Source organism: Salvia miltiorrhiza, chromosome 6 (genome assembly GCF_028751815.1).
Source record: "Salvia miltiorrhiza cultivar Shanhuang (shh) chromosome 6, IMPLAD_Smil_shh, whole genome shotgun sequence".
Lineage (NCBI taxonomy): Eukaryota > Viridiplantae > Streptophyta > Magnoliopsida > Lamiales > Lamiaceae > Salvia > Salvia miltiorrhiza.
The window spans coordinates 13,458,046-13,595,677 of NC_080392.1; the positions used below are offsets into that span (position 1 = coordinate 13,458,046).

General features: G+C 37.6%; 21 protein-coding genes, 2 long non-coding RNA genes and 2 pseudogenes across 26 annotated transcripts; 9 read left to right on the forward strand and 16 right to left on the reverse strand.

Moving 5' to 3' along the window:
• Positions 1–3,129: 3,129 nt before the first annotated feature.
• LOC130988796 (uncharacterized) lies at positions 3,130–5,555 on the reverse strand. Of its 2 annotated transcripts, XM_057912757.1 has the most exons (3): positions 5,127–5,534; positions 4,047–4,115; positions 3,130–3,892 (listed from the first exon to the last, which is right to left on the reverse strand). In XM_057912757.1, exons 1-3 carry the CDS (start codon positions 5,325–5,327, stop codon positions 3,314–3,316), a joined length of 849 nt encoding a protein of 282 aa, XP_057768740.1. In that variant the 5' UTR covers positions 5,328–5,534; the 3' UTR covers positions 3,130–3,313. The 2 variants fall into 2 exon arrangements, with proteins under 2 accessions (XP_057768740.1, XP_057768741.1); XM_057912758.1 differs by lacking the exon at positions 4,047–4,115 and having other exon boundaries at positions 5,127–5,555.
• Positions 5,556–6,756: 1,201 nt separating this feature from the next.
• On the forward strand, positions 6,757–9,849 carry LOC130988790 (uncharacterized). Its single transcript, XM_057912751.1, has 12 exons — positions 6,757–7,069; positions 7,144–7,209; positions 7,290–7,376; positions 7,717–7,815; positions 7,964–8,059; positions 8,172–8,237; positions 8,342–8,432; positions 8,616–8,683; positions 8,773–8,838; positions 9,256–9,306; positions 9,407–9,471; positions 9,602–9,849. Exons 1-12 carry the CDS (start codon positions 6,887–6,889, stop codon positions 9,663–9,665), a joined length of 1,002 nt encoding a protein of 333 aa, XP_057768734.1. The 5' UTR covers positions 6,757–6,886; the 3' UTR covers positions 9,666–9,849.
• A 4,117-nt stretch (positions 9,850–13,966) lies between these two features.
• Positions 13,967–14,821, reverse strand: LOC130990521 (uncharacterized; annotated as a pseudogene).
• Positions 14,822–15,550: 729 nt separating this feature from the next.
• LOC130990522 (zinc finger BED domain-containing protein RICESLEEPER 2-like) lies at positions 15,551–16,437 on the reverse strand. Its single transcript, XM_057914749.1, has 2 exons — positions 15,879–16,437; positions 15,551–15,786 (listed from the first exon to the last, which is right to left on the reverse strand). The coding sequence occupies exons 1-2, from the start codon at positions 16,435–16,437 to the stop codon at positions 15,698–15,700; spliced, it is 648 nt and encodes a 215-aa protein (XP_057770732.1). The 3' UTR covers positions 15,551–15,697.
• Positions 16,438–16,526: 89 nt separating this feature from the next.
• Positions 16,527–18,316, reverse strand: LOC130988812 (uncharacterized). Its single transcript, XM_057912778.1, has 2 exons — positions 17,959–18,316; positions 16,527–17,527 (listed from the first exon to the last, which is right to left on the reverse strand). Exons 1-2 carry the CDS (start codon positions 18,223–18,225, stop codon positions 17,324–17,326), a joined length of 471 nt encoding a protein of 156 aa, XP_057768761.1. The 5' UTR covers positions 18,226–18,316; the 3' UTR covers positions 16,527–17,323.
• A 585-nt stretch (positions 18,317–18,901) lies between these two features.
• On the reverse strand, positions 18,902–19,526 carry LOC130990523 (uncharacterized). Its single transcript, XM_057914751.1, has 2 exons — positions 19,172–19,526; positions 18,902–19,077 (listed from the first exon to the last, which is right to left on the reverse strand). The coding sequence occupies exons 1-2, from the start codon at positions 19,524–19,526 to the stop codon at positions 18,902–18,904; spliced, it is 531 nt and encodes a 176-aa protein (XP_057770734.1).
• Positions 19,527–20,686: 1,160 nt separating this feature from the next.
• LOC130988819 (arabinogalactan protein 12-like) lies at positions 20,687–21,156 on the forward strand. The gene has a single exon (XM_057912786.1). The coding sequence runs from the start codon at positions 20,783–20,785 to the stop codon at positions 20,957–20,959; it is 177 nt and encodes a 58-aa protein (XP_057768769.1). The 5' UTR covers positions 20,687–20,782; the 3' UTR covers positions 20,960–21,156.
• A 1,814-nt stretch (positions 21,157–22,970) lies between these two features.
• On the reverse strand, positions 22,971–24,254 carry LOC130988805 (uncharacterized). Its single transcript, XM_057912770.1, has 2 exons — positions 23,322–24,254; positions 22,971–23,252 (listed from the first exon to the last, which is right to left on the reverse strand). The coding sequence occupies exons 1-2, from the start codon at positions 23,850–23,852 to the stop codon at positions 23,154–23,156; spliced, it is 630 nt and encodes a 209-aa protein (XP_057768753.1). The 5' UTR covers positions 23,853–24,254; the 3' UTR covers positions 22,971–23,153.
• Positions 24,255–38,810: 14,556 nt separating this feature from the next.
• LOC130988773 (tubulin alpha-5 chain-like) lies at positions 38,811–41,966 on the forward strand. The gene is made up of 5 exons (XM_057912730.1): positions 38,811–39,295; positions 39,744–39,958; positions 40,057–40,256; positions 40,449–40,957; positions 41,370–41,966. Exons 1-5 carry the CDS (start codon positions 39,183–39,185, stop codon positions 41,680–41,682), a joined length of 1,350 nt encoding a protein of 449 aa, XP_057768713.1. The 5' UTR covers positions 38,811–39,182; the 3' UTR covers positions 41,683–41,966.
• Positions 41,967–42,454: 488 nt separating this feature from the next.
• Positions 42,455–45,571, reverse strand: LOC130988804 (40S ribosomal protein S5). Its single transcript, XM_057912769.1, has 8 exons — positions 45,486–45,571; positions 45,307–45,410; positions 44,873–45,220; positions 44,255–44,433; positions 44,062–44,187; positions 43,280–43,551; positions 42,849–43,052; positions 42,455–42,773 (listed from the first exon to the last, which is right to left on the reverse strand). Exons 5-8 carry the CDS (start codon positions 44,167–44,169, stop codon positions 42,719–42,721), a joined length of 639 nt encoding a protein of 212 aa, XP_057768752.1. The 5' UTR covers positions 44,170–44,187; positions 44,255–44,433; positions 44,873–45,220; positions 45,307–45,410; positions 45,486–45,571; the 3' UTR covers positions 42,455–42,718.
• Positions 45,572–46,570: 999 nt separating this feature from the next.
• LOC130988751 (rRNA biogenesis protein RRP5) lies at positions 46,571–63,536 on the reverse strand. 2 transcript variants are annotated; one of them, XM_057912698.1, is made up of 40 exons: positions 63,217–63,517; positions 62,459–62,670; positions 61,407–61,550; positions 61,079–61,252; positions 60,610–60,709; positions 60,176–60,294; positions 59,973–60,095; positions 59,819–59,890; positions 59,541–59,633; positions 59,277–59,390; positions 59,071–59,190; positions 58,486–58,671; positions 58,297–58,371; positions 57,685–57,821; positions 57,365–57,499; positions 57,057–57,202; positions 56,838–56,903; positions 56,455–56,561; positions 56,269–56,349; positions 56,108–56,182; positions 55,919–56,020; positions 55,288–55,450; positions 55,065–55,213; positions 54,827–54,910; positions 54,631–54,731; positions 52,813–52,966; positions 52,608–52,682; positions 52,354–52,504; positions 50,904–51,489; positions 50,330–50,390; positions 50,046–50,191; positions 49,794–49,977; positions 49,414–49,512; positions 48,699–49,066; positions 48,399–48,575; positions 48,174–48,270; positions 47,897–48,052; positions 47,589–47,819; positions 47,407–47,490; positions 46,571–46,853 (listed from the first exon to the last, which is right to left on the reverse strand). In XM_057912698.1, the coding sequence occupies exons 1-40, from the start codon at positions 63,332–63,334 to the stop codon at positions 46,749–46,751; spliced, it is 5,670 nt and encodes a 1,889-aa protein (XP_057768681.1). In that variant the 5' UTR covers positions 63,335–63,517; the 3' UTR covers positions 46,571–46,748. The 2 variants fall into 2 exon arrangements, with proteins under 2 accessions (XP_057768681.1, XP_057768679.1); XM_057912696.1 differs by having other exon boundaries at positions 58,297–58,671; positions 63,217–63,536.
• An 85-nt stretch (positions 63,537–63,621) lies between these two features.
• LOC130988803 (serine/arginine-rich SC35-like splicing factor SCL33) lies at positions 63,622–65,846 on the forward strand. Of its 2 annotated transcripts, none has more exons than XM_057912766.1 (6): positions 63,622–63,780; positions 64,109–64,263; positions 64,451–64,528; positions 65,040–65,204; positions 65,277–65,417; positions 65,504–65,846. In XM_057912766.1, the coding sequence occupies exons 2-6, from the start codon at positions 64,121–64,123 to the stop codon at positions 65,619–65,621; spliced, it is 645 nt and encodes a 214-aa protein (XP_057768749.1). In that variant the 5' UTR covers positions 63,622–63,780; positions 64,109–64,120; the 3' UTR covers positions 65,622–65,846. The 2 variants fall into 2 exon arrangements, with proteins under 2 accessions (XP_057768749.1, XP_057768750.1); XM_057912767.1 differs by having other exon boundaries at positions 65,280–65,417.
• Positions 65,847–67,513: 1,667 nt separating this feature from the next.
• Positions 67,514–69,318, reverse strand: LOC130990524 (putative transcription factor bHLH041; annotated as a pseudogene).
• A 5,163-nt stretch (positions 69,319–74,481) lies between these two features.
• LOC130988761 (pentatricopeptide repeat-containing protein At1g12300, mitochondrial-like) lies at positions 74,482–76,745 on the reverse strand. Its single transcript, XM_057912718.1, has one exon. It carries the CDS (start codon positions 76,575–76,577, stop codon positions 74,769–74,771), a length of 1,809 nt encoding a protein of 602 aa, XP_057768701.1. The 5' UTR covers positions 76,578–76,745; the 3' UTR covers positions 74,482–74,768.
• A 16,913-nt stretch (positions 76,746–93,658) lies between these two features.
• LOC130988754 (uncharacterized) lies at positions 93,659–96,640 on the reverse strand. The gene is made up of 2 exons (XM_057912702.1): positions 94,603–96,640; positions 93,659–94,521 (listed from the first exon to the last, which is right to left on the reverse strand). The coding sequence occupies exons 1-2, from the start codon at positions 96,511–96,513 to the stop codon at positions 93,799–93,801; spliced, it is 2,634 nt and encodes an 877-aa protein (XP_057768685.1). The 5' UTR covers positions 96,514–96,640; the 3' UTR covers positions 93,659–93,798.
• Positions 96,641–97,066: 426 nt separating this feature from the next.
• LOC130988814 (delta(8)-fatty-acid desaturase-like) lies at positions 97,067–98,068 on the forward strand. The gene has a single exon (XM_057912781.1). The coding sequence runs from the start codon at positions 97,236–97,238 to the stop codon at positions 97,635–97,637; it is 402 nt and encodes a 133-aa protein (XP_057768764.1). The 5' UTR covers positions 97,067–97,235; the 3' UTR covers positions 97,638–98,068.
• Positions 97,655–98,119, forward strand: LOC130990525 (uncharacterized). The gene has a single exon (XM_057914752.1). It carries the CDS (start codon positions 97,655–97,657, stop codon positions 98,117–98,119), a length of 465 nt encoding a protein of 154 aa, XP_057770735.1.
• A 2,643-nt stretch (positions 98,120–100,762) lies between these two features.
• Positions 100,763–104,517, reverse strand: LOC130988815 (protein REVEILLE 2-like). Its single transcript, XM_057912782.1, has 5 exons — positions 104,201–104,517; positions 103,317–103,428; positions 103,035–103,096; positions 102,877–102,952; positions 100,763–101,666 (listed from the first exon to the last, which is right to left on the reverse strand). The coding sequence occupies exons 1-4, from the start codon at positions 104,312–104,314 to the stop codon at positions 102,902–102,904; spliced, it is 339 nt and encodes a 112-aa protein (XP_057768765.1). The 5' UTR covers positions 104,315–104,517; the 3' UTR covers positions 100,763–101,666; positions 102,877–102,901.
• Positions 104,518–104,680: 163 nt separating this feature from the next.
• LOC130988827 (uncharacterized) lies at positions 104,681–108,782 on the reverse strand. The gene is made up of 4 exons (XR_009090208.1): positions 108,144–108,782; positions 107,996–108,068; positions 107,849–107,899; positions 104,681–105,640 (listed from the first exon to the last, which is right to left on the reverse strand). It is a non-coding gene; the product is annotated as an uncharacterized LOC130988827 (long non-coding RNA).
• Positions 108,783–110,917: 2,135 nt separating this feature from the next.
• LOC130990526 (uncharacterized) lies at positions 110,918–111,796 on the reverse strand. Its single transcript, XM_057914753.1, has one exon. The coding sequence runs from the start codon at positions 111,794–111,796 to the stop codon at positions 110,918–110,920; it is 879 nt and encodes a 292-aa protein (XP_057770736.1).
• A 2,597-nt stretch (positions 111,797–114,393) lies between these two features.
• LOC130988797 (NADPH-dependent aldehyde reductase-like protein, chloroplastic) lies at positions 114,394–115,540 on the forward strand. The gene is made up of 2 exons (XM_057912760.1): positions 114,394–114,928; positions 114,993–115,540. The coding sequence occupies exons 1-2, from the start codon at positions 114,510–114,512 to the stop codon at positions 115,351–115,353; spliced, it is 780 nt and encodes a 259-aa protein (XP_057768743.1). The 5' UTR covers positions 114,394–114,509; the 3' UTR covers positions 115,354–115,540.
• A 9,273-nt stretch (positions 115,541–124,813) lies between these two features.
• Positions 124,814–128,070, forward strand: LOC130988786 (histone-lysine N-methyltransferase ATXR4). The gene is made up of 7 exons (XM_057912746.1): positions 124,814–125,340; positions 125,645–125,700; positions 125,772–125,895; positions 126,418–126,553; positions 126,661–126,840; positions 127,017–127,088; positions 127,609–128,070. The coding sequence occupies exons 1-7, from the start codon at positions 124,954–124,956 to the stop codon at positions 127,725–127,727; spliced, it is 1,074 nt and encodes a 357-aa protein (XP_057768729.1). The 5' UTR covers positions 124,814–124,953; the 3' UTR covers positions 127,728–128,070.
• A 368-nt stretch (positions 128,071–128,438) lies between these two features.
• Positions 128,439–130,814, reverse strand: LOC130988820 (uncharacterized). Its single transcript, XR_009090202.1, has 2 exons — positions 130,676–130,814; positions 128,439–129,394 (listed from the first exon to the last, which is right to left on the reverse strand). It is a non-coding gene; the product is annotated as an uncharacterized LOC130988820 (long non-coding RNA).
• LOC130988764 (fatty acyl-CoA reductase 2, chloroplastic) lies at positions 128,776–131,546 on the forward strand. Its single transcript, XM_057912720.1, has 9 exons — positions 128,776–129,091; positions 129,176–129,279; positions 129,368–129,567; positions 129,651–129,751; positions 129,963–130,170; positions 130,259–130,420; positions 130,508–130,589; positions 130,723–131,120; positions 131,201–131,546. The coding sequence occupies exons 1-9, from the start codon at positions 128,776–128,778 to the stop codon at positions 131,361–131,363; spliced, it is 1,734 nt and encodes a 577-aa protein (XP_057768703.1). The 3' UTR covers positions 131,364–131,546.
• A 508-nt stretch (positions 131,547–132,054) lies between these two features.
• On the reverse strand, positions 132,055–135,112 carry LOC130988781 (lipid phosphate phosphatase delta). The gene is made up of 8 exons (XM_057912739.1): positions 134,732–135,112; positions 134,535–134,630; positions 134,352–134,426; positions 134,129–134,259; positions 133,795–133,898; positions 133,357–133,485; positions 132,937–133,052; positions 132,055–132,678 (listed from the first exon to the last, which is right to left on the reverse strand). Exons 1-8 carry the CDS (start codon positions 134,894–134,896, stop codon positions 132,280–132,282), a joined length of 1,215 nt encoding a protein of 404 aa, XP_057768722.1. The 5' UTR covers positions 134,897–135,112; the 3' UTR covers positions 132,055–132,279.
• Between the last annotated feature and the right edge of the window lie 2,520 nt (positions 135,113–137,632).

Below are 137,632 nucleotides of genomic sequence, written 5' to 3' on the forward strand. Positions count from 1 at the left end.
TTGGCCTTTTTGTCTGGCCTCTTAAAAGGAACATACCGTTTATTTATTTTCTTCTCTATTTTATGCATTCACTCTATTAAATTGATTCGACCTACTGAATCAAAGATGACTAGATGAGATTAGTGCATGGAGAAAATAGAGAAAGTTGTGGAAGAACTTCGCACTGTTGAGACAACGGCAATGGAGAAGCAAGTAGCATTGGATAACAAACTCGACGTCATCCTTGCTAAGTTGAATGTAACACCCCGATAATTTAGATTTATTTATAAGTTTAATTAATAGTATTTTCTTGTATAGCTTATTTTTTTTAGATAATTACATGATATATATAGATATGCACCATTAATTTTATCTAGGCTATTATTATTATTATTATTATTGATTTCCTATTAAGATTAGAACTCTTTTATCATCTTTATTCCTAATTTTATTAGTAGATATACATAGAATACAATCTTTATAATTATCAAAAACTCTTAATAAACTAGTATAAATAGAAGCACAATTATTATGCTAGAGAGACACACACACAACAGCCGAAAGCAAGAAAAAAAACGTACGGTACTTTCTTCTTCTTCTATTTGTTACGCAAGTTTCTTTTGCTTAATTTGTTCTCAACAGTAGGCCTATTAAATTGTTAGTGGTTAATAATATTTATTAATTATTTTTTTTAAAAAAACTCCACTCATCAAAATCAATGCTTAATCAATTTTATATCTATCGAATTTTTGTATATAGAACGGAAATTTGTCTAATAAGATATGAGTTGGTTTTATTTTTCATACCTTAAATTCATCTTGCAGTAGATATAGGAATGATGTAATTTTGTTTTTTTTAATTTAGTTTTCATTTATGGTAATGAGGTTTCGGGTGGTGTTGTAAAGAATTAGTTTAATCAATTTTAAAAGTTTGAAACTTTTAATTTTTCTAACTTTAGTTTAATCAATTAGGCTATATATATTTTTAACGATTTATATAGATTCGTTTATAGGATTTTAATTTAAGTTATCGTAGGATTTTTATTGAAGCATTGTATTTATTCAATTAGGAGCGGTGCGATTAAAGACCTCATTACGAATTCGATTTATTAGCTTCGACTTTAAGGTGATGGATTATATGCTTGTGGTTATATTCATGTATGTTTTTATATGCTCTTATTCATGTTTGATTATACTTGCTCAGCCATGTAGAAATACATGTTCAGAATATTAGCCATGTTGAAATACATGTTCAGCCATGTAGAAATACATGTTCAGAAAATCAGCCATGTTGAAATACATGTTCAGGGGCTCTCAGTTCGCCCATCAGATTTTTCAGTATATGTGTATGACAATGTGAATTATTTGCATGTTTAAGCCATGTTGAAATACATGTTCAGGGGCTCTCAGTTCGCCCATCAGATTTTTCAGTATATGTGTATGACAATGTGAATTATTTGCATGTTTAAGCGTATGTGAATATTTGCATTGAGTATATTTTCAATATGCTCACCCCTTATCTTCTCAGTTTTGCAGTTATGGAGTTGAGGTGGCCATGAAAGTCGAGAATGATTAGAGATTTAATATTTCCATAGAAAAATTTTAGTTGAACTTGTTAAGTTTAGTTTATTGTTTTATTTTTTTTATTATTTTAAATTTTGATAGTCAAGGAATTTTATTTTATTTTATTTTATTTTATTTTATTGATCGGGCAAAGTCATGTTAGATGTTAGTAGTTAGTTCCCCCATCCACTCCAAGAACCACCTTATCTCTCCATTCACCAAAATCCACCTTATATCTCCAATCTCCAATTCGCTCCCAAGAGGGATCGAAAAATAAAAAGGAATTTTATTTTTAACTATTAGTTCTTCAAGTTTTTGGTTTGAAAAGTTTATGAAAAATCGGGGCGTTACATTGAACATGATGGATCTGCAATCAAACATGATGGATCTGCAATCAAACGGCCATAGCAAGGGGTCGTCAATGTTGGGGAATAAAAATCCTCATTTTCCACCGGTGTCATAAAAGATAGATTTACCAAGTATCGGTCGATTTGATGCTCGTGCATGGCTTGCACGTTGCTGAAGATGGAATTAGGGATTCCTTTTTAATAAGGAAAGCTCAAATAAGATGCTTTAGCCCGCCTATCTAAGGCCCAAATATATAAGCTATATACAGTTATAAATAAACTATTATATTTGTATTGTTTTAATAATGTCACAGGTTTAAAACTATTATCTAAGGCCTTAATTGTATGAAATTTATAATTGCATGGCACATGATAATATGCGAATTTTATTTTTTCACCTAACAACAAATTTAATTTATGACAACTAATACTTCTTTGGATAGCTTATTTAGTTGATAACAGTCTGCACAAAACGAAAATTGAAAATGAACGAGCATACTACTCCCTCCGTCCCACGAATCTTGATGCATATTTTTTTTTGGACCGTTCCACGAATCTTAATGCATTTCTAAAACATTTAATTATCAATTTTCTACTTTATTACCTACACACTTCTACTTTATCAATTTGCTACTTTATTACCTATACACTTAAAACACTAATAATCTACTACTCCTTAATTTCCTTGTTGAAAACAAATGCATCAAGATTCGTGTGACGGAGAGAGTATAACATTTAAATATACAAATTACTTCTATAAATCTATACTATATTAAAAAGCCAAGATTTCATTTTGAAATCAATTTCAAATTGATTTTAAAACTAAGTAATAATTTTGTAGTTATAATAAAGTTGAATGTTTATTTGGAAACTATATATTTTCTTTTTATTTCCTTTTTCTTTATTTTCTTATTTTTTTATTTTGTTTCTTTTTAAAATTGTGAAATTCGACTAATTATATAATATTTAATATGCATATCAAATTAAAGATCACGATAAGAACTTTTATTTGATATATTTTATGCAAATATTTGATTTAAAATGTAAAAGTTATATTTATTTAAATATTAAAAAATTTAAATCACATCTCTCCTCTCTCAAAAATTTCCGATCCAATGTCAAAAATTTCCGGACCTCAATCAAATGATCAAAACTAAAATGTCTAGATGTACAAAACTTAATTGAATGATTGGCCTCAATTGACCGAAAATTTTAACTTAAGCTATAAACTGAACAACAAATGAAAACATAAATGTAATAATTATAAATTCGAACTAAAAACTCAAGATCAAGTCAAAGTCGGGACTATTTTTAAAAATAACCCTAGATAATATAACAAATTTTTAGCTTAAGGTAATACATATTCACAAAAACAAAAAAAAAGAATACAAAATATGTATATCCATTGGGTATTGCAGAGGAAGGTTAGGTTAGATCAATGTGCAGCTTGATTGACATGTAGAGAAGAGTGAGAAGAGCACCTTGTGGAATTGGAGCACACCTTGCAACATTTGAACCAAGCCACATAGCAACAACTACAAGAGCAACTACGCCACTGCTGGTTTTCCCACACACCCAACTTGCAAATGATAAGAAAATCGAAAGCAAGACGCCGCCCCTTCCGCCCACTATCCATGCAATCAAATACCCAAATTTATATCCTGCATCAAGATTTTGGTCCAACAGAGCCATAAGGCTACTAAATGTGAGAGACAGCCGCACACCAACTGTCTGCATCAGAAACACACTGAGGAATGCTGATCTAACAACTTCAAACAAGGATCCTCTCTCCTCATCACATTCACGCCTCTCATTTTCATCACACTCCTCTTCATCTCTCTCCCAATACTTCTCCCTCCGCCTCAGGTAAGCCCATCTGTACAGCCTCAAACCGTCCTCGTATTCTTGATTGATGGACCACTCATCCCCTAATGGCCTTCTTCTGCTAGGTTGATGACGGAGAGCTTTGTCATATTCACTCCTTGTTGATTCATTAATCAGTATCTGTATCAAACATTTCCAAATTCAGCACAGCTGCATTTTGGAGGGAACAAACACCTACAATGTCTAAGTCATGCGATTACCCTTTCTAGTTCATATAAATAACTGGTATGCATATTAAAACAGCTGGTATGAAATTCATAAGTTGCTAGCTTACTTCATAAGCAAGTCGGACGCTCTTGAAATCCTCGTTAGCTCCTATTTCCTTATTAACATCGGGATGATACTAATCATGAGCAAAAGACGAGCGTCAGAGACAATCAATTAAGCCCTCATTCATAGGCATAGATGCCCTCCATCTAGGAAAAATTTGAGGCACATAGATGAGGAGTCTACTTAGGGGACGTTTACTTTGCATGACTGATAAGATGCATGATTGAGTATTTTTATACTTAAGATTAGGATTCCTCCAATCACACCCTTTCATTGGAAAATACATCAAGCAAAACTAGCTCAAATGATTGAAATAATCAAGGGCTTTGGAATATCCCAAAGTTCTAATCCATCTAACTAAAAACAAAGGATTAGTTTTATTATTTTTATCTATCAAGGCTAATCATCAAAAGTAAACACCCCAAATTTATCATGAGAAAATGAGATAAGAAAAGATGGAAAATTTATCACGCCACTTTCTTATCTCATATTCTCTATGGTGAAAACATGGGAAAATATAATCACACCAATTCCTCATGATAATATTTATCATGAATTGGAGACAAAAAGAGAGAAAATGAGCTGACCAAATTTTTTTCCCGTGCTGTCGGGGAAATTATCCACCCAATGGAAAAATGGTGAAAATATATGTTTTCCATCAAAGAGAATGCACCCTCAAAAGTAAAAAGCAGCAACTGTTTAGTGTCATTGCAATTTGCATGTTAACACATATCCTGGTGAGATTTTGTTGAAACATGGTTCAAGTTATGCTGTTGCTGTGTGGTATTTTGTATGCCTCATAAAACAAAGAATCTGTTTCCTTAAGACAGTGCAGGAGCAGCATCACATATCATAACTCATACATATTGTGATTGTGTCTTTATATTCCATTGAAGAAGCACCTTGTGAAAGTCACAAAGTAATATCTATGAAATTTAGATATGAATTTGAAGACATGAACAACAGAAAAACAATGGAATAATTCTTGGAGGTAAATCATAAGATGAGCGTGATTGAGAGAAAGTCCTAAATCGATGAACTAGGTTTTGAGAGTATGGAAAAAGGAGATTAGGGATTTGGTAACCTTGAGAGCGAGGAGACGGTAGGCCCTCTTGATTTGTGAGGTTGAAGCGTTAGGTAAGAGGCCGAGCACGTCGTAGTGAGTGTGGTTGAGGGCGGCGGAAGCTGAGAATGGACGACGGCGACTCCATCCAAGAATGAATTTGGGACGACCGCCACCGTCGAAAGAGGTGGGCCCTAGCGCTAAGTAGCCGCATGCCTGCATATGAATATGATATGATTCCCTCTCTCACTAATTTCTGCGGTGACTGTGAGAGAGATTTAGTGGTAGGAGTTGGACAGCCCAGAATCTGAATCTGAAAATCCAACTCATTCATATTCTACTACCTATTTTTAAATCTTTCTGTTCTTTTGTTTTTGATCCAATTCTCCATCCCTCCTATAAAATTGTTTTTTTATTCTTTTTCCAAACGTCCTAAATTTTAGTCTAGTTTCATACTAGGATTATATTAATAAAAATGAAATAAACATGCGTGTAGCCATTTTAAAGAAGAAAATACAAATTTTGGTCACTAATTTGAAAAATATAAAATTTAGTCATTTTTTATATTTTAAGACTATTTTGTCCTTAATTATGGCGAATCGAATTCGGATTTGCACGCAGGCTAAACACACTTAACACTGTTAGGGCCAAAAGTACTAACCGAAAAAAAAAATCTAAGTAAATTGGTATTTTGGCACTATTAATGCCAATAGTGCCATGCACGAATGATACTAGTGACCACTTGGCACTATTAGTGTCAATAGTGTTATGCACGAATGGTACTAGTGACCATATTAGTGTCAATAGTGTCATATACTTGTGTTGATACACTGTCTTGTCTTATATAGATGAGTGCAATTATACAGCAATTTTGAACACTTCCATGTAGTATTTAGATTCTCCATTTAAAGTTTAGATTATCATTTAGACTTTAATTCCCCATTTAAGGTTTTAGATTATCCATTTAGGGTGCCGCACGAATGATACTTATGGTCATATTAGTGTCATTAATACTATATTCTCTTTCTTATGTAGTGTTGCACGAATGTTATTAGTGACCATAAGAGAGAGTATCATATTGGCACTAATAATGCCAAAAACACCAATTTATTTAGATTTTTTTTTTCTTTTCTGTTGGCACTTTTGATACTAAATAGTACCAAGTGTGCCAAACCGCGTGCAAACCCGAATCTGATACGCCCTAATTAAAGGCAAAACAGTCTTAAAACGTAAAAAAATAATCAAAATTTGTGTTTTTAGATTGATGGCCAAATATTATGTTTTACTATTCAAAATGGCTATCTCAAAATGGTACTCCATATTTTATATATATATATATATATATATATATATATATATATATATATCAAATTTCGATTTTTACTTTTGAAAAATAAAATCGAACTAAATTGAAAATCTAAAAAAATCGAACCATATTTTATATTTCAATTTGAATCGATTCAATTATTCGAGTATGATTATTTGTGCTCACTCCTAATTATGCACGATCCGTATTAAGCAAATGTTCAAATTAATTTCCACCCTACTCTTTCTTTCTAAGAAAACTGTAAGAAATACTATTATTATTGCGAAAGTTGTTAATTTTTTTTATTAATGCTAACACTATATTATAAGAAGAAAAAAAAGTCATAGGAGTATTATCTTTGATAAAATCATGTACTACGATTTTAAAAAAAAAAAAATCGAGAATTTATAATGAGACGGTTGGCATTTTGAGGGAAAGGAAGAAAGGTGTAGTTGTGGAAGAAGAGCAGAAGAAGATGAAGAGTGTCGCTTCGTCCCTACCGCATCGCTTTATCCCTCGTTTCGCTCCTTTCTTCTCTTCTTCTTCTTCTTCCTCCCTCTTAGTTGGTGTTAAGATTAACAGGAACAATAATGGCGGCAATTATCCTTCACTCCTCTCCCCATTCAAATCGCAAACACGCATGGCTTCCACCAATCAGGTATCGATCCTTTTCCTCTGTATCTCGATTGCGCCCGTATTAGTTCTTATTTTATTTTAAATTCTATGTGACAGAGTGCTTCCACTGCCGCCGATGTCAACCCCCAACTTAATGTTTTCCAACTCATCCAAGCTCACCAGGTTCTCTTTGTCACTCTTTCTGTCTGTATGTGTTGATGGATTCAATCCCAATTCGTAATTGTTGTTGTTTTGGTTGTCAGGAAAAAGCTGCTAGGCTGCCTCCTATAGAGGAAATTAGGACACTTCTCAATTACAGCTTACGCGGAGTCCTTTCTACTTTCTCTCTGGTCCTCTCCCTTTCCCTCTCCAGCTATGCCTTTCACATATTCTCATCACATCAACATTCCTATATTAAAAATATCTCACTATACAAAATCCGGCGATGGAATGATGAATTTTCTCGCCGGATTCTTAGGTGGAACAATATCGTTTTATTGGGTGAGGTGGAAAAAGATGATTCATCGCTCCTCGCTGGATTTTGTATAGCTGGACAGTTTTTGGAAAACGCTTAAAGCTGAAAGTTGGAGTCACAAAATATGATTAACGCTATAATAATTAAATAAAAGTTCAAACTTGTACTGTCTATCTTTGGTGTTCATGTTTTCTTATTTCCCTGGTGTCTTGTAGAAGTATGAGGGGTACCCATCAGGGTCCATGGTGGACTTTGCTTGTGATGCTTATGGATCTCCAATATTAGCAGTTAGTAGTTTGGCAGTTCATACCAAGGTTTGGAATTGCTTTTGGAGCTGTGACAATGGTCACATTCTCTTTCACCTAATCTAAGTTTTCTATCTCTGCCAATATATGAGTTGTGAGAATATTGGCAAGCTTTCCTTTGGCAGGGCTAAATTATAGACATTGCTAAACTACGCAGGACCTTTTAGCAAGTCCCAGGTGCTCGTTGCTTGTGGCGAAAGATCCTGAGGATAGGACCGATCTAGTTATTGTAGTGCACGGTGATGCCCTCCCTGTAAGTATCATGCCTGCCCTAGTTTTGAATTTTTCCTCTTTAATCAGTTACAATTTGTTTCGATCAGAGTTTCATTTATTGTCTTACCTGTGGACTTATGTGATCAATACAGGTTGCTGACACTGATAAGGAAGCTATTCGTAGTGCATATTTGGCTAGACATCCTGAGGCTTTCTGGGTAAGGCTGACTTAACTTTCTTACTAAGTGTTTTGTGCCATTCAACACCCTAAAGCCGACATTACTGTGAAGATCTGTTAAAAAACTGACAAATTTTTGTGAAGGTCGACTTTGGTGACTTCCAGTTCCTGCGGATTGAACCTAAAGTTGTTAGATATGTGTCAGGAGTTGCAACAGCTTTATTAGGATCGGGAGGTTCGTGTGTTGCTGGAGATCTTTTCCGTTGTTATGCTTATTAGACAAATACTGAGAAAAGAGTATTAGACAAATACTCAGCTAAAGCTTGAAGCGAACAATTTCTGTACAAAGATTATTTTGTGGTAGACTTCACTTCACCTGATTTATTATTGTTGATATCTGCTATGTGAGTACTTGCAGAATTCGGCAAGGAGGAATTTAGAACAGCAAAAGTGGATCCTATATACCAATTCTCAAAGCCTATAACGGTATAACGAGCCATATCTGTAGTAGCACGCTTTAATAAGTCATTCTTTGGTCTTCTCTGAATTCTTCTAGATTCAAATATTTGTTGCAGTCCCACATGAATAAAGATCATGCAGATGAGACAAAGCTGATAGTCCAGCACTCTACCTCTGTTCCGGTAATACTTCAATATTAATTTCTCTTTGGTGTTCTTTCAGCAACAACAGGAAACATGATTCCCTTTATTGAACATGTGATGGTTGATCTTAGTTATTTTATCAGTTATGCTGCTTTTGCATTTGATCGTTTGCAAGTTGTTGGGGCAACTATGTATTATGAATGTGTTATGATTTATTAGGATGCCATCAAGGTTTAATTATCATATGATCCATCTCCTGTTATTTCTCTCTGAATTATGAACTGGTTTGGGAACTTCAGTTTGGTGAATGTAAAATGCTGGATGAGTTTTACTTTTAGTTTTGAATTGAGGTTAACGGATCTCCGTCCCTATGAATGCCATCAACATATGTTTGATACATGTCGTTAATCATATGATCCTGACGGTATGTAACTTAGAAACTAGTCCACTTTTCAGGTGGAATTCGCAGAGATGTTGGACATAGACAGTCTGGGTTTTAACGTGAAGGTTGTATTGAATTGTTGTCTCATATCCTTTTACTCTGCAACTTATCGTCGTTACTCTTTATTCATAATAGAGTTTCTAAATGTACTAATCTCCTGTGAAGGCTGGTTGTGAAGGGAACAATTTCAAGCTCCGGATCCCTTTCACAAGGCGTGCTACCGATAGAAAGTGAGTACACAAGTTGGTTGCAAATAAAATAGATTGAGATTATGAATGAAAATTGATTAAATTTGGGAGCTAGTATTAGTCTCCAATTTGAATCATTGATTCATATAATTCTGTGTTATTGTTTTTGTAGGGATGTGAAGACACTGATAGTAGAAATGCTTGAAGCTGCCAGAAGTCAGGCTCAGGCGGCTTGATTAAATAAATGTATCGCTGCATCTTTATGCTTATTAAATAATAATGTACTCTACCCCTCAAAAAGAAAAATAATGTACTCTAATTTTACAAATTTGTATGGTTTCCACTTGTAGTACTACCATAGCTTCTTCAACTTTCTTTTCTCTAAGCATGATGAAATCCATAGCGTCGTTGTCAAGTAAATTAGCACTATGCACATAACATGATGTTACATTACGTGCTGAATTAGAATTGAAATTGAAAATTAAAAATAAAAATAAAAATTACATGTTCAACTGTTGGATTTAGGAGGCCTAAATCCTAATAATGTTTGGTGCATATAAATGACAAATGTGTATTGGTTTGTAGAAGAAAAATTATATAGATTCTTTAACTTCTTGTAGCATCTTAGATTTCCTTAATTACGTAATGTTGAATACAATAGTGTATATATGTATTTATATGTATAGGGTTAGGTTTCAGTAGCATTATTATTTTTCGTGAGGTATGAGATTAATGAATAAGTCAATAAATATATAGTGTTGAATAGTGATATTCAAAAAATTATTACAATTTTCGCTTTTTCCAAGATTTGAATCCACGTAAAAAATTTCCATCTCTAAATATAGGGGTGGTAAACCGGTCGGTTCGGTTATAACCGAACCGTCGGTTTACCGGTTAACCGGAACCGGTTTAGAGGAATTCCTCTAACCGAAAACCGAACCGGTTTTTCGACCGGTTAACCGATTAATGCACTGGTTCTCAATTTGGTGAATTAAACCGGTTAATTCGGTTAACCGGTCCGAATTAACCGGTTTTTATTTAAAAAAATTCGAATTTTTAAATGTGTGCAATAGGATTTGAACTCATGGCCTTTGAAAGAAAGAATTAGACCTTACCCACTGCACCAATTCATAACTTGTGATAATTTAATAACAAAAAACAAATTATAGACACATGTAATTTATATTAAAAAAAAAAGAACAATGATAATAAATTAATTCTCAACCTAGACAACAATATTAACTCACATTATAGCCAAAACCCAACACATAAATACATATACATCATATCATAATTAAAAGACCATAATTAAAATGATAATTCATAACAAATAGAAAACTATATAGCTGCGAAATCAAATCACCAACACATAAATACATATACATCATATCATACATTTTTTTTAGAGAAAAAGAATTATAAGTTCTAAATCCAAAATAATAGTATTATACATACTCCACCAAATTCAAGGTTGCCTCCACCAGTTGTAATTCTAATTATTCATAGGAATTAGGAACTTAGTCGCAGGTGAAGTAAATAAACTTACAGCCACCACAAACATAATTACATAAACATCAATACATCATTGTGATGCAAGGCAGGCTTAATGCAGATCTCAACACACTTCAAATATCAGAGGATTCATTCATCCACTAGATGTGAGATTCTGGAAATTTACCCAACAGTATAAACCTTTACTAGTTTAGATGTGTCACAGACAACTAGATTTTCATACATATCATACATATTCAAATCACCAACACATATAATACATCATTATAGCAACTCATGAACTTCTCAAAACATGTAACCTGCTGAATGGACGAGCTGTTGCTGGGTCTGCTGGACTAGAGAAAGGGAGGGAGGCGCCGGTGGGAGAGGCAGCGGCGCCGGTGCAAGGGGCGAGCTCGAGCGCTGCTGCTGCTGGGACGAGCTGCTGCTGCCGAGCGCTGCTGGGACTGCCGGATTGGAGAAAGGGAGGGAGGCGCCGGTGGGAGAGATAGCGGCGCCGGTGCAAGGGACGAGCTCGACCGCTGCTACTGCTGGGACGAGCTGCTGCTGCTGCTCGAGCGCTGCTGGGAGTCTGGGACTGCCGCCTGCTGGACTGGAGAAAGGGAGGGAGGCGCCGGTGGGAGAGGCAGCGGCGCCGGCGCCGGTGCCGATGGGAGGCGGGGATGGGAACAGCCGACAGAATAGGAAGAGAGGCGAGAGAGCGGCTGGACTGGATGGAACAGTTTGGAAATTCGAACTTGGATGAAGTGGCAGAAACCCTAACCTAAATGACTAACTATTGTTTAATTAATTAATTAATTAAATTAAAAAAAATCGGTTAATCGGTTTAACCGGTTAACCGACCGGTTAAACCGATTAACCGGTTAACAGTGAGAGTACTAACCGATAACCGAACCGAACCGGGAAAAACCGATTTTCGGTTAACCGATAACCAGTTTTTCCGGTTCGGTTACGGTTTTGACTCTGATGTCATCCCAACATACAGAATCACACTCATACACAATTGCCCTACATGGCTTGATTTCTCTCTGTAAGCTCTTGACAGACTGAGGGAACAACGAGTGCTGTAAAAGATGTTATCGTAACACACAACATAACACTTGTACAAGAACCGCCTATCACCCTCTCAAGCTGCACTTTGAATGAGAACTCTTTCCCAGCTTATGCAGGCGTCTCCAACTTGCTCCCCAAGCCTTGAAAAACGTGCTGCAAGTGATGGATGGAGTGGTTGTTGAAGTGGTTAGGTTTTCCTTGTTTGTAGGAACAAAGTCCACCAACTTTCTTCCCTTAACTTCCAACAGCCACGTTTGAGCCTCCAACCACTTTCTTTCTCTTTTTTTTTTCCTCTTCTCATCTTCCTTATTTGTAGGAGTCTTCAAACTCTCTTTGACTCAGCCATTCGAACCTTACAAAACACACGTGAAGAAGGCAAAACAAACTAAAACTTTAGGAAAGTTTTATGGAGTTATAAATTAACTCTAACACATCAAATAAAATATCTCTAACACACCACGTAAGGTTCCAACACTCCTTGTTTAATTTTGTAAGGTTTCGGAGTATTACTCTTGAACCGAGTTTTGTTCTTTAGTGAGAGTGTCATGTGTTCAATACCTATGTCGTTGTAAAGGTATTGAACGTGAGTTGTTCATTTTCGATTTAGTCATTTTGCCATCAGGCATCTTCAAGTTATATATTTTATAACTTGAAGAATTTTTGTATCTCCTTGTGTCTTCTCCCATTTTTATTTCCACAATTCCACTGCAATATTTCTCTGTGTGCACTGGTGTGTTTCCTAAACACAGTGCGTCACATCAAGTTTTCCGCTGCTGTTTACTTTGTGTTGTTGTGCGTGATGTTCCAACACTCTGCACAACATTTTGTTCCAGACGAAGCAACACTATCACGATGCATTATCAAAAAATGTGTGATTATATATAATAATGTAATATTGTATGTACAAAAATGCATTGGTACTACGGGATGAGATATACCTGATTCTAACCCTTGATTTGTGTATGTATATATAAATTGCATTTATAGATTTACATCCTAACCGTTGATTTATGTGTATACAATATATATATATATATATATATATTGCATTTATAGTAAGAATACTACATTAGACTTATAGAATTATCGTATTTGCATTCATATTTATTGCACTTAAAAAAAAGAACTTTTAGCTCCTTGTAGTATTCGAGCCCAAATGGTGTATTTATCCATCAAAAAAATGTATCTTCCTAGATTTTTATGATCGAATGATACTCCGTTTTTATTTTAAATAAGTTTTTTTAAAAGAGGGTCAATAATGGTTCTCCATTTCTCCTTTTAGACTATCCACAGTCGTGGCACTCATCCAACCCAACCTTACTCCACTTTTTAATAAAATATTCATTTATCTCTCATCCACCTACACAACCCCCAGCCTAATATAACTTTTACTCCCAATGGTAACACCAACCCAACCTACATATTTTTTCTTTTCACTTTATTTTTAAATTATCTAATTTCTAAAATTAAATATTTATTTATTATATTTAATAAAATAAAATATATATTTAAAAAATATTGTAATCATACTATAATTAAACGTTATCATATACTATAATTGATATTTAACTCAATCACAAATGAAGATTACAAGAATTAAACACATAACTGAAATTAAATATATCAAAGTACAATACATGAAACTTAAAAATACAACTAGAAAATGCAAATTACATATTTAATTGTCAGTGCCAAAATTTTCTTATATGTGCTCAATCAAATCATCTTGAAGAGTCCTATGAACTTCTCTATTGCGAAGTTGATCTCTATTAGTCATATAAGCAGACAAGCTCGCAATACGTTCAATAGAATAGCATAAATGTTTGTCGTCTTCTGTTTGTGCTCTTGTAGGTGTATCCATAAAAAATTATGTTGGATCATAATAGTTTTGGTAGGTATCTCGTTCATCCTCAACTATTATATTATGCACGATGATACAAGCCATCATAATTTTTTCCATCAAAACTTTGTCCTAAACAAAACATGGGCGTCGTAGAAATGCAAATCGAGCTTGTAGAACTCCAAATGCTCGCTCAACATCTTTTCGGACAGACTCTTGGTGTTGAGCGAACAACTTGTGTGTGCGTATCTGTGGGGAAGTAATTGACTTGACAAATACAGCCCATGAAGGGTATATATCATCAATTAAATAATATGCCCTATCATAATGACTCCATTCACTACGTAATTAAGCTTTGGTGCTCCACCTTCTAAGACATCATTAAAAACAGGAGATCGATGGAGTACATTAATATCATTGCACGAACCTGGTATTCCAAAGAACGCATGTTATATCCGCAAGTCGTATGAAGCAACAGCTTCCAAAATGATCGTTGGTTTTCCACTTCTCCCAGTATATTGGCCGACCCATGCATAAGGACAATTTTTCCACTCCCAATGCATGCAATCAATACTGCCAATCATGCCTGGGAAACCACGTTGTTCTCCAATATAGAGCAGCCTTGCCAAATCTCCTTCATTAGGCCTTCTGAGATACGTACACAAAATAGACTAAAGCATCTCTTGTCGAAGATGAACTCATTCGTAGATACTCATCGACAACATCGAAAGATGTCCCATACGCCAACACCTTCATGGATCTAGTACATTTCTGCAATGATGAAAGACCTACTCTGCCGGTGGTATCTCGTCTCTGTTGAAAAAACTCATCATTAGCAGTAACAGCTTCCACTATTCGAATGAATAGCGATTTCTGCATGCGAAATCTCCGTCGGAAGAGCTCTGGAGTATACGTTGGGTTGTCGCTGAAGTAGTCGTTGATCAAACGCTCTGCACCAAACTCGCGTTCCCTATCACAATATCTCATGTTGGCTGTTGGAATTTGATGATTATGATTGTTTAGGATCATATTCTGGATGATGTTATCAAATTGACGATTTTGTTGATAAACTCATTCTTCCCATTCATCAAGTTCGTTGGAATGAGAAACATCAGAACTTGAGTCTGAATCAACTGAAGAGTTTTCATTGACAGACATATTTGTATGAGAAATGGAAAAATAATAGGATATAAGTGTACTTGAGCAAAGAGTGAGATTTTTGTGTTTTATTGAGATGTGTTTTCATCTGGCATTTATATAATATATACTAAAATATGGGATAAGATAGCTAGATTTGAATTGATACGGTTGCATGTGATGCAGTCTGTCAAAAATGACATATGCATGTGTAGGGGTTTCGATCGGTTCGGGTTCGGTTACCCGTACCCAAAATTTCGGTTACCCGAACCCGAAATTGTCAAATTTCAATAACCATTCCCGAACCGTTTTAGGAGTTCGGTTACCCAATACCCGTTTCGGTTAACCAAATGGGTTATTTGGGTATCCGAAATACCCATTTAAAAAATAAAATTTAAATAAGTTGCTAGTTAGAGGATTTGAACTCTGGTCTCCAGAAAATACACAGAGCAATTTATCCGCTAAACTAAAACTTATTCTTGTACATTAAATATATCATAATTTTATTTTAGCTAAGAATCGATTTAAGAAAGAAAAAAAACAAAATAACGACACGACAACGATGCATAATAACTCAAATTAACTAGCCAACTAAATTCAACCTGTCAACATACCCAGTTCACCAACATGAATAAAAACACAAGTTCAACAATATGAATAAAAATATAAGTTCAACACGAGCAAACATCTAGTAATTCATAAGTTCAAAAACATGATCAACATAAATCAAGCTCTCGAGCTAGAGGGGCCGGTACAACTTTGCACGGGTGCACTTGCTGCGGCATTCACCTCTCTAGAACCAAGTGAACTCATCACTATAAAAAAGTACAAAACAAATCAAATAAAGAAATTAATTTCATTAATTTAAGACTTAACACAATTAACTTATAAGTTATAAGTAGCTTACCCATTCCAAATTCATTCTCTTGTTCAGTTTCAGAAACATCTTCTTCATCATTCATGAACAATGAGCTTGATCTCAACCAATCTGAAGAGCAAATCAAAGCCTCAACCATCTTTGGACTCAAGGAGCTTCTAAATTGGTCTAGAACACGACCTCCCATGCTAAATGCCGACTTAGAAGCCACAGTGGATATAGGAATAGCTAAAATATCTCTAGCCATAACTGATAGAATAGGATAGCGCACACTGTTATTCTGCCACCACTGCAAAATATCAAAAGTGTCCATCCCATCATCGTCATCCCCTTCATTTTCTGGCCCAATATCCTCTACGTGTTGCTTCTCTGACAAATAAATTGTCAACTTTGAGATATCATCCTCTTCTTGTTGTTCAACACTCTGTCGTGTTAAACTAGCACAAGAACCTCGAGATCGTTTAGAGCGAGGGTGTCGTTGACGATGGCTTGCACTAGAAGTGACATGTGAATGAGATGCAGATGAGGTGACTCGTGGAGGATGAGTGGGATTCACCTGCTTCTTATAGAACTCAAACAACTCATCCATCGAACATCTCACTATTGTCACTAACTCAATGCCCCGCTCCTGTTCGGAGAAGCCTTAATCCACTTTACAGCCTCTCGAACTCGGGCCACTGAGATGCCAATTTCATCTAATCCATCCTTCACCACCAAATTTATTATGTGTGCAGCACAACGCATATGAAGATATTTGCCGCCCAAAACATCGGTCTTCCATATGTTAAGAATGTCTGTGATATATCGAGCAGCCCCATCATTCGGTGTTACATTGTCCATAGTGCAACTGAATATGTTCTTCAAATCCCACTCATTGAGCACTTCAATAATCGACTCCCCAACATCTTCCCCTTTGTGACTACAAATGTTGCGAAAGGCTATAATTTTCTTGTGTAGGTTGCAATCCTTTCCAATGAAATGAGCTGTAACACAAATAAAATTTGTGTTATTGATTGCAGTCCAACAATCAGTGGTGATAGATACTCTGCCCATGCCCTTATTCGTGAAATACCCCTTCAAATCACCTTTCTTCTCAGCAAATAGCTTCACAACATCCTCTCTAATCGTTTGTCTGCTTGGAATTTTAAAGTCAGGGCAAACACGAGCAAGAAATTTTCTAAATCCCTCTCGTTCTACAAATCAGAACGGGAGTTCATCTAGAATGATCATCTCACACAAAGCCAACCTGCTTTCCTTTTGGTTAAACTTCCAAGTTGATAACACCCCACTTCCATTTCCATCACCGGGAACAGGTTGATAATTCTACGTTGCTTGACCACCTGACGCCTCATGCTTTCTCTTACAAACCTCTGTATGATTTTTCAAACCAGTGGTGCCATTTTTAGACGAATCAGCTGCGATTAAGGTGCCACATCCGTTGCATTTTGCTTTCTTCTTTAAAATGGGAGGATCCCTTACTTCAACTTCGACCACGGTGTAGTCTGCCCAACGAGTGGATCTTTGCTCAGAAGTTTTCCTCTCAGAAGTTTTCCTCTTTTTTCCTGTGGTAACAGTGGCTTCTGTATGTGACTGAGATTGAGGTTCTTCTCCATTTGGATTTGCATTTGGAGGGACATTTGAAGCTTGTTGAGTATGTTCCTGTGAAGCTTCCATTTAATCTACATAACATAAGTTCAAAGAATAGATTCAGCCTCATTTCAATCACAAACTCTGTTCAGAATGCTAACTGATTCAACATAAAACAACTAAAGTTCAGTCAAATTAAAGATATTTGCTCTGCTGTCCCCAAATTCTGATAAGCAAATCAGTCAAATTAAAGATATATGGAAAATGTTCCATCTGAAAAGCAATTCAGTCAAATCTAAAGTGTGAAGCAAATGGAAGCATTAATCTGAAGTGTTCAGCAATTTAGTCAAAACTCAAAAGCAATTCTGATAAGCAATTCAGCAATTAATCACAAGAATCATTCATCTGAAAAATGTTCACAAGAATCACAACATAACTACATATCTACAGACTACATACAAAGGGAAGCATTAATCTGAACAGGAAGCATTACAGGAAGCGTGGCAAAGCGGCGTGGACTTACCGGGGCGGCGGACGAACAGCGAAGTGGCCGGCGGCGTGGCGGAGCTGCGTCGCGGAGCAGCCTGGAGTCGTGGACTGATTCAGAATCGAAGGGCAGGGCGGCGTAGACTGATGCAGCGTGGCGAAGGGCAGGGCGGCGTCTCACGGAGGCGGCGGACGGCGTTGGACGGTCGGACGGAGAGGAGAGGGCGACGGGATTTGGGAAGAGGAAGATGGGCAGAAGTTCGAACAAAACTGACGGGAGGAGGGAAGCTGGACTAGGGTTCATTCAATTTTCTCCCAATTTTGTAATTTCTATTTTTCTACTAATTAATAATTAAAATATTAAATTAATTAAAAAAATTCGGTTATTCGGTTAACCCGAATCGGTTATCGGGTTAACCGATAACCGAAAATTTCTTAGAATCAATAACCGAAACCGATCCGATACCCAAAAATTTCGGTTATTGGATACCCAAACCCGGGAATTTCGGTTCGGTTAATTGGATACCCAAAACCCGATACCCAATTAGACAGCCCTATGCATGTGAATTGAAAATAATGTAGTGTCAATATGCATATGAATTGGAAATAATGTAGTGTCAGTATGCATGTGACTTGAAAATAATGTAGTGTCGGTATGCATGTGAATTGGAAATAATGTAATGTCAGTATGCATGTGACTTGAAAATAATATTGTGTCAGTATGCATGTGAATTGGATAAATACTTTGTCAGAATTGACTAAATGCTTTGGGAAGCTAAACGGATCCAATGCTATTCAACTTTAGAATACACTTCTTCATTAATTAAACATAAAACAAGTACATAACACAATTTCACTTGACTAAAATCACACAAATAGAAAGCACACAAACTAAAAGCACACAAATAAAAAGTACATAAACTAAAATTATATAGAAAGCACATGATTAAAATACCTTCACTCTCCAAACACAATTTTAATTAGTTGACGTTCATCTCTTCGTCTTTTGGAGATAAGTGCTCTTTCGACAACAATTGAAGCAACATTTTTTCTTTCATCTTCATTGCGTTTCTTTGCAACTTCTCGCGCTCTAGATCGATTCGAGTCTTTATTAACTCAGCTTCGGCATCTCTAGTGAGTCTCATTGCAAGAATTTCTGCAGCAACATCAGATTCATGAGTAGATTCAGATTGTGAGACCTTACATTTTCCTTTCCTTGTTGCCTTATCTCTTCCAAATTCCAATGGGACGAGTCGCAGTTAACTGTTCAGATGTTGGAGTTTCTAGATTAGATGTGATAGAAAATCCCCCATCTTTCGAAGTCTTTGATCTTTTCGAACTGTCACCACTTTGTTGGTCATCAACATCTTCACTTTGACGGCGAAAAACAGGGGTGGTATCATGAACATTCCACTTGGGATGTTTACTCATAATTTCATTAAATACAACCAAGTCTAGAAACTTGTTTCCACCTGCTTCGTAAATGGAATGAGCTTCTTTCTCAACATCGTTGTCGCTCATCCCACTTCTTCGAGCGTTTGCTTTCCTGCTAACAGCAACCCATTTGTTTATATTTTCGTTAAGACGTTTCCAGCGACCTTTCATCGATTCAATATTTCGTTCGTTGAGCTCATTCAGATTTTTTGCTTGAGTGTTGTGATACAATTTATGAACACGTGACCAAAGCGATTCCCCCTTTTGATTTTTTCCTCGAATGCTATCTTCGCTAGCATAGATCCAAGATGACATAAGGGCTACATCTTCTTTCACACACCAAGCTACATTTTTTGCCTATTTCTGATTTTTGTTTGAGCGTTGAACACCCATAAACAAATTACGGGAGACATTTTCAGATGTGAAAATTCTATGAGATGTAGGAATCTGACATAGATTTGGAGAAAATTGAGAATTTGGTGGATTTTCGAAATTTGGAAAAAAAAAATGAGGAGTCGGATAAGATTAAAAATTTGCAGAATCTTGAGGGTTAGGATAATCTTGAGAATTTTGATCATTTTGAGAATTTGGATAAAAATAACTGGGATGATTTGGATCCATAACTTAAAATGGAAACAAATTTGTGAGGAAAAAATTCAACGAAATGTGAAATGAAGAAAGAGAGAGATTTGGTTTGTGTGTGAAAATATGCTGAAATTGAGTTCTATTTATAGAGCTAAAAATAATAAAAAATTTAATATAATTTTTATATAAAAATCATTATTAAATTTTATTTATCATAATATTTAATACACCAATTAGACTTTGATATGTGGCAATATTTGATAAAAAAGAGAGAAGGGTGACCCTGGGGCGGCTGACATTCCGGGTTAGGCAATTTGCATGATTGCATTTTTTTTTTTTTTTGCCAATTGATTTGTCCTCAACGAGGGTCACCGTTGTGAATGGTCTTAGTGACTCGACCTCTCAACCTATTGATTAGAGTGGAAACGTCATATCAATTGAGCTACGCTTCATTGTTCATATTAAATAAGATTTTTATTTGAACACTCCTATGTATATATATATTTAAGGTTAAACATAGTTCAACTCAAAAGGGCTAAAAATAGTTTGATCACATTAATAAGAGATTGTATAAATGAGTTGAATAAATATATTGACCACTTCAAATTTCATGTATGTGAGGCGAAGGACTTGGCAAACCGGCCCTATTTTTTCTCTATTTCGTTTTACTAATTCAAGACTAGCTCAAACAAAGGTGGAGGCAACGCCCACCACTCACCAACCCTATATATACAACACAACTTGCTTCCACTCTCATATCAGCACCAGAAAAATAAATAAACACAAACAAAAAATAATTACAAAAAAAAAGGTAGTAGCTAGTAATAAGAAAAATAATAGAGATGGCATTGAAGATGAAGGTTGTGTTGGCAGCTGTGGCGGTGGCGGCATTGTCCGTCCAAAACGTGGCGGCGTCCGCGGAGGCAATGGCCCCGGCACCGGGCCCTTCGGACGCCGCCCCTTTGGTACCGGCGATGGTGGCTTCCGTTGCTGCAATGGCCTTTGCAATGCTCTTTTGAATTTTGATCACTTTTTAGCTTTTACTTAAATTCATGTCTTCATTTCTGCAGAGTCGTCCGACTCTCATTCTTTCATTCATAGCATATTAGTAATTTAGCAATTAGCATTAGTGATTGGTACGTTTTGTTTGGGTGGATGAGGATGAGGATGCCCTCCCGTTTATTCATTTTTATATAAAATCTATATTTCACCGCAATATTTTTTCATTTCTTTTGATTAATTATATTCTCTTATTATAAAATGAAGTAGCTAGGATGCCGAGTCACAAACAATTAAGTGATTAATGAGTGTATTAGTTTAGTGATAGAGTGATTATCAATTAGGGTGCTTTCTCTTTAATTGTAAATTTATCATGAAAAAATAGTGGACAAATAAAATTTCACATTTTAAATTCTTCATTTCTTTTCTCATTTCCTATAAAATAGAATTTAAAAATGGTGTGATAATATTATCTCTTATTTATAGTGAAGATGAGAAATGAGTAAGGGTCAAATTCTATTTTGTAGGAAATGAGGAAAAAGAAAGAAATGATTTAAATGATAAAATTTTGTTTATCCTTCATTTTCTCATGATAAATTTATAATAAAAAAGAACACATCCTTAACCATTGTTGGATTATAAGCTTGCGGGCGTTACAATGAAACAGAAAGGAGGAGATGAGATTACAAAGCAAAAACTGTATTGAGATTACAAAATAACAAAACCAGGAAAAGCAGCCGAGTCGAGGAGGATCCTCTTTCCGCAAGACGAGATACACCCCGGTAGTGCTCTCGATTTGGCGTGTCGTCCTCAAAGATAAAACGGCTTCGTCTCGTAGGTAGCAGCACTGCAGACCAACGAGCTCCAGCGAACTTAAACGAGGCGAGAACAGTGCTTCTGGACTATATGAGTGCAGAGAGTATGTGGATGCTAGAATGCAGATTTCTGTGTGTTTGGATGCATGGAGTGGTTGTCCTATTTATAGGCACAGTCCACTTATGGAGGATCCCGTCTAATAATGACGGCAATTACCAAGTAACCCCCACCCGTCCAATAATGACGGCAGTAATGACGGCAGTTACGTTGTAACTTCCTCCCGTCCAATAATGACGGCACTAATAGCGGCAGTTACGTTGTAACTCCCTCTCGTCCAATAATGACGTTCAATAATGACGAGAGTTATGGAGGTGTGGAAGCTTCTAGTTGGGAGACCAACGGGTCCTCCCGTCGGGTCGAGCCCCTTGTGCACGTGTGGGCCCAAACGATTGGGCCTCGTTCTTTGGACCGAGAAATCGTTGGTCCTTTGGGAGCTAAGGGTAGGCCCAAAGACTAACCCAAGAACCAATTGCCAAGATCCAAGTTTACGGCCGAGGTCGGGGACCGGGGCCGAGCGAGCGACGGCGGCGCGCGCGTGTGAGCTTTGCAACCCATCACTTGTGCACACAGTTTTATTACATGCACTGATGTAATTACTTATATAAAATCTTAATTATCATCCACAAAACAATGTGGGATGAGCATTAATTCTTCTTTAATGCTTATCTTTTCCCACAACTCCATGTTTCAAGTACCCAACTTTAAATAATTATTTCTCACTCACCGGAAATCGGTTTTGAGTAAATAAATATACTACGATCATCTACTCGGAACGTAGATCGATCTTGTGCCATTTAATTCTGCTAAATTAAATGTTTTCGGTACTCGAAAAATTATCAAACATTGGTTACTCACAACCAATTTCCAACAACCTTAACGTTTGATATCAAAAATTTCAAATTCAAGATATCTTTCAAAATATGTTTTTGCGAAGAAAAACCAGATACTTGTGTTAGCCTGCTCGATAGTCTCTTTCATGGCAGCTCATTTAAATATCTGTAAATTCCCCTTGTCAATTTGTCATTGGTCATCAGCCTATTACTATTTTATTTTAGTTGGCAACCGTTTTTGTGCATTAAATTATTTGTTTTTCTATTCAGTATATCCAGCTAATTACTGCTAATTAAGTATCCATTAATACTGGAAAAGAATGGATTACCAGTTTATGGGAAATTCATTTCAGGAGAAACAGCAGGCCTAATATTGCTGACATTTGTACAATCACAATCATAAACGCAATAATAGTTGTAGTTGAGATACAAGATTGATAGATAGATTGTGAATAAAGAGGGCACCGTTTATTTATCAAACATTGATTCCCTTAATTTGGTTTCCTCATCAAATTGCTGCATCATAGTAGCCACCCACAGTGATTCGTGCTCTGCTTATCGGAACTCCACTCACCGCCGCGATCGCCCCTTTTACCTTCATTCTTCTCTGCACGGACAAAATGTTACGTCACACCGGAGAAAATTTGCAAAATTAATTCCATCTGCGCATCCTAACCTTGTCGTCGGTGTAGATCCGAAACTGGAGCTTGTGGTTGTGGTGGTGAGGATGTTTGTTGGTGAAGACGATGATGCAGAAAGTGGCTGCCGCCACTCCGAACGAGCAGATAGCGCCGATCCCGCTCAAGCTCCGCTTCCACGCGTTGGCGCCGTCGTCTTTCTCGTTCTCGATCGCCATTTCTGCATCGAATTTGCAAGGATCTTCCTTAGCTTCAAACTTGCTTGGCTTGGGCGACTCCACTTTCATGTCGACAAATTCAGCCTCCTTCATCTTTTTGAAGAAAACTTGTGAAATCGGATCCTGATCGGACTCGATATTAATCTGAATCGGCTGATCAGGATCGGGAGCAGGGAGAAGGCGACTGGCGGTAGTTTCGACAAATTGAGGGGGTGGCGGGCAGATGAAGTAGTTCGTGTGGACAACAACGGCGGCGGCGGGGTTGCGGGAGTAAATCTGCTTGCCGGCGTCGTCGCTGATCTCGAGGTAGCCCTCGTCGGAGAGGAGCTCCCACTCATCCTCAACCTCCATTCAATCCAATTGCGTAGAATAGAAGAATAACTGATTTGATTTTGATTTTGATATAGTAATAGTAGTAGTAGTGCGGTGGGGAATTCGATTTTGGTTTGCTACTACGACTACGAGTGAGAGAGCTAATTCGTCTATTTGCACTTGGAGAGATGAATCGTGGAACTCATTTCTTCATTTCTTCAAAAACATGTAGATGTAGATGTAGATGGTGCATGGGGCCCACAATTAACCTCCAGCTTACTCTTCTTCATTGGACTCAGCTGTGCCTCTAGATATTTTCTTTATTTTCTTCCGAATATTGATTTGTTATTTGCGATGGGTTTGATGTGAAGGTCGTACATATCATCAATTCAATTTTCATTTTAAATAACATAATTAAATAAAATAAACTAACTTCACCTTCACCTATGCTGCTAGCTACCTAGAGTAACCAAGGACAATTAGATCCAAAATCTAGTTATACCACTAATTTTATTCTAGAATTTGTTAATTCGCAAACTAAAAAGTGTAAAATAGTGTTTCGAATTAAAACAAACATGGTAGAATTAAGTATGCTCGGAAATTTATTGTTATGGCTGAATCCTTTTTTTTTTTTTTTTTGATCGGGCGTTATGGCTGAATCCTAATTTCATCAATTCACATCATCACTTAAGGTAATTAAACCCTAACCAAGTATAAAATTATTTAAATTTTTATTACTTATAATTTATAATTTCTATTAAAACTCAACAAAATGTAACTTATACATATTAAATTAAGATGCATTAATTACTCTAATATAAAAATATTTTTATTTATTATAATCATAAATACAACGTAAAGTGTAATACGAAAAATAGTGTTTGAAGCTAATAAAAATGGAAGATGGCAGAAATAGAATAAGTATGGTCGGGAAAGTAAAGAATGAATTGTAGAGAAAAGTGGAGAATCTCAATATTTGGTTTAACAGCTCATGAAATATGTTCGGAAAGAAATGGTACGAGTTGCTTGGTGGAGGTGGAGAGAGAGGATGGTGACATGATGAGGGAGAGAGAGAATCCCGCATTTTTAGCCTAACTATACTAGTATATGAATCCGCATCCAACACCGCAATATTGCAAATGTTTTTTTTTTTTCATCTTCAATTTCTTTATTAATGACGTCTTCTACCTTGATTCTTTTGAGATTCAATTATACATAAAATCCAATTTATGATGTATCTATTATGAATTATCAGTCATAGAAATTCTCCTTTTACTACAACCGACAATATTTTTGTTCAACCAAAAAGATAAGAATAAATATAGAGAAAAAGAGATCCCACGTAGAATAAATTTTGGGTTGTATTCTCCTACAACGTCAATAATATTTGAGAATTCTTATTTTCATATTAACATGCGTCCACTTTGATTGTAATCGTAAATTTATCACAACAAAATATGAAAGGAAATTTTGTCTTCATAGAAATTGTTGGGTATCTTCGCCTAACCAGGGTTGCACCGCTTGGTTCCCGAACCTCCTGTCTTCCCCACTCGTGCTCAAGCACTTTAGTCTTCGTCTTCTTCTCTTCAGATCTTCGGTTCTTCTCTTCTCTTCTTCTTCTTCTTCTTCTCTTCCTCTGAGTTGTGGCTTCTTCCTCTGTCTTTTCTTCTTCAGATCTGCACAAAAGGAAGATAACAAGTGACAGTAGAAAGAACAGGAGAAAAGAAAAAGGAAAGAGATGAAGTTCAGAGAAGAGGAAAAGGTGTCCTCGGGACACAGGGGCTCAGATTTTCCCCTTGAACTCAGCGACCCTTCCGGCAGCTGAATGATCAAGACCAGGGATGGACAACGGAGCAGCTTCTCAGCAGAGCCACCACTAGCAGGAGCCAAGTACAGAACTCCGGCAGCTCAGATCTACTCAGGTAACCACCAAACAGGGCTCCGATGAACAGGAAAGCCCGGTGATACCACCACTCACACGGGGAATCCCGTATTATCAAAGGAACAACCACACTTGAAAGGAATAGCAGAGCCTTTCTAGCTTCGATAATACGTTATCCCAACATGAGAGAGCATCAGGGTTTTAAGGAGAGTAACAGCAACGGTAGGGAGAATCGCCATTGAAGGTGCTGGAGAAACCAAGGCAAAAGGACGGTGGGAAGGGGGGAGGAAACGAGGAGTCAGAGAGAGAGAGAGGATTAGGGTTAGAGAAGCGGCGCTGAGTGAAGTGAGAGAGAGAGTGGGGCTGGGGTGGGGTATATCCGAGGATGAGTGGGCTAGGGTTTGTGAATGGGCTCGGTTCTGGGCCCAAGAGATGGCCCAGACAAAAGAAAAAGAAGGGGAGGAAAGAATGAGAAATGGACCAACCTCACAGAAATCTCTCATTTAAAAAAAGAAGAACAAAGAATTTTACATTTTCTATTTCTTCTTTTCATTTGGCGATAAAATTATCATGAAGTATTGATGTGATTATATTATTTCTTTTTGAATGAGAAAAAATAAGAAATGATGAAATTCTTTATTAAAGACGATAAAGAATTTAAAAGAATGATTTTTTTTTTCTATGAAATATTTTCTTAGCATGCGTATTCAAGAATACAAAAAGTTGACTAATTGAATACTTAAAAGTTAGTGTATTATGAGAGGTCTTGGGTTCAATTCCCGCCTGCGTGCGGTGATATTTTCCCACTTTAGGTGGTGTATTTTCGCTGCGGTGTTGTAAGATTAGCCAAGAGGTATTAATAAAAGATTAATTGGTATGCATGTTGAAAATGAAAAAGAGTTAGCGAAATGAGGGGTTGCAAAGTGGCGGACGTGGTGCGATCATGGGCAAAGGGCGGAGGGAAGGGCATGGACCACTACTACTTAGCCAACTGCTAACCTAACCATTTTCATTAAGTTACGTCTACAACTACCACTACCACCCCCAAACTTCTCTACATCTCAAACCTCATTTTATTTTTTCAAGTATTCAACTCAAGATCCTCTAAAATTTTGTCCTCGTATTCAAATCGATTTCAATGATTATATTAAATAAAAAAATTATCAGACATATTTTTACGTTAGTATACAAAACTAAAATTTAATCAAACTTAATTCAATAATTTGCAGGCTATTATCTCAAAAAGCTATTCTGCTTGTATGATGGTATAAGAGATAGTATAAAATAATATGGAATCGTCCAATATCCATTTCTTCTCTCTCTCTCTCTATTATTTCAATTGATTTGTAATTTACTATTTTACGATGAATCAATTAGTATAATTTTTGGGTTAACTTGATTGTTAAAATAATAATTACATGCCAAGATCATATAGCTATTAATTGGTCAACGGAATGGTCTTTTACCATGGGTTTAATGCCCAAGTCTTGACAAATTTTGTTTAAAGAAAAAGAGATTTTATTGAGAGCAAATAGATGATAAATTTTAATATTTCAAAACCAACACATCTTCGAGCCCAAATCGATGATCACACTCTGTTATAAATTAAACTTGTCACGATTTCATTTCATTTCATAAATAAGAATTTCTTTTATATTGTCCTGACAAGCTACAACTTGGCCATCATATAACAAAATTTGGCATATCGAGGGGAGCGCAATGTGAAGCAAGTTTAGGTCAATAAGTGAGTAACAATGGGCCAAGAACTAACTATGAGGTTAAATTGGGCCACTAAGAAAGCCCCATCACTTTGTGTAGGATTATAGTCATAGTTAATAAAAGGGTAATTCTATTTGTAGCCCCCATTTTACTCCTTATAGCCTCTAATTTAAAATAATAATTTAAAATAATTACAATTTTATTAATTTAGCCTTTACTTCATAGCCCCAAATTGGCGAAGAAAAAGAAAACATCTTCCACACCGTCTGCAATCCCGCCGACATCGACCTCTGCCCACCGCGACGCCGACAGCCGCCGCCCCAGCACGAGAGCTAACGCCGCACGGAAACGCCGGAGAACTCAGATCGCGTTCTGAAATCGCGTCTGCCACCGAGCCTCCTCACCTTCCGCACTCCCGTCGCCTCTCCTTCGGCTCTACCGACTCACACCGCCTCCGCCTTGGGGAAATCGCCGCCGGTCGACGCGAAACGAGAAGGAGGCGCAATGAAAAACATTGCCCATCTCCCCGTTAGATCGCGTCTCCTACTGGGAGCTCTGCCATCCGCCTTCACACCGTTCTTCCACACGATGAACGGTCGTCGAGCAGACAGCAATCGCCGGAGGAACCGCCGCCCTCGACGCCAACGTGTGGAGCTTCAATGCTCGACAGATCCGGCGTCCAGCAAGCGCGATTCCAGTGCTAGGCGGAGGCCCTGTGCGCACCAGGAGCGGCGCCCCTCGCCGGCCTCCTTCGGTAGCTTCTTCCCGGCACTGGGCTTCTTCTCCGCCGGAGATTTCTCGGCGGCGGGTTTCTTCTAGGCGAGCTTCTTCTCTCATTTGGCTGCTGCCATTGTTGTGCTTGCGTAGAGAAGTATAATTCTAATTATTTGGGGCTATGGAGGAGAGGATAAATTAGTAAAATTTAAATTATTATTAAATATTAATTTAAATAGGTGGCTACCAAGAGAAAAATTGGGGCTATGAATAGAATCACCCTTAATAAAAAAGTGTGTTCTAATTTGTCATTGCTATCTGCTTTATTGGGCTGTCCATATTATGAGACATCTACAAGCTGATATATTGGGAATTTGGGATCGTACCATCTCATAAACAAAAAGGGCTGGTGTTTATTGTTTAATAAATACTAGTACAACAATCCAAATCATAATAAATAAATAAATACTAAAACAGTCATTCATCGCCTGAAAAAGTGAATATAACCCTTGTGGCATACACTATTGTAGTGTTTCCCAAACAAATTGAACCGGCGAGCCCAACTGTGAGCCGGTCCAGCAGTCAACAATTTTAAAATCATTGATCACGGTTGTTAATCATAATTGGGATGGGTGATGCCATGAAGCAACTCTAGTTTACTTGGAAGAACTTCAATCCTCTTCCAATTTTAAAGTCATGAAATAGAAATACTAATATAATTTAATTGCTCAAGTCTTTTTATATTATTTGAATGTTTATTACTTAGTGGGTTGTTTTCTTGTTGTAAAATGACGAACTTTTTGAACTTTTATCAACATCTATATTTCATAAACTAAAGAGATCCTCATCTCTGTATTTCATTGCTCTTTCCAGTATTATAAGAATCAGCATAATCGAGTTGTGATCTTTGTTGAGAGTTCCTGTTGCATCTAGAAGAACTGTAATCGATAGTTGTTGATCTCGATAGTTGGGAAAGGCCATTTAAGGTTCAACTAGAAGAACTGTAATCGATAGTTGTTGATCTCGAGTAAGTGTACATTATTGTATGGGGAATACACTGGTTGCGACTTTTCGTTTTTGGAAAAATGATAGAATTTGTAAGTTAGCAAGTAGTATTAACTAACTTTTCGGGTGACTAGAATCATCACAATTTGGCGGAAAAAAATTCCAGAGATTGCAATTGTTTGTGAAGATATTGTTTTGCATCAATCGGTGGTTTATGAGAATATGCCGCCTTACTGTCGGGTATTGGACCTAGATTCTTGTATTTGAATTGGCCATTATTGAGAGAAAGGGTAGAAGCATCCCAAGACCAGGTAAACCCTTGCTTGGTTTCTTTTTCTTTTTTATAGTTACTTCATTATAGTGCGTATTTCTTTTCCTTTACTTTGTACAGTACTGTATCTGTCTACATTTACTTCATTATTCTGCTTTTTTTTGTAGTTTTTTTTTTTTTTTTTTTTTTTTTTTGAAGTAGGAAAAGTAGGATCTTGCTTGGGTTTTGCTCAAGTGAAGCTGGAAAGGGGAAAAATATGAAAGATATTATGGACTAGATTAGGATATATTTGATATATTCTAATACTAAGTAAGACAGTTCAAGTGTGAATTCCTTAGTCGTAATTGTTGACTCAAGTGTGAATTCCTTAGTCGTAATTGTTGACTAAGGAAGACAAGACAATTTAGAATTGTCTTCTTCGCTTATAAATAAGGGAGCTTGGTCTTACGAATCGATATATGAAAATATACGAAAACATTAGCTTAGAGCTTTTGACTTGCAAACACTAAGAGAGTACTATGGTTTCAATCGGAGATTTCCTAGCTGTCAAAGATTGAAACATGCACTGGGAATTGTTCCTGCATCGAATCGACATGCACGTGGATACCTTAGTAGTGGATTCACGACACGAATCGAGACGCACGTTTACCACATAACAAGTAAGTTATTCTTATTGTTGTGTACGTATGCTATCTCTACACATGATGCATTTGTAAATCTAGATCTAATCCTTGACTGTTATTTCCGCTGCGTATCATTCGATGATGTCAAGGATATCCAACAGTGGTATCAGAGCCCGGGGCTCGATTTACAATTGTGATTGTGTTCTAATTGTTTATGGGTTAAGAATATGTGATTTTAGAAATCTGAAACTGGAAATTGAAATCGCAAGTTTTGGAAATTTGGGATTAAGGAATTTCGAAACCATTTTCTGAAATTGGGCTATCTTTGCTGGGCCATTCGCCGGATCCAAGCCGACCACGTTCATGAACGAGGTGGCGACGGTGGCTCGGGGCTCGCCGGTGTGCAGCGCCCGACCACCAGTCGGCAGCTGCGTCGTGGCTTCAAACCGACGCGCCGCTGCACCTCTTTAGCAGTCCCGCCATCTCGGGCTTGGAGTCCGAAAAATGAAGGGCGACTGTTGGTGGAGGTCTTGCGTGCCGGAGGCGGCGAATCCACGGCTGTGAACGGCGACGAGGAGCTTCGTGCTCTTTCGGCCGGAATGGCTGAGGAACGGTGAGGACGCGGGCAGGCGTCTGGAGACGTCGCCGCTTACCTCCGACGCGCCTTCGAGCCGCGACCGGCTGGGATCCGTCCAGCTAGAGCGCCGTTTCTTCCTCCGCTGAAAACGCGTCCCCTCCGATGCGGCTTCGAGCTGCGACCGGCGTGGAGACCTCCGGCGTGGACGCGCGACGTCTGACGGGCGAAGAGGCGGCAGCGGGGCTCCGGGCGAGGCGACGGGAAGGAGAAAGGGGCAGCGGCTGCTGCTGCAAACCCCTTTTCTCAAACCCTTATTGCTGAAAGTTGATTTGGGCCTCGGTCTGGGCCTGGTCTGGGCCTAGGGCTGCTGGGCTTCTGTTTCTCTTCTTAAGAGGCTGGGCCTGCGAAATTTTAAAATATAAATGGCCCTTTTGGGCTGAAACTGTTTTATAAAAAAAAAATGTTATTAATTTAGAATTAATAATATTAATCCCAATTTCAGAATTGAATTTATTAATTAGATTAATAAATCTTGTTTATTATCATTTTAGAAATAATAATAATCAGTGTGTTTATATTAATTTGGAATTAATATAAACTAATTAGATTAATGAATTTTATTTAGTATTATTATTTTGAAAGAATAATATTGAATGCAAATTTATATTGATTTGGAATTATAATAAATTGACTAATTCATTAATTTGATTTATAAATCATGAATTATTATTATTTTTGAAATAATAATATTTGATGAGTTTTTATATTAATTTTGAATTAATATATGAAATTATTATTTTTGAAATAATAATGTTGGAGTATTAATTTGGAATTAATACGAATTGATTAACCCATATTTTAATTGGAGAATAAAATTTTAATTGGATTAATGAATTTTATTCGTAGAGATTCTATGTTGTTTTGTGATAAGCATGCTATTTGATTTTATGCTTATTTTAACTATAGTAGTTAGAGACCGCTTTTATGCTTGGGTAGGCGGCACCCAGTATATGTAGTCCGCGTTACTATGTATGGGTAGGCGGCACCCAATACGTGTGGTCCGCATTTCGTATGCCTGGGTAAGCGGCACCCAGTAATTGTTTTGCTATTTAATATTGGATATTAAATATAAGCAATTAATATCACATGCTAAATCCCCATTAAATATAAGTCTTTGTGTGAGCACAAAACGCGTCGTCCATCATAATTGTCTGAGCAACCCATCCTTTTCGATCAAAGAGTATTTACATAAAATTGTATGCTCTAATCTACAAGGCCAAGGCTCATTCATAGGTTGGCACCGTGTGATGGGGTTGACTTACTTAAATTATTTTGGAACGCAAAGCGACCAAGAATGATTTAAGGACGCAGATTAATTGGATTAATCAACCAAGAGTTGCAAAATTGTTGTTGCAATTGGCTTAGAGGCCTACTAAGTGATATTATTGTAGTCATCAGCAAAGCAGAGGCTGCATAATATTGACTTGGATCTTGGACCACTAAGATTTATATTGATTATAAATCCGTATTTTATGTTGGGGGCATAAGATATGTTAAAATTAGTGGGAGCTAATCAAAACAAAATGCCTTGTTTGATTAGTAAAATAAATGTGACTTTTTGATTTGATTCATTTTACTGTTTTCTTTTATCTCTGTTTTATCTGCAACTGTTTTGTTATGTTTGTTGGATACGGTAAATTGACTAGGTCAAACTTTCTGGATTGACCGCGTAATTTGCGTTTGGTGCTAAGGCTAGATAGGATTGATTATGTCTTGGAGAAATCAATCCACATCATCCTTAATGTGACTTTAGAAACTTTCAAAATGTTTGACATTGAAAGTTATAAGAAACATATGGATGATGTAACTTCTGCTAAATATGTCATGATTGTGTCTATGAGTTTGGAACTGCATAAACAACGTGATCATATGTTTTCGATTGAGATGTTGATACACCTGAAGAGTGTTGATGCTTTAGAAGCTAAGACCATAAAGTATAAGATACTCATGGATCTCTTCAGGATTAATCTACATGGAGTAGACAAGGTCTCTATGAATGTCTTGAAAATGATTGAGTTAATTGAGAGGATGGCCACGATTGGAACGAGACTATTCGATATTTGTCTCAATCAACTTAATCTTGCAGTAATGATCTGTCTCATTTGTGAACTTCATAGTGAATTAAAAATGAACAATAGGACAGTGACACTGCCATGAGTTTCATGACATGTTAAGGAACGATTTTGAATCGTCTTCCACTAAGGACAAATAAGTTCTTATGATTAATGCTTCTGCCAATTCTAACCCAAAAGGAAAGAAAAGGTAAAAGAATGATCAAAGAACTAAATTTTGTATCCTAAGGTGGAAACCAAAAGAAGCAGAAGTTACCCAAAGATGAAATGCCTTTTTGTCAAGAAAAGGACACTGAAAGGAATAATGTTTGATGTTCAAAACATTGGATGTTTTGATAGCAGGATTTGGTATGTTTATCATTGAGGTGAACATGTCTACTAACAACTCATGCTCCTGGGTATTAGATACGAGTTATAATTCACACATTTGTTAAAATGTGTGTTGTCTAACTAAAACAGGAGAGTGGGACCAAGGAAATTTGACTTACGCATTTGTTTTGAGCAATAGTTGTTGCTAAATGCATAAGGTCTTATGGATTTGATCTATCTTTGGGTTTGTGGACATGTTAGATTGTTATTTTGTTCTTGGAATTACGAGGAATATAATTTCCATTCTCGTGTTAGACATTGAAGTTTTTCATTCCATTTTGCGAATAGAATTTATTCTACTTTGCTTAATGGAGATGAAAATATTTCACTTGAGAATGCTTTATATTTGCTCAATGCGAACAAAATATCCTCAGTGTGTAAAATAAACTATCACAAGCAATGCGAATAGTCCGACTTAACTTTGGCATGTAGGCTTGGTCACTTAATGAGAAATGATTAACAAGATCGAGAAAGTTAGACTATCTCACACTTTTTGACGTAAAGTCTTAAAGTGCTTGTGAAATCACATCTCAAGGTTAAAATGACCAACGAGCCACTTTCTAGGAAAAGAATACAAGCTAAAGTACTTGAGTTGATTCACATAGTGATATGTGGACTGTTTTCAACTTAAGCACAAAGTGGATTTTCGTACTTCACAACTTTCACAGACGATTTCTTAAGGTATGGAAATGTGTATCTTATGAAACACAAATCAGAAACTTTGAGAAATTTATGGAGTTTAAGTTAGGAGTCGAGAAATAACTTGGAGAAGTATTTAATCTCTAAGATTAGATCGAGAAAGAAATACTTAAGCCATGTGTTCGTCGATTGCTTGAAGTCATATGGAATCCATCCACAATGGACTCCTCTAGGGATACCTTATTTGAGTTGGGTATCCGAAAGGAGAAATCGAACATCATTAGATATGATTCGATCCATAATGAGCTTCTCAAAACTTTCAGTGTATCTTTGGGACCATACCTTGTTTATTATTGCTTATATTCTGAACCAAGTTCCACTTGAATTAGTTGAGTAAATATCATATGATTGTGGTATTGAAAGAAGCATAGTTTTACACATATGTGAACCTTGGGTTACACTACATATGTAGAGAAAATGCTCACTGATTAGTTGGAATCAAAAGTGAGAAGTGTTACTTTGTGGGATATCCGAAGAAAACACGAGAATACTACTATTTTCTTGGAAAATATAAGTTCTCAGTTTTAGGATTGCGATGTTTCTTGAAAAGACTTGGTCTATAGAGAACAAGATCGTTATGACTTAGATCTTGACAAGATTTGAGAGCCACAAAGTCAACATGGAGGAAGAAAAACTTGTTAGATGGTCTAAACAAGGATTTAGTGGGAGCTGTTCATGATCTTATTGGTACTGATGCACTACTTAGAGCGTCAGACACATCCAATAAGAGCAGTATTGAAGATTTTTGCAGAAATGCAATATTCTTCAATACGGGGGGAGATATGACATTGGATGTCGAAGATCCTTCATCATGATATAGCGGATCAACTTCCTCAAGTTCTTCAAGTTCAGAATAACGAAGAGCCTGCACAAATGCAACGTCGTATAAGTTCTAAAGAACGTAAACCAACTAAAGAATGTATCTATTGATCTAGGATCAAGATGATAAAGAATTTGGAATTGGTGATGAACTTAGAACCTATGCGAAACTATGATAGTCATAGGTTCCATGATGGTCATATATTCTTAGAAGTGGCAAAAAGCCATAAAATCTAAAATGGATTGGTTAGACCTTAACTGAGTCATCATCTGGGGTAATATCCATTTGATGCTAATGACAATGTGCAAACCTGCAAGGCGAGGTTAGTGGCAAAAGGTTATATAATCACTGTGAGAGCATTGATTATGATGAAATCTTTTCACTAATTGCTAAAGTCAAGTCCATTGAGATTTTGCTTGTTGTTATGAACTAAAACAAGCTTCTAGAATATGGAACAAATATTTTGACAAAGAGATCAAATCGTTTGATTTTGGTCAAAAGCAAAGAAAATCATTGTGTTTATAGGAAACACAAGAATGAGAACACAATTTTCATCATCATTTATGTATGACATATTGAAAATGAAAATTATTGTACTCATGATGCAATCCATGAAAGACTAGTTGTAAATTTCCTTCATGGTGAAGGATTTGAGTAAAGCCTATTATATCCTTGGGATCAAGATCTATTGAGTTTGAGCTAATAGATTGTTAGGCTATCAAAATCCACTTACATAGGCAAGATGTTAAGGCGATACTCCATGAATAAGTTCGAAAGGACATCTACCGATGGAATATAGCATCTATTTGTAAAGAAAGGATTGTCCTTCTAATGACAATGAGATTTAACGCACAAAGGATGATCCTAACGCTAGGGCAATAGGATGGTCATGAATGTCATGATTTTCACTACACAAGGTGTAGTCTGTGTGCTTAACATCATTGACAGATTTTAAGAGATATTAGAAATAAAAGATTATGTTAATTAGATCAAGTTCCCACATAAGAGGACATAGCTAATCCTTTTGACCAGTTGTTATGCATTATGAATCATAACAAGCACTTTGAGTGTTTGGGCATTGGATATCTTTGAGACTGGCTTTAGTCAGTGGGAGTAAAAGTAATATGTCTAGAAATAATCTATGTTGAGACTTATTACTTGATCACATTTATGACATTTGATGTCACTAATGACATTATGCATTTATTTGATTGATTACTTTGATTATTTGTTTTCATTCAATTAAATGTTCCCATGAGTTAATACTGTTGCTAATTTAGTGGGAGGTTAGCAATAGAGTATAAAGCGCCCCAACTAAGGATCATCAAGATTGGGATATTGATGATATGTTATAAGTTGGCATGCGATCTGTATCACATTCTTAGAGAATGTAGTTGTTCTCACGACTATGAGATATTAGATACTCGTGATAGATGCATGGATACTTTAGAGAGTATTGGCATACCCAACCAATATATCATTTGTTTTGGTGTCTATGATTATTGGTGTGTGGAGTTTGTGACAGTCCTTTGACTTGAGGGCAATACTTATCTTACTTATTGAATGTTATACTTTGACCAAGTACAATGCTTGCACTCCAACCAAAGGGGTAGATACGGCTTGTGTTGGGTATATCGGGATATAAGGGAAGGTGGTAGTTGTGCCAAGATAGGATTCATTCCTCGATTTACATTTCGAGAAGAACACTCAGTTTCTCTATATTAATTGACCGTTAAGTCACTGGCCAGTGCAATTGATATGTTCGAACTTTAGAAAGTTGAACATGATCGATATGAGTCATTTAATAAAGATGAGATAAATTGATAGAGCTATTAGAAAGACACAATGGCAAATTCTAGGCTCTATCGAGTGGTTCGTGAATGAAAGGATGTTACTATATCTTCGCATAAAGGTTTTGTTTACAGAATCCACGTAAACGTTCTTCATATATCGAGTTCGCTACACAACGCAGTCTAGGAGTTTTGTGTAGACTTTAATTTGATTATCGACGATAATGGAGGCCTAAAGGGTCACACTTTATGTGTATTGTTGATTCGCTTAAGAGTGCAAAGTTAGTGCTTGGTGTTTAATCTAATGCTAGTCCAAGTGGGAGATTGAAAGATATTATGGACTAGATTAGGATATATTTGATATATTCTAATACTAAGTAAGACAGTTCAAGTGTGAATTCCTTAGTCGTAATTGTTGACTCAAGTGTGAATTCCTTAGTCGTAATTGTTGACTAAGGAAGACAAGACAATTTAGAATTGTCTTCTTCGCTTATAAATAAGGGAGCTTGGTCTTACGAATCGATATATGAAAATATACGAAAACATTAGCTTAGAGCTTTTGACTTGCAAACACTAAGAGAGTACTATGGTTTCAATCGGAGATTTCCTAGCTGTCAAAGATTGAAACATGCACTGGGAATTGTTCCTGCATCGAATCGACATGCACGTGGATACCTTAGTAGTGGATTCACGACACGAATCGAGACGCACGTTTACCACATAACAAGTAAGTTATTCTTATTGTTGTGTACGTATGCTATCTCTACACATGATGCATTTGTAAATCTAGATCTAATCTTTGACTGTTATTTCCGCTGCGTATCATTCGATGATGTCAAGGATATCCAACAAAATAGTTGTCTTGGTTCGCTCCCCCTTTGTCTCCTTGCTCTTAGACATCTTACTGATAGCTTATCAATTGGACAAATAACTGCTTTGCTGCAAAGTGTGATAGTTTTAGTGACTCACTTGTAATTATGAAAATTTATCAGATAATGTAAATTAATTTGATTCAATTATGATAAGCTGATACGATGTAGTGGTTGTGTGTACTGAATGATAATTTAATAGAATGGTTAAAAAGTACTAAAAGGTAAATCACACAACAACAATTTGTAACGTGGTTCAAAGTAAATTACTCATATGTCCACGATCCTAATTGAACAGAAGAATCCAATTAACCTTAGGGTTTCTTGCTTTATGACTGCAAGTCAGCCGTTCAATTCTCACTTGAACTAAACCACGAGTTTTTGTCTATGACCAAATTCTAACACTATGTTCTTTTTCCGATAAAAAAAAGACAACTAAACACTTTGACGTTTACTTACTTTCTACTTTCTAACACAATCCTATTTTTGACAACTGCAAGTTATGGAGGCGGCTAAAGGAACTCGAATCATGAATTGAATGTGAAGGTGATCGACTTGTTGAAGATTTAAGGACTGTTTGGATCGTCGAGGTTTCTATTCATCATCAAAGATGATGAGGGAATGTACGGAATATTAATAATCTATACTATATTAAAAAGGCAGTTTCCAATTTGAAATCAAATTTAAAATTGAATGACAATTTTGTAGTTATAATAAAATTGAAGGTTTATGTTTAAACTATATTTTTCTTTTTCTTTTTCATTTCTTTAACTTCTTATTTGTTGTTTTATTTCTTTCTAGAATTGTGAAATTCGATTAATTATAAAATATTTAATATGCATATCAAATTAAAGATCACGATAAGAGCTTTAATTTGATAAATTTATGTAATTATTTGATTTAAAATGTACAAATTAAATTTGTTTAAATATTTAAATTTTATAAATTTCTCTCTCCTCTCTCATCTTTTTGAAAAAAATGTATTTTTAATTCTTTTTTATTAGTATTTTTTATTTTTTAACTTTTTTTTGCTTTTCACAATATCAAATTTTATAATTTTAAATTCTTATTATTTTTATTTTTTTTTAATATTCAATTCAAATATATTTAGTTTAAATTAATTTTAATTATATTTATGAGTTTGATAATTAAATTAATATTAGTTTTTATATAAATATAAAAAATAAAAAATATTTTTCCATGTATTTCACTATATGCAAATGCTAGTTAAACTTTGTAACTATTAGCTCAAATTTTAATTGTAATCGTCGATTAAGTGCCCAAATTATAATCGACTATAGCTATTCACATGCAGGGCACAGTTCACCTTGAAGGTGAACTTTGAATTGCCGGATCGACTTAGAACCGACAATTTCGGACTCCTGAGTCGTGACCAATACTACATTATTGCATTCACATATAAATTTTATTAAATGCAACACGAATCTTTATTTTACAATGCCAACATATTATTAATTTATTATGCCATTAATATTACCTAACAATTCATCAATCTATCGTCGGCCCCAGTCGAGATAAGAGAATTTGCTATGGATTATTGCTAATTGTATTTTAATTGTTTAATTAAATCGGGTTGCCTGCCTGCAAATAATAATGACGATAATATCCAAATTCCATAATCCATCCATAGCGAGGTGAGGTGGGCTACGATAGAAGAAGAGACGATAGCGGCACAGGCCGGACAGCTGTATGGGCCCCACTAAAAGCTGTGGGTCCCACTGTCCTTGAAAACATTTCTCCCCCCCTCTCCTCTTTCCTCTCTCCAACAGCAACAAGGTAGACTACATTTCTCCTCTGAAACGGAAATCTCTCCCTTCTCTCTGCACATAATCGGAAAGGTTATCTAGGAGAAGAGTAGAGAATTATCCTATTGGAAAGATGAGAGAGATCATAAGCATACACATCGGTCAGGCTGGAATTCAGGTCGGCAACTCTTGCTGGGAACTTTATTGCCTCGAACACGGCATCCAGCCCGATGGAATGATGCCTAGGTTTCTTATTTCACTGTTTTTAATCTTTCCTGCTAATGTTCCTTTTCTGATTGATTGATTGTTATCTGTATGATGCTACGCAATTCTTAGATCCTCAAATCTCAGTTTTCTGCATCCGTAGAATGATCGGATTTATCGTTTATTTAATTCCGGATAGTTCGCTTCCATACTTGCTAATGTGGTGCGGTGCACAATCTTCTTCATAAACCTGCATTTCACGCTCTGGAGATCGTTGTTGTTACTGTTTGCCTAGGTTATAACAACGTCTTAAATTGCATCATGAATGTGAATCCATAGCAAGTTGCCATTACATGAGTATACTGTGCGCGATCTTCATCATTATCCTATTTGTTATTCTTTTTTGCATTCTACTTCTTTTGTATAATGCAATTGTTTCTCTTGTTTTCTACCTTGTATGTCTAATAAAATTTTTGCTCTCCACGTGCAGTGACACATCTGTTGGAATCGCAAACGATTCTTTCAACACCTTCTTCAGCGAAACCCGTGGTGGCAAGCACGTGCCTCGTGCTATTTTTGTTGATCTTGAACCCACTGTGATCGACGAAGTTAGGACTGGGACATATAGACAACTCTTTCATCCTGAGCAACTCATTTCTGGAAAGGAGGATGCGGCAAATAACTTTGCTAGAGGACATTACACTGGTAACATTTTGTTTAATGATTTTTTGTCTAGTGTTGTTTGAGCTTAACTCTGCATTGGTTTGTGTTATATATATACTTGTAAAACACTATTACTGCAGTTGGTAAAGATATCATTGATCTATGCCTTGATCGAGTCCGGAAGCTGGCAGACAACTGCACTGGATTGCAGGGCTTCTTGGTATTCAATGCTGTTGGTGGTGGCACTGGCTCTGGCCTGGGGTCGCTTCTTCTTGAGCGTTTGTCTGTGGATTACGGCAAAAAGTCGAAACTTGGCTTCAGTATATTCCCATCTCCCCAGGTTAATCATCTTGACTCATTTACCAAAATGTTTGTGATTGGGAAAGTCTGCATCATTGATCCCTCATGCAATTGTTGTTTCCGTTTACGATTATCATTATTTTCTAATTACAAACTGCATGGCATAAATATGTGATGGTATTCCACCAGATTCTTTCAGATTGGATTGACATAATTATCCACTTGCTTCCAGGTTTCGACTGCAGTGGTAGAGCCTTACAACAGTGTTTTGTCCACTCACTCCCTTCTAGAACATACAGATGTTGTGGTGCTTTTGGACAACGAAGCTATATATGATATATGCAGGAGATCCTTGGACATTGAGAGGCCATCTTATACAAACTTAAACCGCTTGGTTTCACAAGTTATCTCATCCTTGACCACTTCCTTGAGATTTGACGGTGCCATTAATGTGGACATCACTGAGTTTCAAACCAACCTTGTGCCTTACCCTCGTATTCATTTCATGCTTTCCTCTTATGCACCGGTAATTTCAGCAGCTAAAGCTTACCATGAGCAGATATCTGTTCCTGAGATCACGAATGCAGTATTTGAACCTTCAAGTATGATGGCAAAGTGTGATCCACGACATGGGAAGTACATGGCATGCTGCTTGATGTATCGTGGTGATGTTGTTCCAAAAGACGTTAATGCTGCTGTAGCTACTATCAAAACTAAGAGGACAATTCAGTTTGTGGACTGGTAATTTCCTATGTTAAATTGCTAGCTTTTAATTGTTGTTTCTCTAAGCCCAGAATATAATGTTAAGTTGCCTTCCTCAGTAAAATCTATAAACTAAGGTTTATCAGATGACAGAAATCTAGCTATAGATTCCTCAAAGAGCTTTCCGGAATATGATTTGTTTCCTGCGATTACTCCTGCTTTATATCTATGAGCTTTGCACATTATCTTCAGCTTCTTACAATGAAATGTGTTTATGCCGTTTGAGTTCCCGGGTCTAGTTTTATGGAGATCACTAGCAATAAATAGATTGATTTGTATTGCACTCATGGATGGTGGGTGATTTTTGCTAAAAATGGGTTCAAAACAACACTTGTTTTGGTAAAATTTATTGGCTTTTGGTGTTAGTGACACGACATGGATGTACTTGCAGGTGCCCAACTGGTTTCAAATGCGGTATCAATTACCAGCCACCAACAGTGGTGCCAGGGGGTGATCTTGCACAGGTGAAGCGTGCAGTCTGCATGATAAGCAACAACACAGCTGTGGCTGAAGTTTTTTCCCGAATCAACCATAAATTCGATCTCATGTATTCCAAGCGAGCATTCGTCCACTGGTATGTGGGTGAAGGTATGGAGGAAGGTGAATTCTCAGAGGCACGTGAGGATCTGGCTGCCCTTGAAAGGGACTACGAGGAAGTGGCTTCAGAAGATGTGGAAGAGGAGGAGGAAGGAGAAGAATACTAAAAGCTTTGGATAGATCAACATGTATCATCATCAACTCAATCCTCAAATCATTGTTTCAGTTCCATTCGTGTTCTTTGTCAACTATTTTTTAATTCCAGTGATTCATTATCATGAGGTTTTGGAGTGCAGATTTGAGGAAAAATGTTGCCCAACTGTGTCACTATTCCGTCACAATTCACATTCAGTTTGATTGTGTTGCAAGTGTAACTACTACTATAATAGTAGTACTATTAGGGGGTGTTTAATTTGAGTGATAATGATGGATTGATTAATTTTTACACTTATTTGACTATCTTATCCTTGAATACTCAAATCCTATGTTTTATCAATTTATTTTGTCATTCAAAGTAAATGTCTCATACACGAATGCTTTATGACCTGAACTGCCATTATTTCTGCTTTCTTCAAGTAACTATGGGCCTATATTCTACCTGCAACTTCAATTAATTGCTATATACGTGGTTTACAAATTATACATATATCACTTGAGTTTGGCAAATTCTTCTTATGGAAATAGGTATTATTATGGGATCACTTCTGAACTCATTGAAAATGATGCAATCCACTTGATAATGATAAAGAGTTCAAAGATTTCTTTATAAAATACATACGAATGCAGTTCTTGCAAATCTACATATTATTGGACTTCTTAGTGTTAATATAGCAGCCGATGATACACTCCAAGTCACATCATTCACAGCCAGAAACTTTAGTTAGCAATGCAGTCATCTTAGATATTTTTGAGCACTCAAACCAACTGCACACAAATCGATTGCAAACAGCTTAAGACCGAAACTTAATTATACTTGGGAAAGATTTGCAATAACATAAAAATAAAAATCAACAGGTTCTAATTTCTCTCAACGAAAATAAAACATTAAAGACAAATGATTTCAGGTTCTGCATGTATTCTAGGCAAATGTTTTTGTCCTTCCAAAGCCGCTGACAAAAAAGAACCATCTCGTATGTTGTCATCACTAAGATGGATGCAAGATAACAGGATGGAAATTGTCCTGAAAACTTGAAACTTCCACTTTCAACGGTTAGCCTTAGCAACTCTCTCAATCTCATCCTTCTTCTTTATAGCATAGCTGTCAATTTGAACAAGTTAACTATTAGTTTTTTTATCAGGTATAAAAACGTGATGAGATTTGAAGACTCCTCACCTGTTTGAAGAGCCTTTTGCTGCATTGATTAGTTCATCAGCAAGGCACTCTGCAATAGTCTTGACATTTCTAAAGGAACTTTCACGAGCACCAGTGGTGAGCAGGTAAATAGCCTGATTGACACGGCGCAGAGGAGAGATATCAACAGCCTGTCTTCTCACCACTCCAGCTGACCCAATACGGGTGGCATCTTCCCTTGGCCCACTGCATATATAGTTCGAGTCCATGAATGAGCTAAAGTGATAATCAGGTAGGCCAAAAATAATTTAAACACAGAATACATATAAGCTCAGCAAAGCCGAATAAATTTCACAGGTACAGTAGTTGAGCAATCTCTAGTATTCAGATTGGCATCTTCAAAACTTAAACCAAACTAGTTTACTGCTTCCAATTGATTTAAAAATTATGAGTACAAGCAGTAAATTGCAGACCTGTTGATAACTGCATCAACAATGACTTGAATTGGGTTCAGGTCAGTCAACAAATGGATGATCTCCATGGCATGCTTAATAATCCTTACAGCCATGAGCTTCTTTCCATTGTTGCGCCCGTGCATCATAAGGGAGTTCGTAAGCCTCTCAATGATTGGGCACTGAGCCTTCCTGAAGCGCTTGGCTTGGTACCTTCCAGCGGTGTGAGGCATGAAGGTTGGATGCTTGGCTGCAGTGGCAGTGATGTAATCTTCCACAGAGATATCACTGATCTGTAAAAGATAAAAAACAAAAACCAACCAATCAAAAGATGTGAGAACAAGCAAATGAACCAAAATAAATTTCCAAAATGAAACACTCATAAGCTAGATTTTTATGGATAAATTATTGACTATATAAACGGACTAAAATAGTGGAATCAGTGAACTCGTAATGGCATCAGAAATAATTTAAGAGAATAAATTAATTCTATATACGGGCATCCAAGAAAAGTCATAGTTTCTGAATGACATTGTGTTTCATCGTCAATATTGCAATTTTTTTTAAATAACTAAAACGAATATGACTAAGAGTCATGGACCAAGACAAGTAAGAACCTCAAACAATAACATATACATACATTACAATCAAACAAATCAATATGTGAACGACACATACACAAAGCCAAACAAAAGCACAAAAAGCAGAGCAGAACAAAGATAGGAAATTGAGGAGCAAGATCAACAAAAACGGAATGAGTAATTGACACGGAGAAGCGACCGCAGTGTTAAACGAAAAATGACCTGAACTTCGTCATAAGACCAGCGGTTGAAGAGCAAAACGCCGGTATGAATCTTCTCTTCATCGCTCAGAGCAGCAGGAGCAGCTACAGCTACGACAGCTTCCGCCATATCTTCTCCGCGATTCACCTGAAATTGATACTTATGAGCATACAGAAAGCAATACTAGATAGGAAGGCAGATAGAGAGAGTAAACCTTGAGGAATATCGACGGCGTATGGTTGTTGCAGTGTGCGGGAAGCTGAATGGAAGTATTGGTGAAGAAAGAGGGGCCGAAACCCTAATGGCAGTTTTAATAGGAGTTGTGGGTTTGGGCCTCAATTCACGCTTTAGCCCGTTTGTTCATTCTCCTTATGCTAAAAGGGTGATGGGCCTCTTCAAAATTACAGTCCATTCAAACAATAACACTAGGGTCATTCAGAGCCCATATTTTACTCCTTTTTAAAATATTAATAATAATAATAATTAAATAAATATTCCCTCCGTCCGTCAAAAGTATTCCACAATTATTATATTTGTTTCCGCAAAAAGTATTCCACTTTCCTTTTTAAGCTATGGTCCCACCATCCACCTTTATATTTTATCCTTACAAACACTCTTTATTTATAAAAAACCCATTCCAAATTCAATCTCAACCACACATCTCATAAAGTGTGGGACCCTTTCTCCACTACATCAACATCATCTCCAATTTTATTAAACTCCGTGCCCAGCCAAAGTGGAATACTTTTGGCGGACGGAGGGAGTATTTACTATTTTATCCTATAATGCATAACCCCCAAATTATAGGGGTATTAAATTTTGACCCACTCACCATCAACATCTACCCCTTCCTCAGCCTTTACGTTGACTCCCACTTTCCCCTCAACTTCGCCTTCTTTGATGGCGGCGCCGCCCCCATCGTCGACGGCCCCGCCACCTACACCATCGTCTTCGACGCCAACTACGACACCCTCATCTCCGCCCTCGAGATAAACGGCTTCCCTAACCTACCCATCATCGTCGGCGACGATAACCCCAACGCCAATCGCCGCCTCGCACAGCGCTTCAACCAGCACTGCGGCACCCCCAAGCGCCCCGAGGACATCAAGAGCATCGATCCCGGCAACTTGGAGCACCACTGGGAGACACCAGCATTTGCTGCAATCGTAAAAATGGGTGTCTGCATTTACAAACAATAGTACATCAGCACAAGAGGTTGAGATATGGGTAAATAACATAATGGAGCATATATTGTCATAATCAAACCTTCAAAGCATTTTGAATAATTTGGACACCATTTTTCTGATCAAAGTTGGCTGTTGGCAGCTTCTCCAGTTCTTTGGCGGCGTAGAGGAGAGTAACACCTCCACCTACAATACGAGGACTATCTCAACATCTCTTTCCTTGATGATTCGGCCAAAAATTACAAAAAAAAAAAACTTTACCTGAAAGGAAAGGGTCAGCTGGTCGGCGGCGCCATCACTGGCAGCGGAGGAACTCTAGGTGGCAAATGTGGGCTACAAACTAATACACAATATTAAGATAAGAGTAAATAGTAAAAAGAAATTGAAGTAATCAATTAATTTAAAATTTAATATAATTTGGGGACTATACAACATATGATAAAATATTAAATTTCTAATTAATTATTATTAATATCTTAAAAAGGAGCTGTAAAGAGTAAAATGGAGGCTATGAATAGAATCACCCTATGTTGTATTCTCTCATTTCGTCCCGTTCACGAAAATTGTAGTGAGTTTGAGGGAACGAATTTTAAAAATAGTTGAAAAATATGTACAAAGATAAAAAATAAAAAAAAAAGACTCATGAAAATTGATGCACAATAAATTGTTGGGTATTTTGTACATTTGGGTGTAAATGAAATTTAAAATATAAGGGGTAGCTTCAATTTTTTTTTTTTTTTACTTTATCTACTCTCTTTATCTCTCTCCTTGTTTACTTTATCTTTATTTATTTTTTCACTATTTTCTCTAACTCTCTCATCATTTACTTTATTTATATTTCTTTAATTTGCCTATTTCAATTTTTTTGGAACATTATAAATGGAACGGAGGAAGTAATAATGCTATAATTTTCATGAACGAAATGAGTATTATTAAGCTTATATACAGGCATGGGGAATGGTTATTATACAAACTACACTACTGATAATATAAAATGAGTTTAATATGAAATATTTTAAATTTGTTCTAAAAATTATATTTAAAAAAAATAAAAGTTTCAACACTTACGAGATCCAAACTCAAGCCAACCCCATCGAATGTCGAGCTATTTGAGCCTCTCAAATTGATAGGCCAATCGGGCTAACTCACAAATTTCAGGCTAAATTGACATCCCTAAATTAAGCTATAGCATAGGTGTTCTCAAATTCAAATTGCGAAAAAATCAAAACATACATGTATCCATAACTTTATTGCAATGTAAGATGTAACTAACGGCGTCGAATGGATAAGTTTCATTCAAATTAGTGTTTTACAAATGTGATATTTGTGGATAAAAATACGTAATATTGGTGGAACAAACACGCCACTTTGTTAGTGCATGTTTTTGTTTTTCATTCTGGATGGTTGGAGAGTGAATTAACAAGTACATTTGATAAATGTATAGTACAAATTCGCACAAAAATGTAATATTTCATGTGATTCTAACATGATATACAAGATACTACAAAACTTCAAGAATGAAATTCAATCAAGAGTGGCCACGTATTCCATAGCCTTGGCCTTGACGGATTCAATCCGTTGTTCGTCACCGCTCGACTTCTCATACTGAAGATACTTGTTGAACAAGAACTGCACCACCATTATTATTACATTAATACACTGACTTTGTGCAGTAGATGAGAGAGAGAAGGATGGGATCTAGTGAGAATATAATCCTTTGGTGATAAATAAGACCACATGCACATAAAATTCATGAATAAGAGATAGCAGAATGAACAAATCAATGCAACACATGCATAGAATTGACAGTCAACTAATTAATTTGTTTAGTTTTGTCATCTCTTATTCATGAATTTTATGTATTTGTGCATATGTTCCTCCTAGTTCTCACTTAAAAAGGTCATTCTCATCTGATCCTAAACCTATATACGTAGAGAGGGACGGATCAAGTAGGTGTGAGCAACATTTTTAAGCGAGAACTGAGAACTCGTGAACAAAACACCTAACATCCATGAATTCGAGATGAACAAATCAATGAACAACCACGTTAGTTGAATGCAATGTGTTGTATTGATTTGTTCATCTCGAGTTCATGGATTTCAGGTGTTTGTGCATGTGTAATTCTCACTAGACCCGAACCCCATATACACATAAGAGAGTAGTACAAGAGGAAGAAGCTCACCTTCATCTTCTTTGGGGGAAGGCTCAAACTTATTGCTCTTTCAAATAGTGCACGGATCAAATCGGCATCACCTACCCGGATCTCCTGTTCATTTCAACAAACACATGTTACAACCAAATCCAATAATAATATATGCATAATCTCGTTGAGTTTAGTTGAGTTGGAAGAGTAATAATGATTACTTGATCGAGATACACGCTCCATAAATCTGTTCTCTTGGGATACTCCCTCAGCATTTTCTCAAACAAGGACCTTCCTCTGTCCGGAACCCCACATTTGAACTCAAGGATGGCCGTCTGCGTTATGAATTTTATATGCTTGTGACGGGGAAGGCTCTTCAGACCCCGTTCCACCACCGACTGAACCCCATCACTGTTTCTCTTCACAAGAGACTGAACCTTTCTCACCCACACCTGAATACCACAATGCATACTTACTTACTACACTTGAAATGGCTACTCATCAATGTCATATACAACAGGTACTCTACCTTGCATGATTGCTTGAACTTTCTACTCATCTTGTTAAGAAGATCATCAGCCAATTTATGCTGTTCCGTTCTCTCATACATGCCCAGAAGCGCAAGATTCACCTTTTTGGGGTCACAGTACTGCAATGCTCTCTCAAATATTTTTGAAACAGCCTCCTGACAAAGGATAAATGGAATTAAGGCGTTACCAATCCAAATGTCAACTGACAATGGTTCGAAATGCAAAACAAATCAACTAATGTAAAGAATCACCAAATGTTTAAACGGTGGTTATTACCTCTGGAGGATTACCGTACTCATTTTCTAAGTTGAAATAAGCAACCCATACATTCAGCTTCTCGGACTCTTCTCGGATATTTATTGTTCTCAATGCCCTAAAACCCACAATTTCATATCATGAGTTCATCACACACACGCACACACACACACACAGAGGCTACAGATGCTCTCCATGATAGGAGAAATTGTTCTCATGCACCACAAATTGAAATGCCATCTGTACCTTTCAGCAATAGACCGTGCCTTCTCAACATCTGCCAAAGAGAGCATAAATGCCATGTACTTTATCCATATAAAGCTGCTATTTGGAGAACTCCGAATAAGTTTCTCAAATTCATCGGCACTCCTTGGGATATCTTTTTCTAGCAGCCTCTCCTCAGCAGCTCTTATCTCTCGTTCCCTATACAGAAGCATCAGAAAGTCGAACACCAATGCTATAAGTCAACCATCATAAAGCATAAGTAGAAGCATTAATCCAAATTTCAACATAAATTAGAGTAATATTCTTGCAGAGCTCCAATACCTTTCTTCTCTAGCTTTCTTTTTTGCTTTTTTATCGTTTTTCTCTTCAATGCCATCTGTAGCATCCACTGCACTTTGACTAACATCACCTTGAATATCTACGCTTTCTATATCATCCAGTGGAACCTCAAGCGGTGGCACAAGAGCCCTAGATTCTGCATCAGCTAGTAGAGGGATATGGCCAACATCAGATCCATTATTCATGTCCTCTGAGCTGTTCTCTGATAATGCTGGAGCGGGTATTACAACCGAACCATTCATGCCAATGGCAGAATCAATGTTTTGGCTTGAAGGTGTTGGAGAACCTCCTTCACTTATGATATACGAATTCTTCATCCCCAAGGAAACTCGATTTCTCTCTTTATCCACCTATAAGAAAAGTTAGAAAATGTAAGGCTAGATATCACAGGAGAGTGACGTTTGACAGATACTTTTTTCTTGCCAACAATGTACTTTTTTGGACAATCAGCGATATGTTTACAATTTGGAAGGTATAAGGAAGTAAGTTACAGAAAAACTTCATGGTGGAGAAATTCAGTCGTTCAAGAAGTGGCACCAACATGAAAGAGAATGTTCCACATTTTATTTGGCTTATTTTCACTTCAACCAAACCCATTCAATACAAAACAAATAAATACATTAAACATAATCAAACATTTAACTTTCAGTGTCTTGACATGAGCTGGATATTATTTAAATTTAATTAGAGGAGTGACCTTCAAAACTTTCGCTGTCACTCTCTCTCCTGCTTTAAACTTCGCCAGTAGATCATCTATATGATCATCAGAAAGCTCTGAAACATGGCATAGACCAACCTACACAAAAGGCAAAAAATAAGAATATCAGTACAGTTTGAAACCGTCACTAGTTTGCTATAGAGGTCATATATATTAACCAGTCAGAATGAAGAAACTTGACATCAAAGCCAGATTGATTTCAGAATCAGGACATACTTTGTCCATCATAGCTAATAAGCTAGGCACGAGAACAAAACCGACAAGTTTTACATCTTCAAACATGATAACTAAAAACATATAATCAGGCCTAGAAATAGGAAGCCGGAACCAACAAAATCAAAGGAAGCCAGTTCACTTACAACATTTGTCTGATCTATGGATATAAACAACCCATAAGACTCAACACGCTTGACTTTTCCATGGATAATATCTCCAACCGTAATTTGGTTTAAGTGATCAGAGTTGGATTTTGGCACACAGACTGCACTTGAAGTCCGAAGGGTAACTTCAACACGCTTAGATAACGGTTCCACCGATAGTACCCTGCACAATATGTGTCAGTGTTGCATACTCGCGCATAAACAGAAAGATGTTTCATTAAGCATACTTACTTGCCAGTCACAAGTTCTCCAACCGAGAAATCCTTCTCAGGATTTTCAACAAAGTTGTCTGACAAATTTGAGATGAGGATTCTGGCATCAATATTCCGTGAAAGCATAATAAAACATCCTTTTTGAGACACATTTTTAACATAACCCTGCAGCATATGAGGATGTAGTAAATAAGTAATACATTCAAGGCAATATATTAGGACACAGTTCAATGATTAAAAATTTTCATGGCAAGAAGTTCATAATTATATGAATAATCAATCGCTGGAGAATTAATATGGTACCTGTACGGCCATATCCGGATGAAGGTCTGTTATTGTGTCCACACGTCGAGCAGAAGTGTGCCTGCACATGATAAAATGGTATTTGTGATCTGGGTTTAAAAAAGCCCAAGGCGCACGAGGCGCAAACATGCCCCGGAGCCTAGGCGCAGGGCTTTAAGCTCAGGCGCGGGCTTTTCGTAGGCGAGACGCACCTAAAATATAAAAATTCTAATATATTTATCTATAATATATTTTCTACTTAAAATACATACTTAAAACACAAATACTTAAAATATACAAATACTTAATTTAGAACAATAAATAACACCATATAAAAATAAAAAAAGATATACATTATGGGTTTATACCTCCATATATTACTTTAAGAGGTAAATATTTTGTGTATTTGTATAAAAGTTGCAGCTGGACCCCTTTTTATTAAAAGTTGTGGCTGAATGGGTAATAAATTAATAATACATGAGGTTGAATGATGTCCCCCCTAAAAAAAGTCTATGATGTCAAATAGCAAGCATGAATTACATAGCACTTCAAAAAAGAGATGCCACTCCCAAATTAGCTAGGTAGGAGGTCTTACCCTGCAGCATCTTGTGTTGATCGAAGGGATAAGTCAACATGGACACTCCCCTTGAAAGCATTGTTAATTTCCAAGACTCTACATTTCACAAATTGTCCTATCTGATAACCAGAAAGGGGCTTTGGGACCCATGCATCTGTCAATTCAGTAAAATGAACCTTGCCATAATGATGCTGATCAATTTGGACCAGCAATCCACCAACTCCAGGAAGGATTTTAGAAATCCTGCCACCTACAACACTTCCTTCAGCTAAATGACATAATGAATTATGGTCAGAATCAGCTCCTTTGAGTTCCCCAGAACCATTAGGTGGTGCATGCAAGACTACACGAAGTAACTTCTTCTCCTTATTCACATTGATTACAAATCCTGAAATAGCTTTGCCCACATAAAATCTCTTCTGGAAATCCGCAAGTTCACAAGGTTCACATGAGGAGTCAAGAATATACAGCTGAGCCATAAACTCTCGAGAAACAGTCAGCCAGGCCCACTCAGGGTCGATCTTATACACAAAACCAGAAACACACTGTCCATAAGAATAGTTGATGTCTTCTGAAGATAATGATTTACTTGTTTCAGTATATCCTGTATACAGAATGCAATTTATTCAATTGAAAAAAATAATCAATCTCAGTACTCTCAATACTATTTATATTAATCTACCTGAGTTCTCTCAATAAAAAACTATAGCAACTAGATCAAAGAGCCTTGGAGTAATATGGACAAAAACAAGTGATCTCAACTTTCCTGGAAATAATAGCAATGAGATGGCAAATAATGATAACAAATGGAGATAATCTGGCTGAGAATTCATGACAAATTAGATTTAGAAAAATAAGGGAACTAAGGGTAAAGATTGGGGAATTTATTGACCACTAAGGAAAAGAAAAGACATTCAGATAGCCTGGTTTTAACTTGGGCACAGAACTACCATAGATAAACATTTAATGACATTATTAGGAAGATTTTCTGCCGGTTCCCTGTAATTTATGCATGGAATCAGAAGTCACTTGGATATACGAACACGGCCTCCACAGAGGATCAGATTACAGAATCTAACATGGATTGATTACAGTAACAGAGATGAAATACAGCTCGAACTTGACAAATAATAGGTTGTCAGCTTAATGGATGGCATAGAAGGAAAGGCAGACATCAGAACTTGGAAGATGTAGACCTGGACAGAGTGATGGTGTTTACCAATAAAAGAAAATAAAAAATGTAATATAATTTTAGGCATCATGAAGAAAACATTAATGCTCAGTAAATGGAAAGGCAAGTCTGCATATGAACAGCAAGTCAGACGTTCTGAAATGTAAAGGCACTCCCATAAAAAAACAAAGACACTAGGCCTTGCAGCTTTGATGGATACTAGTAATTGTCATTCTCCTATTCTAACCATGCTAAATGTGAACATTATATCAGATGAACAACTTTGATAATCCTTACCTTTAAGCAAGGATGGCTTGATTGATAATTCCCATCCATCATATCCCCTACTTTTCGCTGTCTTATTACCCTTTGAAACAATCCTTGCAGTCAGTGTCTGCCCAACTCTATAGTTACTAAAGGGACTATCAGCAGAATTATCATCAGTTGCCTGCCAGAATCCATAGAAAAAATCATGATTTCCGGACTTTCCAATAGAAAATCGCACATAAAGAGGACAAATCCTAGTCTTGACAACAATAAGGATTTCCAACCTCAGTTATATGTATTCTTCCGTTGAAACCAGAACCAAATTTCACTCGAAGTTCAAGAGGCTTTATTTCAGTAATCTGAAAATCAAAGACGAAATTCAAGTTAGTTAAAGAACTAAACCAAAGATTGCTAAAATATAGATAATACCACCAGCTAGTACATCTGCATCCATATGTTTCCCAACTAAACATAATGAAAAATACCAACCTCTGCCTGAATGAGAGATCCAACATCATAGCTAGAATTCTTCTTTGCGCGCTTAGAACTGTATGTCCCCATGCCATCACTCAAGGACTTGAGAAGCAGTAGCAATCTTCCACCAGTTGTCGGACCTGGAAGAGCCATTACAGTGGCCGAGACACTGCACCCAAAAGTACCAACAAAAATTGACAGGTCAAATTTATGATTAGAAAATTTACAACAACACAACAAAGCCTTCAGTTCAATGAACTATTTCTGGAGGATCCTGAACTTCATCCTATGATCTTATAAAAGTTAAAGTGATTTAGCATTATCCCCTTCGCCATGGATCCAAGCTATCAAAAGTTTCAACAATAAGGCCTCATTTACTTTCATTGATAAGACTGGATATATAGAATTAATATCACTTGATCCATTGTACAGTTTAATGCAATAAAAACAAATGGGATATCCAAGGTTTGGTATACATTTTGAAATCACTTGATTATTTGGGTAATTTCCAGCCTTACCTTGAAGATATGATCAAAATTAGTGTACAAGGTTTGTAACATGAGTTGAACACAAATTAACAAAACTATCGTCATAATTGAGAAACCAACAATTGTGATTAGGTTATTTTAGTACTCCCTCCGTCCCGGGCCAATAGGCTCAGTTGTTTTCGGCACGGAGATTAAGAAACTTACTTATTGATAGGTAAATAGTGTGATCCATCAAAAATTAAACAATTAAGTATTCCCTTATTTTTTTCTAATCTCATTATGAGATTAAGATATCAGCAATAACGAATTCAACAACAATTCAACAAAAAAAATTCCAAAAATCAAGAACGAAAATTCCCTTATTTCATTCTTCTTCAAGCTTCAACAATTCAGTAAATTATGAGAGAGAAAATTCACAAAAAATCAAGAACGAAACTTTCAGCAACAAAATCAAGAACCCTAAATCAAGAAAATTCAGATCTGCAAATTAAGAACCCTAAATCAAGAACTGAGAAATCAAAATTTAAGAAAGAAAATTCCAGATCTGCAAGAGTGGAGATTTAGGACTGAGAAATCAAAATTTAAGAAAGAAAATTCCAGATCTGCAAGAGTGGAGGGTGGAGACGGAGGACGCGGTAGAGGGTGAAGACGGTAGAACACGATGGAGACGGAGAACGCGGTGGAGGCGGCTAGGGTTTGTGCCGCTAGAGACGGCGGCGGTGGGGGCTCCGAACCGTCCACCGATGAAGGAGAGGCGGCAGCGGCACAGCAGGGGCTGTGTCCGTGCGTCCTGTTTCCGTAGAGAGAGAAATCGAGACGGGAGTGAAGGTGAGAACGAGGCGGAGAGGGCGAGGGGGCGACGACGCCGTAGCGTTGAACGACGGAGGCTGTGGTCTTGAGGCGGCGGCGGGAGGCTGTGGTCTTGAGGCGGCAGCGGGAAGCTATGGTTGAGAGGGAAAGAGAGCGATTGAGAGAGGAAGGAGAGAGAAAGGGAGAGGTATAATTAGGGTGTATATCTCCTTAATTAAAGTAGTTATAATTTTAATTAAAGCCCTAATTCTTTCTATTTTAAGACTGGGCCTATTGGAGTGGGACGTCCCAAAAAGGAAACTGAGCCTATTGGGCTGGGACGGAGGGAGTACTAAATAAAGCATTTTTTTTCACAGGCAATAATAAGAAAACAACACATGAACAAAAACATGAGCAGTGGAGCTCACATGGAAGTTACCTATAGAAGACAATGACGTGAAAAGTACACATTCTTATCACGATTTCACTAAAAGTTAGACCACCTAATTCAACAAAAAGCACTCAGCACTGCTTTAGAAGAGCATTTGGTTATTACCTCTGTCCGTGGGAAAACTGTTTAAGAGGCAATCTCTGGGTGTTGTAATCTGTCAATGATGCATAGCCTATTGAATAATTATATGCTGGAAGAGAGAGAACCTATTCAGAGAAACAGTGGAAAAGGTTCAACATTCACATATACATCACTTAAGTACCAAAATCAAATGAACAATATAACAAAATGTACTGCTTACCAAGTAATTTTCCTTCACAATCTCAACAACTGCATTAACCACTTGATTAGCTTCCAAGTCCTTATGGGCTTCTCTTTTACGCTTCTACAAACAATAATATACTAATTAAATACATGGAACGGGAAGGAACAAGAGTGCTGGTTTCCATAACCCACATAAAAAGGCTGTCAATTTATTAAATAGAGACTATGCCAAACTGCTTGGCAACCACTAATACACTTTTTCCTCAAAGGCAAACCTTTTTAAGTGTTTTCGAAGTAGAACTCTCTTCTTTTGTTTTATTTACAAACTCTGGCTTTAATGATAGATCTACAAGGCGTTCAATCCTGGAAACATCAAGAACTGCAGCTCGAACAACAGAGTGTTTTTCCAAGGTGGTTTCAGCCACTGCAGAGAATAATATCCTGAACATCATTTTTCAACAGGACTAAACATATTGTAGTTTTACGACAGAGACTTACAGTGATAATGAGAAATAAAGCCATAGACATCACTATATTCCTGAAAGCTGATAACAACACCAAAATCTTTAATTTCATGTACTTTTCCTTCAATGACACTGCAAATACCAAATCCATCGGTCCATCTTAAGCCCTGAGAGTCCAATACTTGCAGCTCCGAAATCTGACAAAAGCAGTCGTGTAACATAAAGACGCGCAACAGGTAGTTAGCAGAAACATACATTAGCACAAAAACAATACCCAGGAAAAAAAACCTTGAAACCTATGAACACTCCCCCCCTCACACACACACACACTTTGGATTAGATAGAAGACGAGTAAACCACTTAGTATTATCAAAACAAGTACTCCTTAACCAATAGTTTAAAGTGACTTGACAAATGGAAAAGAGAAAAACCAGCAAGGTGAAAGCACTATTGCAGCACTAATTTAACAAGGTAAGTAATTATATCAGATTAAACAAGAATAAGCATTCCAAACAAAGTAATGAATTGAAGATTACACTAAAGATATAACAGATGTCACCATCCTAGTGCTTTCATTCTGACAAAAGGCTAAATACAGGGCTTGTGGCTCCTCTCACACTGTACTTCAGAGAGTAGTCAGTGATTAACAAAAATTCAGGTGTTACCTTCTCTTCCAAAAAAAAGTATTCTTGAATAAAAGATGCATCAGTCGAAGAACACAATGACTGCTTCAGTGATAGTGTTATTCTACCCGTATCACTGGAAATCTGGAAATAGATTAGGAAAAAAAAAAGATTAGAAGAGATTCTCCTGAAGTTTTCCATTTACAAACTAAATATAGATGTTGGGCCTACATCCACTATGTTGCTTCGTACAGACTGCCCAACATAGAAGACTTCGGAAAGATCTGATCTCCTGTCATCAGTAGCCTGTAACACAAACAATATATAAACATCAAACTGAGTAGTTGCACACAAACACTGATTAAAAAAATGATACTTCTTTGTATTTATACCTTGCTTTTGGGAGCAAATCCAGTTAATCGTCCCATAAAGCGAACGAAACAGCCAGTGTCAATTATATTGCATATGTAACCCTGGTACACAAATGAACGTGAACCAAGGAGAAGAATGAAAGGCTTATCAAATCAATCCTCTACATGTTGGTATGGAAGGTGTTCATCTAACACAAAAATTCTTACATGAACCACAGAGTGACAGCTGATTTGGCTAATATCAACCGGAAGCTGCTCAACTGAGTTAACCAGTGAATGCTTGGCGGTGAGTATCATATTATTTCCTTCAACATCTGCAATAGATATAAAAACTCAACCATCAAAAACCTCAGTTCTTAGGCTGTCCTTTATACTAACATACCACTTGCAGGTCCCCAACCTATCCTCATAATATGTATTATTGACATTAATTACTCAAATTGCAATCATCCCCTGCACTACATCTTATATGCTAACCCCCCCCCCCCAAAAAAAAATATATATATAGAGGCATACCATGACAAGCATAACAGAAGAAAGCAACTCTAAGGTACATAATTAATAATTGAAAAGAACAATGATGAGATTACCAAGAACCAAGAGTTTATCAAAGTGGTACCCTGGCTTCACAACAGACATCAACAAAGTGGCAAGACCTGTTAAATTGAAAGAAAGAAAATCAAATAGGATCACACGTTTCGAGGTAAAATCAAGAGCAGATTTAAAAACAAAATCTTTGGACCTGCGAATTATGGGGCGAAGCAGAACATAGCAGTTAATTAGACAAGTAATCAAGAATTATACACTACCATGGTGGTCTGCCAAATGTTCAAGAAAGATGGTGCCTTTCATGTGACTCGATTCATGGACAGCTACTAGTATTGTTTGAGTTGCTACACTCTCAACAACTCCAGAGACTAGACTTCCTGGTTTGATTAATTCATCCTCCGATCCCCTACCAAAATTTAACATTCTCCAGATAAATTCATCCATGATAAGCATGCAAGAAAACAAAGGAAGCTAGCAATTACACTATTTAGGCTAATGAAGTGATTAAGAAATAAATATGTTCGTATTTCAGAAAACACTTGCTATGAAGAAAAATTGGTCTACAAACCTTGTGGGTGTGATGTTGAAACTGAGATTTATTCGGTGCGAAGCAGGAAGACATTTGACAACTCTACATTTGACAACTTGTTCGACATGATACATGGAATGTATGTCACTGCCTGGACTCAAACCAAGTTCAGATCTGTAATAAAAAGAGTAGCTCAAAGTTCAGCTAAAGTAAAATAATCAAACAAAACACTAAATACTATGTTACTATTTGACAAAAGCAAAAGTAGCAGGAAGAGGAAGCCATATGCTCAAAAATAAAAAATAAAATCACCCAATAACATCCATGCCAAAAAATTCCTCAAGTGCTCTGTGACTTACCTAGGGGCAAATCCTTGAACCCCATTGTAGAACCGAACGAAGCATCCATGCTTCTCAATCTTTGTAATCCACCCATGAGTGACTAACCCATCAGTCCCATCAGCATAAGAACTAAGGATCTCAAGCTTTGATTTCACCTAAATGATCCCAGTATAATACAATTGGGATAGTGAGACAGTAAGAAATAAGAAAGGCTAGAAAGCATGCATAAATTATGTGAAAACAAATAAATAAGTCTTGGTCCATAACAAGACCTGCCAGTACAACTTATCTCATTGACCCTACTATGCACACAGAATAACTTTGTTCACAAACAGTTAAAGACCTACAAATGCATGAAACTTGAACACCTCTCACCTTAATATCTACAATTTGCATCATACTCTCCTCTATCTTACACATGAAATTGCAATCAATCATTTCAATAACGTGGTGCTAAAACTTTAACATGCTGTTCTTTTGACACAACTTCAAAACTAATCTATTTGCTGAAAATAGCATCAAGCTTCAGTACTTCACACAATGGTTAAATTCATAAAAAAGTAGCATCTCACAATGCACAATAGGTTAAAAAATAGTACTAGAAAAAAGTATACGCTGGGAAGACCATACAAGAGTTTTCTTGTGTGTAACAGTGATTCTCTTGGACTTGCACCCCAGTACACGAAAAACTAACTCAATTCCCACCTGAAAAATGTTTATACAATGATGAGAATTAAAATTACAAAAAAGTATCCAAAGAACCATTCTGCTCCACACAAATGCAACAATGGCTCTCGCACATAGGATAAATTTAACAACCTCAAACTTTTTCCTAGGCTTTGTAATCTCAAACTCTGACATATGCCGGAGGGGACATAGGGCTTTCACACCACTAGCAAGTTGCACAATAGCACCAAAACTGTCGACTGCAATAACTTTAGCTTTTACAACCATGCCCGGCTTCACATCAGAGTGAGTGAAAACTGAACCTTCAAATGCACTAGTCTGTTCAGAAGAAACAGGAAAGAGACAAACGTCAAAAGCTTCAGCAGTAATCCGTGTTCGTAAAAAAGAATAAGACAATAGTGTTGCAAATTGTGAAAATGAAGATAACATCAAACTAGATATATGAAAATATTTGCCATCTGTTGCCAAATCTTTTTTTTGTTACATTCCCCTTGAGTTGTGTACCCCCATAACAAAAATTTGCTAGATAGTGGAGAAGTGCTTGTTTCTGAATGTACTTGTCTGCATAATTCCTGCCATCTATCTCCACTAATCTTAAAGGAGATATTGTTGGTTCTTTAGAGTAAATTTAACAAAGTCAATTGCTTCACGCAATGTTCTATATTTGAACTTTACAATGCACAAAGGATAAATACTAGAAACATGTAGCCAAACAACCTTTAGAGTACCAGTTGCAAGTCCTTCCAAGTGCCTATATCCGAGTATCCTGGCACGGACAGAGCTGCCTTCCTTAAAGATCTTATCCAACTTAACTTCCTTATCAGCTACGTCGGTTACCTGAAATTCTCAAAGATCAGTAACAACAGAGTCAAGTTCACAGAAAGAATGTCAACACACAAAAGAAGTAGAATTAATGAACTTACATTGACATAAGTGGGGGTTGGAACTGGTACAGTAGGAACTTCAAGAAGAAGGCCTGACCCTTTATCAACCCTGACTACTTTACATTGTTCAAAAATATCGCCAACCTTAACAAGCTGCTTAACAAATATTTTCACATGAGGTAATAATTGTTAGCAGGCAGAAACTTGTATTCTCAGACTTGGAAAGACAAATATGTCGAATACATCAACAAGCTAGAAAGGAAGTATAAAGAATGCAGCACTAGTAGCATAAAATAAACTTACAGATGCCGGAGCCTTATTACTGACAAGCTGAGGACTCAATGTCAAACCAACAGCTCTAGTTGAAGGGTCGATAAACAAGATGCGAGCATTAAACTACAGACCAATCAGAAGAGATTGCAATTACGATGTGGAGAAACAGAAGTCAGAACCACTAAGACAAATTAAATAATTCTTTATTCAGCCCAGGTGGAATTGACATAGGTTCAAGAGGAACTTAATAAGCAATCGTGCTAAAAAATATCACAGTTTGATCTAAAAGAAATGGACAACAGCATTACCTTAACATTTTTGGCATAATCATTCTTCCATCTTGAAGATGGAAAAGTTTTGTCTAGATTAAATAAATCAACCTGTACATGATCAAAGACAAATCATATGAAAGACGTACTTGTTTCTACAATTTTGGTCAAAATAACAAAGATGCTGACATACAGTTCCAGTGAAGTATGTAAGAAAGGATAGCAAGATGCCATTTTCAAGGGTTGATTGCACACGAGCATTAACCATCATGCCCGGAACAAGAAGATCAATTGAAATGCCCTTAAGCTCTTTGGTCTGCACAGATGTTTGTGGATTAGTAAAAGCATGATACTTTAGGAAACAAATGAACAGTATAGTAATAGAAATATACATACCACATATTTTGATACCATGTCCAAATCGGAACTCATATGGACTACCTTCCGAGATCTGTCAACACTTTTAACAATCCCTTGTAAAAGCTGGCCTATGCCTACATTTAGGTTTCTTCCCTCTGCAACATAAACAGATAATGGAAATGAAGCATCTAGTAAAGGAAACATTAATATCACTTTTTAGTATGCTAACGAACAATAATCTTGATGACCCATACCCCCTTCACTAAATCAAACTAAAAAGTTGTAACTGACCAAATACTCAAAACTAATAGGTGATACCGACCTAACCAGGTCTATATAGGATGGAGATGCATAAGCTATCTATCCACCAAGGCAATTACATATTTCCCCCAAATTGCTCAATACAAATGAAGCTTGAATCCATCTACCCCCAAGTTCTGCATTAAAAGCATGATAGACTATTGGATTACCAGACTGATTTTGTTTTGGCATAAATCCAGCAAAAGAAGGCAACCCAAAGTGAAGCATAAAACCGTGATCCTCGATGCTCTTCACATATGCACTTAGTACCTGCATATAAAGTTATGTAGAAGTTTGTCAAGTAAAACTTATGACATAATTTAGATAAACAATATACAACTATGTCGAAGCATCAAAGGACAAAAGCATTGGACTGATTCACAGATATAAAAGGAAAACTTCATACATAACAAACTGCAGAAAATAGGAAAGTCCAGCAGAAGTTCTAAACTACCAAGTTTAAAATTCATTCTTTTTACCATGCAACTTAACCCATGGGCAGGGCTAGTAACTGTAGAGGAAGTTCAATGATAAGAGACTAGGGTGACGTGTGTATTCAACCAAAACTATATACCATTGATAACAGAAAAACAACCAAATGAAACTTCTTCAAACTAAACTAATAGTTCGATGGGTTACCATTCCTTCTTGAATAGAGTCCAGAGTTAAGCTTTTGTGCAATACAGATAGACGCAGAGAAAGCCAGATCTTTCTCTTTGCTAGTTCTTTTCTATCATCATCTACTTGCAAAACTACACAGGATACAAGCTGCCCTTTCTGGTAAATTCGAGACAGGAAGCTATTATCCGCATCCTGCCATATGGAAAAGAGTCAAATAAATTAGTAAAGGAAAACCAATGAACAAAATTCATCATCTCATCAGCTGATATCTCTCCTGTAGAATAAGATAATTTTAATAGTAACTGTAAACGAGCCATAGATGATATCCAATGGAAAGGAAAAATACCCCTTTGACTTCATCACTTGGAATGGGATCAAATGCATCACATGCACGAATTAGTCCCCTCAATCCCCCAGGAAGACTAACTACGATATCTTTCTCATTAACTTCAGCAATCACACCCCATAGTTTCATACCCGAAGAAACATTCTGAAATACATAAAGAAGGAAGTAAGACAAATTCTAAGAGCATTTCCACAATACAATAAATATTCTACAAGGAATTCTATAAATTTATCACTGAATAGAGCAAAGTCCCATGGTATACAATAATGGTTATTCAACAAAAATTATGAAAAAGAAGTATCCATTATCATTCTCAATGATCATGCTTCCATCCCATATTCCATGATTATCCGGCAAAGATTACTTTGTGCATGCAACTAAAAGAAGAAACTGTAAAATACATAATACATATCTACATAGAGAAACAATAACTGCATATTTGGATGTAGGTAGTGGGACCTTCAAAACATATAGAAAAACAATCAAAGGAAAAGTAACCAACTGTACAAGTTAGAAGTTAGAACTCATTATTACACACCAAAAATCCATGAACTGGAAAGAAAAACAACCAATTGTTACAGGTGGAAGTCAACCAAGAAATAATTATGTGGTTTGTGATAAATGGGTTGGACTAACACTAGAATGCATGAATGGATAAGTTGAAGATGTCAGATTACATTTCCAAACCACGTTTTCCCACAATCTCTGTCCTGCTCTACCTAGCTATAGAGGACCAAGAGTAATTTCCAGGAATTAGTCACTTCAAACAACCTTCAATGGTTATCTTGGTATCTAAAGTACGAGCAAGATGAGTATATTCAATTTTCTAGGGATTTGTAGCATGTAGCATGTAAGTTAACAAGACAAAATCTCTTTTTTACAAATTGAATGTCATCCATGAATGGTGAACCATAAATTTTTAATGAACGTGCTCATACACTAACTCTTCATTGCTGCATTAGTAGAGGCGTCAAAACAAAGCATGATGATAACCTAAGACAATTTAATAAATAAGTTAAGAAAAACGAGGAATAAAGCAAACAAGAGCGTACCTTTAAAGTGATTTTATTAGCAAACCTCGGCAATTTCCCTGTAATTCCATCTCCAAATAGCAACCCTAGATCATCCTCAGTTGAATTATTCTTATTTTGCACCCTCTTATCCTTCTTCCTTTTCTTTAGGACTCTATTGTCTGTCTCAAAGTCCTTATCAACTCCTTCCCTTGCCTCATTTCTCTCTTCCCTACTCAGCGAAGTCCCCCCTCCTAAACAATAAAATATGATGTCAATGACGAAATAAGAAGGTTCAAATATCATACTATGACAAGGGAAATGAATACAACATCAGCAAAAGCCCACACCCTTTAGTAAACATTGAAATAATATGTCAAATAACACTAAATGTGTAAAAAGCACCCAGGGGTGATGGGGGGTGAGGAGAGCTTGAGCACCCCCATCAGATTTCTATTTATTTCAAAATTATTTCCCCGGAAATTTTCAATTATAGCGTCCCAGAAATTTTGAATTTTAGCTCCCCCATTCAGCGTCCTCCCTCTATGCACCTCATTCTGACCATACCCAATCAGCCTATTGTCACAACCACATAAAAGGTAGAAATAAAACTTCCAGTTATCTAACAAATGTCTTGCTCTGCTTCCAAGTTCCAACGCCAACGCCAACGCCTGTACTGTCCTTTATTCTCCGTTCTATATTTTTCCTGCTTCGTGTTTTTCACAGTCCATTCCATTCAATAGAACTTATGAAGCTCTCAATGAGCATGGACTAAGGGGAAAGAAAGAAAGAGAGAGAACCTCTTGGGAAGTCGGGAACATCGTCTTCGAGCTGAAGAGGCAACTTTGACGACGGAACGACGCCGTTGGGGCGGCCTCGAGGTCTTTCCGAGTGGGTTTTTTTTGCAGGCGGCGCCATTTCCTCAGCAATCCGCCAAGTAGAGGGTAAATAACACTCTCTCAATAAACAGCTTCACTGTAAAGTAAATCAGCCCTCAGAGTGGAGAGAAGAGCGGTGGAGAGAGAGAGCAGCGGCGGAGAAGGGGGTTTTTGCAGGGTTTTATGATACCTCTATAATTTTTTTTTTTTCTTCCCTTAATCACACTCACTAAATTTAATTTAATAAATAAATAAAATCAATATAAAAAACACAATGGAGTAGTAAATTATTTTAAATATTGGGTTGGGCTCTCCATCTCGGTATGGCCCAATATTTAAAGCTATTATTAAGCCCAATCTAAAGAGAGGCGAAGAGAAGCTTCTCGAGAATCATCTTAAGCTTTATCTGCTATATAATCATTTGCTAAGACGGAGGAGAGAGAATTATTCAATCTTCAACTTGGGTGTCGTGCGATCGTCTCTCTGGTATGATCTGCATGCTAGCGTTACCTTCGATTATAAGTTCTCATCTCTTGAATTTTGTCATCATGTTTTAGATTTATGTTGCAAATAGGAATTGATTCGAGGTTAATTGTATTTGTTGTCGATGAACTCTCAAACAGATGAAATTTTAGCTGTCCCTTTTTTCCCCCCTTTTTGAGTGGTTTATTCATGAATGGCGATTGGAGTTTCAGTAATCAAGCTTCGTTCATTTCATAGGCCGTTTTTCTTATTCTATCGTTTCTCTTTAATATGGTGAAACCCCCCGGAGGATTTGTGGTTTGAGGTTATTTATACGTTTTATGTGAAATAGTGTGAACGAAAAATGGGTAGAAGATACAGCAGAAGTCCATCTCCTAGAGGTTATAGAAGGGGATACCGAAGCCCTAGCCCAAGGGGTCGTTACCGAAGCCGTGCGAGAGACCTCCCAACTAGTCTGCTCGTTCGCAATCTTCGCCATGATTGCAGGTGTGATTGCTATCTTATCATATTCTTTACTCGATTTTGCCCTTTCGAGATTTGTTGAATGAATTTCCAAGATTTTGATCGTGTTGGTATTTGCATTTTTGTGAATGGTTACTTATTTATGGGATTTGCCTATGTAGTTTAAGCATATGGGATTTTTCTTAACTTTTCTTGCTGACGTTTGTTGCAGGCCTGAAGATCTCCGTGGCCCGTTTGGGGAATTTGGTCCGCTTAAGGACATTTACTTGCCACGCGATTATTACACAGGGTGCGTATTTCTGTTATGTAATAATCTCTTCTTGGACGAGAAAGGATTTTATCTGATTAAGGAAATAATATTAGCCTAGTGGTGGTTGTTTTCTTCTGTTACCCTGATTAGGCAGTGTGTTGAGCGTACTCGCTAGTTTTATGAGAAACTTGCTTTACTTTCTTATTTGAAAGTGATGATGAAGGCAAGAATGAAGTAGTTAAGAGGTCAAGATCATCTTAATGAACTTGGAAGATTGAAGCAAGGTTGAGTATGTATACAATTATGACAGAAGTTCAAGTCTTGAAGAATTTCTAGTCTTGAAGGATTTCAAGTCTTTACCTTGCTCTCACAAGGTTAGCTACTAGCAATTGCGTTGTTGTATTCTCACGGGTAGCTCACTCTGTTCCCAATTTTGATTTTCTTAGATTTGAATGACTACTCGGATGCTGCACTTGGCTATCAGGGTGTTCATTTGTTGGATCCGTGTCCGTCTCATTTTCATCCTCCATGGATTGTGTATATCGTGCAGGCAGCCACGTGGCTTTGGTTTTGTGCAATATGTTGACCCCGATGATGCTGCTGAAGCCAAATATCATATGGATGCACGGGTTCTTCTTGGGCGCGAGTTGACGGTTGTATTTGCCGAGGAAAACAGGAAAAAGCCATCAGAGATGAGGTCGCGCGAGCGTATCAGGTTAGTGGGCGTCCTAGTTTCTGGTCTCTCCATACATGATTCGCATCCTTATTTCACGTGATCCGACGGTAGCAGGAGGTCCTCCAGTCGTTACTCCAGATCACCTCGCTATGGACGTTCTTACTCTCCGTCACCACGGTATCGTCAAACCTACTCCCGAAGCCCCAGTCCTGGTTATTATTCTCCCTCTCCAAGGGGCAGATACCGCTCCAGGTATGCAACTCATTGGAACATTAGGCAACTATGTGTATAGTAGTGGCCGTTGTAGTAATGAAAGCTTGTTTTTCTTGTGCACACAGATCCATCACGCCTCGTGGCAGAGAGAGATCTTATTCAAGGTCCCCTTACAGGTCGAGGAGCAGGAGCCGAAGTCCAGTCAGGAGCAGGAGCAGGAGCTGGAGCCCAGAGGGCTACTGATGCTATTGTTTGTCAAATGTGCTAAGTTAAAACTTCTCTGATAGAGTGAAAGTCGTAGTTGGTTAATATGGGTGCTTCTCATCTCCCATTTATCGGTATTACATGTTTCTCTTTCTTATATTGAATGGGACTGAGTTTCCAAGTGCAATATCTATCTCAAATGTGGGACCTTTCAAGTGTTGTAAAACATTTTCATGAAGCCTACAAGCGCAAGTTTACATGTTCTTTTTGGATGGTGATTTGGCCGATTGGATTTTGTTTGGCTTTCATTGATTTCCATCCTCGCTATCCAAGAGATGGAAGGGCAGAGGCCTTTGGCGTTTCTTCCAATTAAGAATTGTGGCCTGGCAATCACTAGCCCTCCTTTTCAGCACTCTTTATTCATACATTTGAGTCGGGGAAATGGAATTCCACAGAAAATTATTTGATTCTTTTGTTTTCAAAGAATTCCCACGATGGGCCTGAATAATATGTGATGACTGATGAGGGTGTTTATTTTATATACTCCCTCCGTCTGCCAAAAGTGGAGCACTTTTATTATATCGGGCGTCTGCAAATAGTGTATCACTTTCATTTTATAGAAATGGTCCTATCATCCACTTTAATCTTTTAATCTTACAAATTATGTTGCACAGGTGCGAGGGGGCGGGTGTGGGAGCGATACGATTCGGGCGTGGGATACGGATTTTTAAAAATTATAAGGTGCGATTCGTGAAGGATACGTCTATTATATTTATATATTTTATTATATATAACTAATCAAATACCATATATATTTATATATTTTAGTGTATATAACCAATCGAATTTATAGGGTGGAAATTTAGGAGAGTTAAATTATAGAGTATAATGTATTAGTCCATCATAAAAGATTCAACACTAAAAACACAATTTTGAAGTCCATTATAAAGAATTCAACACTATGAAGACCCAGCCCATTTCAATAAAAGAAAGGGCCCAAAGCCCATTTTAATACTTAACCTAAAATAACACACACTTAAACGCATTCCATCACACACACACACACTCAACACACATACCCGCCGCACCCTCTCATCTCATTCCTCTCTCGGCCTCTCTCTGCCTCCGCCGCCGCCGTTCAACGGCGTCGCTGTCGCCGCCGACGAGCGGCGACTCCTTCTCTCTCTCTCCCTCCCTAAAGTCTCCTACTCTCTGACCCTCTCTTGTCTCTTCTCTAAACCTCTATCTCTCTCTCTCTCGGAAACATGGCACATCAGCCACCACCGCGATACGCCGCTAATGCCTTCGTCCTCGCCGGTGGAAACAGGACGGCAGAGCTGCCATAGCCACCAGCCACCACCGCCATGTCTGCTGTGTGAAGAGAGAGAGAGAATCCCGATTCGTGAATCCGATTTTTTTTTAAAATTTTTGGGGGTGGCGAATCCCACGTGAATCGCGTCCGCACCCGTCCCAAGCACGAATCGGATACTGCACGATGTTGTTTTTGTGCGAATCCGTGCATCGTAGCTTACAAATACTTTATGTACAAAAAAACTCACCTCAAATTCAATCTCAACCACACATCTTATAAAGCGGTGGGATCCTTTCTCCACTACATCAAAACCATCAAATATTTTATTAAATCTCGTGTCCAGCCAAAGTGTTCCATTTTTGGTGGACGGAGGGAGTAATTGATAAGGTGTTGATCGAGTGTTTTTATTCTCAATATTAAATATTTCAATCTTATGCTTTAATGTGATACAAATCAAGTAAAAAATTAGTTGAAGTGATTAAAAATAAGGGTTAAGGTACAAATGTCCCCGTAAACAAGACACCCCTAGAGCGTATCTCTCCTTATTTTCGATATTGGCCCAAATAAACTTCCATAGTCCAAAAAAAGGGTACATTTAAACCAAGCTCTGAACGGACGTCTAACGTCGTCCACTTAAATTTGTAATTTTTTTTATTTTCTCGTGGGGCCCATCTCCACCATATATGTTTAAGTACTGAACTGCAACTGATCCCAACATCCTCGTATTCGATTCCACCGATCTCAAACTCACACCGCGCTGCCCTCTTAAGAACTCAATCAACTTAGCAACCAAATCCAACAAGCTAGAATATTCTCCTCTCACTCCCAAATCCAAGAATCTTGCTTCCTCCTCCTCCGACGACGACGATGATGAAACCTGCACGATCTCCACACTAATCATTTCGCCACCGGACCAAGAACTCCCCGCTATCTGTGTCACTTTCTGATTTCTGTATCGAGTTAATATGCAATTCAAGAAGCAGATTCCGCTTGGCCAACTCCGCCACCTGTGACTTCAACGAGCTCAGATACTCGGTGGTGTTGCTCAGCACAGATGCCTTATCCTTCTGCATCAAGATAATGACTCATGAGATTTCCAAAAAAAATGGAAGGATTTTTTATTGGAAGATCGATAATGGTAAACTAGGTACCTTGGTTCCAGGAGGGAGGAAGGATCTGAGTATTTGGAAGCTGTCGTTGAGCTTCTCGGGGCACTTTCTCTCGGAGATCATGTGGTGCAGCTGCGTAGTGGTGGGGAGGTTTCCTTGGCCCTGAATTTCATGTCTGTTTCTCAAGAGGCTCAGCTTTTTGAAAAACGAAACGGCTCTTTTAAACCTGCTGTGGTTTTGAGGCACGGAGGCCAGCCGCGGGGCGGAGTTCGCTTGGTATCTTGTGAATGAGGTGGGAATGTTTCGGGGAAGGTTGTGGTGGGAGGTAGAGGAGGTTGAAGGAGAGGAGGGGACGGCTCATTGCGGCGTCTTCGCACTCGATTGAGGGGAACTGCGCGTTGTGGAATTGGCTGGGGATCTGTATGGTTTTTTCGAATAAGCTTAATAGAGTTGTGAACATCCAAATAAAATATTAGAATTTTTTTTACTGACATAAGATAAAATAATTAATATATACTCCCCTTCGTTCGCTATATCGTTTCCACATTTGCTATTTCAGTTCATCGGTGATATCGTTTCTACTTCCATTTATAGAAGTAGGGTTCGTAAACTTACTCTCACAACAATAGTGAGACTCAAACTCCACTCACTACAATATCCACTACTATCCACCACTTTTCTTAAAACCTGCGTCGTCCACAATGTGGAAGCGTATCGTGGACGGAGGGAGTAATTTCAAATAAAACGTATAAAAATTACGAAATAAATGATTTTCTTAATAAACAATATTAATATAAAACAACGTTTAAACTATGACGAAATATGTAAATTAATTATCTTCATCCATCTTTTTGAGAGAACGACAATGACAAATTGAAAAAACTTATTACAGTAGCTATTTGGCTAGAAGAAACCGTGAAGTCTACACAAAATAAATAAATAAACTAACGACAAAAGATAGTACTCCCTCCGTCCCGTTAATAATGGCACGTTTTCCTTTTTGGGTTGTCCCGTTATTGATGGCACGTTTCCTATTTTGGAAAAAATAAGGGAGTGATTAATGTTAATTAAAACCCTATCAAACCCTATCAAACCTTAATCTTTTCTCCCCCACCTAATTTTTCACTTCTCGATTCCCCACAGTCAGGCTCATCCCTCATCCTCTCTCTACTTCTCATTTCCCATCCGTCGTCCCTCCACCACCACCAGCATCGCCGCTTCCAGTTTGCAGCCTCCGTCCTCCCCTTTCCTCCACCGGTTCGTTCACATCCACCCTCCCATTTCCTCCACTGGTGTGCCGCCTACGCGCTCCCATCTCTGTCGCCGGATGGATAGCAGCTAGTGAATATGGTTCTTGAATTTTGATTTTTAGTTTTGGAATTTGTTGATTTTTGGTTATAGAAATTGTTGGAATTTTTAGTTTTGAGTAATTTGAATTTTTCAGATTATGTTGTGATCTTGTTGCAGAAGAAAGAAAAGTCGAAAATGTTTTTTGAAATTTTTGGCTGTGATCTTGCTGCAATCTTTGCTGCGATCTTCTTAATTTTTGGCTGTGATCTTGCTGCGATCTTCTTAATTTTGTTCTACGAATCTCTAATTTTTGTTCAGTCATTGAATGTGAATCTGAAGCTATTCAGATTATTGAATTAAAATTGTACGTATAAAGTCTTGATAAAATAGAAACAATTAATAATCCCTTAATCACAAACACCACACTCCTTATTCACTTAACTTGCTTCTCCTTAATCTCCGTGCCGAAAAGAAACGTGCCATTATTAGCGGGACGGAGGGAGTATTAAAGAGTGAATCAAGAAAATATCCTTAATTCCACTCAAAAATATACGGTCAACCCCATAAATGGAAACACGGTTACATTAAAAATGAATTTACCTAATTAACCTTATGTTAATTTACGAACTAAATATCTATATATATAATATAAAAGAGGAGTCTAACTTAAACTTCTTCCCATCAAAATTTCTCTCTCTTTATTTTTTTTAAAAATTTTGATTCTCTTTTAAAATCTTCAACTTTAATTTATAAAAAAATATTCAATATGAATGTTAAATTAAAGATAATGAAAATATCTTTAATTTGATGTAAAAATTATGAAAAAAATAAATTTAAAACCAATAAGTTATTATAGTTTAAAGTTACAAAATTATTTCTTTTTTCTCTCTCATCACTCTTCTCCCCTCTATCATATCCTCTCTCATTTCTCATCTTTTCTGAAACAGAAAAGAACCAAAATATTGATCAAGCCAAATCATCAACAATAACATCATTGAGCCAAACTGGAAAATCATTTTCCCAGAACACAAACTGCCCCCTTCTATCAGCATGTTGAGCGAGCAGATGCGCCGCCCTATTAGCAGTTCGATGCGCGTGAAACACCCCGAGAAGCATGTAGTCCCTCGTCGTACGAATAATCTCAAGAATGTCCGCTGGAAGAAAGTCGCGGTCATCTTCCGGTGAAGCCATGATGCGTGCCGCAAGTAAGGAATCAGTAAAAATCTCGATTGGAAACACCTCGCTGTCAATACTTTCCATCAACCCATCAACGACCGCCATGACCTCTGAAATCATCGCATAAGACGACTGTCCTCTCGCCTTAGACACAGCTTTGATGACCCTCCCCCTATCATCTCTGATAATCACCCTAACTCCAAAGGCGTTTTGGCTTGGGTTGAAGCACGAATCCACGTCCACGCGGAACCTTCCCTTCTTCGGACACCGCCAGCTCTTCTCCCCAGCTTGACGCTTCTTTTCTATTTCATTCATTTTTTCATGTATTTTTTTTTATGTTTTTACTATATATTACTCACTCCGTCCCACTTAAATTGGCACACTTACCTTTTTTGTTTGTTCCACTTAAATTGACATTTTCCTAAAATAGTACGTGGTCCTTACTTTCTCTACACACATAAAATAAGTGGACCCTACCTACTTTACACACTTAACCATTTATTCTTAATCTTCGTGCCCAACTCAAAAGTGTCAATTTAAGTGGGACGGAGGGAGTAGTATTTTTATATTTTACTATTTATATTTTTTTCATATTAGTTTAATGCAATTACAATGATGAAACTTATATTTGTTCATTTTAGAACTTTTTAGCTTGAAAATATATTTTTAAAGGTCAAATTTATATTAATATAATTTTTTTTGTAGATAAACAACTAATATATATATATATATATATATATATATATATCTTAAAAATCAAATTTTTAAACTTCAAAATGACTCATTGGAAAATCATTAATTGGAGAACCATTATCGATTTTCTTTAAAAATAAAAAATAAAAGTAAACTGAAGAGTTTAATTTTGTAGTAGCACGTTTATTTAAATTTACTGCAATTGTATACATTTTATTTTAAAAAATGAACGATACATATCTCATGTTAAACCCTTTATTTTTCCACTTCCCAATTGAAAAAATATTGGATATGTTGATAGGAACTTTATTTTAAAATTTGTATTTAGACAAAATGACCGCATAAATATGATTTAAATATGTATTCAAAAACTATATTAAACTATAGTTATACTATATGTAAATAAATAGTTTTGTACATCTTAGAATATTATATAATCCATAATAATTCTCACAATGATCGAATATATCGAGCATTAGTGCATTTTCTAAGAATGTTTAACCACTAATTTTCGATTGCTAAATTCATAATGGTCGAGCATGTTGAGCATTAATGTATTTATCACAAATACACTAATGTTCGACATACTCAACTCGCAGTGGTCAAACATGTTGAGCATTAATACATTTACCACAAATGTTCGATATGTTCGACTTACATTTGTCGATTGTGTCGAGCAAAGTTTGAGATTTAAGTAAGGGCAACTTTGTGATTTCAAGCTCAAAATTGATAGTTTTATATTTCATCCGTCTCACAAAAACATGAACAATTGAAAGTGGCACGTGTCTTAAAAAATGTTAGTTGTGAGTTATTGTGAGTGAAAAATTAGTCTCATTTTATAAAATGTTGTAAGAGTATTGAGTTAATTGAAGAAAAGGAGTGGTGGGTTATGATAGTTTTTTGTGAATAAATATGAAAATTAGGGATAAAAAATAAGGGAATAGTGTACAAAAACGAAGATGTTTATGTTTTTGTAAGAGGCCATAAAGTGGCAAATTGCTCATGTTTTTGTGAGACGGGAGGAGTAATTTTATTTTATAATAGATATTTTATATTTTATCTTTGAAAATAGGTAAAAATAACTATTGAACCTAGTTAAAACTTATTTTATCAAACACTTTTTTATGAAATTAATAATACTCTCTCCGTCCATAGAAAATAGCTTTTATTTTTTTGCCATTTTGAAATATCTATAAAAATTTACAACAAGCTATGTTGTAAAATAATGTAAAAGCTAAATGGAGCTTAAATCTAACGTGCCAATAGATTATAATTCTGACTGTAAGAAATTTAAATAAATGATCATTGAGAACCCGAAAAACGATATTTGATTTTTGAGCGCCAAACTTTTGAGCATTATCTCGTCTGGACCCTGAAATACTATATGTGACTTTTATACGTCAATCGTTTGAACATCACTATCTGATGCTTTAAATATCATAACTCACTTTTGAGCATCGTTTTCATTAGGAGCTTAAAAGAATGACTTGCGAGATTATACAATCTGAAGAGTGTAAGATCATAATTAACTTGTAAACATCATCTTGTATGAAGCTTCAAAAATCCTCTTTTGTGCATCATCTCATTTGGAGCTTAAAATACGATAATTGAGTTTCAAACTTCATTTCGATATAAACCTTTTCGAAAACCCGAGGATAGAAAACAACTCGTACCTCAGATTCATCTACACATCTTTCCAAGAAAGAGCTACATTCGTGTCCCACGGAAACACGGCCCGACATGCCCGGGAGCACGGGAACATCGAGCTTGGCTCAGATATGGGGAGATGATTTATTTCTCAAATTGATGAGAAAATAGCGACTTACTAAATTAAGTTGGATAATATACAATGCATCATATATTCTAATGCTAACTTGAGCACTTTTTTTTTTAAGAAAAAGAAGAACTATATTAAGTCACGATGAAGAATGTGTGAAAGTCAGGTCGAGAAGCTTGATTTCTAGATTATTACACCATTAGAACTAGTAGCGAAATTCGCCAAACAATGAGCCACATCATTTGCCTCCCGATGAACATGACAAATATCAATAACAAATGATCACGATTAACAAGAAATACAATGTAATCAATCCTTCATCATATCCTATGTCAAATGCACCTAAATCTTTTTTTTTAAGGAAATACATCTAAATCTTTTTTTTTTGTTATTTTTCTAAAATCTCCAACCTCACATCAACTTTTTATAAAATTTCATCAAATAAAAACTTATATATAAAATGGTTCTTAAAATAGGTTCTAAAAAAATTAAGATATAATTGGCAAAAATTGTTGAGATTATTATATATAAAATGGTTCTTAAAATAGGTTTAGAATGTATTTCCTAAGTATAAGTAATAGTTGCAATAACTTTGAGCCCAAAAATTATTATTGAGGCCGAAAACAATATTATTGAAGCCCGGGCATTTTATTGAGCTTGAATTTGTGACAAAATTTAGACAAAGATGGAAGAGTAGGTATCTATTATTATAAGAAATCTCATAGTGTGATTGTTTTCAAAAGCACACACTCAACTCAATCTCCCTTGAGCAATTGGTATATGTGCCCATATGAGCAAACAGCCGTTGAATCCTGCATTTCTGAGCTCCCAAGTCGATGTTGGGCAGCGCCTTCCTCCACTCGCCCGTCATCTCCCACACGCAACCTCCCATTTGTACTGATAAGCTCCAGCACATCCATGGTTGCGCAGTATCTCCCGCTTCCCCAGTGCACCAAACCTTCACTAATCAACGGATTGTTGGAGTGGAAAACAACGGATGGTGCAATCACTTTATACGCCAAGGAAGCTGCGGAGCCACAGTGGAACTGGCTACGACGGCCGTGATGACAGCCTCTTCCACCACCTCAGAGCCGTCGCCCAACGCCTTTGGTTGCATGATGGAAAGTTGAAAATATAGCGGGGCTATCCACGGATGGGCCAGAAGGCTCAAGAATACGTATGTGGATTGCCTCCGAGAATCAGACGTCTGGAGGAGAGGGCCAAGCAGGCGCCGAAGATCCCGTTCGGCTGGATATACGACAGAGAAGTGCAACTCTGAACGCAACTTGCTTGGAACGAGCTTCTCGCACAAGCTCTTCAGCTGGCTGCGATTGTAAGGAAAGCAACGCTGCGCTTGCAGTTCGTCTTCGTGGTTTTCGTATCGTGTTTAGGAGATGAAGCAGGGTGTAGATACCAGTTTGTTGCTATTAGTTGTGTTGCTAATCTAGGAAAGAGACTTCAGCTAGAAGGCTGTCTGCTTAATAGTACCACCCTTTATTTCTAGGTGAAAATCAAAAGCAGAAGAAAATAAATGAATATCCATTTCTGCAACGTACGCATATGAATTAAATTATTAGAATATATGAGAATATATTTGCACACAACATGAGATATATTACAAAAAATCGACTAATTGAAAAACCACCCGCAAGCAAGTACCCTTCCAAAAATCACAAGAAAAATCTTCAGATGAAAAAAAAACAGAAGAAATAGGAAGTCACGGAGATCAGCCCAAAGCCTGAGTTGAGAAAAAAAAAACTAGAAGAAATAAAAAGACAAAAAGTTCAGCCCCAAAGCCTGAGTTGGTTGCATCCCAGAAGACGAGATGACTATGATACAAAATCCTTTGGCAAAACATCCTTCATCAATTTGAGAAGAACATCATCTTTAGTTCGTCCTTGCATTTGATCAATGAGCATGGAAAGAGTAGAAACATCTGCTGAGAGTCCCTTTTCGCGCATTTCCTCCAAGTATGGTATTGCCTTGCTAAGCTCTTTCTTCTTTAGGAAACTTCGCGTCATGATATTGTATGCCACGTCGTTAGCAGCACAACCACCACGACTCTGCATCTCTGTAAGCAAACATTTTGCCTCCTCCGTAGAACCTTCGTGACAAAGTGCACCGATGATCATATTATATATACGAGCACCAGGTAGCACACCTCTAGAAGGTAGTTGGTTGAAAAGATCTCTGGCAACATCAAGTTTCCCATTTTTGCATAACCCATTAATGACAGCCCCATATGTGACTCTATCGAGATTAACTCCTTTCCCTTCAATCGTGTGCAGAAAAGAAAGAGCTTCATCAGTCTCCCCATTCCTGCACAGGCCATCCAACAATGTATTATAAGTATATATGTCAGGAGTTACTCGCCGAGCTTCCATATCCTTGAAAAGCTTCCAACCCTCGGAAAATCTACGCTTACTAAACAATCCATGTATCATGGTATTATAAGTACATGTATCATGCTCCACACCTTTCAAAGGAACTTCAAGAAAATGAAGCCAAGCTTCGTCTATTCTCCCCTTTCTGCAATATCCATTTAATAAGCAGTTGTAGCTAACAATATTAGGCTTAAGTCCCTTGTCAACTATGGAATCAAGTACTTGTTGTGCTTTGTCAATTTCCCCTCTCAAACAATACCCCTCCATTAGCGCAGTATAAGTGACAACATTAGGGCATACGTTACGTTGCTTCATAATTTCCAACAAATCTTCCGCCTCTTTCATCTTTCTCTCCTTGCAGTATGCATCAATCAATATACTAAAAGTAACAACGTCGAGAGAAATATTAGAATTAGACATTTCGTTCACCAGAACCTTAACATCCTCCAATCTCCCTAGGTCGCACAACCCCTGAATCATCATGTTATACGTGACAACATCGGGTGAAATACCCTTTTCGATCATTGTGGATAGGAGCTGAAAAGCATCATCCACCATTCCAGATTTGCGTAGCCCGTCGAGTAATGCATTATAAGTCTTAACATCAGGTCTCAACCTACTTCTTTCTAATCTACGAACTAAATCTCTCGCTGGAAGGACATTACCAGATTTACAAAGCCCATCTACCATCGCGAGAATCATAACATCATCAGGCTCACATATTCCAAAACGCAAAATCTTATTGAACAATTTCCCAGCCTCGGCCACCTTATGATCTAAAAACAGCCCTTTAATCAAAGTGTTGAATGTCGTGACATCTGGTTCGCAACCACTCTTGAAAAATAAACCCATTATAGCAAAGCCAGATTTTATATCTTTCAAGAGACAACAACAGTTGACGCCAATGTTCATTGTGTAAGCATTAACCGGGACACCCATCCTAAGCATTTCATCGAACACATAAAGGGCAAAAGAGTACTGCTCAATCTTTACACTAACACTCATAAGTTTATTATACACGAGAACAGAAGGCTCCGGCTGCATAATCTTCATTTTTTGAAACAATCCAATAGCATCATTTAATTCTTTAACACAACTGAAATCGATTCTGGGCTGCTTTGGTTGAAAAGCCTTGGAAGAGAAGAGAGAGAATGGAGGAGAGAGAATACCCGATTTATGCGACCATCGATTGAGAAATCCTCTTCCATGAATGAGATCGATTGCAGAAACAGCTGCCCTTCTGGTCGTCATCATTAATCGGTGAGTTTGGATCTTTTTCTCTTTTGGTTAGGAGTTGTGAAAAAAGGGATGAAATTGCAACGGATGGAGTTTGCAATTTTGGTGAAGGCGACTTTTTTAAAAGGACGAGTTCTCTCGGCTCAGATTTTGGTGAAGGCGACTTGTTTTCTCTGAATTTTGGGCTTGAATAGAAAGGATTGGACTCAAATTATTTGGGCTAAAAGAAATAAAAAGGGCGATTCTATTCATAGCCCCATATTTAATATAATAATTATGAATTTACGTATTTTATTCTATAATTTATAATTCTTAAATTAAATACCTAATAAAATAGTAACTACTTTCCCAATACAATTGATCCACTGATCTCGCCGTAACTATCTTCCTCTTCGCGAAAACGGTTTTTTTACTGTAATTCTTTGCAATCATTCACCATAGAATTGTTGCTACATTTATGTATTCTTTATAATCGGTTAAATGAAAAGGTACTCAAAAAAGTCTAAAAAGTATATATATACCAATAAAGCCAGTCATAATCACCATTTTTTTTTTGGAAAATAACTTCATCACTAAAATATCACAAATACAAACTCAAAATTTCCATAAACTAACAATTGATCTAATTCCCAATTAATAATTCAACGTTTATAGATTTGCCACAGTACCTCACAAAAAAAAATGGAAGAAGAAATTAGAATGTATGAAACTCATCACAATCATAACTCTGAAATTAAAAAAACCTGCAAAATAAACAACAATTTTTTTTAAAGAAACAACAAACACTGGTAAACGAAAATGCCGAAATGCTAAATCCAACCCTCCTCAACGAGCGCTCACTGCACATCAATACATCATCTCTTTAATCCTGTGATTTGTTGAAATGTTGATACTTTTTTATCATATTACATGGATTGCTTCCTCTTTGTTGTTTCTTGGAACTCTTTTTTTTTTTTTTTTCTTGTTTTGATTCACAATAATTAAATTAAATTAAACAAGATAAATAATTTCACAAATTCTTTTAGGAGACCAGACCATGGATTTTGAGAGTTAATGTTGTTTCCTACATTTCTTTGGAGTTGAAGATGCAAAAAATAAAGTTCTCATCTAACTTTCAAGTAATATTTTTAATCGTGTTTATTTCTTATGTTTTGTAGTCATTGTGTTTGATGAAAATATGTTATTTTATTTTATACACTTATTTATTTGATTATCATCATTATATAATACGGTTTGGGATTCATTGTCTCCCCTTAATTTTAGGGGCATTTGCAAAAATACCCTTTTCTTATAAACACTTGTAAAAATGCCCACTTTCACTTATGAAAGTGGGCATTTTTACAAGTGTTTATAAGAAAAGGGCATTTTTGCCTATTAACACTTAATTTTAGGTCCTACGTGGCCTTATGAGAGATTTTTATTTCAAATCTCTGCAATTCTAGAGCCATTAGCATAAATTTAAATATGGAAGTCTCAAACTAATCATATAATTTTTTTTATAATTATCATACTTCTTTTTTTTTACTTTTTTCTTTTTTCTTTTTATTCTCATTTTATCCTTCTTTTTTTCTAAATAAATATTCAATATACATATCAAATTAAAGATCGTGGCAAAAGCTTTAATTTGATATATAATATGCAAATAATAAATTTAAACTAAGAAATTCATACAAGCTAGAAGTTTTAAGAGGGAAATCTTATTAGGGTTAATAGCCGAAAAATACACGAACTTTCACCGAATTTGCATATTGCACATGACCTTCAAAAATAGCCCCAGAATACACCACCTTTTAATATAATCGCAAATTGCACCCGCATTGACTAACACCTTGATCGGTGGTGATGTGGCTGTCGAATTTTGTTGACGTGGACGATTTTTCGATGTAGTAAAATGATATCGTTTTGTAAAGCTCTTTTAAATTAAAAAAAATCAAAAAATGGAAAGCACTCATCGTCGCTCATTCTGCAAGAACTCATCGTCGCTCATTCTGCAAGAACCCTTTCTTCTCCAAATCTCTGCCGTTTTCTTCCTGGGCCGGCGAACCACCCAGATCCAGATGAGGCGTCGCTTCTCCAAATCTCGGCGACCGCTGCGGAAATTAGGATTTCGAAGGGCGCCGGTCAGGATCTCAAAAATTAGGGCAGGAGAGGGCGGCGGGACGGTGAAAATCGTGGGTGAAGAGGGAGACGGCGGGGTGACGGAAATCGAAGCACGAGGAGAGGTAATTGGTGTGTTGGACGACGCGCCTCTGCAAGGACGATGAAGGAAGAGGGGTTTGTAGGAGGGCGAGGCGGTAGCGACTTTGGGGATCTAGAGGTTTAGGCGGCGGCGGTAGGAATGGAGCAGAAACGTGTGTGTGTGTATGTCTGTGAGAAACGAGAGAAGAAGAAGATCCGCGATTGTGGGCAGCGGAGATCCGCGATCCGGTGAAACAGAAGGCGTGGTGGGCTGAATTGTGGGCGGCGGCGGCGTCCTTGGGCGCCGTTGTAGAAATCGATTGTGGATTCTTGCTGCTGGGGTTTCTCTGAGGGAGGGTGGGCATGGCAGATTCTTGCGGTTGGGGTTTCTCAGAGGGAGGGCGGGGCGATGTCGGAGGCGGTGGGGTGGCGCCGGATTCAGCAAGAAGGGAAATGAGCTGGGGTTGGTGACAGGGGCTTGGGGGTGGAGAGAGGCCAGACTTTTCAAAAGTTTATTTATTTATTTATTTTTGAGGAAATTCTTAAAATATCAAAATAGAAGACAACTTAATTTCTATTCAAAACGGCATCGTTTTGAATACATGGCTTGCCACCGTGTAAAAAACGCCACGCATAATGCCATGTAATTTAAAATATTTTCCACGTCATTACCGGTCAAACGTAAGAGTGATCGAAATTTTCGCCGTGTGCAATTTGCGATTAAATTAAAAGGTGGTGTATTGTGGGGCTATTTTTGAAGGTCGTGTGCAATTTGCAAATCCGGTGAAAATTCGTGTATTTTTTTGCTATTAACCCATCTTATTATAGCCATCTTTCATAAAAATATAAGTTTTATAGCCTTAATTTATAATAGATAAGTTATAGTCATTTTAAATTTAAAAGACTATGATACCCTTTGACTTTTTTGTATTTTCATTTACTCAATGACACCATCGAGTACGGCGGCGGCGACTGGAATGGCGCGGCGGCGGCAACCCGCCGAAAGGCAGTTTTAATGTAGAGAGAGAATGTGTAGAGAAGACAATGTTAAATAAAATGTAAAATGTTAAATAAAAATATAATGTAAATTGTTAAATAAAAATACAAATAAGTCAAAGGGTGTTATAGTCTTTTAAATATAAATTGATTATATAACTTATCTATTATAAATTAGGACTATAAAACTTATGTTTTTAATAAAAAGGACTATATGTGATAATTCCCACTTAATTTTTTTATGTGAACACGTCGATCCAACAAATTATCCCAAAAATCAAAGTTTTGGAGTTAGAACTAATGGTTCCCAACCCATATACAAAATCAAAACCTTTAACGAATTGCAAAATTTGATCAGCACTGTCGCTTAGTTCCATTCGTGTTTGGCTAAGTATATTTCAAACAATTTATAAGAGAATTTTATGAGATATAATTAATACGTCAAGAGTTTATAAATTATCGAAATATTTGAATGATTAAGCTTATAAGTTAGAGAAAAAAAAATGACGACAAATAAAATTAAAAAATATATGTTGATAATAATAAATTATACTCCACTATAGTTATTTTATGATTTGAATACGTTATAAGGTCGTCAAAAAATTAACATGAAATTAAAGAACTTATTCTGCAAAATTTAATAACTTGTTAAAAATGATCAAATGATATATACCCATTTTAAAAGATAAATTCTAAAAAATACTCACATTGTATAAAATATATAAATTATAAGATATTTTTTTATCCTTATGTTGAGCAGCAGATTTTGTACTGATGTTCGACTCATAATGATCAACTATATCGAGTTAGTGCATTTTCTAAGAATGGTTAACCACTAATTTGCGATTGCTAAATTCATAATGATCGAGCATGTTGAGCATTAATGTATTTATCACAAATACACTAATGTTCGACATACTCAACTCGCAGTGGTCGAGCATGTTGAGCATTAATATTGTTGGGGTCCCGGAGGATTGACTGGACATGTGTATTGGAGGGGGGGAATACACCTGTAGGCTATTTTTCGCAAATCAAAACAAACTAACCAAATTTCAGTTGGAAATAGGTTGAAGACTGATACTGAAGTGAACTCAGTATTTTGATATCAGTCAAGCACTGAACTTAACTGATATCCACGTAAGGTTTCAGTCTAGAGTTTGTAAACAAAGTAGAGTTATTGATCTCACTGACTATCAGTTGAATGGTCAGTTAGACTAATAACTCAGCAGCGGAATTTAAACTTAATGCGAATAGCCTTTAAAAAAGGTTTGTCAGTTATAAAATCCTTAGTTACTGACTCAACTAGAACACCTCTAGATTGACTTACAATAGGACAAGGACACTCTAGCAGTGGTAAGTTAACCCAATGTCGTCTCTTAAGGAAGATCTTAAAGGGCAATTAATTATGTCACAGAAAAACTGTAAACTAGGGATTATTAAACTAGAACTTGGAAAGTAAATTAACGTGAATTAAACTTAACTAGGCGAAAAGGAATTATTAACTAATGCTTGTAAATTAAAAGCTTAATTTTAAAATTAACTAGGCGAGAAAGAACAAACATAAATACTTAAGCATAATTAAACTATTAAACCTAGGCATGATTAAACGCATAAAGTAAAGGAATTAACTAAGCAAGTTGTATTTAAATAACTTTAATTAAAAGCTTCTAATCTAATCTAACTAGGCAGAAACGAAATTGCATAATTTAAAGGAAAGCATCATAAAAGCACATAAACTAAATTGCATAATTAAAAAGGCGGAATTTAAATTGCAGAATTTAAAGAAAGCAAGTAAAAGCAAATAAATAAACTTGATTAAAGAAATACCGTAAAACGTCTTGAGAAGTAATCTGTCACGTAATTACAACTCTAAACGGGAACTAATCTAAAACATGAATTGAGAGAACTATAACTAAACTAACCAAGAACATGAATTCGAAACTAAGACTAAAAAAGCAATAACCTAAGTCTTCGGCTGCCTAGCGGAAACTAAAGATTAGGGCAAAGGATTGTTATTTTTTACAATGAAAAGTATGCCCTATTTATAGACTTCTTTCAACCCTAATTAGCATCAAAATCGGCCTTGCAAAGCTGGACTCTAAAGGAAATAGAATCGTGAACTCAAAGGTAATCCAGCTGGCAGCGTGCTCTGCAAATCATCTCAACTCTGGCGAGAATTCGTGTACTCTGGCAACATAAGCAAACTCTGGAACTCGGCTCTGCAAAGTATAGTGCAGAGTTAAAAGTCAGCTCTAGCAGTAGCGAGCTCTTAAAAGTGCAGAGCTGAAAGTCAGCTCTGACATGTTGACTCTGTCGATCCTTAGCTCTGCTCTGTCAATCTTTAGCTCTGCTCTGCTACATAGCTATCCTCGCAGCTCTGCTCTGACGAGCTTCTCTGCTCTGCTCTGCAGCGGGCTTTTCAGCTCTGTACACCAGAGTGTGCTTAAAAACGTCATTCTTAACCCAAAATCTCCAAAATTACACTTTTTCATCTATAAAACCTAAATCTCCTGCAAAGCATAAAACGCACCATAAAACGCACCAATTTCCAGAAAATTTAACTTAAAATATGCACATGCAAACCCCCAAAATTAGAACAATTAAGCATAAATCAGTTACATTTTTCAGTTAATCCAGTTCAGTTGAAAACAGATTTAGCACAGAGAAGGAAAAACTGGAAGCAAATAAAGAACACAAGGATTTTTACGTGGTTCGGAAACAACGTTCCTAATCCACGGCCAGATGATTAGTCTGATAAACACTCTAGGCTGTTGCTTATGGGTGCACAACGAACCAAACAACTGAAAATCAAATTTTCAGTACCAACACAATGGGTTGGATTTCTCATTTACTCTTAGCACGCTAAGACACACTCGTGTCTTCTCCAACTTCTAGTTAAGATCTCTGAGTCAGAACACTAGTCTGAACTCCGTTGGCTTGCTGGTGCCAATGGACCAATCTGTTTAGTTTACTGGTACTAAACAACCACTGAGTTCGGTCTAAGTCTCGAACTCGATTACAATCGCTCTTCTTACTCTAAAGAAAAGATTATGTAAAATACCAACTAGGATTACTGAGAACAGACTCTCAAGTAATCATAAACTAGGCTACGGATATATCTTGTTTAATTGCCTTGATATTCTAAGAAAGTTTTTGTTAATCAGTAAGACTGATTTTTCAACATTTGAGTACTCTCTTCTTCGATTCAAGGTTTTAATCTAGGATAAGGCTGGCCTGTGATTTTGACAGAGTTTCAGCGTTTGTCTTGAATCGGTCCCACAAATTGAAGGTGTTCCTCGAATTCTATTTATAGGCGAAGTCCCGAATATATTCGTTGGAGAGACGGTCTTCAGAATTTCGACCGTTGTGAGACATTTCGTTCTTTGGGCAGAGGCTTCAATCTGCTTGGCTCAGGAAAGAACGATCTTCAAATCTTCTGCATTTAATGCAGTTGTACTTGAGCATTTAATGTGGTGTGCCTGATACTCTTTACTTTAGTTCGATGCAGAAAGTTGATTGGTACTTGATTTGAACTTTAGTTAGATTATGACATGAATTGCTTGAGTATCTCTGACTGGTGACTGATGATTTTCAGTTAGGATGCGTCCTTCTATAGTCCGTTTAATATGCTTCTGTCGTGCTTTCAGTCTTCAATCTTCAGTTGGTTGGTCTTCAGACAAACAGTCATGTTCTAAGCAATTGAACTCTAACACTAGAGATTAGTGAGAAGACCTATGCAATAACGAGAGATCTAAGTATTTTGGTATCATCAAAACTGAGGCAAGAATATTTCATTAAGTTCCCAACAATTTTTTCCTTTTTGATGATGTCAAAACCATACAAACAAGCCTCTCAAAGTAACGATTGAAAGCATAAAAATACACGTATTCAAAATATGAATATTATTCCCCCGAGCATAAGAACCTTATGTTGCCAGAACATAAAAGGTGACAGAAACACGCTGAGCAAGATATATAGCATGATAGCATAAAATAACTAAGTCAAAAAGGAGATTGTCATAACAACTAATTAGTTCGAAGGAAAAACACACTTTGCATGCAACATCAGAGTCATAAAATAAAGCAAACCAATCAAAGCAACACAAGATTAGATGTCATCAGTACGAGGTCTTTTGGATGACCTCTCCACAGTTCTCCTTGCTGATTTTCCTTTCTTCTCATCTTCCTTATTCTCTTCCCCCTTCTTCCGCTCTTCCTTTGTCTCTCCTCATTTCTTAAACTCTTCCCCCTTTTTGGCATCATCAAGAAGAGAAGGTTGTGTCTTCTGATGACCTTGGGGGTCTGTTTTAGCTGCGCTTGTTGCCGGTTGACTGCTCTGATGCTGGAGCTTCTTCACATGCGATTCAAGGATAAGGAATTTGGCTTTGAGATCGATTAGCTCCATTTCTTGAGCTTGAAGTATCTTTTCATTTGGATTCTCTATGCCATCAGTTGATTGTGTCCTGGTTGCAGGAGCTTCCTCTGTCCTTTGCTCGGTTGGTGCGGCATCAGTTGCTGGGGTAGGTGGATGCACATCCTTTATAGTTTCCTTATTCTGAGGTACTTTGTTAATCAGACCATGAGCAAATAGATATTGTTGAATAACCAACACCATATCAAGGATGGCATCCCACAAGTATGTGATGCTGAACTTTGAGAACATATTTGACTCAATTGAGTCAATTTCTGAGTCAGTCAAGAGAACATCGAGTTCTTGAAATTGAGGTCGGAGAGCAGTCTTGACAAAGGTATAGAAGAGATATTGAACAATGTCTTGGTATGCATCTGGATGCTCTTCAGCTCTAAGGCCAGGAAGAGAGACACTGAGGCTGTGTTGTGCAAGACTTAGGAAGTAGTTCCTAAGATCCGTAGGCTGAGACGATCTCGAAGATGAGGGAGCATCGGGATTGGCATAGGAGACATTTTCTGAAAAAGTTTCAGCACAGTGCTGAAGGAACCCTTTAAGATGAGGGAGAGATTCCTCTATTGGGGACGCATGGGATTGAACTGCAGATGACACTCCGAATATTCGTTGTTGTACCACAAGTTGATGAGAATGTTCATCAGTTTGAACTGGAGATTTCTCAGGGCAGTGTTTCGGTGAGACTTCAGTGCAAGAAGTGAGAGTTACTGATGTTTAGCCCTATTTTGTGATGAGTTTTATGGGTGTTTTGGCGTAATATTGATTTATATATTGGTCTCGTTTACTCAAGAGTTGATTGATTTGAGCTTTTGTGCTAATTTTGTTGTCTCGAAATTTTATGCTCGAATTGATTAATCCGTGGATAAAAATGGAGTCAAAATTAAGTTGAATGGTTTGAAGAATAATTGAAGCTCGTCTCGATACGAGTTCGTAAGCAAAAACATATCTAAAATTCGGCTTAGAACGAGAGAGAACGGACCAAAACAAGAAAATTGCGCAGTGTAGTGCGCATGCGCGGCGCTCGCCGGAAAGCTGCAGCCGAAGGCCGGCGGCACCCGCCTCCTCCAGAGGTCGTGGGGTGTCCACGGCGGCGCCGTATGGCCGGCCACCGCCGCTTCCGTTTCCTATAAATATTTGTTTCCAACTTTAGCGCTGGAGGACCATTTTCTTTTAGGTTTTTTGGACAGTAGCCGACATCAGTTTTGGGGGGCACACAAGCCGCACGTTTTTCGAGGGCAATCAATTTCTACACTTCACTTTTCGTTTTTGGGTTTAAATCATTAGATGTAAAGAATTTAATTGGATTAGCTTATCAATAGAAGGGGAGACACATTCCATGTACGGTTCCCAGGATAAAACTTGGTACTTGATTATTCATTTCCATGTCTTCAATTTAATTTCTTTTAATCATTGCAATATCAATTCAAAACCATTCTCTGCATTTCATTCAATAATTTAGTCATTAGATTTTAGTATTTAAATCCTAGGCAATATGGAGACTTGCGCATAATATATGAAGATTACTGTAACTTTCATTTTCTTGCTTAATATTGCACGATTTACTATGCCCTCGACTTTGTAGAATCGATCTCATGATTTTGAAGTTCCATTGCTGATTTTTAATTTGTGAATTTAGTTAATTATCTATGGTAGAGGATCAAATCGTATTCGATGTTATTGATTTAATTGTTGGCTCTTAATTTAGAGTTTATATTATTGATTTAATATTTTCTAAAACCCTAGTTTAGAACTCTAGTTTATATGGCAGCTGCGCAGCTAGCTCTGACTCGGCCTTGTACTCTGGTAGCTGCTGTAGACAATTAAATTGTCGTCGAATTAAATCATGGCACGTGTAAATTCATGAATTAAATATTCAATTATATTTTCTATTTTTATTAAATGGGATTTTATTCCTAAATTAAATAGATATATAATTAATATTTAATATAAATGAATTAATGGGCTTATGGACACCTAAAGCCCTAAGGCCCATACATGGAGGCCCAAAGCCCATAAAGCCCATGAAGCCCATCTCTAAAATCTATAAATAGAGGTGTTGGGGTGCTCATTATGACAACGTGAAGGAGTGGAAGATCGAAGAGCACAAAGAATTCTCTCTAGTATCACAAGTAGAAGAGGCGGAGAATTGGAGAGTTCAAGTATTCTTCCAAGTATTCAAGTATCTTGAAGAATTCTATCTAACGTTCAAGTCTCCTTCAAATCTTCAAACGTTTGAGTATTCAAATCTTCAAGTATCCTTCGAATCTTCAAGTATTTGAGCATTCAAATCTTCAAGTATTCAAGGATCTTCAAATCTTCGAGTATTTCTTCAAATGTTCAAGTATTCCTGCGAATCTTTGAAGTGATCTTCAAGTATCCAAAGAAATCAAGTTCAAAAGCTTCAAGGCATTCTTACAAATTCTAAGAATGTTCTCAAATCAAATCAAGTTCAATGTTCAATCCAAAATCATGACTTAAGTCCTTTGGATTGGCGTCATCAAAACAAGTATTTCAAGAACCTTCGAGCTTGTTCAAGAATCAAATGGAAGAGAAGAATCAGAGGATTAACTAGAGATTGCAACCCGCAACAATCTATCTTCAAATCTATCAAATTATCTTTGTAACGCGTTTTGTATTTTATCAAATTGAAATACAAAAATTTGTGTTTACAAATTTTGGCACGCCCAGTGGGACATCTCTACCTCTCATCTCTACTCTTCACCAAAAATCTTGAACAATGTCCATTCAACCAAATGCAACTACTCCAGCTTCATCTAAAGGTTCTTCGGAAAGCATCGGTGTGATCACGCGAAGCAAAGCAAAATTGATGCAAGAGATGTCCAAGTCGACCTCCCGTCTTCCATCTATCCATGAAGAAGATGACAACTTTGAGAGAAGCTTCACATTCCCCACTGAAAATTATCAACTCCATGCAAGTGTCATGATGACAAACACTTCCACCATGGAGGAACAACTCTTGAACTTGACAAAGATGGTTGAATCTCTAACCAAACACATCCAAGAGCAAGATGCCCAGATTGCAAAGCTTAAAGGAGAAAAGGGAGATTCAAGCCACGCCAACAACGATAGGGAAGGCGAAGAAAGCGAAGAAGATGGAGAGAATAACGATGAAGAAATCTCCAAAGACAAATCAAAGAGTGATGGAAAAAGGCCTTCAGGAAAAGACATTCTCTTCTCGTCTGGTGGCCTCATTCCCATTGACCAACTCAAAGAGTTCATCGAAGCAACAATGAAGAATAACTCTGATGGAAGCTCCAAGTCATCGTTAACTTACTCCAAGCCATATACTCGGCGAATTGACAGTATGAAGATGCCTCTTGGCTATCAACCACCAAAATTTCAACAGTTTGATGGCAAAGGAAATCCAAGACAACATGTGGCTCATTTCATTGAAACATGCAACAACGCTGGTACTTATGGAGATCATTTGGTCAAACAGTTTGTTCGCTCATTGAAAGGTAATGCCTTTGATTGGTACACCGACTTAGAATCAAACTCAATTGATAGTTGGGAACAACTGGAGCATGAGTTCCTCAACCGCTTCTATAGCACTAGAAGAACTGTCAGCATGGTGGAACTCACAAGTTCACGTCAATTCAAAGAAGAGCCAGTCATTGACTACATCAACCGATGGAGAAACCTTTGTCTCAACTGCAAGGATCGATTGTCTGAATCATCTGCCATCGAAATGTGTATTCAAGGGATGCATTGGGGCTTGCAATATATTCTGCGAGGAATCCAGCCAAGAACATTCGAGGAACTAGCCACTAGAGCTCATGATATGGAGTTGAGCATGATGGCAAGAGGGATCGAAGGACCACCAATCCAGGAGTCTAGCAAATTCAAGTCAGAATTCAAGAAAGGAGGAAAACCATATGACAAAGCACCAAAGAAGGAATCTATGGCAGTGAAAGCAACTTCTGTGAAATTTCTAAAGAAAGAAGTTAATCAGGAAGACAACCAGAATGCTCCACGAGACAATCAGAACTCTTCCCGAGACATGGGGCAAAGAAGACTTACCTTGAAAGAAATGCAACAAAAGCAATACCCTTTCTTAGACTCTGATGTTTCAGGAATTTTTGATGACATGCTCAAAGAAAAGCTTATCGAGTTGCCAGAAATGAAGCGACCAAATGAAGCAGGGAGGACAGACGATCCAAATTATTGCAAATACCATCGTCTGGTTGGGCACCCCATACATGATTGCTTCATCTTCAAAGACAGGGTCATGCGGTTAGCTCGAGAAGGGAAAATATCTCTTGAAGAAGACGCTACTACTGTAAATATGGTCTCCACCGACTTGAATGACATAATAGAAGGTATTGGAACCCTGTATGATACATCCAACCAAGTAGATGAAGAACCTGAAATAAACATGGAAGAAGACGATGATGCATTGGCAATCACATTCTCCAATGAAGACTTGCAACTTGGATTCGAACCTCATAACAGGCCATTGTTCGTGAGTTGTTATACACAGGAGCAAAAGGTCAATCGAATTCTCATCGATGGAGGCTCGGCAGTCAATATCTTGCCACTATGGACTTTGAAGCAATTGGGAATCCAAGCAGAAGAGCTGTCAAACAGTCGATTGATGATTCAAGGTTTCAACCATGAAGGGCAAAGAGCTCTTGGAACTATAAGGCTGCGATTGCAGATGCAGGACATGGAGTCCACAGCGTTGCTTCATGTGATTGATGCAAGGACATCCTACAACATGCTTTTGGGTCGACCATGGCTTCATGAAAATGGTGTTATTCCTTCTACATTGCACCAATGCTTCAAATACTATCAAAATGGCACCGTAAGAAAAGTGGTTGGTGATCACAAACCTTTCACAGAAGCAGAGTCACATTTCGCCGATGCTCAATTCTATTCGGGAAGAACTAAAGCAACAATGGTGGAAAGGGATGTACCACAGGAGGAGTCAGGATCCCGCCAAGAGAAAGAATCTCGCCCAAAGATGGAAGGTTTCACCATCCCTTTGACTAAGATTGATGCCAAAAAGCTCATTCCTCAGTCACTCAAAGATTTTGCCCGACCAAAGCAAAGTGGCGCCACAGAACATGGAGATCTCTCAGACAAAGAACTCTCAAAACACTTTGGTCCGAAGGCATACAAACTCCTTGTGAATGCTGGATACAATCCCCAAGAAAGCTCCACGTCAAAGTCTTATGTGAGAAAAACTGCTAATACAAGCCAAAATCCCAAGGCAGGCTTGGGATACATGGTGCAAAGCCCCATTCGTATTGCCATCAAGAGAGCCACTGCTAACTATGCTAGCACCAAGCAAATCCCGAAATCTTCAAGCAATCGGAGAACCCAAAGGGTTTCTGTTTTCAAAAGATTGGATGAAAGAAAAGCTCAACGAATATCTGTCTTTAAAAGGCTTGGCAAAGGCAAGTCATGGAAAAAGGACGTGACAAAAAGGGCAAATGAATTGGACATAACAGAGAAGCTAAGGAGCTCGATTCCTTCTCATATGAAGAGGTGTACCACTTTGCTCATATCATATGGAAAAGAATTGAAGGCCAAAATAAAGACAATCATCTTTACACGGGATGCCGAAGACGATGAAGATAGAGAGTGTGTGGCTTCATCTTACTACACTACTAATAGTGCTAGTAATCCAGTTCCTCTTCCTCATACTACTCAAGGTCAAGTGCGTCGCGAAGATGTTGTTACATCAAACCATATCACCTCATGTGAAGAAGTGGTTGTCGAAGAGGAAGACGCTGAAATAGCTCCTCAACAGTTTGAAGAAGGAGTTGAGGGTACCGTTGATGAATTGAGAGAAATTAATTTGGGCACTATTGAAGATCCACGACCCACTTACATCAGCGCGTTGTTGACTGTTGATGAGGAATACTCATATATCGAATTGCTCAAAGAATTCAAAGACATCTTTGCATGGTCTTATAAGGAAATGCCGGGGTTGAGCTCCAAGATAGCTGTTCATCATTTAGCCGTTAGAAAGGATGCACGACCAGTCAAGCAGGCCCAGCGCCGATTCCGACCAGAATTAGTTCCTCTAATTGAAGCTGAAGTGAACAAACTCATCAATGTGGGTTTTATTAGAGAAGTCAAATACCCAACATGGATTTCAAGCATTGTTCCAGTAAGAAAGAAAAATGGACAAATTCGTGTATGTGTTGACTTCAGGGACTTGAATGAAGCATGCCCCAAGGATGACTTTTCATTGCCAATTGCCGAATTGATGATCGATGCCACAACTGGGCATGAAGCATTAACCTTCATGGATGGATCTTCCGGTTACAATCAAATTCGCATGTCACCAAATGAGGAAGAGTTGACAGCATTTCGAACCCCGAAAGGAATCTATTGCTACAAAGTGATGCCATTTGGGTTGAAGAACGCTGGTGCCACTTACCAAAGAGCCATGCAGAAGATATTTGATGATATACTTCATAAAAATGTTGAGTGTTACGTGGATGATTTGGTGGTTAAGTCCAAAAAACGAAACAATCACCTACAAGATCTACGAATGGTTTTTGAGCGATTGAGAAAACATCAGTTGAAGATGAATCCACTAAAATGCGCATTTGGTGTCAAGTCTGGCAAATTTCTTGGGTTCATTGTTCGCCATCAAGGGATAGAAATTGAACAAGCAAAGATTGATGCCATACTAAAAATGCCCGAACCTCGAAATATCCATGACTTGAAAAGTTTGCAAGGGAAGTTAGCATACTTACGAAGGTTTATTTCAAATTTAGCTGGAAGGTGTCAACCATTTAGCCGAATTATGAAGAAGGGTATACCATTCGAGTGGGATGAGTCATGTAGAAATGCTTTCAAGAATATCAAATCTTACTTGATGCAGCCTCCTGTATTAGCAGCACCTGTGCCAGGACGCCCCTTGATTTTGTATATTGCTGCTCAAGAACGATCCATGGGAGCTCTGCTTGCGCAAGAAAATGAAGGTGGAAAAGAGAATGCATTATACTACTTGAGCAGAACAATGACACCAAATGAGTTGAAATATGCTCCAATTGAGAAGCTGTGTTTGGCATTGATTTTCTCCATCCAAAAGCTTAAGCATTATTTCCAAGCTCACACTGTCCGCCTTATATCCAAGGCAAACCCTTTAAAGTTTGTGATGTCAAGACCTGTTTTATCTGACAGGCTTGCACGTTGGTACCTCCAACTGCAACAATTTGAGATTGTGTATGTTCCTCAAAAGGCTGTGAAGGGACAAGTGTTGGCAGACTTCTTAGCAGACCACCCAATTCCTGCTGAATGGGAGCTAAGTGATGACCTCCCGGATGAAGATGCACTTGTAATCGATGTCGCCCTACCATGGTGGATGTTTTTCGATGGAGCATCTCATAAAGAAGGTGCTGGTGCCGGGATCGTGTTCGTGACACCAGAGCGTCAAGTGCTGCCATTTTCCTTCACTCTAACTGAGAATTGCTCTAACAATGTAGCAGAATATCAAGCTCTGATCCTCGGTTTGGAAATGGCGTTGAATATGCAGCAATCTCACCTCAAAGTATATGGTGATTCTAAATTGGTGGTTAATCAAATACTTGGATTGTATGAAGTAAAGAAATCTGAATTATTGCCATACGTCAAGTATGCTCGAAAGATCATTGAGTGGCTCGGAGATGTGGAGATTGAGCATATTTCAAGAAGTGAAAACAAGCAGGCAGATGCCTTGGCCAAACTCGCGTCTACCATAGCTATGATCAGTGGCGAAATTCAAATTCCAGTGTGTGAAAGATGGGTTATACCACCTATTTTTGAAGAAGAGAAATGCGAAGAAATTGAAAGTCATCTTGTTGAGGTCTTCGAAATTGAGGAGGAAGATTGGCGCCAGCTGTTGGTCGATTACTTGAAGTATGATAAATTACCAAATGATCCACGTCGAAGGGTTGACATCCGACGGCGCGCCACTCGCTTCATTTTCTTCAAAGGGACGCTTTATAGGAGGTCTTTTGATGGAGTATTTCTCAGGTGCCTAAGTAGTGAGGAAGCTGCTAAAGCCATGGAAGAGGCGCATTCCGGCATTTGCGGTGCTCATCAGTCAGGTCCAAAGCTGCACTTTCGAATCAAGAGGATGGGCTACTACTGGCCAACTATGGTGAAAGATTGTTTGGATTATGCGCAAAGATGTCAAGCCTGCCAATTTCATGCGAACCTGATTCATCAGCCACCCGAGCCACTACACCCCACAGTTGCATCCTGGCCTTTTGATGCTTGGGGCATGGATGTTGTTGGTCCATTGACAAAATCATCTGGGGGGCATTTATACATTTTGGCAGCGACCGATTACTTCTCCAAGTGGGCTGAGGCGATACCATTAAGAGAAGTGAAGAAAGAGACCGTTGCTGAGTTTATCAAGACCAACATCATCTATCGCTATGGAGTTCCTCGCTACATCATAACTGATAATGGAACACCTTTCAGCAACACGGTAATAAACAAGCTTTGTGAAAAATTCGGCTTCAAGCAACGGAAGTCATCAATGTATAATGCACCGGCAAATGGGTTGGCTGAGGCATTCAACAAGACTTTGTGCAATCTGTTGAAGAAAATTGTTTCAAAATCAAAGCGTGACTGGCATGAACGTATTGGGGAAGCATTGTGGGCATATCGAACCACCTATAGAACTCCTACGCAGGCAACGCCTTACTCTTTGGTATATGGAGTTGAAGCTGTCATTCCTCTCGAGCAACAAATTCCCTCTTTGAGAATGGCCATTCAGGAAGGGCTAACTGAAGAAGAAAATGCACGGCTGCGTCTGGAGGAACTCGAAGCTCTAGATGAGAAAAGGCTGGAAGCTCAGCAAAAGTTAGAATGCTACCAAGCTCGCCTCTCAAAGTCTTTCAACAAGACGGTGCGAGTGCGTTCTTTTCAAGTTGGAGATTTGGTCCTCGCTGTGAGGAGGCCAATCGTTGTCACTCATCGTGTTGGAAACAAATTCGTATCAAGGTGGGATGGCCCATATGTTGTCAAGGAAGTCTACACAAACGGAGCATACAGGCTTCTTTCTGATGACAACGTCAAAGTTGGGCCTATCAACGGCAAGTTCCTGAAACGTTACTATCCTTGAAAGGTGGTAGAAGTTGAAGCATGTACATATGTATATAGTTTAAAATATATATATATATATATATATAGAAAAGCAAAAAAAAAAATATATATATATATATAGAAAAACAGAAAAGCCAAAAAGATGAGTCAGATGAAAAACCAGAAATGGAGAAAAAACAAACAAAATGGAGTGTATGAAGACAGCTCCTTGACGCACGAGCCTAAACTGCATGTTACTCCTGGCCCGTATGAGTATAAACTGTGCACGGCACCCAATCTCAAACACTTGTTGATCCTATGAACTACGTTTTGACTTGATCCCTTTCAAAAGGGTACGTAGGCAGCTTAGATAATTTCTAAGTTCAGTCATAAGTTGTGTTTGACTCTTTTCAATTTATATCATCAAGTTATGATTTAAGTTGATTATGTGAAGCCAAAAACGTTTCATTCCAAAATAGCAAAGAAATCAAGTCATCAAAAGAAGCACAAGCATTGGGAGAAGATGTCAAAATATCCATGACAAACCAAATGAGAATCATCAAAAGATGAATGATAAAAATGCAATATACTAAGCAAAAGGGTCTTGATCTCTCAAAATCTGCTGCATAGACTCTAGTGAAAGCTTCAAGGCTTCCAAATTCTTCAAGACCTCATCATTTCTCGAAGCCTCTTCAAGCTTGGCCAGGTCTTCCTTGAGTACCTTGATCTCACCACGAGTAGTCTTGAGTATCAGGCTTCGCTGCTCCAAAGACACCAACAATTCTTTTTTGCGTTTCTCCAACTCATCAAGATCCGCTTTTAAAGCATCACAATTCGCAGCATCCTTCTTCTCTTTGGCAAATTTCTCTTGAAGGCAAACCTTGACCTCTCGAACTTTGAGTGTGTGGCCTTCATTGATCTCATGAGAAGCCGACCTTACTTTATCAAAAGCGGTGGCTTTGGAGAATAGTTCATCAATACTATCTTCAAGGTTGGAAAGGTCAAGACCACAAATAATCTTCATACGGGAAATGCCACTCCGTATCTCATCTTCGAGCGCCGATAGAAACTCGACTTTGGTTCTCTCAACCTTGTCACGAAGCTTTCCCCAGATGATCCTGCAGCACGACTTGAGTTCATCATCGATCATGCGTGTGGCATTGAACTCGGAAGGCGCCCCACATGATGGCATTGGTCGGGGGCGGGATTGTTTAGCAAGACAAGGAATCTCGTTTGACTTATTGGATTCAATGGATACACAGTCGATTGGTGAGCCCTTCTCAAGATTATTTCCAAACACTTCTTTCAAAGCCTACAAAAGGGCAAGAAGAAGATGCAATTAGAATGTGAAATTATATATCAATACAAAAGAAGATAAGAGATGAGGAAAGACCTTGTTCACATCGGCATCCACTAGAGTTGGCTCTTCCTCAACGTGACCCTCGGCCGGTTTTGAGGACCCCGCAATTCTCTTCTTTTTCCAATTACGCTCAGAATTGCTACTACCAGAATCAGCTATGAGGGTGGTAGAGACGACCTTCCTCTTTCCATCTTTGGAGTTGATTGCTTCTTCCTGATCTTTTCTTTTAAAAGTGATATGAGCCGGAGAAGAGATTTTGTTTTCAAAAGAAAATCTGTACGTCCTATCCCACCAAGTCTTATAGTCGACTGAACAATGTATCTTCATGTCCAAAGAAGATCGTGGAAAACATGCCCTTGATCGCGATCTGTGCAGCAAACACATGCGCCAAAGGTTGAGACCTTCTTCCAAAGATGTCCTTTGAATGTTCTGAGTAAGGCTGCTGGGTACGATTTGGTAATAACTAAATTGACGGCTGAAGCGGTGAGGACCATAAGACTCCACGATGAAGTGGTCATCCAGCCGGCGAACCAAAAAACTCGAGCGAATAGCCATGAAGAAGCATTGCTCAATCTCTCTTGTATTTTCACCATCGACATAGAAAATGTCATCTTCCTTGGTGAATGTGGTACAAATCCAACGAATCGAGTTGTACGACTGAATTCGTTCGCGGCACGCAACAGGCAGATAATACTTCGCAGCTCCTTCGCCTGAGTATAGAGTCATCTTGGCGACACCAAGGCTTCTTGGAAGGGGAATGTGAGTATTGAAATAGAGCGCTATCCAACCATATATGAAATGAAAGGGTAGCGTCACCGGGACAAGAGAAGGCTCCATAGAACTAGAGATAGTGTTCAACCCTTTGTAGATGCTGGCTAGAACTGGAGCTGTAAGGGCAACTTTCTGTTTGCACGCCATCAAACTTGCCATTTTGAAAGAGGTTGGTCTAATCGACATGGCATCACCATCTGGAAAAACAAAGATACACAACCAGCAAGCTATATGAGCTGCCAAGTACATAGTGGTGTGATACTTGTCACTAGCATCAAGCTCGATGAATGGAGCCCTTTCTTCAGAAGACCATGGTTGATGCGCTCCAAATGAACCACTCGGATTATGAGTCGATTTGGGGCGTTGAGATTTCTTTGCCCTGCGAGCAGGAGGATGAGAATACTTTGAAGCTTTCTTCGACCAAAATTTGATCCATTCATCGATAGAAACTGAGCTCTTAGGATCCTTGCCATCACGATGCTTAAGAGAATAGTAAGCAGAGAGTAAATATCTACAACTCAAGGGAATGAACGGGTTGCCAAACTGATCTTTGCCAAGAATCTCTTTCGCGCAGGGTACAACCTCATCATACAGTGTCCCGGTACACGGAAGCCCTGATAGATATTGTAAATCCCATAGAGAAATAGACATCTCGCCAGATGAAGTGAGAATGGTGTTCGTCGCAGGACACCAAGCTTCACAGAACGCTTTAACCATCTCGGGCTGGCAATCATAAGTGAAAAGAGAGGCATAAACTGCATCATAGATACCAACAACTCGGAGTTCATTCCCGCAGCGGCTAAGGATATCTTCAGTCCACTCCCAATAGCCTTCAAAGAAATGAAATTCCCCACGAAAGCTTGTAACCCTTCCCCATTTGGCATCTTTATCGATGATCCTTCGCCTCAAAGTCAATAGAAAATTGGACTCCTTGCTTTGCCAAGGACGGGCCGGATGCAATGTATGAGCTTTCGACGCTTTGTTCAAACTGATCTCGCTGGTCCATTCCGACTGATATAGAGAATTCAAAAGTTTGGGCCAAGGTTTCACATAGTGGCCTATCAATGCCGGAAATACTCTTAGATGCGTGCCCATTTCCGTCTCTTGCTCATCATCACTCAAGATCAGCAAATAGTCTTGACCATTGACCACAATATCTTTGAAGACCACCATCGTGACACTGCAAGGAAGCAACACATCCAGACTTAGAAATTTATTTGCATTTAAATAAAATGTGAATTAAATTCTAGTCAAGATAAAAGGAGGCAAGCAAAAGGAGGCAAGATTGAATTATATATATATATAAATATATATATATATATAAAATAAAAAAAGGAGAAATTTAATCATTTAAAAAAAATAAAAAAAAGGGCCACCACTCCTTGAATTATATATATATATATATATATATATAGAAATTCAATCATTAAAAAAAAAAAAAAAGTAAAAAAATCGGCCCACTCCTAAACTTTCAAAAAGAAGGCCCAATACCCATCTATTACTCCTTGAGAAAACATAAAAGCCCATCTCTCATTAAAAATGAAAGGCCCACCAAGCTCACTCTCTCTATGAAAAATAGGGGCCCAATTCTCTCTAAAGCCCAAAAGTAGAGATTCAGCCCAATCTCCAGGGCCAACGCCTCAAATCGTCGACCGACACTTCTCTCTCACTCCTCAAAAATCCCTCTCCTAAATCCTAATTGCTGCTACTGTCTCCTGCTCATGAGTGACACACACACTCCCAGCTCTCTCTCTCTCAACCAATGGCGTAGAACAGATTGAGAGAAGAAGAAGAGAGATAAAGCTAAAAGCTCCCTCACACCACACCAGAGCTCACCTCTCTCTCTCTCTCTCTAAAACCCTCCTCCCAAAATCGAATCTTGCGCCGCCCCAGCAATGGCGGAGAGCCAGAAATACATCACCGCCGACGAGCTGGCCACCCACACCACCTCCGGCGACCTCTGGATCTCCATCCACGGCAAAATCTACGACGTCTCGCGCTGGATCAAATCCCACCCCGGCGGCGACCTCCCCCTCCGCAACCTCGCCGGACGCGACGCCACCGACGCATTCCTCGCCTACCACCCCACCCGCGCCTGGCCCCACCTCGCCCAATTCCACAACGGCCTCCACCTCCAAAACTACACCGTTTCGGAGGTCTCCAAGGACTACCGCAAACTCCTCCACGACTTCACCAAGATCGGCCTCTTCGAAAACAAGGGCCACAACGTCTTCCCCTCACCCTCTTCTCTATCTCACTCACACATCCACACAAATTATACTGGAAATAAGCAGTAAGAAATAGCTGAAAAAAAATGGGAGTTTCAGTTCCCATTCTCGCGATCTCCATCTCTCTGCACCTCATTGCTTTCGTGCTTGCTGTCGGCGCCGAACGACGCCGTAGCACGGCGACGGTGAAGCCGGATGAGTACGACGAGAGAACGTACTGCGCGTACGGAACCGACGCGTCGACGGTGTACGGACTGGCGGCGTTCGGGCTGCTGCTGATTGCGCAGGTGTTGATTCACGGCGTTACCAAGTGTTTCTGCTTTGGGAGGGGGATGATGGAAGGCCGCCGCTCTACTACTCGCGCTGTCGTCTTCTTCGTTCTCTCATGGATCATTTTTCTGGCAGCAGAGGCATGCTTGCTGGCAGGATCAGCTCGGAATGCTTACCACACAAAATATCGAGCAATTTTCCACGTAGAGCAAATATCGACGCCGGCGAAGGAAGTGGCAAGCAAAGGAAGAAAGGAAATAAGAAAGAAAGAAATGAGCTGAAGGAGAGGCTACTGCTGTCAATACCAGGATCGCAGCACCTCTATTTATAAGCAAACTTCTCACCAAATCTCTAAACTTAGCTGTTCTTCCAGCGCCGAAGAGTGGAGTTCCAGCTATGAAAGGCCCTTCAAAACAAGCTGTTAAAGCTTAAAAGGGACTACATTTAATACAATGAAGGACTTTGTTTGCGTTGGCACGCATAAGATAGCTGAGGAAAGTAATACTCTTATAAAAATTTGTAAATTAAGACTTTGTTTACAATGAAGGACTTTGTTTAAAGTTATATCTAATCCCATTCATTGGAGGAAGTGGGCCGAAGATTACCCCTTTGGTTAAATTAAGAAAAATGTGTGGAGTTGGGCTTGTAATTAATTGCTTTGACTATTTAAAGTTGGAGAATAATTAAGCTCAGACTTCTCTTGATCGGCCCATAAATTGAAGTTCGTTTAAAGGGGCACGAATTAAGAGTATTCGACCACCTTTGATTATTTAAAAAAAAAAAAAAAAGGGTTTCAAGTCAAGAACTCCTAAATACGAGTATAAACTATTTATAAAATTCAAATCCAAATTCAAGAAACTCCTAAATACGAGTATAAACTATTTATAAATCCAAAGAAATTCAAAAACTCCTAAATACGAGTATAAACTATTTATAAATCCAAAGAAATTCAAGAACTCCTAAATACAAGTATAAACTATTTACAAAATTCAAAATCAAGAACTTCGCGATAAGAGTTTAAACTATCAAGATATATTTCGAGACTCGTCTATTACCAAAGACATTTCGTCCATAAACAAGTCTCGATGGGGCAATTTGTAGACAATTAAATTGTCGTCGAATTAAATCATGGCACGTGTAAATTCATGAATTAAATATTCAATTATATTTTCTATTTTTATTAAATGGGATTTTATTCCTAAATTAAATAGATATATAATTAATATTTAATATAAATGAATTAATGGGCTTATGGACACCTAAAGCCCTAAGGCCCATACATGGAGGCCCAAAGCCCATAAAGCCCATGAAGCCCATCTCTAAAATCTATAAATAGAGGTGTTGGGGTGCTCATTATGACAACGTGAAGGAGTGGAAGATCGAAGAGCACAAAGAATTCTCTCTAGTATCACAAGTAGAAGAGGCGGAGAATTGGAGAGTTCAAGTATTCTTCCAAGTATTCAAGTATCTTGAAGAATTCTATCTAACGTTCAAGTCTCCTTCAAATCTTCAAACGTTTGAGTATTCAAATCTTCAAGTATCCTTCGAATCTTCAAGTATTTGAGCATTCAAATCTTCAAGTATTCAAGGATCTTCAAATCTTCGAGTATTTCTTCAAATGTTCAAGTATTCCTGCGAATCTTTGAAGTGATCTTCAAGTATCCAAAGAAATCAAGTTCAAAAGCTTCAAGGCATTCTTACAAATTCTAAGAATGTTCTCAAATCAAATCAAGTTCAATGTTCAATCCAAAATCATGACTTAAGTCCTTTGGATTGGCGTCATCAAAACAAGTATTTCAAGAACCTTCGAGCTTGTTCAAGAATCAAATGGAAGAGAAGAATCAGAGGATTAACTAGAGATTGCAACCCGCAACAATCTATCTTCAAATCTATCAAATTATCTTTGTAACGCGTTTTGTATTTTATCAAATTGAAATACAAAAATTTGTGTTTACAGCTGCGCGCCAGCTCTGGCTAGGCCTTCTCCTCTGGTAGCTGTGCGCCAGCTCTGGTTAGGTCTTCTCCTCTGGTAGCTGCGCAGGCAGCTCTGGAATTCATACAAATTGAACTAGTATTGTACCAACTGAATTCATAACATAAGCTCCCAAAAACATCACAGAATTCATAACAATTGAGGCTCCCAAAAAACATCACAAATTGTTTCCAAATTCACAAGTTTGTACCAACTGAAATTATAACACCATGTTCTATCACAAGACCAAAAGTTTGTAACACCCTGTTCTATCACATCACAAGTTTGTATATGTTCTATGACAACACCAAAAGATGAATATCATGTCAACCCGTAGTGGTGGATCCAAATCACTACTAAAAAAAACGCTCATACATAACGGTAATTTTCCGTTATCTATGTACCAAAACAAGCGTTGTATATAGTGGTGTTATGTATGAGGGCGCTCATACATAACGGTAATATACCGTTATCTATACTATGTATACATAACGGCACTATAATGATACATAACACATGAAATACCGTTGTGTATGATTGTAATACGTAACGATAAAATCTGTTATAAAATGTATTTTTTCCGTTATGTATTGTAACTATACATAACGATTTTGTATATTTTACATAACGGTTAATTACCGTTTTGCATGAATGTAATACATAACAATAAAATCTGTTATAAAATGTATTTTTTTTGTTATGTATTGTAACTATACATAACGGTTTTCACCGTTATAAAACTTATTTTTTCCGTTATGTATTGTAACTATATATAACGGTTTTCATCGTTATAAAACTTATTTTTTTTCGTTATAAAATGTCTCTCTTATACTTTGTTGTTGTTATACATAACGTTTTTTTGTATTTTACATAACGATTATTTCCGTTATGTATTTTTAAATGCAGAATTTAAATATAAATTATACAATATACAATATCCTCAAACACAACATATTCCACAGCCAAAACATATATAAATATTTAATCATCCAAATAACTTTATCCATCCATAATCAAAGTGTCAAATATATCTAAATAACATCATAATCTCTACAACTAGAAGCTGCATATGAGTTGGATAATCTCTACACTAATATCATCTCCAAATGTGGACAGAGCAAAGGGGGCAATAGCTACATTCTACGTCTGAGTTCCAACTTTATCTATGTGCTTCATCTCATAGTCACCTTCCTGCAAATAATGAAGCAAATATATATCTAAACATCACAATATACAATGGGAAAATAAGACATTCTATCTTCATATTCCCATATTTTTGGACCATAACACATTTCTGATAGACGCGTCTCACCATTTTGCCAGTCGACGTGCTCAATAGAGAAAGTGAAGCATAATACCTCAAATTAAAACAGATACAGAATCGAGTCTATTGAAGTACTGAGGGGTAGAAGGTGGGAAACTGGAAGCTTAACTGGACTGTCTCAGTTCTTCCATTGGCATCAGTTATGATCCAATGACGTCTAAGAAGTTGCACCGGGCGATCGGATAGGTTGGTGATTCTGATCCTATATGCATAAAAGTAAAGGCCTTTTGATGGCTTCTACCTGCAATGTACACACTCCTTACTTGGACTCTAATTCTCTGCAGATTATGCAGCAATTAGCACAAGACAGAAAAAGAGGAGACATTGTATTTATCATTAGACTAGTGTAGGGTTGTGCACATCATCATATTCAAGAATCAAAGCATTTCAGTTGCACAGAATCATATCAAACTGATCAATTCTTGAAACTTGATAATGAAATAATGTGCTTGTCATACCAAGGTTGTAGCGTCACTCGAGCACTTCAAAAGAGTATAGGGAGCAATTTCCTTTAACTCATCGCGGTAGGTAGCTGCATTAATCATAACTCTCACAATTCACACCATTTAATCACATAAACAATCAACCATATTGTATCATCCACAAAATTCGAGACTTAGAAAATCATACATACACATATGCACGATCATAACCTCCAACATTAATAAAGCTAACACATTCATGTCTTGACAACATTTTCCATACTTAGTTAAAGTGTGTATAATATGATCAAGTTGTTATCTAGAAAGTGTGCTGTTTTTGTGCCATCTTTAAAAATTCATAACAACAAACTCAATTAACATAAAATTTCATACCATTTTATTTCAAAAACTTCATGAAGTGTAGTTTACTCCAAAAGTGATAGTTAACCAAAAAGATTAAAGGTTTTAGAGATATTACTCCTTTAGTGCAGGCTGTCAAAAATTGACAGTTTCTGCCAATATTGTTTAGGCCATCTGAAAACAAAGCAAACCTTTACAAAAATTCATCAAACTTAATCAGCCTATACCAACGATATCCAAGAAGATTTGGTAAAATTTTCAAAAGGAAATTCGTTCATATGATCTGCCTAATAGACTATGAAACTCAGATACTTTTACTGTTGAAAAAATATGACAGCAAAACAGAGCTTTTTTGAAAGAATAAACTGATCTGTTTCAGAGGTCATAAAAATATAAGACTTATTTTTTTTAGAAAGGTATTTTAGTCTATTTTCGTTTAAAAAAAACGGTGATACAAAATCCCTCATGGTTTAAGAGATATAAACGTTTTGGTGAAGCCTACCAACAGTTGACAGTTTCTGTCATCATTTTTCCCAAATATCTTAAAAATAGAAAACATCATCCAATAGACATGAAATTTTGCAGAGACAAAGTAGACATATCATAGATACACATACTAAAATTTCAATGCCATCAAGCCACGAAAACTCATCGAAACATAAGCTTTAATATGCTGTAAAACAGCACAGGATTCCAGTCCAACAATTGTCATTCATAAACTCTAAATCAAAACTAGCATGCTTCCAGTATATATAAACACTCATATACTCAATCAATTTCATCAAACTAAATTCAAAACACACATACATTGTATACGAGACTCAACTAATCTCATTAACTTTTCGTCCATCATTGAACCCTAAGAAATTAACAAAAATTAACAAATTCACACACTAAGAAATGTTGAACACTAATTTAGATGACAACGTATGTAAATTGAAAGGTTGAGGAAAAATTTACCAGAGTGAATCGGAGAACTTGGACACTAATTTAGCTCCAGCTGGACGAGGCCGACTCCCGGTGGCCGTCCACTCACCTAATTTCAAGCATGAGATCAAGAAACTAGGAAGGGGAAATATATCATAGAAAAGATAGAAAAAGAAGGCAATAGAATTGACCTTTGTGATAAACTTATGTGCATGACTTCTTATCTGCACAGTAGTCTTGGTTCCTATATGTTCTGTGCCAACACCAGATACAAAACAAAAACAAGAGCAAGGACAACTCCAAAATCAAAAGAAAATACACTGAAAAATAAATCTCATAAAATGAATTATTAGTAATACATATTAATCTCAGATACAAATAACAATGTGGAAATGATTACGCAAGGAAGCATGTAATCAACCTGAACCAATTTGCAGGATTAGATCTATTAGGTAAAGTAAGAAAATAGAGACCTTCTATTCGCTGCCAAGCATGGCCATAGAGCTTGAGAGCTTCTAGAAACCTATTGTGCTCCTCTTCAGTCCATCGCTCCCGCTGCTTAGTAATCGTGTAAGGCTTCCTTGTCTGCCAACGAAGAATAAACATTCATAGATCTAGAAAAAGATATGTGAGGAGTAGGGAGCAGTTTAAAATTCCACTGAAATATAATGAGTTATTATGCTCACCAAACACTTCAAAGGGAATGAAGCAAAAGAAAGATCCTTACAATGACATAGTTAAAAGAGAAATAAACAATATGCTAATTGCATAATCTCAAGTAATTCACTTCAATTTAAATAAACCAAAGCAGCTCAGCTTATCCTGAAAACCATTAATCAAGTTTCCAGAAGGAATGGCCTTCGAAGATCAAGCAACTGCCCCTTTCCTATCATCTACAGACTAGATAAACACAAACATATCTGTATCAGCACAAAAAAAAAAAAAAATGAGAACTGGTTGAGCAGCAGAAGCGGAAAACTTAACCTTAATTTCACAACTGTTAAATGCTACATAGTTCATACGAGAAGTAAGGTTAAGTCAAATCCCAAAATCAGTCAGACCACACTGGTGCAACCCATGAGGCTAATAAATCACAATATCAAGCTAAAATAGGCAAATAAAATCTGATTAAATGCATGCATACACACTGACCTGGAAGAGTAAAAATGTTAAAGCAACAAGGTAAATGCAGATTGAGGAAAACTTTCATAAATTCAAATAAACTAGACGAATTTAGTTCAAATAAAGTAGACGAATTCGGTTCAAATAAACTGGACGAATTTAGATGACAACAAACCCTAGAAACTAATTTTTAGATGACAATATATCTAAATCGAGAGATTGAGGAAAATTTTACCAGAGAGAATCGGAGAAATCGGACTCCGGCTGGCGAGGCCAGCTCGCGGTGGCCGTCTGAACTCTGGGGGAGTCTGGGGGCGCGGCTGGACCTTGGGGCGACTGGAAAGGCCATGCAGGGGCTCAGCCCTATGCGCGACTGTGCGGTGCAGTCTCTGCAAGGAGGGGTGGCAGGGGGCGCACGGCTGAAGCGAGAGCGGCGCGCGGTGGCAGGTAGAAGGGACGGAGCGGGCGAAGGCGGAGGGATTAATTCTAAGGAAGAAGATGATTTGGTGATTTGGGTGAATTTTTTTTTTTTTGAAGAGGGTGATTTGGGTGAAATTAATTTAGAAAGAAAGGTTTGGGATTTGGAGCGAAAATGTCACGACCGGCCTTAATTAAGGATAATTAAGTCGGGAAACCATGACTGGGGAAGGGAAATTAAGAAGCGGGTTTAGAAAGGAGTGCATAAAAGAATACTCAAAGAGCTTGAATACGCGTGAAATATTCCTTAAAAAGGAAAAAGGCATAGTTCGCAATAAAAGGGTACTCAAAGAACTTGTATACGCGTTATATTCCTTAAAAGGAAAAAGGCATTTTTAGGGGCTTGGCTAAAACATTATCAGAGTTTGCAACGGAAGGCGTAACTGAAATAATCAGTGTTTACAGCGGAAAGCATAACTGTGATACATATATGAAGACATGTATCCTTTCTGAGCCTACTTTAAGTTCGACAAAAGCTTCACTCAGCAACACTTCATCGCCCATCACAACTCAACCTGCACAAACATAAACATACGAAGGGCTGAGTACAAGAGTACTCAGTGGGCAGTGCCAAGCATATAACATAATATCAACAACAAAACACAACATCGCATAAGAGGCATAAGTTTCTTTCAAATCCTTTGCTCATTAAACATTTCCAAATTCATAAATAGCATGAGCGCATTCTTCATCATTAAAAATCATAAACACGCATCGTGTCATGGAGAAGGCCTTCCCCAACGAACACGGGCATCGCGCCGTGAAGGGGGCCTCCCTCAGCGGTCACGGCATCGTACTATTGAGGGAGGCCTCCCCCAATAGACGCTGTAACACTGACATACTGGCATACTGGCATCGCGCCGCGAGAGAGGCCTCTCTCAGCGGACACGGGCATCGCACCGTGAGGAAGGCCCTCCTCAACGGACACGGCATCGTACTGTTGAGGGAGGCCTCCCCCAACAGACGCAAGCATCAATCACAGGCATAAACTTATCAGCGTAAAGCATTCAAGCGTAATCAAGCGTAAATCATTTAGCGTAAAGCATAATAAAGCATACCACACTTGAAGATCCAATTTGCATTTTAAAGCATAACACATGCATAGCATTTTATTTACGCGTAAGAAATTGCCCACCTGATAGCAAAGTTTTGCTAAGGTACTCTAACTCATTGTGTAGTTCTTACTCTCGCGCTTGACCTTAATCACGAGAATATAAAATAAGGCATTGCCTCGAGGAAAATTCTTAATTAATGAGAAAGCGTAATTTAACTATGCATGAATCTGGTATGCATGAACTAATACTCTGAGCGATAATCGAGAATTCTACTATTAATCCTCGTTAATAGATTTAGCTAATTCTCGTCTAGCGCGGTCGAATAAAACTGTGATTCTTCCTTCCTCATCGGAATATTCTAGTCGTGAAATAAACCTCGCATTTGTACTTGATTGAAAAAGGACTAACTCGGCTTTAAACGAGGTGTGACCTTGTAGAAATTATCGGGCTTTTCGATAGAAGCATCATTACTAGCGTAACCTCAAATAATTAATAGGCTCAAAAGAGAGTAGCCAATTAATTAAATAAACCAGTGGCTTAAATGAAATAAACAATAATGGCTTGCTTTAAAGTCGGAAGTCCAAAAACATTAATTAATAAACTGGGCGGCTCATTACTGATAAATAATTGGGCTCCATCAAAAATTGATACTGCTAGGCTTAGCTCAAAGGAGTAACTTCAGCTCAAGCTTTAAAAGAATTAAAGCCCAACTTAAAAAGTCTTCGACCCAAAACAATTAAAATAGGGGTCCAAATAATAATTAATGTGGACTGAAAAGAATTAATCTTAGCCCAAAAAGGCAATTTAATCGGCCCAAATGATGAATTAAACTGGCCCAACGAAATATAAATGGGACTAGAATAATAGCCCATCATAAAATATGCATCAGCCCAACTCCTTAATTAAATCGAGCCCAATAGAAATAATGAGAAGGCCAATTAAAATTAAAGACTGGCCCAGTTCGAATTTAATTGAAAGCCCAATCAATTAAATTGGAAGCTCAATTCCTTAAGAATAAAACAAACCCAAGCTCAAATAGTTCGGCCCAAATAATATAGATAAAGGCCCAATTCTTTTTAAAATAAATCGAGCCCAATCAGCATTTGAAGGAAAATGGCCCAAAATAATTAAAATTATGAGGTCCAAATAAATAAATAAAAGAAAAGCCCATATCTTAAAATTAAACCAAGCCCAAGCATTTAATAAAATCGGCCCATTACTCAAAGCCCAATACCATTTAAACACAAGCCCAATCTTTTAAAAGATAAAGGCCCAAAATTCGGCCCACATAAAATGGCCCAAATCCTTCCTTATCTCTCCCACTCGGTCTCTCTCTCTCAAACAGACGCACACTTCTCTCTTTTCTCTCTCACTGAAAAAAAACTCAAAATCCAGTCGAGCTCTCTCGACCTCGGCTCCGACGAGGTTGCCGGCGTCGCCGCCGCCTAAGCCCGGCAAGGTCGTGCCTCCGTTCCTCCTCATACATTTCTCCCTCTCGCTAATCATCTCTCTAATTCTCCCAAATCCAGAAATCGTGCAAGCCCTAATTTTTCTCCCAAATCTGAAATCGGCACTGCCGTGGTTCTCTGGCCGTCAATCGGCGAAGCCGACGTCGCCTCGCTCTCTCTTCCGAGCCATTCAAGTGTCCCAACTCAGACGTCGAGGTGGGCAAAGAGTCGAGCCCTGGTTCTCCTCTACTTTCGCCTCTGGTTTTTGATCCTCCGCCGCCGCCATGGGACCGGCGAGCGGTGCTGTTGCCGCTGCTCCGCGTCTCCGTCAGAATCTGATGGCTGGTCGCCGTTCTAGTGCTGCTCCGGCCTAGAGTCGGTCGTCGGCTCTGGTAGGCCTCGAATTCAGCGTCGTCATCTCTGTTCCTTCGGTTCATTCGCAGAATCCCATGGAGCCTTGAATTCCTGGCGAGTCGCCGCTGCTGTCACGCCCTTGTCTCGAATCCGGCGAGTCAGCCGGCGATGGTCGTACTCGCCTCTTCTCTCGTCTCATCCATGAAAGGGAATCAAGGCCCTAACTCTTTCCCTGAAGTTCCAGACCGAGTGTTCTCTCTGAAAAAAAACGATCGGCCCTTCCTTCTCAACTCCGGTCGGCTCCTCCATTCGGTCCCTTCCCCATCTAAAAGCTAAGTCTAACCTCTCTCTACAATCCATTTACTTATCTAGTTTCTGTGAGTTCTTGTGATTGTTACTCTGGAGTGTAGTGAAAGTGAAGCATATAAATCCTTTTGTTGTAAAGCATCTCCATATTGTACAACATATCTTGACTATTTCGTGTAGATGAACTGTGATTATGCTAAATATGAATGCGAACTGAATTGAATATTTGGGATATCAAATTACCTTGCGAATGTTTTGGGCTTGGTTGGCTGCTGTGATGTTGAGTTAAAAGAACTGAAATGAATGAACTAGAAAGATCAAACTTGTTTCTTTCAATAACTGTAAGTTATAATTGGTTGGAACGAGATGATGAATCAAGGCTACTCTTACCTTAAAGTTTGGCAGAGAATTGAATGAATGTTTTAACTTGCTTTTCGGATACGGCGTGTCGAATGAACTGGAACTGAAATTTTGTGTTGTTGTTTCAGTAATTGCAGGTGATCATTCGAAGAAGGTGAGACATTAAAGCAAGGTTTACCTTGAGAACTTGGCTGAACGAAGTGGAGGCTTCTATGCTCTTTGGAGAAAGCTCTTGGTGGCTGTAAAGAGAGGGAGCAAAGGGTGGTGGGAGTTGATATTTTCCTTCTTTCCACTAGTCTTTGCAACACTCTTTTCTTTAAACTTTCTATCTTTGTTGGTGCCAAACGATTGAGTGGAGTTGGTGGTGCACTAGTGTGGTGGGGGAAAAGGAGTGGTGGTGGGGAGGTAGGTATAATGGGATTTGGTGGAGTGGATGTGTATAGTGTAGGAAACATTAGGGAGTGGAAAAAAAATAATGATTTGTAAAGTATTGAAGTTACAAGTATTTGTAAAACTAATATTGGGTTCTACTAAATAACGACGCTTCGTTATAGCTCTCTACGAATTAAATATCTAATTTAACTCGTTCTTATGATTCGGAATTAGATCACGACTTCCAAGTAAATAATAGAAATAATATTTCTATCGCATATAAATTAATAACTTGACTTTGCTAAGTCAGTTATTAAACTGGATAATAAATTATTGAATGGCTCAATAATTCTCGTCACGTTTTTCTCATACGTTATAAAAGTATAAAGCTAAATAATAACTCCGTCTCTGATAAAAAAAATCAGGACCATAAACTGGATTCATATATAACTGGCAGCTGGGTTTCATTTACTGAAAGATGCGATATTAATTATCGCGATACCATATTAAATAAAAATAAAAATGCGGGTCATTACAGAAAAGGTGGCGGGAGGGTTATATTTAGTTTTTAGAAAAATAATTTTATTTTTAAAAATTAAAAAAATATAAAAAAAATCATAGATAACAGTAGGGAATAACGATTACAACTACCGTTATAAATTACGCTCATACATAACGGTATTCTTAACACTGAAACAACCGTTGTTGAATCCATGCTCATACATAACGATTGGGTTAACGGTTTAGTAGCACTGTTATATATATCATAAATAGATAACGCTATTATGTAACGCTTAATTTGATACTGTTATAAATACATTTAGATAACAGTACATACATAACAGAGATCCATAAAACCGTTATGTATATTCAAAAGTGCGCTCATACATAACGGTTTTTGACCAAAACTGTTATGTATGAACCGTTATCCCTATTTTGATTTTTAGTAGTGAATGTTGAGATGACATTCTTCCCCCTAGGTGATCTCCTTAGTATCTGTGCTTGCTGGTCATCTGTCTTCTTCCCTCTGGGTGCCTTGAATAGCTTGATTTTTTCCTTCTTCATTTGTGGGCCAGGTTCTTCAGTGCTTTGTCTCTGCCTCTTTTCTGATCTTATCTTAGATTCATTTAGTATAGGGAATCTGGTATGTGGATCAGTTTCTCTTGGGGTCCCTTCATCTATGACAATAGATGAGGATCTTCCACTCTGTGTTAACATGCAATAGCTGTACAGTTTAGTCAATTGAACTAGTATGGAGATAGACAATAAATTACATATACTTACCAATAGAACTTGTTTTCCAGTCTTCTCATTCACATGCAAACCTACTCCTGAGTTTGATCTTTTTCTTCCACTCTTCTTTGTTGGCTTGGATGATGTTGAAGCTTGTGATTCATTGATCAGCTGCAAAAGAATCACAGAATGTTAGTTAATTCACAAATAAATAGTGGAATGCAGTTTAGATTGATACATGTGAAGGCTTTTGAGGGCAGCTATCTTTCTTGTGTGACATACTCCCACAGAGATTGCAATGTTGCACTTTACCCTTTCTTGAGAGTTTGTGCTTCAGTTTAGGCTCATTTGTAGCTCTAACTCTGTTTTTCTTGGGCCTTCCAACCTTCTTTTCCACAGGTGGAGGCTCAATTGCATCATCCTCATTCACATTACAGAATTTAACTCCAGATATAGGTTGTATGGTATGTTCATAACACTTCAAATAGGTATCCCTAGTATACCAGTGACTCATCACAGAGAGTGGGTCCATGGAGCTTGAATAGAAAGCTGCTATTGCATGAGGGCATGGAATACCTGTTAATTCCCATGGCCTGCATGTACACATCCTCCTATCAACAAACACAATGTGTTTGTCCTCTCCATCATTGACCTCATACCCACTATCTCCATTCTAGAGCACATTGCATTCAATTGAAAGTTGTTGTTTTCTTCATATTGCTTCATTGCATTTGGACACCAAATACTTTTCCAACCACTAACAACTGACCTCCTATCTCTAATCCTAGACATAACCATCACTCTAATATCTTCAAGCATAAAGATTATGGGTTTGTGCCTAGCTTCAGATATGCTTGCATTAAAGGATTCATAAATATTGTTATCAACCATAAAAGTAGAGCACCTGGGGGATTGGAAGGCTCTGCACCAGTTTTCAGCTGGATAGTGCATGAGATCATATGCTGCTTTTTTGTTGATAGCACTGATTTTAGCAAGGTTCAGTTTGAACTCTTGATGGTAAGAGCTCCACACAGCTATCCAGAATATCTTCTTGAGCTCTTCCCCCCTCCACTTCTTGCTCCAGTTTGCATAAATATGGTCAGCACACCATCGGTGCTCGGCTTGTGGAGTAATTTCTTTGACAGCTTCTATCAACCCCTGTGAGAAAGTATGAAGTTAAATTACACACAATCAATGAATCACCAATATGATACTGTAAAGAATGCATCATACCTTCTGCATGTCAGACATGATTGTCACCTCATCTCCCTCACCTAATTCCAGCCCCTGCTTCAACCAATTCATGAACCATCTCCAATTATTTTTGTTTTCCTTGTTCACCACTGCCTATGCAATGGGAACAATTCCCTCATTGCCATTCTTTCCAACTGCTGTTAAAAGACAGCCAAAGGTGACTCCTTTTAAATGGCAGCCATCCAATGATATCAATTTTCTACAACCTCCCAACCAGTTCAATCTACACGGCTCAAGCATGACAAAGAGTCTTTTAAAAACTCTATTTCCAGCTTGCAATTGTTCTGTAGATAACTGGAGCTCTAACCTACTTCCTGGCATACACTCCTTGACCTTCTCAATGTAGGCACAAAGCCTACTGAACTCTTCCTTGTAGCTCCCCTCCAGATTGCATATGATTTCCTTCTTTGCCCACTTGCATTTGGCCAAACTAACATGCAATTTCAGATGGTCTTTCACATGACCTTGCATGTCCTTGGAGGTGTATTTTGGGTTCCTATAAACTGCTTGCTTGAAATACTTAGCCAAGTATCCCTGACTAGCACTAGGTACCTCCCTCTGTTTGCAACATGTATGCTCTAGAATAAGAGTCTTAATCACCAAACCCTCAGCATCACCATCCTTGGACACATGCTTGAGAAAGGGACACTCTTTCTCATTCATACATACGACCCTTATCCTAGTTTTCTCATTTTTTACAAATTTTATTTTGTAACCAAACTTCACACCATATGAATTGATGGCCTCTCTAGCTTTCTTTGCCCCAGCAAAGGTCTGCCCCAACTGAAATCTACCCTCCTCCCCATCCTCTACAGTAACCATCACTTGCTCTACTTCTTGCTCATCAACCTCACTCTCATTTAAATGACCACGGTAAACACTAGAGTCATCATCACTAATCACCCCCTCATCTCTGTCATTATCCATGCCCTCTTCTCTTTCACTCTCACCCTCATTCACCTCTGCTTCCATGTCAACTGCCTCATCTCTTACTTCATCCCTAATCACCCTCTCATCTCTGTCAATATCCCTGCTCTCATCTCTGTCATCATCCCTGCCCTATTCTTTTTCATCATTCCTACCCACAACATCATCATTGTTTTGCTCACCTATATCCTCTGCCTCTAGACCCCTATCCCCTTCATCATTGTCAACTACTAAGCTATCAAGAACCCTATCCCCTTCAATAGTATCAGTACCAGCTGCCCCAACATCTACCCCATCTTTTGGAACCTCTAAACCCTCTGGCCCTTCCCCATATAGAGTATCGAGCTCCTCTTCTGTAAACAAGCTCAATGGTGTGAAACTAGGCATATGAATCTTTTCAAAGTCAGCAAAAAATTGAATTTCTCCTTGGCCTAATATCTCTAGATAATCTAACACCTTCGCACAATGCCTTTGATCCCTAATGAGAATTAGGCATTTATCTAATCTGTAATCTTCGTCATACACATAAACTGCCCTAGGTATAGACATCAAGCAAGACTCAGATGACTCAAACTCAAATATTATTCGTTCAAAAGTCATATTGCCTAAGATGTCTTCTATTTCCGACGAATCATAACCCTCATATTGGATTTCACCACTGTTTTCATCTTTAGATCAAATACCAAAAAGATTGAACACAAAGGTGACCATAGGATTTGCCATCCTGCACAACGAAATAACAGAAACAACACTATTTTAACATTCCATTAATCTATTAACACCACAGTTCAATCCTAGTTCAATCTATTAACATTCATTGATTCGGGATTAATTGCATGCAATCAAAAACCATCCCCACGATTCGAGTTTAAGCAAAACTTACCTTTTTTTTGGAAGTAGCAATCTGTGGTCGCCGGTGGAGACTTATTGCCTGAGAAATCGCTCGCTGCTTCCAACTTCGTCGTCTTCAATATCTTCTGCCGCTCTTGAGTTTTGAATGTGGGAGACTCTTCGTATGCATCGGTTGTTAGAGAAACCCGCGTAAACATTCTTGGTGGGCCCCACATTTAATAATAATAAAAAAAATTATTTTCTGGACGGCGTCTAACGTCCGTCTGTGGGCTGGGGTTAGTTGTATACTTTCCATCGAGTTTGGGGGACAATTTGTACCAAGTTGGAGAATGGGGGTATACGTTTTAGGGGGTATCTGTACCTTAACCCAATAGTTTTTATTTTTTTGTCATTTTGAGATATCTATAAAAATTAGTCTCTTTTTATTTTTGGAAATCATTTATTACATGGTGGACTCTATTATTCATTCACAATACAATTAATTTATCATTATAAACATTATTTTTAAGTTTGATTCTTTCTCCACTCACAATATAATAATTATTTTTATTAAAACTCGTATTGCCCCACCTTAAAACTATTTTTGATGCAGAGATGGAGTATAATACTCCCTCCGTCCCATTATTGAAGACACACTTTCCTTATTGGATTGTCCCAATAATAAAGACACATTCCAAATAAGGAAAGAATTAAGACTTAACAATCATTAATTAATTTATCACTAATTAGGGTATAAAAGTCTATTAAAACCCTAAATCCTTTCTCCCTCTCTTCTCACTCATCCTCTCTCTCGCTCGACTCTCTTGGCGCCTCCGCCGCCCTCACTACGGCGCCGCCGCCGCCCTGCCGGTGGTATCGCCTCAGTCCCTTGTCTCGCCTTTGTCTCACCTGCTCTCTCGGCGTGGTCTCGCCCTCTCTCTCTCGGCGCCGGAAGAACAGCAGCAACGAGCCTTCTCCGATCGAACAGCCACCACCCATACCCCTCTTCTCCGGCGGATCTTGGGGCTAGGGTATGCAGGCGCGGCGGATCTGGTTTTAGTGGCTAGAGATTTCGATTTCTTCCACCCATACCTCTTCTCTGGTTTGTAGGGCGGCGGAGATGTCGATTTCTTCCATCAATGCTGCCGCTCCTGCCGGACTCTGCTGCGGAGCCTCCAACCACTCGCCCACACACTGACGAGGGTAGAGGGCTGAGCCCTAGCCCCATCGAACATCCCTCTTTCTCCTCCCCCTTCTCGATTTTGGTCCTCTTTTTGGTTCGATTTTGATTTTCATTTTTTGGTTAACATTTTGGTTCGATTCTGAGTTTCATTTTGTGGATCGTTTTGGTTGAGATGGTCGGAGAACTCGGAGTCCGGCGGCAAAGATGGGGGTTGGAGAATCTCCCAATTCTGTTGTTTTTGACCGCCTCAGAGGTTTAGAGTGGCAGTGGGTGGACATGGGGTGGACATGGGGTGCGGCTGGGTGGTGGAAGGGGGTGGTGGGTGTGCGGCGGAGGATGGCGGGGGCGTGGTCGGAATTCAATTGAACATAAATTCTGGACCAAAAAAAAATTAATTAAATAAAATAAAATAAAATTTTCAAAATTTTTGAAGTTAAAAAATTTAAATTCCAGCATAAACATAAATAAATTCACTAAACTTAAACTAATCAAATACCCACAATACTTTATCACCTAAACTATCTCACTTTATCACTTAAACTACCTCTCATTAATCTCCGTGCCCAAGTGAAGTGTGTTTTCATTATTGGGACGGAGGGAGTAGTAAAGATGGTATGATTATGAATTTGAAGCAAAGACGTTTTAAAACAGCCGAAATCATCATGCATGACCTGCTTCTGATAAAGATACAAGTGGTGGATATAAATACAGCACTCAGCACCATCACACTCACATATCACTTCCATGGCTAATTCAACCGCCGCCGCCCAGCCACTCGAAGACAGAGTCGCCATCGTCACCGGCGCCTCACGTGGGATCGGCCGCGCCATTGCCTTTCATTTGGCTTCCCTCGGCGCCAGAGTTGTCATCAACTACTCCTCCAACTCGGCTCAAGCCGATTCACTGGCCGCCGAGATCAATTCCGGCTCCGACGTCCGCGCCGCCACCTTCCAAGCCGATATCTCCGTTCCGGAGCAGGTTAAATCGCTGTTCGACGAGGCGGAATCGGCCTTCAACTCGGAGGTTCACATCCTCGTCAACTCGGCCGGCGTGCTGGACCCGAAATACCCCTCGCTCGCCGACACCGCCGCCGCTGATTTCGACAAAATCTTCGCCGTCAACGCGCGAGGCGCCTTCCTGTGCTGCAGAGAAGCTGCCAACAGGTAATCGACTATAATCGCTGTTGATTCGCTCGATTGAGCTGAACATAGAACCGATTATGAACAGGATAAAGCGCGGCGGAGGGGGGAGGATCATATGTTTGTCTTCGTCGCTGGTGGCATCGCTGAAGCCAGGTTATGCGGCTTACACGGCGTCGAAGGCGGCGGTGGAGGCGATGGTGAAGATTTTAGCCAAGGAGCTGAAGGGGACGGGGATAACTTCGAACGCGGTGGCGCCGGGAGCGGTGGCGACGGACATGTTTTTCGCCGGAAAGTCGGAGGAGATGATAGAAAAGGCGGTGGCGGAGTGCCCGTTTGGGCGGCTTGGGGAGACGGATGACGTGGCTCCGGTGGTAGGGTTTCTGGCGAGTGATGCGGGTCAGTGGGTAAACGGGCAGATTATTCGGGTCAATGGGGGATACGTCTAATTAATATCAACCACTAATTTTGGATGAGTGGATTTTCCCGGAATCATGTTTCATGTGTTTATTGTGTTTTAATGTTTCATTCTTGCAATTATGGTGAGTAATTAGTATAATTGTCAATTGTCATTAATCGAGCAATGTGTGTGTATATATATTCCCCGGTCCTCTAAAAATGATTGGAATTTTTCTTTTTTTAGGTGTCCACAAAAATAGTCATATTCTATTGAGGTGGTCTTGAATATATCTGGGTGTACCGTACATTCGGATTGACCCATATTCAAATTCTGACCCGCATGCTAACTCAAATCGTGTAAATAACACTATTCGTTTATACAATGGATACTGCGTATAAATAACACTATAACATTGTAAATGACATTGTGTATAATTGACACTATTCAGAAATATAAATTACACTTCCTGTAATTGACACTATAAGAGTGTAAATGACACTATAATATTTTAAATAATACTATAAGATTGAAAATGACACTATAACATTTTAAAATGTTACATTGTCATTTATATAATTAAATAGTGTCAATTATAAGCAGTGTCATTTATATAACTGAATAGTGTCATTTACGATTTGGATCAGGATGTGGGTTTGAATTAGCATACGGATCAAGATCTGGGTACAGGTCAACCCGGGTGTACAGGAGATTTTGTGTATTCTATTTATGGACACTACCTCACAATAAATTATCCTACACATATTAACTTATTTACCTATTCTACCACATGATAGGATCCTCTCTCCATTCACAATACAATTAATTATCATTATTAAAACTACATTTATGGTGGGACTCTTTCTCCATTCACAACATACTTAACCAATTTTATTAAAACTCGTGTCACTCTCTCATATAACTATTTTTATAGGACAAATAGAGTATTAGATTGAGATTTGAGAGTATAGTTCAAAATGTTACTTTAATTTATTGTACGTTAATTTTAATTTATTTTTCTTTACCTTAATAGTAATTTGTATGATAATTTTTTCTAATATTTCCATATTTTTCGATAAGGTGCAAACACCCTCTATACTCTATAGTATTTAATCAAATTCAAAAAGTTTCTTAAAGTTTTTTTTTTAGAATTACAAAATATATCTAATATCTATATATTATATAAAACACCAATTTAACGATACTTTTTCCCGGCAAAACTTGAAATTACGATTCCTCACGCAAGTTATCTTCTTCTTCTACACGTTATCCTCCAATTTCTCTGAGAACACAGTTTTGGAGCAGTTTTTTCTTGCACCAAATTTGACAGTTTATTTCAAAAAATCGTGTGATATAGTGTGTTGCAGTTGTTTTAAGCAGAATCATTTATATTTTCTTCATATAAAAGGTTATGCGTCGCGGCTCATCTCGATCTTCAACCGCTTAACTCTGAAGAGTGCGAATTAAGGGTTTCTACAGCAACAGCTGGCGGCGATCTCTCAATTTCTACTTTTAATTAAAATTTCGATCCGGTAACAGAGATAATCTAGGGTTTCTTCAACAACAACACAATAATGGGGATCTCTCAATTTCTACTTTTGATTAGATCTATCTTCTGTTACAATATTAGAACAAGGCAATATGTTTATAGCAATCTCTTTGTGCATATTTTTTTTCAGGGAATGGGAATCGAGAGTACACTACACACTGTGAGTTTTTTTGCTCCATTCACTCTCTTTTCTCCAGAATTTTTATCGATATGTAATTTTATTTTTCTTCTTCTTCTGGAGTCAGTCCATTACGACAAAAACAAAAGTGAGAGAAAAGTTGTCGGACGACCGAGCCCATGCAAATTTCTCATGAGTTATCTACTAGAATTGTGGCCAAAACCTCTGCGGGATAAACAAGTCAATCCTTTCACCGACAAATTCCTAGCCACAGGTTCAATTTTATGATTTTAGGATTTGAAGTTTTGTTTGCTTTTTTCATTTGTTAAAGTTCAATTGATCATTTCCGAAATTGAATTTGGTGAAATCTTTTATGGAATTATACAGTGGAAATTTTATGGAAATTGGTATAAAGAAATGTTGCAACTATTTTTTTTTTTTGTTGTTAAATTTGGAAATCTCTGCTAGCATTTATTTTGAATAAGTTTTGCATGAAGGAGCAATGTATGTGCGCTTATGTATTGTTTTGATGGTTGAATTGATTGATAAAAGTTTGCTGCTTGCATATTGATGGCATTGCTTATTGCCTTTGCTACGCTGATTTATCAATATTTCTGGTTCCCAAATTAGATCATGCATCTATGCATGGTGATAAACAGGAAAAGTTTTTTTAGTGGCAATCTATAGTTGAAATGCTTGAATGGTTGACTAGCAGAGCCTTTATTTATTAGTATGAGAAGGCTGTAATACTTAGCAAAAGTAGTTGAAAATTAATGTGTACTATGATGAAGAACAACTCCAACATTGTAATTTAGAACCTTGATTTTGGTAACTGTCGCACTCACAAATACTCTATTCTTTGTGATGCTAGCTTGATGAAATAAAGATTGTGTAGCTGTACTTTGCAGTCTTGTGTGACTCAGAAAAGGCGGTGTCTTTGGTGATGGACAAAGTTCGTGATTCTTCTAACTCATTGTGTATGTGTGTGTGTGTTCGTTCTTGGTTAGTTGTTTGGGATATACTGTCATTACAAGCTCTCTGAGAAGTATGTCGATTTTGTCTCGTGGGAGTATCTGTATCAGATTGATATGATGTGCCTTGGACTGATATGATATTCTCTGTGCATAACTTAAATTTACTTAGTGGATGCATCTGATCATGACCTTCATGGATGTGGCTCAGTCCCGTTGGTATGAGCACGCCTTGGCTTATTTGGTTTCCCCAAAGTTTAGTCACCGCATTGTTGGATACTTGGAGGAAGAAGTAATCCACTCCTACACTGAGTTCTTGAAAGAGCTCGACAGGAGGAACATTGAGAATGTTCCCTGCTCCTTCTATTGCCATATTGGCGCCTCAGCCCCGATGCTACCCTTCATAATGTTTTCGTTGTTGGTAGGGCTACGAGGCACCTTGATGTCAATCACCATGCATATCGGATATTCACTTTTTTTTCTATTTGAATATATATATATATATATATATATATATATATATATATATATATATATATATCTCTTTTCTTCTTCATTCTTCGTAGGTTTGTTATTCTTGATCTTTTTTAGCTTTGTTTTTCATTTACGTTTTACATGCGTCGCCCGGCTGCGATCATTCGGCGCTCGCGGGAAGGATTGAGGCGCTTGCCTCTCTATTGCTGCAACAGACAACAATATGAAAGTGATGTCCCTCTCTTATTCTAGACTTTCAAGTATGTCAATAAAAATCCAATCTTAATGATTCTTTTTACCTCTATTTCTCTACTTTTCTTGATTTTGATGAGATGGGCGTGGCTGATTTTCGTAGGTGGAGGAGCCGTTTTCGAGCCCAAAAATATCAAGAAAATGAAAATTTTAATGTTGTTGTGACGTTGTCGCTATACTGGAAGATGAAGTTCATCACGTCGTTTTCGTTCTTGATTTCATTGTATGAAGGCTATTTGAATGACCAACTTTTTTTACAAGATGTGAGCGTCTCATTCTCTCTTTAATAGTAATTGGTAAAATAAAATATTAAAAAAATAAAGTCATGTATTTTGAAGATTTCATTTTATGTGTTTTACTTTAATTATCGTTTATTAATGTTGTTGAACGAAGACAATAGATTCATATATAGTGTGTATCTGCCTTATCTTCAACTTTGTTCAACTTCTCCATTATAAAAAAATTGAATACTCTGGTTTTGTAAAGAGAAGGTCCCAACTCCCTAGGAGAAACGGTAAAAGACAAGAATAGAATATAAATTTAATTCTATAATTTTAGAACTGTTTACGGGTAAATAAATATATGATCTAAATAAAAGAGAGAGTCGAAAAGTATTCACTCATTGCATAGAAGTTATAATTGTAGTATTTCATATTTTCTTACAAAGTTGTTGCTTGTATTAAAAGCGCTTTTGATCAACTGATTCTTTAAATATTATTATACTAATAATTTCATCGATTTTGATTCTCTATATCTTTTGTTTGCGTAACAACTTTTGAAGATTGTTGGATTAAGTGATTTTATTATTATTATTATTATTAAAGAGGAATTTTTTTTACCTATAATTTTTCTCTCTCTTCATTAATTTCGATTCATAAAAAAATGTTCAATATATAAAAGTTAAATAAATGATTGTGAAAAGATCTTTAATTTGATCTAAAAATTATAAAAAAAATTAAATTTGAGATAAATAAGTAATATTGTTTAAAGTATCAATTTTTTTTTTGCTCTCATTTATCGCGTACTCTTTTTCATTCTATTTTCGTTTATTGGTGATAAACATCAGCATATGCCAATTTTTTCCTTTTATTTTTTTTTAAATGTACATGATTGTTTAATTATAATTATTTAAATTACAATAATTTTTAATGCAATTAAGGGAGAATGAAATTTGAATTAATTTTAATATGAATTTGTAAATAAAAAATTAGTTATATATCTTAAAATAAGAATTTAAATATTATATAGATTTATTTAATTATGTGTACCGATTATATAAATACTCCCTCTGTCTACTCAACTAATAAACAATACATTTTGTGGGTCCCTTTCTCTACTCAACCAATAAATAATACATTTTGTGGGTCTCTTTCTCAACTCAACTAATAAAAATACATTTTTTCTTAAAACTCGTATTTTGCCTCCTAGGCCTTGAATTAGTGGATGGAGGGAGTATATTTGTTGTTATAAATATTTTTCATATTTTTTCTGATTTCTTAATTACTTTTGAGCTATTTACAGATGAATTTTTAATAATATACGATTGGACTTTTAAGAGAAAAAATTATTATAAATAACGACTATTAATTTAGTTATATTGATGTTTTAGTGTAATAGTGGCCCGTGCATCGCACGGGTGGGCATACTAGTGTAATTAAATAAGCAACTCATATGCAAGCAAGATCTCTACACCACATAAAGATGAGACCGTACGCAGGCGGAACCACTACTCACACAAAGGTGATAATACCACCCACACAAATATTCCTTAAAGTTTCTTTTGTCCTGAAATCTTAATGGTTGTATTTAGTCAAAAATATAGTTCATAATTATATTTGATTTTTGGAATTTTGAGTATAATTCATGGGGATATTTGGACTTTATCTTATCTTTTTTACTATTGAGGATTAGTATATGTATATAAAAATAATATAGCTAATTCATTCTTTTTTAGAATAAATTTTAGAATTTCCAATGTTATTGATAACTTTTGAAATTTGAATCAATTTATGTGGTTCATACCACATTAAAAAGGAAAGATTGACAAAATCATAAAAATAAGAGTGCGTTATCTTTAGTTGTAAATTTATCATGGGAATAGAAAGGATAAATATTTTCACCCTTTAAATCTTCCATTTCTTTTTTCTCATTTTCTACAAGATAGAATTTGACCCTTACCCTTACTCATTCCTCATCTTTTATAGTGAAAAGGAGGAATGAGTAAGGGTCAAATTCTATTTTATGAAAAACATGGAAAAAGAAAGAAATTATTTAAAGGATAAACTTTTGTTTATCCCATTTTTTTTAATGATAAATTTATAATCAAAGAGAACGCACCCTAACAATAAATATGTACTATAGATGGTGAAAGGTAAACACCCTCTAGCTACTTTTAAAGGATATTGGTGATATTCATATGCCTTTGAAGCCGTTCTTATATAACTATCGAGATATGACAAGAATCTTGGAACATATGTTTATTAGGCTTAGTTGCAAACCATTTTGATTTAAACTGTTGCGAAATTAATAGAAATATCATATCCTTATTTTGATGATTCCAAAACATTTAGTTTATTTTCACTAGACTAGAGTAATTTTGGACTCAAGTGTTAGAGTCCATGTTTTTAGCTAGACTGAAGTCTGAAGACTGACGAGCCGAAGAACTGAAGTCTAGAGACTGAAGAGTCGAAGACTGGAGATTGAAGTTCCAGTCAAACTGAAGACCAAGAGACTCATGACTGTTGACTCATACTGAAGGACACGCATATTGCAATATCAGTGTTAGGAAAACACTAATACATACCTCGTCGGATAAAGCAGAGACTGATACTGAAGTAAAGTATCAGTCGAAACCTCGGACTTATTCTCTATCCCAAATTGATTATCAGTTTAAGGATGTTTTATTCATTTCAAAAAAAGCCACATGGAAAGTAAACAAGTACAATTGCATGTAATACGAAGATCTGCATAATCGTCCTTCAAAGTGCGGAGTTTTCCTTTTCGTGCTGCCTTATTCTGCAGCACCCTCACCTACTGAAGAAAGGACGATACCTTCTTTCAGTTTAGAGAGGACCAAGACTGAGGACCTAAGCTCAAATTTGAAACTAAGTCACAACGGCAGAAAATTGAAGATAGACCTCCTCCAACGGATCTTTCTCGGGACGTTGTCTATAAATAGAGCTCAAGGATCAACCTCATTCACCACCGATTCAACGCACAAGCTGAACCTCTATCGAACTCAAGACTCAGCAACTTTACTGCAATCAGTTTGAATCGAAGAAGAGAATACTCACTGTTGTAACTATCAGTCTAACTGATAACAAACATTCTCTTAATTTTCTTAGGCATATACATTCAAAATCATTAGCCTAGAAACTGATTACTGAGAGCCTGTTCTCAATAATCCTAGTTGGAATTCGAACCCATTTTCAAGAGTGAGAAAATAGCGTTTGAGAGAGTGTTCGAGACGGTTGTCTGAATACTAGGTTGTTTAGCACCCGCAAGCTAAGCGCGTGGTTTAGTTAGCAGCAGTAAGCTAAGGAAGAGAAGTCTGTTTACCTCATTTCTGGGCATCATTTGTGGATGTTTTGATGCACTTTCGAGCATGCTCTGTGCATTTTAGTATCATTTTATACTAATAAATAAATAAATAAATAATTAATTAATTAATAATAAAAAATATACTCCCTCCGTCCCATTATTCATATCCTGTTTTTTTTTTGGGCTGTCCCATTATTCATGGCCTGTTTCATTTTCTATACAAAATTAGGGCTCATTAACTACAACTAATAAACATAATTTAAGGATAATTAAAACACACCCTCTCTAATATCACACACCTCTTTCTCTCTCTAGTATCGTCCCAAACTCTCTCATCTCCCCCCAAAATTTCTCATTCGGTCACACCTCTCCACTGCGCCGCCTTCTCCACCTCCACCGCCACCTCCTCCGGATCTGCGCTGCCGCCTCCACCACCGCTGGATCTGCGCCGTCTCCATCGCGCCTCCTAAATTTCTTTCCACTGCGCCCGCCTCCTCCACCTCCGGATCTGCGCCGCCTCTGTCGCGCCATTGCAGTGGCGCAACAACCTCCCTATCTCTCATCCACTTCCTTCTCGCCGACCTCCCTCTTGAACATGTACGGGATGTGGGGGCTAGGGTTTACAGAGGGTGGAGCGACCAAAACCAACCTATTGGTCGCCGGAGTTCTATAAACGGGAGGGAGAGAGAGGTTAGGACGGAAAGGGGAAAATGTAGTGAATTTCTTAAATTTCTTTAAGCACTTCTTGAATTTGAGGGAAATGATGTAGTGAATTTCTTTAATTTCTTTGTTGGTTGTTTGAATGATAGTGGTTGTTTGAATTTCTTTGGTGGAAGCCGGCGGCGGCCTCGCCGGTGGCGGCAGCGGCAACAGATTTTTGGAGTAACAAAGCCTCTTTTATTAACCATATTTAATATTCACTAATAATAATATTAAACATGTGGGCCATACAATACTTATCCTAATATTACTCTTCTGAATACCCGTACGTGTCGAAAAGAAACGAGCCATGAATAGCGGGACGGAGGGAGTATATGACAAATCATTATAAATGCAAGAGATTTAAGGAATTTTAAAATAAAGCAATTTTAGGTATGCCACGTTACATAACTCATTTTTCTATTAGAGCATCTCCACCCCACGTGTCGAAGGAGGCGTCGATCCGGGTCGCTAAACTGGTGGCCGCGCTAGAGACGCGGCCAAATTCGAAGTGGGGATGAGCTGGAGACCCGAGGCGAAGGGAGTTTATGTGTGGCGCAGACGCGCCCTATTTAGAAAAAAAATTGTATTTAAAATTCGAAATTCGGCCGTTTTGATATATTTTTTTTAAATGACCGTTTGTTGCACCAACGGCTAGTTTTAGATTTTAATTTTTTTTTTCTTTTCTTTTCTTTCTATGAATACCACCCTTCCACAATCTAAAATTCACTACTTTTTCATTATCTCAACTACAATCATCTCTTCTACATTTTTCTTGTAATGGATTATGAATTCGATGAATACCTTGAGCAACAAGGCGGAGGTTCGAGGCTTCCGATGATGGGGTTTGCTCCGTTTTCGCAAGCCTCCAATGTCTTGGCTACGGGAAATCTTCCCACGCCCACCAACGTCCAAGAAGCGCTGGAGACGGAGAAGCTGAAAGCCAAGAGAACCCGCACCCAATACTCTAGCGAAGAGACCGAGCTCGTGGCAATCTTGTGGGCGGAGGCTACCCATAATCCTATTTTGGGAACTTCCCAAAAGTTACTCCAATATTGGGGAGCAATCGCGGAGAAGTTCAACGCGCTCAAACCGCTGGGAGCGCCGACGCATAAGCCGGATCATCTCAAATCCCACTTCGCACGTGTCCAAAAGGACACGAAATATTTCGAGGCCTTCTACAACACTTACAAGGACAATTGGGGGAGCGGTATGAGCGACGACCAAATCACCCAACAAGCCCAAACGATGTTCGAGGCGAATTTCAAGAAGCAATTCTCCTGCATCAAAGCTTGGAAAGTCCTGCGCGAGTGTGAAAGATTCATGTCGCAAGCCGGGGATGTCCACTCCGCAAAGAAGTCGAAGGGCTCCGATGGCCAAGGAACCACCACTTCTTCGGAGCCGAGTATCACGACGAGGCCCTAAGGCCAAAAAGCGGCAAAGCGAGACAAGGGCAAGGGGAAGAAGGGAGAAGGGTCTTCGGGAGGCATCGCGGTCTCCGACGCGGCGACGCCCTTGAGAAGGTCGCCGAAAGCATAAGGAGCATGCTCTCCAAACGAGGCAAATCGCTGAAGTAAAAAAATGCAAACCGAGATGAAACGAGAGGAGATGGATATGAAGCTCTTAAACACGGACACGACGAATATGACGGAGGCACAATTGGCCTTGCACAACCACCTAGTCCAAGAAGTGCTCAAGCGTCGAGAGCTTATTTAAATTAGGAAATTATTGTAATTTTTATTTTATTATCTTATTTTAATTATGTCTTTAATTTTATTTTAATTATTGTAATGTTTAATTTTAATTTTAATGAAATTTAAAATTTAAAATAAAAGTATAGTAATATGATTTTGTGGAAATGAGGATATAAGACACCCTCTAAAATACAATGCATTTAAGAGGAGTGTGTCTTAGATGAGAACCACCGCCTAAGACCCGTCTAAGACACTATGCATTGAAGATGCTCTTATAAATAAGATACGAAGATTAAAGTGGTGCATAAATTTATCGAGCTTCAGTCTACACTAATAAATCGCAGCTGAGAAGAAAATGTCACGCTTATTCCGTTTCAGCCGTCAGGCTTTCGATCTCAAAACCCTCCACCGCCGTCGCGCCGGAACGCTGCCGTTCCCCTCATCCTTCTCCTCTTCCGCTACTGAATCGCCCGCCGCCTCCGAACCGGAGCCGCCTCCTTACATTCCGCCTCCCGTCGGCCTCGCGCGCACCAAGCATGTCGGGCGCGCCTTGTTCGCGATTCAGCCTCTCGCCGCCGGCGAGCTCCTCCATATCGCCACACCTGTTATCCTGCACCCATCCCTTTCCATGATCAACTGCGTCTGCTATTACTGTCTCAGGCGACTCCCCAAACGGGATGGTACTGCGGAAGCTCCTCACACGGTGTCGTTTTGCAGCCAACGATGTGAACAAGATTCGAAGGTAATCTCATACGCACGACGTGCGTATCTCTTTTTCCGTAGTATTCAGCATTGAATTTTGTCTATAGTGAAAACTGATTGGTGTTTTTTTGAGTCCGGGGTTTGTTCTACTAGCACTGGAGTGATAAATTTCAATTTTCTGTGAATCTCGTAACCATACCTTAATGTCATATCCTTTTCAGGTTTATAGTTGATTACTATACTTCCTGCGCATCTTTGTTTTGAATCTTTTGATCAGTTCTTAGATTGTTGTTTGTTCTATATCTTGACTCTACTCACTTATAATCTTCGCTTCATGTAATCAGAAGTTTTACGATGTTGAGAAGCAGGTAGACTGGTCAAGATTTCATGAATACTGCCGGTATGAATATCTATATTTAGCTCTTATCAAAGACTCGATGAATTGGATATTTACTGTTGCTTCTGCTGCAGACAGCAGGGTCTAAAATATCCTCTTATTGTCAAGAGGTTAGCCTGTCAAATTGTTGCTGGTAAAATCCCTGCTGGCATTTTTGAATTACTCCAAAGAGAGGATTTGTCTGATAAAACTCATCTGGTAAGATTCTCCAGCTTCCTTGATTACTTTCTTCAAACTGGGGAAGATCATGCATATGGCTATGATGTTTACTCAAGTGTTTTATCTATTCTTCACCCACCACACAAACTCACGTGGGGTGGACTGCTGTGATCCTCTGGTGTAGGTCTAAAACCTATTGCCCTTTAAGTCCCAGCAATAAAAGAAAATCTCAGGAAACCTTGTGTGGGTTTTACAAAATTTTGGTTCACTTAACTAGGTTGGCGGTGGTTGGGTTTTCTCTATATCATGGTTCATGGACTTTTACCCATTTCCAGTCGATTATGTTTTTTACCTTCCATAGGTTTTCTCCCCTTGTATATCAGCAGGGACCTGTAGTTCTAGGAAATTAAACTAGGTATGGCCATTTCTTAAGCAAGTTCTATCTAAATCTATGAAAAAGAGAAAGGCTCAGTGTTCCTCCAGTTGAAGTTGACTTAAACTTTATTTAAGCCATAGTCATGAACTTATTTTTTCTTCAAATCTCTGTGTTATGGTTCTCAGATAAAAGAGGAATTTTCCCTGCTGAGAAGTACTCTGGAAGATGCAGATATAAAGGTAGAGAAGACAAAGAACGAGACGGATGAAGGGAAGGGCCCAATTGTTGATGGAGAGGCTGAGCCTGAGGAGCCGCTGTCATGTATCCTTGTGAACTGAATTTGGAGAATCTTTGCGCTTCGCTCACCTTTTCTGATTACTATGCTTGCGTGTAAACTTATATGTTGTTTCTTTGACCTGATATGATAGTTCTGACTGAAGAATGGTATACTGATGTTTTGGGGCGAATACGGATCAATGCTTTTCGTGTTGAACTGCCTGTACAGTCACATGAAGACCTCCTTTCTTCGGCAGCAGCATCAGTAGAAGGGGAAGCTGCTGTTGGAAATGCCATGTATATGCTTCCATCCTTTTACAATCATTCTTGTGGTAAGATCTCTAGTTTCATGGGAAGTTCAGTGCTTGCACATTTGACCTTTTCTGCCAATTTCAACTCTTAACACTACTTTCCATTATTTGGCAACTAAGACCCATAACAAAGAAATCAGGTTTTAGTTCAAATAGTTCAGAATTCAATGAGCATGGTATTTCTCCTTTCATTGCAGAACCTAATGTAAATATTGTATGGAGCGACAGTGCAGAAGGAAAGATCATGGCTCTCCGTGACATCGAAGAAGGTCTTTTCTTTTAACTAAGTTCTGTTCTCGGTTTAATTCCAATTCTTTATAGTTTTTGCTGTTATTTTCTGAGAGGAGGTTCTGCATGATAGTTTGAGATCTCGGTGGCTCATGATTTGATATTACTTTTAGGATGGCCTCATGTGATTCTTTGTGGAAGAGTACTTGGGAGAATTTTCACCCTTTTATGTTGCACCACCTTCAAAAGCATGTTAAGTCGATGAGATTGAAAAAGCCTTTCCCTTGAATAGGTTTTCTTCTAGATCTTTTCTTCAACTACAATGAAGTGCTGAAAAAGATCGGCTCATCTAGGCACCATGAACTCAAGAATGCAATAAGCCTTTTTTTCTTTAATAAAAGAAGGCCTGGTTAGGTTGCATGTTTTCTTTGTGAACTAAGATTATTCGAAAGCACTAAGATGGTGATTCCATCGCACCCCTTTTAACTATCAATAAACAGCCCTTAAAAAAACTGGTGAAGTAACATCATTAATGGTTAAGTGCATGTTATGACATTGCAGGGGAAGAGATGCGGATATGCTACCTTGACGCCAGTATGGGCTATGAGGCTCGGCAAAAAATCCTCCAAGAAGGATATGGTTTCGTATGTGACTGCCCCAGATGTGTTGCAAAGGAGTAAAGTTGCACTAAGTAGCAGGGAAAGGGAAATTTGCCATGTTCGAGACGTTAATCTATTAGTTGGCGAGCTTTGTATCTGTTTTGGTGACAATATGAAAAAGCGATAGGCAAGTTTTTCTCGTTGGTAAAACTTAAGGAACCAAATGTTGCGATGCAGCACTTTTATTAGATAATCAATTCATGAGCTTAGATTGGCACTAGAAGCAGCCACTTCTGCATTGCTGTGATTTTAGATCGGTTCTTACCTAAATAATGCTCATTTTGGATATTATTCTTTTTAATATATGTTTGTAAAGTTATAAATTAATCGGAGAAGGGGAGGCTGTGGTGTTTAAAACCATTAACCTTATTGTTTATACAATGTATGTCTCATGACTTGGCAAACCATTTGAGCTTTAATTCAATAAATGATAAATCCAAATCCAGATGGATGAGTAAGACTTCTTGATATCTATTACACGCATATATTGCTCGCAAACGTGAAACTAGCAACTACAAGGAATAATTTTCACAAACTTCCAATTGCCATAAAAATTAATATTTTCTACATCTTTCATCGAACATGATTAAAGATGTCACCATGAGAAATTTGCAATTGCTACACAAGTAGTAGCAATGTGATATTTCTTAAGGTTGAAAAATCCAGTCAGCACCTCACACCCTTCATTCTGGTTTTACTCGTTGATTATTTTGGTGTATGAGATGAAAAGGATAAACAATAAAAATAATCAACTTTCCACCAAATTAGTCGTTTCCAAGTAAACGTGTATGAAGAGGGGGTGGCAAAAAGAGAGCCTTCTTGTTATCCTCCTAATTCTCATCTCCACACTCCTTAAAATCATTAACAATTCATCAATTTCATTCACACTCCTCCACCCCTCTTAATCTAACCAAACTCACATCTTAAACAATATAGTTTGTTGCAAGAAAAACTAAGGGGAAAAAAGAAAGGAAAAGAAGAGTAGCTAACTTTGCAAACCTACCATTTCTCATCAAAAGAGCTTCATCTCACCTTGCATCCTTTTTTACTATTTTTCCCCTGTGCAACAATGGAGGCTTTCTCTCTGAATTCCTCAATCTCTTATGCAGTTAAGTCTTCCAAGTTCAGCCATGTAAGGCTTTCTATACGCACTCGGAGCAGCAAGGTCTGCTGCCAAACTGGTAACCATGCCATCAAGTCTACTGGGATCTCTTCTGTTCTCACAGAGACGCCCTCTGCCTTGATCCAAGATCATGGACCCGCGTTGATGGAAACCGGGAGTTTAGTCTTGAGCCCCAATGGGAAGGATGAAGGCATCGGCATTGTCAAATTTTTAAGAGGGAAGACCTTCCTCATCACTGGTGCAACTGGATTTCTGGGAAAAGGTATCTTCGTCTTTCCTTACCTTTTCCGATTCCTCAGAAATGTCGTTTAACTCCTCCCGTTGTCCCTTGTGAATGAATTTTCAGTTCTCATTGAGAAAATGCTGCGGACGGCTCCTGATGTTCACAAGATATTTGTTCTGATCAAGGCCAAGAGCAAAGAAGCTGTAGCAGAGAGATTGAAAAATGAAGTATGGAGAGCTTTGCTTTCATCTCTTTCTCTCTCGCTTCCACTTCTTTTTTCTGCATAAGCTTGTAATATGTGTGTGTGTGTTGTAGATCATCAATGCCGAACTGTTCAAGAATCTGAAACAAATTCATGGAAAATCTTATCAAGCTTTCATGTTGAGTAAGTTAATTCCTGTGGTTGGAAATGTCTGTGAAACTAATCTTGGATTAGATGAAGATGCAGCTGAGTTCATGACTAGAGAGGTTGATGTAATCATAAATTCTGCAGCAAATACCACTTTTGATGAAAGGTTATGAAATCCATACTAGTTGTTGTTCTCATTCAATTCTAGGGTTACTGATGATTTTCAAGTAAATGATTTGGTGATCTCAGGTATGATACAGCCCTTGACATAAACACAGGCGGCCCGACTCGACTCATGAGCTTCGCCAAACAATGCCTGAAATTGAAGCTTTTCGTACAAGTATCGACAGGCAAGTAAAGAGTAGCTTAATCTCATGGAGTAAGTGAAACACTGTAATAAAATGTCCATCTAAATAGTATCCAACTTCTAACAAACTTCCTAAACTCATTCTAGTCTGTCTAAATTTGCGTGTTATAGGTATACCTAACAAGTTTTACACATTCTTCGTCAGGGTTTAATGATGAAATCTTCAACATGTTTTTTCGTTCTATTTGTAACAGCTTATGTAAATGGACAAAGGCAAGGCAGAATCATGGAAAAACCTTTCTGCATAGGTGAAACTATAGCAGGTGAGACCGTTAACGGAAACCATCAAGTCTCACTTCCCAAATTGAGTGTTGAAGATGAAATAAAGATAGTTGTGGAAGCAAAGAAAACTCTTGGAGATGATTCATTGCTTCAGGCTATGAAAGAATTAGGAATGCAGAGGTAATCTCATTTAGCATGAAAAAACAAGGATATCAAAATCTCTTCTAGTCAATCCTAATCAGATACCGAAAACATTTAACCTATCCAGGGCTAAGAAATTTGGATGGCAAGATACATACGTGTTCACAAAGGCTATGGGAGAAATGATGATAGATAATTTAAGGGGTGACGTACCAGTAGTCGTGATTAGACCCAGTGTCATCGAGAGCACGCACAAAGAACCATTCCCTGGATGGATGGAAGGAAACAGGTACCTTCTAATGAATAACTCTATCAAGATTTTTATTTTAGTGTTTCAAGGTTTACTAACAGAAATATACATATATATCACCACTAGAATGATGGATCCGATCATATTGCAATATGGAAAGGGGCAGCTCACAGGATTCCTTGTCGACCCCAATGGAGTTCTTGATGTAGTAAGTAGCCATGCTAAAGTTGATAAAAATATATTGATTTCTTAGTAGTTTCCCTGAAAGAAGTTGAAGTCTGTTACAGTTATTACCTGTTTGGGACCTCGAATCCGGTAACTGAAAAAATGATTTGCTTTAGGTTCCAGCGGATATGGTTGTTAACGCAACCTTAGCAGCCATGGCAAAGCACGGGGCAGTTGGGAAACCAGAGTGTAGCATTTATCAGGTGGCATCATCTGTTGTCAACCCATTAGTTTTCAGGGACCTAGCCAAATTGCTCCATGAGCACTTCAGTTCCTCACCCGTCATGGATTCGACTGGGACTCCAGTTTGTGTTCCAAAAATGAAGCTATTCAGCTCTATGGATGATTTCTCTGATCACCTGTGGAGGGATGCAATCAATAGAACCGGATTAGGAGCTCTGGCCAACCTTGATGGCAAGTTGTCCCAAAAGCTCGAATTCATCTGCAAAAAATCAGTGGAACAAGCAAAGTATCTAGCAAGTATCTATGAATCATACACATTCTATGGCGGAAGGTAAAATCAACTAAATCTTGATGTTATCCTGTATTTCTGTGATGCGTTATAATAATAGTAAAAGACGTGTATAATGGCAGGTTCGACAACAGAAACACCCAAAGATTGATGGGATGCATGTCGAAGGAAGAGAGACAACAGTTTGGTTTCGAAGTTGAGAACATCAACTGGAAAGACTACATCATTAATGTGCACATTCCGGGGTTAAGGAGGCATGTCATGAAGGGAAGAGGCAACAGTTAATGCAGCTTCAGTCAAACAAAAGACTTATGATTAATTTCTGTAGCCAACTGTAAAAGGGTGTTTTCTTTTTCTCTATTTCTATTCATGTTTAGCACAACTTATGTACTATCCACTAAGAAGAGGCCGGCAATTTGCCACTTCATAAAATATTTATAGAACAGTCAACCATGCGTCTAGGATAAATTGTACTAATACATGCTTCAGTTTCTGCTCTTCTGCCAAGACAATGGAATAATCAAAGCTAGCACTGTTATACAAGCATACAAGCTCAACATCATTCTAGTAGCATGTAAGTTTAGGCTTCACCCATTCAATCACAAGCATTATAATTTCTAGGAAAATGCTTCGACTAGATTATCAGGTAGGGAGTGGTTCCTGCAAACAAACTGTTCTCAAAATTGCAGTTCAACAAGAATACATCAGCTCTGATTGAGAGAAGATGGACAAGCCAATATTAGGTATTCGAATTTCTAGTTGAAGACAGGTAGAAATATCAGAACAATACAAGTGAGCAAGAAGAGAAAATGGAATGCAGCTTGGGCTCTCTCGTTGATGGAGAATTCAGCACAATCAACTTCTCTTACATACGTTTCAAAAAAAAAAAAAAAAAAACCTTCTCTTGCGTATATACCACAGAGCTTCAGATGAAAAAGAGATTCCATGGGACAAGCAAACATCTTGTTTCCAATAGTTTGATGCTAAACATAATATCAACTTCCACTGTAATGAATCATAAATTGCAACAAAATTTGGAGATGTCTCTATACAATAAGAACATAGCAGTGCCAATATTTTTGGTTATACCCATACAGCCCAATTAATCACCCACCACCACCACCTACCTGGGAAACCCAAAGAGAAATAAAGTAGAATGAAAATAAGAAATATGCTTCTATTATACATCGGTATTAAGGCGTCACAATCCTATGTGAAAGAACATTGAAGGTACAAGGTCAACAACAGACCAGGCAAGACCAGCATATTGAAGGAGCCTGATGCCGGTATCTACATCAAATGACGTCTGCTTGGAGAACATTTTTGGGAGATAACCCGACTGCTTCATTACATCAGATTTTTTATCAGTTCCATTTAGGGTAGGTATATAGCTTGTTGATCTTACTGGGATTCCCAAAGTATTCGAAAAAATTGGAAGAATCCATTTGGCAAGGGCCTTGCTACAGAACTTCACAAGAAGGATTGTCGGGATCCCTAGAAGTAGTCTACCCACAAAAGCAGGAAGTGTAAGCTGAGGGGAAAATACACGAGCAACATTCTCATGGTGAAACTGATGGAACGTCTGGTGGATTCCAACCACCTGGATCATAGAATTTCCCGTTAATGATACTTCCAAAGAGAGTTGAGAAAAGAAAAAGCTGAAAGTGTAAAAGGGCAAGTTCATCAGGCAGTTTTGCTGATCATGCAAGTGTAAGAAGCAATAGTTTGCTAACACGAAATTGGGATGAGCTAGCTCAAAGCTCCTTTCATGCTACCGAAAATCAAGTGATGTGAAAGTCAATTCAAAGAGACATGCATTGCAAAAAACTCATACTACAAATAGGAACGCCGCACTTACAATACCCAGGGCAACGCCATTGAAGGCTGTGTGATACTCAAAACTTGGTGTTGGAACTTCAGGAGTCGGGTATGCAAAGAGTAACAAGAAGCATAGGGCGGCCCAGAAAGATACAACTGCACAGAGAAACTCAGTTCTTAAAAATCTGAAACAACATGGAAAACATAGGTGCATCATCCAAGCAGTAAATATTTACTAAATTCTCAACTTGTCTATGAATTTTGCCTTATCTCCATTAACTGACCAACTTTTGATAATTAGGTGATACATGCTCTAGCATTTAGCAATTTATCTGATGTTAACCTCTATTTCATTTTTGTGAGGCTAAATATTCTTGCTGCTTTGTTTAAGGCACTTGCTAGTAATTTCCTCAAATCAATTTGTGCACATGCATTTTCTGCAAAAGGGAACCACTCTCACCATTTTGACCAGAAACTACGAAATTATCTATGTATTCTGACACAGCGAGCCAGATTGCCAGGATTCCTAGTCCCAAAGCCAGACCACCAATAATGTCGATCAAGCTGTGCATTCCGAGGTATATCCTTCCTGACAATATAGCAATTTTTTAATGCATGAAGGCATCAGGTCAAGCATAAATGTAAGAGTTTGAGCTTCATGGCAGAATTGAAAGGAGAGAAAAATGCAAAACGTGGTTTCGCCCACATCCACGGATAAACTGCCCTAAGACTATACTTGTTGCTTTGATTTCTAATTATTTGATATTACAATGAGCACCTATCTATATAAACGTAAATAATTAGTGGAAGGAAATCTCTCCAAAAGATGTGATCTTTAATGAAAATCGATTCATGATTTTCAACTATCAGAAAAAACCATTACAAAATAGAAACTTACCAAATCCAATGAGACCAACAACCAGACAAGCCAGGATGAACCCAGCCACTCTAATGGAGAGATCATTACTTTCAGTGTAATCGAGAATGTAATGTAAAAGATACCTGTATAAACACTCAATAAGATTTAGCCAGCAGATGATAGCCAACCTATGAGGCGTTGGCATGAGTGCCGGTGGAAGAACGTGTAAAATAGACTTTTAGATCAGAGCAAACAATTGCTGCATATTTGAGAATCAGGACATAACCTTTTCTTCTTTTTCCTAAGTTAGCATCAGGATTATCTAAATGACAAAATGCAAAGTTAGGAAACAAACGCAAGAAAATCTCAATACCCTGATAGGCAGACAGTATTAAGAGTGTGTGACGAAGGTAATCCGTATTCCATTGCATTATCTTCCTCATCCTTGGTGGCTGTTACTCTTCTGACAGGTGGAGATCGCGGTCTAGGCGCTGAAACCACATCCTATAAGCCCATAATAATAAATTGAATCAGAAACAGGACCGCAAATGATAGAAGCACATCTAATTTTCTGGATAACAAAGGAAGTTAGTTACCTTTATGCAGTTTCCAGTATAATCACAGAAAGCTATCAAGAGTGTCATTTGCCTAGCCAATTTGCAATGTCCAGTCTATAACACAGAACCAAAACCATAAGCCCAAAAAAAGAACAGCCATATTTTTTTCTAATTCTCTAAAATCATTAAATAAATACACAAATCAGATAAACACAATCTTACCCAGAAAAGCAGGGGAAGAAAGGCAGTATAAAAAGGCACAGAAACAACACAAGATAACCCAGAAAAAAATGCATCCAAATATCTGTGCTGGTATTTCTGCAAAAGCCCAGAAAATAAAAATCCACTAAATATAGTGTCTAAAAAAATATAATCTTTAGACATATTTCTTCAAGAAGAACATATCCCAGATAACAAACCTGAATCTTGATGATAATGGGAGTTCCAGAAATCACACGTTGACAGACCCATGGCTGTGTACAAGATCTGATGTTTTGAGTCACCTTCAACTTTGAAGAAATCACGACCCAAAGTGCTATCCCACATAACGAAATTACTTGCCACCATGTTGTCATGCTTTCCATCTCTCTCCCCAATACACTAGCTCAATAGAGAGAGAGAGAGAGAGGTTGATTATTGAACAATCACGCGAAGGAATCAAGAATCCTGAAGAAATTTCAAAGTGGCCTGGAAATTGTCAGCATTCGAGATTCTATGCGGTGACTTGGACCATAATTCCCATTCGTTTTATAATTTTTTATTTATATTTTCTCCTCTCAATAATGGCTATAAGTGACCCGGGTTCGATCCCTCTTGGGAACGAATTGGTGATTGGAGATATAAGGTGGAGTTTGGTGAATGGAGAGATAAGATGGTTCTTGGAGTGGATGGGGAACTAACTACTAACATCTAATATGACTTTGCCCGATAAAAAAAAAAAAAATAATAATGGCTATGGTTTTTCCGAACGTAAACTTCAGAGCTGGCAGCTCTGCAAGTGGCATGAAACAACAGAACTCGAATTTTGACCACTGAATATTACTATCATTTGCAGATTTCGTTTTGCACAAATTGACTCATCAATAATCTAAAAAAGGTTAACTATCAAATACACATTTTACATTTATAACTAACAAAAATAACAATAAAAATTATCGATTTTTGAGACTAAAATCGGTTGAACCATTTTATTAAGTTGGACCAATTTTCTTACTTTTTTAGAGTTACAATTATATTCTTAATCTAATTCTCTCCATAATCTTCTTTAAATTTTGAATTTCAAAATTAAAATTTCAACTTTCCTCAATTATTTTTCGGATTTATTTTTTTCGAAAATCAAAATAATTGATTTGTTTCCATTCTTATACCTAATTTCCACCAATTTAGGGATTCTTGTTAAAATTTTGACTTTCAAAACTAAAATTAATTTTCAGTTTTCTTAATTATTTTTCAGGTTTATTTCTAACCAAAATCAGAATAATTGATTTGTTTTCATTCTTATATCTAATTTCCACCAATTTAGGGATTCTTATTAAAATTTTAAATTTCAAAATTCAAATTTTGAGTCTTAATTTATTTTTTGGATATATTTTGAGAACAAGCAAAAGCGACTTACGAAGAATGCCTTGTGTGGAAGAGGTGGACGGGGTGGAAGAAATAACCTCGTCGTTGGAACCCAAGAAAAATAAATCCAAAAAATAAATTAAGGAAACTCAAAATATGAATTTTGAAATTCAAAATTTTAATAAAAATTCCTAAATTGGTGGAAATTAGGTATAAGAATGAAAACAAATCAATTATTTTGATTTTGAAAAAAAAAATAATTAAGGAAAATTGAAATGTAAATTTTGAAATTCAAAATTTTAATAAGAATCCCTAAATTGGTGGAAATTAGGTATAAGAGTATTTTAATTTTTGAAAGAAAGAAATCCAAAAAATAATTAAGAAAACTCGAAATTTGAATTTAAAATTCAAAAATTTAATAAAAATCCTTAAATAGGTGGAAATTAGGCATAAGAATGAAAACTAATCAATTATTTTGAATTTTGAAAGAAATAAATCCAAAAAAATAATTAAGGAAACTCGAAATTTGAATTTTGAAATTCAAAATTTTAATAAAAATTCCTAAATTGGTGGAAATTAGGTATAAGAATGGAAACAAATCAATTATTTTGATTTTGAAAAAAAATAATTAAGGAAAATTGAAATTTAAGAATCCCTAAATTGGTGGAAATTAGGTATAGGAATGGAAACAAATCAATTATTTTGATTTTTGAAAGAAATAAATCCGAAAAATAGTTAAAGAAACTCGAAATTTGAATTTGAAATTCAAAAATTTAATAAGAATCCTTAAATTGGTGGAAATTAGGCATAAGAATGGAAACTAATCAATTATTTTTATTTTTTAAATAAATAAATCCAAAAAATAATTAAGAAAACTCGAAATTTTAATTTTGAAATTCAAAATTTAAAGAAGATTATGAGGATAATTAGATTAGGAATATAATTGTAACTGTAAAAAATTAAGGAAACTTGAAATTTGAATTTTGAAATTCAAAATTATAATAAGAATCCCTAAATTGGTGAAAATTAGGTATAAGAATGTGGTGAAGACAGGTCTTACCAACATTAATTTGATTATCTTAAATCTTAAATCTGACTTGAGTCAGGAATGTTGACGATGCTTAAGTGTTAGTGGCTTGAGAATCAATCCTTCCTCCTATTGCTTGTGCTCTTCACGATTCTCATTCACTTATCCTAATGATAGTATTTCTGAATGGAGGATCTTTTTAAAGCAATGGGTAATAAGACATTGAATCATGTATTTTTCAAAATCAATCCTCTGTTACAACGTGGACTTCCGGCTATTTATAGATTATACAACATAAGGGGTATTCTGGTAATTCTCGCTCTGATTACGGGTGGGTACTTCCGTCATTTCAGCTCCTTCCTTCTTTCTATTCAGGGGCAGAATCGTCTTATCGACTTTAAGGTATCTTCCACGTCAGCCGATAAATTGAGGGTTAGAGGTAGCGGCTCCTGCAAAAAGGTAGAAAGAAACCACCTGCCATTCGGTTACAACAACCACCACCTAGGTGCGCTCTTTCGCAGGCACAAAAGTACACTTCATCCTTATCCCTCAGATTTGCTGCCCATCGAGTCTTTTTCCCTCGTCGTCCTTCTTCTTCAGATCTGCTGCCTATTGGATCTCTTTCTATTTTCTATGCAACCGTTGGCCCGGACATGCTCCTCCTCTGACAATGGAAATACTTATCCTCTGCCGATTGGCACCTCTACTCTGCTCTTTGATTTGAATCACT

What these genes read in the sequence shown, in the direction of transcription:
- LOC130988796 (XM_057912757.1), bottom strand. Translation starts at nt 5,327, where the DNA reads ATGCAGGCATGCGGCTACTTAGCGCTAGGGCCCACCTCTTTCGACGGT. An exon ending in ACCGTCTCCTCGCTCTCAAG is followed by an intron (nt 4,116 to 5,126) that starts GTTACCAAATCC and finishes GCTCATGATTAG; the next exon opens with TATCATCCCGATGTTAATAA. An exon ending in GCGTCCGACTTGCTTATGAA is followed by an intron (nt 3,893 to 4,046) that starts GTAAGCTAGCAA and finishes TGTTTGATACAG; the next exon opens with ATACTGATTAATGAATCAAC.
- LOC130988790 (XM_057912751.1), top strand. Translation starts at nt 6,887, where the DNA reads ATGAAGAGTGTCGCTTCGTCCCTACCGCATCGCTTTATCCCTCGTTTC. An exon ending in GCATGGCTTCCACCAATCAG is followed by an intron (nt 7,070 to 7,143) that starts GTATCGATCCTT and finishes TCTATGTGACAG; the next exon opens with AGTGCTTCCACTGCCGCCGA. An exon ending in AATTCTCAAAGCCTATAACG is followed by an intron (nt 8,684 to 8,772) that starts GTATAACGAGCC and finishes TATTTGTTGCAG; the next exon opens with TCCCACATGAATAAAGATCA.
- LOC130990522 (XM_057914749.1), bottom strand. Translation starts at nt 16,437, where the DNA reads ATGGATGAGTTGTTTGAGTTCTATAAGAAGCAGGTGAATCCCACTCAT. An exon ending in AGAGAATGAATTTGGAATGG is followed by an intron (nt 15,787 to 15,878) that starts GTAAGCTACTTA and finishes ACTTTTTTATAG; the next exon opens with TGATGAGTTCACTTGGTTCT.
- LOC130988812 (XM_057912778.1), bottom strand. Translation starts at nt 18,225, where the DNA reads ATGAACCCTAGTCCAGCTTCCCTCCTCCCGTCAGTTTTGTTCGAACTT. An exon ending in GCTGTTCGTCCGCCGCCCCG is followed by an intron (nt 17,528 to 17,958) that starts GTAAGTCCACGC and finishes TATGTTATGTAG; the next exon opens with ATTAAATGGAAGCTTCACAG.
- LOC130990523 (XM_057914751.1), bottom strand. Translation starts at nt 19,526, where the DNA reads ATGAAAGGTCGCTGGAAACGTCTTAACGAAAATATAAACAAATGGGTT. An exon ending in TGAACAGTTAACTGCGACTC is followed by an intron (nt 19,078 to 19,171) that starts GTCCCATTGGAA and finishes ATGTTGCTGCAG; the next exon opens with AAATTCTTGCAATGAGACTC.
- LOC130988819 (XM_057912786.1), top strand. Translation starts at nt 20,783, where the DNA reads ATGGCATTGAAGATGAAGGTTGTGTTGGCAGCTGTGGCGGTGGCGGCA.
- LOC130988805 (XM_057912770.1), bottom strand. Translation starts at nt 23,852, where the DNA reads ATGGAGGTTGAGGATGAGTGGGAGCTCCTCTCCGACGAGGGCTACCTC. An exon ending in GGATCTACACCGACGACAAG is followed by an intron (nt 23,253 to 23,321) that starts GTTAGGATGCGC and finishes TTGTCCGTGCAG; the next exon opens with AGAAGAATGAAGGTAAAAGG.
- LOC130988773 (XM_057912730.1), top strand. Translation starts at nt 39,183, where the DNA reads ATGAGAGAGATCATAAGCATACACATCGGTCAGGCTGGAATTCAGGTC. An exon ending in CCCGATGGAATGATGCCTAG is followed by an intron (nt 39,296 to 39,743) that starts GTTTCTTATTTC and finishes CTCCACGTGCAG; the next exon opens with TGACACATCTGTTGGAATCG. An exon ending in TGCTAGAGGACATTACACTG is followed by an intron (nt 39,959 to 40,056) that starts GTAACATTTTGT and finishes CTATTACTGCAG; the next exon opens with TTGGTAAAGATATCATTGAT.
- LOC130988804 (XM_057912769.1), bottom strand. Translation starts at nt 44,169, where the DNA reads ATGGCGGAAGCTGTCGTAGCTGTAGCTGCTCCTGCTGCTCTGAGCGAT. An exon ending in GGTCTTATGACGAAGTTCAG is followed by an intron (nt 43,552 to 44,061) that starts GTCATTTTTCGT and finishes TATCTTTTACAG; the next exon opens with ATCAGTGATATCTCTGTGGA. An exon ending in GCAAAAGGCTCTTCAAACAG is followed by an intron (nt 42,774 to 42,848) that starts GTGAGGAGTCTT and finishes TCAAATTGACAG; the next exon opens with CTATGCTATAAAGAAGAAGG.
- LOC130988751 (XM_057912696.1), bottom strand. Translation starts at nt 63,334, where the DNA reads ATGGCGCCGCCTGCAAAAAAAACCCACTCGGAAAGACCTCGAGGCCGC. An exon ending in TGATAAACTCTTGGTTCTTG is followed by an intron (nt 56,562 to 56,837) that starts GTAATCTCATCA and finishes TATCTATTGCAG; the next exon opens with ATGTTGAAGGAAATAATATG. An exon ending in CAGTTTTCCCACGGACAGAG is followed by an intron (nt 52,967 to 54,630) that starts GTAATAACCAAA and finishes TTTTGGGTGCAG; the next exon opens with TGTCTCGGCCACTGTAATGG.
- LOC130988803 (XM_057912766.1), top strand. Translation starts at nt 64,121, where the DNA reads ATGGGTAGAAGATACAGCAGAAGTCCATCTCCTAGAGGTTATAGAAGG. An exon ending in AATCTTCGCCATGATTGCAG is followed by an intron (nt 64,264 to 64,450) that starts GTGTGATTGCTA and finishes CGTTTGTTGCAG; the next exon opens with GCCTGAAGATCTCCGTGGCC. An exon ending in CCACGCGATTATTACACAGG is followed by an intron (nt 64,529 to 65,039) that starts GTGCGTATTTCT and finishes TATATCGTGCAG; the next exon opens with GCAGCCACGTGGCTTTGGTT.
- LOC130988761 (XM_057912718.1), bottom strand. Translation starts at nt 76,577, where the DNA reads ATGATGACGACCAGAAGGGCAGCTGTTTCTGCAATCGATCTCATTCAT.
- LOC130988754 (XM_057912702.1), bottom strand. Translation starts at nt 96,513, where the DNA reads ATGGTGGTCTTCAAAGATATTGTGGTCAATGGTCAAGACTATTTGCTG. An exon ending in TGGATGCCGATGTGAACAAG is followed by an intron (nt 94,522 to 94,602) that starts GTCTTTCCTCAT and finishes GCCCTTTTGTAG; the next exon opens with GCTTTGAAAGAAGTGTTTGG.
- LOC130988814 (XM_057912781.1), top strand. Translation starts at nt 97,236, where the DNA reads ATGGCGGAGAGCCAGAAATACATCACCGCCGACGAGCTGGCCACCCAC.
- LOC130990525 (XM_057914752.1), top strand. Translation starts at nt 97,655, where the DNA reads ATGGGAGTTTCAGTTCCCATTCTCGCGATCTCCATCTCTCTGCACCTC.
- LOC130988815 (XM_057912782.1), bottom strand. Translation starts at nt 104,314, where the DNA reads ATGGCCTTTCCAGTCGCCCCAAGGTCCAGCCGCGCCCCCAGACTCCCC. An exon ending in GATTTCTCCGATTCTCTCTG is followed by an intron (nt 103,429 to 104,200) that starts GTAAAATTTTCC and finishes CTTCGTTGGCAG; the next exon opens with ACAAGGAAGCCTTACACGAT. An exon ending in CACATAAGTTTATCACAAAG is followed by an intron (nt 102,953 to 103,034) that starts GTCAATTCTATT and finishes GCTTGAAATTAG; the next exon opens with GTGAGTGGACGGCCACCGGG.
- LOC130990526 (XM_057914753.1), bottom strand. Translation starts at nt 111,796, where the DNA reads ATGGAAGCAGAGGTGAATGAGGGTGAGAGTGAAAGAGAAGAGGGCATG.
- LOC130988797 (XM_057912760.1), top strand. Translation starts at nt 114,510, where the DNA reads ATGGCTAATTCAACCGCCGCCGCCCAGCCACTCGAAGACAGAGTCGCC. An exon ending in TGCAGAGAAGCTGCCAACAG is followed by an intron (nt 114,929 to 114,992) that starts GTAATCGACTAT and finishes GATTATGAACAG; the next exon opens with GATAAAGCGCGGCGGAGGGG.
- LOC130988786 (XM_057912746.1), top strand. Translation starts at nt 124,954, where the DNA reads ATGTCACGCTTATTCCGTTTCAGCCGTCAGGCTTTCGATCTCAAAACC. An exon ending in GCCTGAGGAGCCGCTGTCAT is followed by an intron (nt 126,554 to 126,660) that starts GTATCCTTGTGA and finishes CTGATATGATAG; the next exon opens with TTCTGACTGAAGAATGGTAT. An exon ending in CTTTTACAATCATTCTTGTG is followed by an intron (nt 126,841 to 127,016) that starts GTAAGATCTCTA and finishes CTTTCATTGCAG; the next exon opens with AACCTAATGTAAATATTGTA.
- LOC130988764 (XM_057912720.1), top strand. Translation starts at nt 128,776, where the DNA reads ATGGAGGCTTTCTCTCTGAATTCCTCAATCTCTTATGCAGTTAAGTCT. An exon ending in AATACCACTTTTGATGAAAG is followed by an intron (nt 129,568 to 129,650) that starts GTTATGAAATCC and finishes TGGTGATCTCAG; the next exon opens with GTATGATACAGCCCTTGACA. An exon ending in CCAATGGAGTTCTTGATGTA is followed by an intron (nt 130,590 to 130,722) that starts GTAAGTAGCCAT and finishes GATTTGCTTTAG; the next exon opens with GTTCCAGCGGATATGGTTGT.
- LOC130988781 (XM_057912739.1), bottom strand. Translation starts at nt 134,896, where the DNA reads ATGGAAAGCATGACAACATGGTGGCAAGTAATTTCGTTATGTGGGATA. An exon ending in TGTTGGTCTCATTGGATTTG is followed by an intron (nt 133,486 to 133,794) that starts GTAAGTTTCTAT and finishes CTATATTGTCAG; the next exon opens with GAAGGATATACCTCGGAATG. An exon ending in ATGGCGTTGCCCTGGGTATT is followed by an intron (nt 132,679 to 132,936) that starts GTAAGTGCGGCG and finishes TCTATGATCCAG; the next exon opens with GTGGTTGGAATCCACCAGAC.